The 114915-nt window shown below is 41.0% G+C and overlaps 1 protein-coding gene across 2 annotated transcripts; it reads right to left on the bottom strand.

Moving 5' to 3' along the window:
* Positions 1 to 8055: 8055 nt before the first annotated feature.
* On the bottom strand, positions 8056 to 70066 carry LOC108280571 (nuclear factor of activated T-cells, cytoplasmic 1). 2 transcript variants are annotated; one of them, XM_017495696.3, is made up of 10 exons: positions 69630 to 70066; positions 63907 to 64891; positions 62548 to 62707; positions 52457 to 52659; positions 49518 to 49690; positions 47535 to 47675; positions 36155 to 36210; positions 34057 to 34189; positions 25758 to 26366; positions 8056 to 9888 (listed from the first exon to the last, which is right to left on the bottom strand). In XM_017495696.3, the coding sequence occupies exons 1-10, from the start codon at positions 69751 to 69753 to the stop codon at positions 9833 to 9835; spliced, it is 2640 nt and encodes an 879-aa protein (XP_017351185.1). In that variant the 5' UTR covers positions 69754 to 70066; the 3' UTR covers positions 8056 to 9832. The 2 variants fall into 2 exon arrangements, with proteins under 2 accessions (XP_017351185.1, XP_017351186.1); XM_017495697.3 differs by lacking the exon at positions 69630 to 70066 and adding an exon at positions 66123 to 66316.
* Positions 70067 to 114915: the final 44849 nt, after the last annotated feature.

The raw sequence follows: 114915 nt of genomic DNA, 5'->3' as shown, positions 1-114915 counted from the left end.
CGCTCGACTCACCACTAATGAGCAAAACCACCGACCAATCACTGATCGCGATTGTTCCCAATGACCATTGGCGGATCACAACTGTTTCCCAATGATCAATCACTGGTCACCACAACCAATCATTGAGCACCATTGTTCTTACTGATCACCACTGCTCCCAACAACTACGTTTCACTATTATTCCCAATAACAAATCACTGAGCACTGTTGTTCCCAACAACCAATCACTGATCACCATTGTTTGTCCCACCCATTCTTTGTTCTTCATTTTAACCTCTCTTCCTATAAAGAGTTATAAAAGAGAGCTATTTAATCTGCTACTGTTTCCTTCATGTCTCGTTCCTGCTCGCTAACCGAAACACATTATAATGAATTCTTTTCTATTCTGTTCTAAACAATTCACTGAATATGCAAATTAGTCCATAGTCCATGGGATCATCTTCCAGCGACTTTTTTTTTTTTTTTTTACATTTTTTAAGTTCGCTAATATTCTTATATCGATTGGAGTTCCACAAGCACCACTTTCTGCTTCAACCGTGCTGAATGTGGATGAAAAAGTTGGACGGTTGTTCATACAAATTATGGAGTCAATCTCTGGTCAATCGCGGTCGAAAACAGTCAAATGAGAGCAGCGTCTTGAGGTGCCAGCGAGGTCTCTCGGTTTCTCTGGCTGTCCATTAGAGGAACTGTTGAGTGTATTTTGTCAGCGTGATTGACAGGCAGAAGAGAATAAAGGGTCATTACTCGAGCTCGGCCGCCTCCCTGCCCGGTAATCAATAAGCAGGCCTCATTAGAATGAATAGATGGACACTGGCTTCACTCCGGCTTCTCTCAGAGGAAATGAGGTAAGGAGTGAGGAGTGTGGACAGCTGAAAAGCTTCTCGAGTGGTCCAGCACTCATATCTAACGCTGAGCGGGCCCGCGGTACGTCTGCGCCTGATGGTGCGCGGTCAAACCATGGCTGCTCCATCGCTGCTTTTAAACCATTAAGAGAAAAGCTTGCTGTAATCAAATACTCAGGCTGGAAAACACACAAGCGCTTATCAATATTGCAGGTGAAAACACAACAGTCGTCTTTGCAGCTGGTGTTTTTTGAAAATAAGGGTGAGAAACAAGAAGCTTGTAAAGAAGAAATCACAATGCTATTATACTACTGTCACCTTCTGGCCAATCAGATTTGAGAATTCTAGTATAACTAGGAGTTTATGATAGCTAGCTAAACGTGATAGCTAGTAGAAGCAGATTAGCAAAAGGTAAATCACGCTAACCGAGCAATGCTGTAGAACAGTAGGACCTTCCTTCATTGTTAGCCACTCTAGCATTGTTTTCTTACAGCATTTCGTCATACACACGAATCCTTTTAACATGTACCGACAGAGCTCAGACGGAATAGATCGCTAACGGATGGAAAAATCGTCGCGTTTCGGATATTTCCATGACATCTGGACGATTTCTTATTTTAAATTGTCTTTTAATGTGTCGTTTAAATGTGATTTGTTTTTTTTGTTTTTTTTTCGAGACGTGAAAAGGCTTTAAAAAATGGTTAGCTATTGGCCAGCTAGCACATGTCTCAGACACTCCTTACAGTTCCGAGAGCAGAGCGAATGGGTTAAAGCTGCACGACGATGATTACGTCTAGACTGATGTCTAAAAACAAGCAAACAAGCAAAAAACAAAAAAAGAGAACGCAGTACAAATGAAATAAATGAATCGACCTAATTAACACAAGTAAACACAGCCATGCTGGATAGACATACACATACGGTTCATAATTTCCCCTTGGGTCACCTTTCAGAAAAGCTCAGGTCATAAATTAAAGTGGAAAGCTAATTAAGAACGTTTAAACATGTGTAGTAAAGGCACATTTACAGTTTACCTGGGCGTCATCTAGCAGAAAAATGTCTTCATTAGGAATTCTTTTTTCCCCCTCTGTGAATTAGCACTACTGCCAGATCCAGATGTCAGAGTTTTCGTTTTGTCAAAATATCTGCCTCCATCTTTACTTTACTAAAAATCTGTCAAAACAGGTTGCTCTTAGTGCTCTAAAGACTGAACCATAACACATAGAGGACCAAGAGATGAAAAATACGAATTCATTAGAAAGCGCCGATTCATTTTTCTATCACAGCGGCTCTGTAAACACATCCAGCTGCAAGACAAATCACACCAATAAATGAACGCACTCGTTCTAAAACATTACCGTTTCTTTAGTAACAACTTACACAGGGACACGTATGACGGGCATTCCACGTAATCTAAGGCTAATAATAAACTACAACTAAATGCTATTTGTTAATTAAGAAGCAAAAACTTATACTCGTCGATATATAGTTTTCTAGAAGGAAACATTCATGGAAGGAGTCTCCAGCGTCAGTGCTTTGTAACAGTCAGAGGTAAAGCTTTAACTTGAAGCTTTCCACCACGGGAAGGTCCTCAGGACAGAGAACCCTGCATTTTGTAGCTTCTCTGCAACATGAAAAGTTATTATAACAGGAACTAGCTTGTTTTGCTGATATTCCACAACATACAGTTCTTTAATGAAAAGACATTGTAATCGTTGGTAAGTTGCTGCGGTTTAATAGGACGAAAAGCACTCCAGGACATGCCGTTATTGAAAGATTATCATCAGAGTTGTTTTTTTTGTTTTTTTTACAGTAACTCCCTTGTTGTTATTATCTACAGCGAAAGAGACACAACACATTAATTGTACGGCTGTTGATAATTTCGAAACCAGCGTCTTGTAGACAATCGCATATTTTGTATTTGAAAAAAATCATACCTAAAACTATTAAGCGAGAAAAAAAAAAAAAAAAAAAAAACCTGCAAAAGTGATCAACAAACTGTCTGGTATAGGAGAAAAGCAAACTTGATAAATAATCAGGATCAAAACCAGAATATAACGTCAATCATGACTAGTAAGGGACGGTAACTTGCAGTGAACAGCGGTCTGAGGTGTGTTTATGAAGTGGTCAACCGATGATTTGAAACAGGTGTGTGTGATTAGAAGCCGAGGTCACGGGTCATATGACAGATCAGGTGATATATTTTGTAGTGGAGGATTCTGGGATGTAGAGTTTGTGATTACAGAGCTGCCTCAGGACTTCAGACATTCAATTCATGTTAAAGGGGGAAAAAACGATATATAGCAAAAAATATCACATCCCATTCAAATGATGGGCGGAAAAACGTTTCGCATATGAAATTTGCTGCAATTTAATTTAGCAGTTAAATGCATAACACGTCTGCACATTTTTGTCAAGGGTGCCAATAATTCTGAAGAGCACTGCATTTAATATTCAATCTTTACTCTTTTTTTTTGTCTTCAGTTTGCTCCAGTTTGACCTCCCAACTGAGCTCCAAATTAAAACCGTATTTCAACCATAATTCTATACAGACCGGCCCAAAATTCACAAAAGCGATATGGTAGAAATATGGTTTCATTTTGGAATCACACCATGCAGCCCACATAGACCACATGCTATGCAGTATATCTCAGGACCTGCGGGGTTGGGGGTTCAAATCCCGCCTCCACCCTGTGTGCGCTGAGCTTGCATGTTCTCCCCGTGCTTCGGGGGTTTCCTCCGGGTACTCCCGTTTCCTTCCCCAGTCCAAAGACATGCGTTGTAGGCTGATTGGCGTTTCCAAATTGTCCGTAGTTTGTGAATGCGTGTGTGATTGTGCCCTGTGATGAGTTGGGACCCCGTCCAGGGTGTCCCCCACCTTGTTGCCCGAGTCCCATGGAATAGGCTCCAGGCTTCTCACAACCCTATTTAGGATACGTGGTATGGCAAATGGATGGATGGATGGATGGATGGATAGATCTTCCATCTTCATCTTACGGGAAAATCATTCTGGCATTATAATGAAAAACCGCTGCTTAAAGGACGCCATTTTGACTAGCAGCAGTACTGTGTCCCAGCTCCGTAGTACATTCCGATATCACATCCAGTGAACTTTTCTGATCTTTCTGGAATGTAATAAACCACAAATGAAGTATTATTAGGTGGTTATTGTTGTTAAAGCTTAGATTTGAGCAAGACATCATTGAATTGAAAGACAGTTAACTGGCTTATTCAGTCACTTTAGACCCAAAACATGCCAAAGAGTTCCACAGGGTGTCTGCTTGAGACCAAATATGAACTTGAGTGATGTAGCTGAGGTTGAGGAACTGTTCGGTTGCAATCAAAATTATTCAACCCCCATTGCAAATCAGGTTTACTGTCAAAATTTACACACTTTCAGCTGTTTGCAAAGAATGTTACTGAACCGGAGGCCATTGCTCATGACGAATGGACTAAGATTCCTCAGGAACGCTGCCAGAAGCTACGCATCTTGTTTTCGGCAGGACATAACAGCAAAAGGGTGCTAAAAAAAGTACTAAAGATGTTTGCCATGAAGGGGTTGAATAATTTTGAAACTGGAGAAATCATTATAAGTTGCCTTTTCAGTTGAATTTGGTGAAACCACTTGAAGCATTCGTTGTGTTTCCATTTCAATTCGTTGTGTTCGTTGTATTTCAATTGTTTTTGTTTGATTTGTTCATTGTGAACAGCTTAGAAGTCTGTACATTTTTGACAGAGAACCTTTAGAAGACTCATATCCAACACACAACTTTTAGAAAGTTGTCATTTTATCATCACAAACTGCTTTAAGCTTAAGTTTAGGTGTACAGTATGCCAACAATTGAAAGAGATCTATATTAAAAAGCTAAACTAAGCACCCGGAAAATGAAGCGTGATTCAATATTGGACTAGACGTTATTTTTGGAATGCAGCGGGCGTACAGGAGAGCACCGCCCAGGCCTGCCTTCCGTCACCATGACAACGGTTGTTTTAGTGAGTGGAAAAAGTCTGCAGGACAGACAGGTGGTACACAGGAGAGTCCCGTGGCACTGTGCCCATGGTTTTTCCCATGATCACCCCGTTCGCTCCCTGCTGGCATTTCAAATGCCCGCTGTCTCCATTTTAGCAACACACCTTTCAGTTTACGCACATGGAACACAAAGTACAACAGGATAAAGGAAGTGCTTGATCCAGCTTTATCCAGCCATTTCAAATTCAAGCTTGTTTATGTCGAAACACTCTCCCAGAAGTTGTCCGGCTCAGCTTTGTAATCAGTGGAACGTTTGAAACAAAGCCTTAGGCGAAGCTACATTTAAAAAAAAATAAAAAAAAACCTAACAAAACAAAAAAGACAGACTTGCTATTCAATCATGGCCAATCCTCTAGAATGGAAACTATTGGTTTGCTTTTGGGACAGATCACTCCTACACTGCCGAGGTGATTTGGAGGGTTTCGAGATCTGGAGATCTGCAAGTGACTCACAGCTTGTCTTGAAGGCAAGTTGTGATTGATTGAAATCATAGCGAATAAAATTTACAGACACTTACAGACATTTACACACACTTATACGTATTATCGTATAGTATTTGTATTTTTACTTGTAGTTATTATTTGTATTATTAGCGATGTAACCGAATTTAAATGTATTGATTGGAACGAACAGACGGTGCTCTGAACAGAATTAAATAAAGATATAGTAGGTGCACTAGTCTTCTTTTCTTTCTTTCTTTATGTATTTAATTTGGTTTATATGTCGTCATGCATGCGTCGCAACAGAAAAGTTACGTTGGTCGGAGGTTTTTACTTTCATGTGTGCGTGAGCAAGTGGTCAGATATAAAGCTGGTGGGACAAAGACTATGTTCATTAACATGCATTTACAGCATTCTTTCCAGCACGTGTCTTTAGACTGGGAGAGGAAACTGGAGTACCCGGTGGAAACCCTCGAAGCATGGGGGAGAACACGCAAACTCACTGTACACACAGGGCGGAGGCGGGATTCGAACCCCTAACCCGGGAGGTGCGAGGCAACATGCATTTACAGCATTCCTTCAGCCTTAGTAACCGCCTGCTCAGGGTCACAGTAGTTTATATTAGGATACTAGCTTGTTTATATAAAATATCCCTGGCAGTTACAGACAAAAATAATAACTATGCAAATGGGATTAGAAAAATAGTCCAGTAAAAAAATGATACAGATAATGACATTGCGTTCAGACGATCAAGTTGTCAATGACTACGTTTATACGGACAACAGTAATCTCATTATCGACCTTATTCTGAATAAGACTCTGGTATAATATTCTGATTAAGGTGTTTACATGAGTCGCTTTTAGAATATTCAGGTTTTTGCATGTTATAGAACGTAAATCGATTAACGGCGCATGTCATTACGTCCCCACGTCACGCCGTCCGACGTTCCCTCCAGAATTTCACGTATCAACATACAGTTGGTCTTCGGTATGGGACCGTATACAGTTTTGGGTGTTTTTATTTTTAACTTTATGAAAGCTTCGAGCGCAGTTAATTATTTGTCGTGCTGCACGTGCAGATAGACGACCGCTTGAAGCCGTGGGCTGCGTCCCGAACCGCGTACTTGCCTACTATATAGTAGCCGAGATCCATGTATTTCTCCTACTATATAGCAGGTAAGAACGCGGTTTGGGACGCAGCCGTGCTCTCTCGTTTGCCGTCAGACGGTCGAGCGCTGCCGTGTGCGCACGTGTCCTGTCGCACAATGCGTTGAAAACTCCCACACGACGTTAATAGCGTGATTAAGGTGTGTACACGTCTGTAACGCACGTCGACAACGCGACTAAAACAGGAATACTCCACACGTCTTAATTCCATTTGTGTTTACTCCGAGTATGAATTTAATCGGATTAAGGTCATCGATGATCGCTGTTCACATGCTAGTTTCTTAATCAGAGTATCGTCTTAATCGGGTTCATATCGGATTATCGTCGTCCGTGTAAACGTACTGTATGTTGAGATACAAAAAGCACTGAGCAACAGAATATCTTTTAAATTATATATTTTTTTATTCCTTTAATTAGCAGAAAGCATACTGTATACATAAAATACCCTTGAGATTTCTATAAATATTCCATATTAGAGAAGGTACAAGATTGAATCCAACGTGTGCCTAAATTGGGGTGGGTGGGGGGGGGGGGGGGGGTGTAAAGAATACAATCAGCTCGTTTAACAGATTAGCAGAATAAGGCACACGATCATGCGTTCATATACAACAGGAAGAAAAGTATCCCAAAGTATCCGTATCACAATAATGAACGAAACATTGGAAATCGATATTAAGTGCATGCGTTAGAAAGACATCTTTCACTAGAAGAGAAGTGAGCCTTCCATGAGAGCGGACCTCTCGGTTTTGGTATAGGAGAAGTTTCTAGACAATCGTTCCCAGTTCCAGTCCTGGACACTGAACGCTCTGGACGTGTGTGAGGTTTATCACGTCTTATTGTTCCGTTGTTAAGCGGTGGGCTTGCCAGGACTGGGATCAGGATATCCGTCAATGAGGCAGGACGCTCGAATAAGGTCCACTCCTTCATCTTAAGGGACACACATCTGATTATAGAAAACATCGATTACGTAATAAATCCTTTGGTGTGGTATCATTTATTGCTGGTCTTTGTCTTCAGGAAACCCAACCTTGACCTCTTAATGAATTAATTACACATATTGCTGTACGCTTATTAAAGGATAACAGGCTTTGCTATATTATTCTAGTTCTGTTTGTGTGATGGTGCTGGGGGGAGAAGTCCCATTAGAGAAATGATAGCTCAGAGCACAAATGGTTTAATGAAAACAAAATGAGTTCGTTTGCGAAGCGGAGCGAGATGCATTTGCAGGGACGGCGTCCTTGGAGTGGTCACGAACCCTGTCGCTGGAGATCTGTCCCAATGTGCAAGCCAAATCGAACATGCCTTGTCCAGCTAATCCACACTTTACTCAAGCAGCTAGTGGTGTGTCTAATACCGAGCGTTATTTCTAACATTAACGTGGCGCTTAGACACTCTATCAGCTAGCTAATAGAAATCTGAGTGATTAGCAATTCTCACTAAGAAAAGCTCCTGGATAAATTTTATACCTACATTTCAACCTTAAATTTGTAACTTGCACTATTGCACTATTTATGATTGTCCTATGATAGCAACCATATTTACACCTAATCAACTGTGTTGTGTGTTTTTTTTGGGGGGGAACTACATGGCAACCCTGATTTCTTCGACCAAACCTGTACACGAGGCAACCAGCAACCAGTATGACAACGCCATTCGTCCAACGTAAGGAATAAAACATGAGGTCGCATGTTCATTATTTTCCCCTAACAGTAGCGCGTTGCAAAGTGGTTTATTCCACTTACTCCACAGCAATTTAACAACTGCAATTGTGTGTTGTACATGCTATTTATTTATTTATTTTTAATCTCTTTACAGTTACGTTTAATGTTATGGAACATCCAGTTACTATTATCGCTTCCATTTAGCAGCTATAAACAGTCCGTCCTTCACCAGGCTTTATTTGTCTTCCTCGTGATCTTAATAATAATTAAAAAATAAAATAATAATAATAAAAAAAAAAGCCCTACAAAAAAGCCCTCACAATCCTGACAAAAAACTTTTACAGCTTTACCTCTGACTGTTACGAAACACTCACACCAGAGACTCCTTCCGAAAATGCTAAATAATAACGTCCTCACAGGTAGAAACGTCACTATATCAACAACTACATGCGTCTGTTTATGAAAATCTGTTTACACGGAGCATCCACCGTACAAAATTTGTGTTGCCATAGAAACTAAACCGTATTAGAACGAGCGCATTGATAAAATGCAGGCGGAAACACTGTCCAAACTGTTTTGGTACAGAAAATGGATCCGCACCCTTTGACCAATCAGAATGCATTATTCAAGAGCGCTGTGGTATAAAATTGCAAAATCGGTTCTGTTAAAGATAAGAAAGAGATTTGTTTAACATGAACACACAGCTACTATGTTCTAATGTTTGCTAGTTTTAGATAAAAGCTATTTTAAAAACTGCCATTTTAGCCTAACTGGTTATGACTCCTAAAATTTGGGACAGAGCCATGATCTCCAGGAAACTGGTTAGTGACCACTACTACAGGAATAAGTGCTATTCTTGTCTCTGAACTGGAATCCTGCGATTCTTGGTCGAAGCTCGTTAACCACTTTGATTCTCGCTATAGTCCTGGGGTATGAGGGCATCAAGGAGGTAGTCCAATTGGTGCTCTGATTTCACCAAGAGACCATGCACTACACAGGGAATGACAAAGGTTCATTAAGGCATATATACAGCACATTAAACATACACGTTTATACAAAGACAACTAGCAACATCTTTATATGTATATGGTGTATAAAAAAAAAAAAAACATGGTCTAAACACAGGTCTACTTTATTCACACGTTTCCACACACATATCTACGTACACATTCCAGCCTTTCATATTTACTGTAAACAAATGAGCGACCAAAGTGTAAAGGTATAAAAAAAAAAAAAAAAGGAAGTGAAGTGAAGAAGATGAACGGAATTGCATCCCCGGTACTTGTACGTGCAGCAAGGCACTGCAGAATCTGTCCCGTGTGATGAACCAGTCGGGACTAATCGCTATGAAACGCCATCCGGACAGCGTCGGTCCTGAACGCCAGCACGCTCACACATCAAGAAGAGAAGAAGATGAAAGTCTTTGTGAGATCTTGGTCCACCGTATAGAGCAGTTCTAACGTTTTAAGGCAAGAGCAAGAACAAGAACTAGAACAACCAACAAATGAAACAGTCACTGCTTTTCATGGTGCTTTTTATACACCGTGGAATTTAAGGCCTTTCATGTGAAACATGACGTCACGTCGATTTCGGAGAAGTTCCTCTAAACACGAGGACTGATTGTCCAATTGCGGGTGGCTTCAGAGGGAAGACATCTTGGTCCCTTCTTTCGTCAGGCAAGTTCGTGGACATCTATGAGTGACCGTGAGCGGAAGTGCAGGATAGGTCGTTCCTGATAATCTCGTTGACTGTGGAGACAAAAAAAAAAAAGAGAGAGAGATACATTTTTAGTTTAAATCGTGAACAAGCAAAATGTCAAATTCAGGTATCACCTATGGCTCGGCTGTAACTATTCCAAATTTTGATCCCTTGCTATGGCACCTGTTCACTTTTCTGCTTTTCCAGCTCAATCCAAATGCAAATACAATGAAAAATATACAGGTATTTATTTCTTTTTGCTAGCGTGATTGGTTCCACGGTTTCTTCCTGGATGGCCCCGCCCTCATCAATTGAATGGTTAGATAAAGATGAAAATGATATAAAAGTTGAAAATATATCAAATGGTACTATAGTATCATCTACATCCACAACTTTAAGAGGTAGGTCCAAGGGGACTGATCATCGGCCAAGATGGCCGCCCTATAACGTTCAGCCACATGGTAACGTTTTGCTCATTTAAAGAGAATGCTGAAGTGGGATGTGGTTTGTGGCGGATATTTTGGGTAAGATTAACGACAGAAAATGAAAGAAGCCAAACTCGGCTGATCGACTTGCACAATACAACTTACAGAAAGCTCAAACTGCATGAAAATATTATTACCGTCAAACGATGACAGGAAATATGCATCCTTCGATTCTCTTTCACAAGGTTTGAGTAAGCATTGGGCTGGGTTTCGCACCCGCACATTTCCCACACTCTCAGCCAGACCTCAGAGTGTCCTTATCTCTGTGTTCTTTGGCTGGACTTGAGGAAGTGACTACACAGAGAGGCTGGATGACCCCGAGTGACCCCTGCTGACCCCCGAAATCACAGCCACTTCTAAAGGTTGTTTAATGATGCACCAACACCAACAGTGGATGAAGCACAGGAAGACCTAACTGCGTTCCATGCTACAGAATCAGGGTGGATTATAACTCACGCCTTTATGATCACAGACCACCAACATGCCTTATCAGCTCCTCCAGCAATGGTATACACACATACACACACACACACACACACACACACACTAACGCCCAGAACTCGTTTTCCTACATGAGGGAGTCCCAGTGGAAAAGTGCAGGCTGAGCCAACACCACTGGCTGTTTGTGCCCGCCACAGCTCGCAGCAAAACAGGCATTAACATGCCGAAACCATGTTCTCCGTTGCACACACTGGCAAAAAAAGGTAGACCACAAACCCAGGGTCACAATTATGTGATCAAACTTTAATGTCTATACTTATAAAAAGCCTCAGGTAACAAAAACAGAGTGGAGGGAGGGTTAAAAGAAATCAGCATACTAAAAGTCAAACAAAGGGTTTTCTTGCAAAGGAAGAGTGCTCGCTTCCTTTTCATTCTTGTCAGTCGTGGTAACGGTCGGGCTTTCTCCGAAATTTTCACACCTACACAACAACCACAACATTGTGCTGTTTTGCTTTATCAACTAATACTTTCCACTTCCAAGCCATCAGCTTTTCCACTGCAACAAAAAAAAAAAGCATGAGCTGGAAAAAAAAAAAAAAAAAAAAAAGACTGATTTATGCCAGCAAATATGTCCAGAGGCATTTAATCACCCTTCTGACATTCAAAAAGCCACCGAAACAGGATGCTGTTAAACTGATAAACCTCAATGCTACATGTGTGGCTAATTATAGAATTCTATTAATATGACCTGTTAGACTGTTTATTAACACATTCAACAAGTATAGTACACAAAACCCCCCATAAAGATCAGTGAATTGTTTGTGATATGAATAGAATATGAAGTGGATGGATGTTGTGGATATGTCGAAGTGGATAGTCTCCTGGGTTTGAGCCCACCTGATGCAATACATTGTAACGCTGACAAGCATTTAAAAAGTAACCAGACGGTAGGCTTAAAACAAATACAAGGGGCTTGGATAGGTATTCACCCCACTTGAATTATTTCGGAGGGCTAATACCTGGAACTGAAATTGACGTCACTGGGATTATACGTCATGAACTTAAACAAATCCACACCCATACTATTGAAGTGAGGGGGGTGGGGGACACACACGATGCTGCCACCACCATGCTTTGCAGTAGGGATAGTGTTCTCAGGGTGACAAAACAGTGTTAGAAAGAAAGACCGTTCGATATTAAACGAATGAATAAAGTCGAATAGTGATATTAATCAGTACTATTAGCTGAAATTAGTGATTTGAACAGGACATGGATATCGAGTGTGAAAATAATCAAGTAGTACCGGAAAAACTTAGTTCAACGATTAAAGTCTTGGCATTACAATATTGAGAACGTATTGTGATACAATATTATAAAAACCTTTGAGATTCGCTGTCACGTCGACTCAATCCTGACCGCTAGCCATTGGTGCACTGGCTCAGGGGTCTATCCTCGGGCCATTTATCTCATTTATTTATTTTTTAATATCAAGCAGATCTACACATTATTCTATTTTCAAGCTGTTAGACTATAACCCTAAATCCACTCGTACACCTACACCTACAAAAGCCAGCAAGCAAGCAAGCATGGCTGGATTTCTAAATGTGACAGAACACAGACGGTGCTTTATTAAAACATGCATCCTCCCTGCAGCGGCCCAGCCTGTAATATTGGCGCTGCCAACACGCACTCACACACACACACACACACACACACGTGTGTATAGCGAGGACAGCCAAACCCTCCCTCCTGATTTTCCTTTTGGGTGTGGCCCTGTTTAAGGCATCTTTTAATCTCATTCCCCATGCAGGGATCAGTGACTGGCAACTGACGTTTGCTGGTCTATAAATACCCAACGCAGGAATTCCAGCTTTGTTCTCTTTCACCAAGCTGACAACTTTTATTGATATGACACTGCTTTCCTTTCAATACTGACGTGAAACCATTTCTCTCACTTTCCGTTATGGATTATTCATCACTTGGCTACGTGAGCTTTCATAAACGCAGTGGAAACAAATCGAAAACAGATATTACCACAAGCTGTTAGTTAGTGAATATCGATTGGTGTTCCCATCGTAATGTCGTTCCCTAGATTGGCAGCTACTCATTTTGGTCGAAATTAGATGGAAACTCTGCATATATACTTCTCGTGTAGTTCCACCAAACGTGCCACTCTAGCGAATATTGATGAGTTACTTAATAACCAGGTATCGGTCTTATTTGTGTTTACAGTTAATGAGAAAACTTATACAACTAGTTGCTACCACATTAGCAAGACACTTTAATACATCGCTAACTAGATGTCATTTAGCAAACAGTGATTTAAAAAAAAAAAAGGATCCAGTATCTTCAAATAAGCTGAGTAGCGACTAGGAGAGAGCGACACTAACCAATCACGCGTGTCTGTAGGCTCATGTATGCGTAAGAGGGCAGATAGTGCTCTACTCAGCGTGTGTTGTGTTGCCCTGCGAGGTAGCATGGGCAACAGTTTGAAAAGAGTGGCTGTCGAGGACGACGTACGGGTTAGCTTTTAAAGGATGCGACTTCGGGACACATAGTCTGGTCTATGGAGCCAATTCACCACGTAATCAATGTTCTAGTCAAAAGAAAAAACATCCTCAGAAACAAAGAGTAGGAAACACTAGAGTAAATATAAGTGAGACTCCAAAAGAAGTGAGAGCAGAGAGCCTGTGGTTAGGTTCGAGATGGATGGCCATTACACCTGGACAATGCTTAGCATGAAACCAGATACTGTGATGATGAGGATGAGGGGAAGGTAATTCTGGACCTGATCTTGAATCAGTTATGATGAGTTCAGCAGCTAAGATGCGACTCACCAAGTGCTGGTCAGTATTTTTAATGAACGAGGGATTTCACGGTCTACGACTAACTCTTTGTCAAGCTCTAACTCAGACGAATCGTTCGTAGAAATGTGCAGACAAAAACTGACGTGATGAGCGACAAGAACTGCCACGCGTTCTCTCTACTGAATATATACTGAAATTCAATAACACGTTTCTGGTGTAAAAGCAAGATCACAATATCCCGCTCTGAAATTGTATATGTTCAATAGGGCGGCTTTCACAGAAATGCTCTAACCTTGTTTAAACCGCCCGTGAAATTGATTTGGCAAAGGAAGCTTAACTCTGAATTTGATGCTGTAGGAGAAGGGCAATTGAATTTCCTGCTACATATTACTTATTGTTTCCCCACAATATCAAATCTGCTCTCGCTTTCAGCCGAAACGCTAATGGGCCATTCGCAGCCTCCCACACGCGGAGCCGCGCCAACCAGGGAGCTAGCATGCCGAGCTCCAGCCTTCACCCCAAAGAGAGAGACATTAGAGGGGTTAAGAAAGAGTAAAAACACACACACATCATGAAAAATTCCACTGGATCAGTCATTAGTCTACTGCAGTTATAAATAAAGAAATAAATAAAAAACGTATATGGACGGCATGCCCTGTCAAAGAAAAACTCGTCTGATTCAGAAAGCCTGCACTGGCCATGTGGAAGCATTCAGCTCAGAGGCTGACAGCAGGGGGACAGACAGAAGGAGGGAGAGTTTGTTTTAAAATGGCTTTGAATAAACTCTGCCGTGTTATTCACCAGCCCCTGGCAACAGCTGCCGAAACCCTTCAAATCCCCATCATGTCCCACCGTGAAAGAGAGAGAGAGAGAGAGGGAGAGAGGAGTTTCTCCAGTCTGCATGTGTGTACATTTGTGTGTACTTTTGGACAGCTGAGAGACCTTGAGCCATTGGGGTGGCCACAAGGGTGACACAGGAAGGCAGCGCCAATCCTTGGAATAAGTCTTGCCACCCCAAGTCACACCGTTTAAGCTCTCCTTTACCCTTAGGCACGCTTTAGGTTCTCCAAAACATCTGAGAAGAATACTTCTGTTTAAACCAATGCTTCTGAAATGGGGTCCGTGGATCCCCGGGTAGACTTTGGGATTCGAGTCTGGTCTTGTTTTCTGTTTTGATTTGGACTTGTCTTGGATATATTGACATTTGTACTTGGATTTGTCTCAGGCTTGGGCATTGGTCTTGCTACATATTGCCTTGAGAGTTTATAGAACTAATGTTCACGTTGCTGGCTTTCATTTGGACTTGATCTTGATTTGGCCTTTAACTTAAATCTCAACTTGAAAACTCAATGGCTCTAATAAATAGACAAACTATTACTGTACAAATGTACTTGAAATAAATCTGATCTGAGGGGGGCCCATCAAATTAACATAGTTGTGCTACTCAATGAAACAATTTTACTCACGGAGTAACAATAAAACCCAAGGATAGCTGCAAAATCCATTTAAATAAATAACATTTCGCTTGTAATGGCATGTCCCTGGGCCTTTAATGTGCCCCCCCCCTTTGTGATTCCATGCCCTTCACAGCTGTATACACACACTTAAGACACTCTCACAGATCTTTATCTGCTTCAGGTGCAGTAGATAAAGCCACGAGCTTTGGCACTCCACCTGTTTGATAGAGGCTGATGCTGAAGTGTGAGCTCTGAGGCTCCCTCGAGCATGATCAATTACAACTGTTGCCAGGGTGAGCGAAGAACCCCGGGGGATACACGAGTCTACTCGACCCAGACAAGAGAGAAAGAAAAACAAACCCCCGCACAACACATGCTGCCAATGCGACTCTCTGCCTACGCAGAACCAGAAAGGCATGGTCGCCAAAATTAGACGGTTAATCTAACGACAGTGGCTGTTTAGATTGGCTCCGTTTGAGACAGGCCCTTTTCCCTTTGATCCACCAATCCTCCGTTTGTCTCCCTGCAGCGCTCATCTTCCTCCACCCAACCCCCCCCTGCCCGTCTCTTTGCTATCTTCCTCTTCTCCTGCAATCACTTCCTCTCTGTCTCGGGGGAAGCCAGGGTGTATGTGTCGGGCGGCGTCCCCTAGGGTTGTGTATGTGTGTGTGTGGAAGGGGTGTTTACATGGTTAGGCCTGCTCTCCTGTGCCCTAATCAGAGATGTGCAGAAATGATTTACTATCCGCCGCGCACACGGTCATTTCACGAAGCCCCTTTTGCACAACAAGGATTCGACAAATGCAAAAAACCATGACTACCTTTCATTCCTAGCTGGCCTATTACATCATCACGGGGCACGGCGCGATACCGAAACGAAGCCATAACGCGAGCGCAGATGTTTTAACCCCAATAAAAGTGTGCAACTTCCAAAGTACACTTTTGAGAAATGTGTTAAGGATTAAAAATGTCTGTATTTCCACATGTGCAGGTTCATGACGAGAGCTCGCCAGCAATCTGATAAGCAGCGCTTGACAAATGCAACCTGGAGAGCCGAGCTGCGAGAAGAGGTTCGTCATCTCACATTCATATATAGTGGAAAAGCAGGAGCATATTGAAGCAATCACGCCTGCGTGATTTTAATGGGGTTTATAACATCAGGATTTGTACGTTGCCTCTTTAAATCACCTGTTGCCTGTCAGATTTCAAAACGCTTTCTCTTTTATATATATATATATATATATATATATATATATATATATATATATATATATATATATATATATACGCTGTCGTTGTGGCGTCCAAAAGGATTACATCAGCATGGGCTTTATTGGTCTCTGTCCTTCACTTGGAGACTGCTTGGAGGAACCTTTTAGCCTGACCATTTCTTTCATTCCATCTCACTTTTATCATGTCTCAACAGGGAGAATCTGTGAGTTCCTCTCCTTAGCTGGCGTGGTGACCTTTCTCTCGGGTAATGGAGCCGAAAGTGAGATGTCAGTAGTGCTAACCCATAATTCTATTCAGTATTTAGCACTGGATGTCCCTTGGAGTATCTCCAGAACTTCATTTTATTATTTTATAGCGATACAACTCGCAATATACAACAACACGTATTGAACGAGACCCCAAAGCCATTCTCATGTTGAGTCCTTAGGTCATCTGTTTGTCATAAAAAAAAAAAATTAGGAAAAGAAATTTTGACACCCCTATTGACTTGAATATCTTGTAGAATCTGTCAAGTCAAGGTTTTTTTTTTTTTTTTTTTTTAAATGGTTGGCATAATTCAAATCCATCTGCTAGTGTTTCCCCATCCTTTTAATCCCATTACTCTTTTGCTGGCTTTTCCACTCCACTGTCCCATCCACCCCCTTTTAGGAATTCTTTAAATGCTTCTATGGCTCCTACATCTGGATGCTCTGAAATACCCATTAAGCAATATACAACGATCAGAATCCACTAGGGTCCACTGAGCATCTCCTCCAACTATTCCACACACACACACACCATGCGTGCTGAGATAAAACCCTAGCACAGGCATATTCATAACTCATAAAGAAGACAACAGACGCGGTTTTATCACGTCCAAACGCATACAGCATGGATGCGGCGTGCGTAAATCACAGCCGTGCATTCAGCAAATACGACCTCATCGCCTGTGGGTTTTTATATACCGCTTCACGTTCCGAGCTCTCGTCGTCTGAGCGTCTTCGTAGAGGCAGGGAGTGTGATTCCAGTAAAAGTCCTGCAGGTTTAACATAAACACCAATGACAAGCCTTGACACTGACAATGTCCCCCACTGGCCCTATTTTCCTGAAACGACATGCTTAAACTCTTCCACAAGGAGGAAGATGGACAACTGGGAAAGACCACTGGAAACTGACTATCTGGGCCTGAGATGATGGATTTGTATTGGATCATGGATTTATGCTGTGAACTTATGATACTGACTTCATACCGTATATATTCGCTTATTTATTTATTTATTTATTTATTTATTTGACTAGCCTATATTTGCATATTGGAAATTGATCAGCTATCCTAGTTTGAGGAATAAAACACTTAGGGGCATGCTGTTAGAGGAAGATAATCAATGACAGGGTGGTATAATGGATTATTATTATTATTATTATTATTATTATTATTATTATTATTATTATTATTATAAGGTTTAGGATGACGTTAAATCTATCATGCATGTATACATTGAAATGAGACATTTCTGCCAATCACAAAGTCTAACGCCACTAAATTATAGTTACTATAGACACTGTTGCAAAAAAAAAAAAAAAAAAAAAGACAACCATGAAAATTGCAAAGTTTAAATTCTTCCTCATGTACTTGCCTCGCTCGTAAAGATCTAGTATAGTCACACAAGGAATAATCCAGCCTCTAAGTAATCCATATTCACTGAGTTATTAGTTACGTAAGTGGAAACGAGATGAAGTACAACATATGTGCGGCGGACACTTTTACGAGTCTACGGCCTGAATGGGATTTGAAACACGCCATGATTCATGAGGGAGCCAGAATACATTAAACGAGTGCTGTTAGAAGCCACCGAACTGAAGCGCACTAACTCCATCCACTACAAGAGTGAAAAGGAGTCCGTCTGTATGTATGTATGTATGTATGTATGTATGTATGTATGTATGTTACTTCCTTTCATTAAAGGAGTTTCTGTCTGGATAACTTTGACGGAGCACGCTGAGCTCATATATTTGTGCTTAAGGATCACAATTTTTGAAAAAAATAATAAAAAAACGATGGGCGATTTTATGTGACGTGATGTGATTTGCACTCAGGAGCATTAGCTAACTAATTCATTTATTCCGAGCAACACGTAACGAACAGCAAGGCCAGTGTAAGAACGACGCCCTCTTATCTTCTACAGGTTCACGATATGCAGAGTTCACCTGCTATCGAAATTTGTCTCATCTGAATGAAATTGCTATAAAAGCAGGAGGAAAGCCCACTTCTCTCATACGCAGTTTGAAGCCAGAGCACAGATCCCCTCTTTTTCCTATCAGTCTGGCTGGCTTTTTGCATATACGTGTGATTAAATGTGTCTGCGTATCTACGTGTTGTCTAGATGGGCGTCTAGCGTGTACGCATCAGACTCTTCTTGCTCTATCTGCATCCCAAGATTACACTGCATGTCTGGCGAGCTCGTGGCCAAGTGCTCTAACTCTCTCATTCTGGCTGAGAGATGATGAGGGAAAGAAAGGCAATAAATTGAGCCGTGAAAATTCCTTCCGCTCTGTTTCGGGCCCCCACGTTTACAGATCTCGGTAGGGATGTACTGTGTGTGGTTCATTCTACTGAAATCAAGAAACAGCCAGCTTTGGGAGCTAGAGGGAAGAAAAGTCCTTTTCGTTTATAACGCTTTCTTTCTTTCTCCTAGTGAGTTTTGTGGAGAGAGAGAGAGAGAGAGAGGGTGAGAGAGTGAAGCGAGGGAGGAGGACGGAGGCAAGCCAAGATCAGCAAAGCACTCGGCTTCCCCCGGCCTTGCAGCCCGCAGGAGCTTCGCCTGTTGACAACCTTCACGACGGGATACTTTCTCGCGGTGATTATAAACAGGAAAAGCGATTAAATGGGCATTCTGAATGGGTTTAAATTGAAGTCTTAAGCAATATGGCTAGTACTAATGGCACAATTACTCAATTCCAAATAACAAACAGAGCTTTAAAGTGTATGGCGCGCTGAAGAAACCAACAGGATGAATTTAGGCTGTGGATTCGAGCGTGACCCGACTTGAGCCAAGCTTTTTCCAAGCCGCAACTCTCAAATCCTCTCCCAGGAGCGTAGAAGTACCGACCCACAAACCTCCACCACAGAAACAGCACACATGCCGACTCCTGCTTCCTCCCTCTGCGACAGTAGCTAACAATCCCTCTTCTACTTAATAATGTGGACTGCATGGATTAAGCATTCATGCATTCGGTTCCTTCAAGCCCTCTATATTTTGCCTGGAGAAGAAAAGAAACGACCCTTTCCTGCGCTAAAAAAAGAAAATCAGGTTTTAATCTTGAGGTTTCCTCATGAGACATGAAGAAAGCCAATTTGTTTAGACAGTGACGTCGTTACGCACCAGACGGATTCCATTGCCGTGACTCGAGCGCAGAGATAATGACGGAGTGGCTGAAACTGGACCGCTCTGAATGAGCCGAACGAGCTGCGCCACAGAAACGAGCCTCACGCGAGAAGACAAGGCTATGAAGTCAGACCGAACATTAGGACACTGTTAACATCATCATGAAGCACTTTAGTACTTTGATGACTTCAAAGAACCAGAATCCAAATACTGACAAAGACTTTCCCCATGTCATTACCGTACTCTTGGGTCCAAATCGCTGCATCCAATACAAAATGAAACCAGTCTACTACAATTGAGATACTGAGATCAGTCATTTCAGTAGCGTTTTCTACGAAGCCCATGTTCATAAAGCCTTAACACTGTGCGTACAATTCTATTTAAATTGCTTGTAATAAGCAGACTTACTGTCACCAACCTGGAGTTGATTATTTTCCTATAACGGGACGTTTTTTAAAGTGTTTTATACCTCTTATACCACAGCAGTTCAGACCGCTTTATTTATTCCAGAACAACTTTTATCCATTTATAGTTACATTTGATGTTGTCTTATGATGTCACTTATGTTACATCACTTATGTTAAATAGTCGTTTGCTCACTGGCCTCCCTTTTGTTCTTTCTTCTGAGGTTAATAAAACAAACAAACAAACAAACAAACAAACAAAAAAATGGTTTTGACTTAAGACTGTCCCGTAATGGAAAACCTAATGAGCGTTACAAAGTGCTGACACTGGAGACTCCTTCCATAAACGTTTAATAAATCAATCCATTTATTAGTCTTCGATTACATGAAGCATCTGCTATACAAGTCTTTGTAAATGAACGATAGAAATGATAAAGTTTTAGAACAATTTTTTTTTTTTTTTCGTAAATGCACATTTTTATGTTGATTTTATTTTTCCGACTGCAATAAAGCATCTGTATGGGATTTTATAAATATTTTTTGTAATAAATCCAGGATGGAGTGCTTTTTTCAGTACAGTACATGGCATTATTTAATTCGTGAAATAGTGAAATAGAAGTAACGACCCAGACATTTGGAGTCCAGTGTATCTGCTTAATATATTAATATATCATAATTCAGGCAATAAATGAAGATCGACTGAACTACTGCGAAGTCTGGAAGCTCCTTTAGACAGCGTAACCTTCAATCATCTAATGAACAGTTGCAAGACATTGGCATCTGTTCTTCAGGATGACTATTTCCATATTTACCCAAGCTTCGTACTATAAAAAGGCTGTGAAGGAGTGTATTTGTTTCATTTCCTGTCTCTGACATGGACGTTAGTAAAACAGAAATGAATCAGGTCATAAATTGTGGAGTGTTTGTCCATCGCTGATAATAACGAAAGCAGACGTCCGAGGAAATTTATCTTAAAGCACCATTGCTTCGTATGTTTATTGGATTGGATTTATATTTCCAATGACGGAAATTACCACGACAAATCCCAAAATGTGCTGTACTTGACAGTCTGGTTGCCTTCCTGGCCATCTAACCGACCCCAAAAGCCCTCTGCGGCCACTGTTTGGGTCTTCGGTAATTGTTGGAAAAAATAACGTAGGTTCCCAGTGGTTCGCTCATCTTCTAGATTCGTAATCCAAAAACATTGCAAATACAAAAGAAAAAAAAAAGAAAAACCAAAGCATGTCCTCTCTGGTAATGAATAATGAAGAAAACCATTACCCTCATGTTTTACTTATCGATAAAGGCTGAGCGCACTTCACCAGAAAGGTCCGATTTCTGTTCGATTAACTCCGCCCTCTTACACCAAGCCACAGAGGTCAAAGTTTGACCGCGGTAAAAGCTGAGATCCTAGCCTCAGGCCGTGTCTCAAGCTCCCTGTAGACGCTCCTAGGCCTTGCTATTCCCAAAATGTTTGTGACCTCCACCCCTTTAATGTAAGACTCAACCCCATCCCAAAGTGCTATGCTACAATGTTAGCGACTCAGCAATTTCAGCACGGGCCGGACGCACTCTCAATCATCATTAGAGGTTCGAGTGGAGTCCTGCTGCCCCGAGCTTGCTGCCAACACGCGTCAAAGTTTCCATGAGGGAAGCCACAAAATCGGGGAGGGAAAGGAAGGGGGTGGTGGTGGTGGGGGGTCACAGGGATCCTCTGTAATTTAAGACCCCGGCTCCATTAGGAGAGAGTACAAGAGGAGAAGATGAAGAGGGAGTCTACAGTGTACAACTTGGAGAGAGCGAGAGAAAGAGAGAGAGAGAGTTCAAGTATTGTCAAGTGTTCCAGACAAAGATATATGATGGTAATTGAGTGCTAAAAAACCCAAGATGTACACTTTGAGATTAAAGCAACGTTCACATTAACAGGTTGAAGTGACTCAAATCGGATTGTTTTGACCCGAGCCACTTTTGTATGCGTTCCTAGATCGGACCCATATCTGTGACTTTTTCTCAGTGCACTTTACCTACTTCACCCATCACTGACGTCATCGTCATCCAGACAATGACATCCAGCTGAGGACAGCGACAGCACTGACTATACTGGACATGTAGCCAAATGAATCAGTTGCTACTCCAGAGGAAACAGGATATGAATCACTTACAGATTCGAATGTGAACCATCAAGATAGACATACCAACAACAACAAAAAATCAGAATTGTACAATGAAGATTACAGTATAAACGTAGCTGATGGGTGGCGGGTATTCAGGAGCACAGCTGGAGTGAATCTGTCGGACGGATTGGTCCCGCTCACATGACTGAAATCGAATCAGTTCCTGATAACCCAAATGAGAGAAAACTTGCACATCCAAAATCATTAACCACCCACTTTGAAAGCTCGAAAATGGTCAAATTGCAGGTAGTGACTTAACTCATGCATGCGTGCACACACACATATAAGGAGTATGATGTCAGTCCTCACACTCCATCTCATCCAGCCTTTTATTGCTTAATTAGTGAAGAAAAATGAGCCTGATGCAAATCTCACGCCCCTGTTTTATTATTATGTTTTTTTTTTCAAATTCTCCCCCAAATGCCATGTGTTTTTTTTTTTTTTTTTTTCTTTCACTTCTTGTGCCATATACATTGTAAACCCACTGTGAATATGAAAGGGACTGACTAAAACTGTTATTGGATGCTGGCCAGTTTGGAGACCGCAGGCTGGATTACGCAAGCGCTAGACACAGCAAAAAAAAAAAAAAAAAAAAAAAAAAAAAAAAAAAAAAAAAGGGAGACAGAGACACTGAGAGGAAGAAAGAAAAAAAAAAAAAAGAAGAAGTATGTTTTTGATTTCAAGTAGCAGTGAAAAATGTTCCCCGTGTCCTCAGTGTTTTGGCTTTAGACCTACCAGCCTTCAACACTCGAGTGGAGAAGAACTTGTTTATTTGGACCCTTTCAGCAAAGAAGCTACCGCGTTTTGGCCTAGGAACGTGCTGAACCCAGCAAGAGTTCAGCTAATGAAAAAGGAGAGCGGCGATGATAACATGTACTTTCGCTCCTGAACATCATGTCCTCTTGTATAGTCGATGCGCTGAGTGGTTTGCTATGCGTTACTCGTATCCAGCTGTTGAGAAGTAGACTAATTTCTTGAGGGCTTACTCGCCAGGAGGTCTAATGAGCCTGGCTTCAGAGCGTTGGTCTGAACCGCCGCACCAGCGTTGTTTATTTCATTTCTCGGCTCGTTTGAAAGGGGAAGGAGAGCAAGCAGATTCCTTCAGAGGATGCAGTTACCACCACACACTTACCGGGACTCCAGCAGCTGACCACAGACGCTTATGCGAGCATTAGAGCGTGCGAGATGGCGGCCCCGATCGAGCTTTTTCTTTCTTTTTTTTTTTTTTTTTTAGAATTTTTTTTTTTTTTTTTTTTTTTATGAGACAAGATCTGGAGGCCCCCTGGCCAATCGATATACATTCCTGCAGCTCACTTAATGCGAGTGTAATCACAGGCCGAATGCATTTGGAGGCACGAGAGCTAAAGTGACCGAAGATGAGGTACAGGTTGAAACGTAGAAAACAAGGTTAGGGTTTTTTTTTTTTTTTAAAAAGTGGAAATCCGGAATACTTTGAGCCGAGTTGCGGGGCAGCTACTAGGTAAAACGATCCAATAACGAGCTTTCATAGTGCATTGAACTGAGCTAACGTTTCAGCTCTATTCGCTTAATACCACCATAGTTCACAACACACAAATAAATATGTCCTTTGGCATTACGGACTTTATACGTGATGAAGTTCTACTCGATATCCGTGAGGTTATTCGGTTTCTTTTGTTTCCTGCCACATAAAAGATAACAGCACGGATCTATCTGACACCGACAGACGATGAACTCTAGCTGGGCGTGAATTGACACGACTTTCAAAATGTCACATCTGACAATGTTTGAAGTCATTAACAGGGTTGATGACAAATAGATGACCTCGGCTCCCTCTGTGTTGTTTATTTATGAGCTGAGGATGTGGAGATGACAGATTTAGTGAAGGCTACGTTCTAACTCAATTTCTGAACAGCCCCTAAATACCCCCCACCCACACAGGCAGACATACACACACAAACGCACACAGACGCACACACACTAAGAGCACAACGGGCACCTCTAAACTTCCTTTCACTTCTTTCACTATTAGTAATAAAAGAATGTTGTTTATGACTAATGCTGGAACCACTTGAATAACCATACAAACTAATATTATGTCTATGGTACATCAATAAGGAATAAAAAGCTCGAAGGCTCTAACAAATTTTGTACACATTATGTTCCTAAAATAAAGAGGTCACTGTTTCAGAATCTATACACATAGCCTGAAGCAGAGATGCAAATAAACAACGCTGTCCTTATGTTCCCATTCTGGTTCAAATGAAATGGTCTGATATTTATTAAAACGCCAGTGACTGCAGGTGACCAGGGGCAGGGGGGCGGGGGGGCAAAGATCCCAGGTAATTATGAGAGAAATAGCGGGAGATCTCAGGGCCAAACATCCAGTGGCCCCCTGAGTGTTGGTGGGCAAGGTGCCAGGGGGCACCCGAAGGCCCCCCAAGCTCCCTTGATGACGCCAACTCAGAGCTGGAGGGCTCCACAGGGAGGCTGAGAGAAAACAAGGGGCCACGAGTCCAATTCTGGAAAAAAAAAAAGAGATGGCCTCAGGAAACCCCTACCCATTGTTTTGCTTCCTTCATTAGAGCTCGTGTCAACAGTCTGGGCTCGCGGCACGTGTGCCTCTGTTTTCACTCGGCCTCTCCCAGCCAGACCCCTGACCCTGGCGTGTTTGGACAGATTGTTTCAAATCCCGCTGTGCTAATTTACTGCTGTCGCGTTAACGGGTGTATTCTTAACTCCCCTATCTACGCACATACACGTGTCTATCCACCTGCACCTGGTGGGGCCCAAATAAACAATGTGTAACAGGTTTTAATATGACCCACTATGGGAATGGTTAAGATTACGGTAAACAACAAACTGGCACATGAACTGACAAGACAAATGAGCCAAAATAGGAGGCAAAGAACACTCTAAAGACTTCAGTACAATCAGAAATGGATTTGTCTAAGCTGGTTTTAAGTTATCGTAGCCTCAGACCCCATCTCAAGTCCCCTACTGAAGCTCTAAACCCTAAACCTAATAAACTTGGGTATTCCAAAAATGTCACTGAATGTAGTAATTCTGTATGACTGTAGCTGTCTGGAACTGTAATCTTGAAGAATAATGCTTTGCTGAACAGAACTGATGATTCTCCTCAAATTGGTGATACAAGAAAGGTTCAGTCAACTTACTGCTCCTAGTAACTCATTGCCGTATAATGGCTGACCCACACTCAGACCCCAACTTCCTATCAAAGCTGTGAAGTAAAGATTTTCACTGTGTTATATGAGTGTACGTGACAACAAAGGCTTTCTTCTACCGCTAGGTAAACCCAAACAGGTTTACCACACCAACGCACCCTTTAGGATTTGCGTAGCTCTGCTCTAGGCTTAAACATTCTGTTCTGTTTACCATGTAGCAAGGGATGTCCCATTATGCAGGCCTTCACGTTTGGTTTAATAACAATGATAAACTTTTAGTATTGTTCCACTTTGAGCAAAAGTATAAGAACAAAAGGGTTGAGAGTATGTAACATTTCAGCCAACTAGATGACAAGCTTGTGATAGAATGATTATGGTTTCGTAACCTACCATCATCCAGATACATTTGGTCGAGCTCCTGCGGTTCTTGTTTGATGGTAACAGGCAGAACAGGGGAGGCGTGATCGTCTGCTAACAGGGTGGGTGAGCTTCCTCCGGGCTGGGTGGAGCCAAAGGTGGCCAGATAAGGGCTTTCAGTTGCAGCCCCGGGCGTTGAGGGATGGGAGTTAGGAGAGGAGGAGGGACTACTGTTGGGGTAGAGGGGGTGGTATGAAGGGCTGCCAAGGTGTGGACTACCCTGAGGGTGATGCATGGCGAGGGAGGTGGGGTCAGGGGAGCTGGGCAGGGCCAGCCCATGGTGGGTGGGAGGATCCTGCATGGATGCCATACCTCCAGGCATGGTGGAGTGTGTAGGGCTGTTGCTCAGGCACTTAGGAAAGGGTACAGGCGAAAGGTCATGGAGCTTAGGGCTAGAGCTGGGGGAAGAGCATAGCATGGGGGTGGGGCGAGACGCACAGGGGGCATAGCTGGCCACCATGCAGGGCTCAGGGTCATCCAAAGGCATCATGGTAGGCAGTCTCTGCTGGCCGAAGTAGGGATTTGCATGTATGGACATCCGGGACTCATAGTCATCAGCCGGCTCTGTCTTTATCATCGGAACTGCAAGAGAAAGGGGGTATGGGCAAAGTGAGCAAGACCGTGGACAAGTAAGTAAGTAACTAAAGGAAAAAACCATAGAAGTGAGTAAGTAGGAAAGATGGCGAGTGTGAAAAGGATACCCTATGAAACAAATCAACTGTTCAGAATGAGAGCTGGAGAACTCTTCTATTTTAACACAGGACACAAAACAGAAAAGAAGAAACAATGAGTCATCAGGGAGAGCTTCACAGCTGGCTCTAATATTAAAATTCTCTTTAGACTGGTCTCCAGCTCTAATGTGCTATTAGAAAGTGTATTGAAAGAGAGCAAGCTGCTGCAGGAGCTTTAGATCCCATGGGCTCCACATTGAATAACCAAATGTTGTCCTGAAGGACAAAAAAAAAAAGCGAAGGAAAATGATTTACTTTTGACTCGGTACTTAGAGCTGGTTGAGTGAGTCCACTCAGCATGTGGTTGCAGAGGCTTAGGAGAAAGAAAACTGAAGTCTACTGAACAGCCACCTCAATACAGATAACCCCTCATTTGTTTCCACAGTACACTGATTCACTTGAATACAGGCAATTATTTCGAATTATCTTGGTTTCAAGGCAGACATATTCCCCATTTCTGTCCGCTCCGTAAACAAAAAATAAGACGAAAAATAATAGTTGAAATGACTGATGAAATGAAAAATGACCGACAACCTTCTGCACCATAAAGCTCCAACCCAGTACCTCAGAATCAAATTATCTTTTTGCGCCACATTGGACCATTTAATGCTACTTATTGGATTGTAAAGTTTTTTTTCTACGATATTGAACACCACGACTTGTGCAATACCGTATCAGATAATATCATAGATACATACATACTTGCGTAGTCGCGAATGTAGAAACAGAGAACCTACACGCACACTAATGTCGACTTGGCCAGACACATCTCTAATGAACCCGAGCAAGTTTCCCGTCTGATTTCAGACTATCTTGTTCCTAGGTTGTTAGTTTTTTAACGAAATGGATCTTTCACACCAACGATCCCCAGCGCACCGTGGATTTACGTCATTGCTGTCTGCTCTAAGTGGCGTGGGAGTGCTGTGGGCGTCCCCGGGCACCCTGCCTGGTGCGAGTCATCTGCTCCCATGATCTCCATCTGTCCCTAAGCACTTCCTCTGGAGACTACACCTACCAGCCCTGGCCTGGCTGTTGTTTGGTGCATCTGGAGTGAGGCTCTTTGCCTTAAGTCACCTTGGGATAAATATGTTCTATTTTATTTATTTATTTATTTATGTATTTTTTTTATGAAGGACTGGTGGACTCAACAGCGTGCAATACACTGCAGACAAAATGCAATGGCCAAATGTCCATGGTGGCCCAAAACAAACAAAAAATAGAGTATCAACTCAATGGGATTTTGGTAATTTTATTAAGAACGTCGGATGGACGGATGGATCGATGGTGGATTTTCGTCCTGCACGTGATATAATGAAAATGGTACATCTGTGATGCAGTCTAATCGAAGCTGATCAATATCCGGTCTTGATACATCCTAGTCTAGGAATAAATGTATTTCAGATCGAATCTGGTCCAAGACCAGCCCTTAATCTCCATTATGGACGACTAGCCCCAGACATATTCTTTCACTGTTCTATCATTTTTACTTGAGAAATCAGCCTCAGCCACAGCCTTACTAATTAAACCTGCACATGACCATCAATGAAGCAGAGGTAAAGATCTATTTTCCTCTCATTATGTTGTATTTCTTCTTCCAGCTAGCTAAGATTTGTTTGAGAATTTTTTTTTTATCCATAGTGTCAGTATCTGTCTCTCTCTTTCAGTGTTATCTCTGTTTTTTTTTTTTATATATATATATCTCCATCTCGCTTCTATTAAAGTCATCATGCCCGAAGTGGATGTTTACAAAGTGTGACTTTTCTCTTGAGTACCGTACAGAGGGACTCCCTTGTAGAGTTACACCCAATGACAGTAACACTGTTGGACAGGAATATTACAGCTTGTAATTCTTATCTTGGCTTGGCTTACTGGTTCTGTGCAATCGCAGTAATTCTTACACAAAAGACAAATGTGATCTTTGATCAGCGCTATATATATATATAATCATTAGTCATTGGGAAATATAATGGAGTGCCAAAATTGGAGTCCAACACCATATGTCTTATACCTCAGTACTGCTGAATGCGCAAATCTGATTGGTCAGTAGAGTTTCTATAACAGCAGCTTGGAGAGTAGTTCTAGTGCAAGGTGTATATCAACGCCCATGTTCAAATGTGTCATTGTTTCTGTAGTAACAACATACACAGTGACTGTATGCATGGCTAATACACATAAAAAAATTTAAAAAAAAGAAAAAGTGCAATTGTTGATATGGTGAATTAATATTTTTCGGAAGGAGTCTCCAGTGTCAATGCTTTGTAACACTTCAAGGTTTCTTTAAGTTTTCCGACAACTCTTCAGGACAGATTTTTTTGGTAATTTTTTTTGGTGTTATTAACTTCAAAAGAGAGCAAAAGAGACGATGGTGAGATTTTTTTTTTTTAGAGCTTTTTGAACTTGTTGTTTCTTGGACATTCCACAACGTTCATTCATTCTTTAATTGTAATCGTTGGAAAAATTGCTTTAGTTTTATGTTCCAATAACAGCATGCCCCTAAGTGTTTTATTCCACATTTATAAAGACAATATACGGTTATGTCACAAACAACCTCGTAGAAAGCTATTCTACGAACCGGATACAATCATTCTGTACCGATGTGAAAAAATCCAAACACTTATTTACTGAAAGTTTCAAGTTTCAGATATATTTCAAGAAACAGTATATTCCTGGGTTATATGTGTTAGACGTGTACAAATTCCTCTTGTGTTTAGATAAATAATATGAAATGAATAAACTGTACAGAATACTAGCTGATGTACCTTTCAGTATACAATGCCTAACCAGAATACTTCTGCAGTCTCACAGTTTTGCAGTTTGAGACAGACGGAAAGGACGAAGGAGTCTCCGTGTGACACAGGTGACTCTTAATTACGTCACGAGGGCCTAGTCGTAATTACAAGCCCCCTGGCAGGAGCAATCTGGTGGCCAATATGGACCAGTTGGTTGTGTCTGTCACCGGCCCAAAACCGTGCCAACTCCTGCCCTGCCAGCGCTAGCTCCAGTTCCACACAATCACGACAAACAGCATGTTCCCTCAAACCTGGCAAACTATCAGTCCCTAAACTTGGACTGCCACTTTTCACGGCTCGTACAGGACAGGATGTCTCGATTTCTGAAGATCGTCAAGGTGAAATCAAGGAGACGTGTCTAAAACTCGTACTTTTCGCGCACGGCGTCTGTAGGAGAAACGTCTGTCCTGCTGTCCTTTGTGAATAGACAAAGTAGACACTGTATGTATGAGACGATCAGTTGGTCTTGGAAAATGGACAGTGTGTGTGTTTGTGGGTGTTATGCCACACACAGAGAGTTGGTTTTATGGTGCTTAGTCATGTTTTGGTTGCTGGACAAAGCCACAACTGGCTGAAACATCTAAAGAGTTACACAACGAGGGGTCAACAAGCTTCCACTGACACGCCATGTGTTTCATTTTAACCCCCCCGTGTTCTGGTCACCGCTTATAGACGTCCCATTGAATTCAGTTCATTTTATAGCTTAAAAAACCTTATTTGAAAATAGCTAATGTATCTTATCTTCTTATTAGTTAGTGTACTTAAAATACTTAAAATATTCATGTGTATATATATATATATATACACACACACAAACCCTTTTCTATGTGTGTATATTTGCAAGTGAGAAGTAAACTTCTATTTATTATTTACTACAAAATTTTAAGATGTTCCCTTTCTATGTTAAATAAAATCCAGGCCATTTCAAGACTAAAAAAAAAAAACCTGCATAGGCTTTTATTTATTTAGTTAGTTTAAATTTAGAGATTAAAAAAAAAAAAAGATTATTCTCTTAAATCTCTACAATTATTCAGAGAATTTTTTATAGTTTTATAAAGTCTAAGATTAACTGTGTATATATATATATATATATATATATATATATATATATATATATATATATATATTTAAATCATGAAGTGTGCTATGCAATAAGAGAACCTTAATGTCTGGAATCTTCAATTTTTCCTAATTTTCTTCCTCTCAAAATGACCATCTCTGTGAATTATATTCTGCTAATAAAAGTTATATTTTCAGCCTTTTTGACTCCTAAAAGTACTTTTTTTCCCCCTTTTTAAAATGTAATTTCTTTTTTTTTTTTTTGTTTCACAAAATTGCTCCAATTACAGTCGCAACTTAAAAGTCATTTTGAAAGGAATAAAACAAAGGCAAAGACACACCACCCTTATAATAAACACCGCCCTTATAATAAACACAACTTGAGCTGAAGAGGCTGCCACTGTTCGGGTTATTAATAGAACTCGATATTGTGAAGGAATCTTTGTTGTGCTTGTAAAAATAAAGGGATTCCGAGAAGCGACAGCTAAAGTGGGCTTTCCTCTGTTCCAGCCCTTTCTGCCTCTGTTTTATGTGGTTAGTGAGAATGTCTCTTTTTTGGAAGAAGCTAACAAGACGCTGCGTCACGACTTTGCACACGAGAGAGTTGTTGGAAGTGCTATTGGAAAAGTGACGCTCACGTCGGGAGTGAGAAAAGGGAGCACGCACACACACACACACAGATACTGATTCAGCCAATTCAAACACACACACACACACACACACACACACACACACACACACATACATTCCTAATACTTCTTTCATGCACAAAAGTGAGAGTTTTACTGCGCGGGATTTATCTGGCCTATATTTCATTTTTATACCATTCTAGACATCTTGGAACATTTTGAAAATAAAATGTATGAAACCCATTTCAAAGAAACTGCCAGCCATTATACCACCTAATAAAAAACATATTTAACTGTAAATGAGGTGAGAAAATATAGTCCTACTTCTATATACAGCAACAAGCAAGAATAGAAGTAATTCATTACACATACACACAAGTGGATGGTAAACGTAGCAGGTAGCATTGAGATTTTTATTTATTTATGAATTTTTTTTAGAAATGGCTGAAAGTGTTAATCCTGATAAATGGCACAAACTGTGAAAAGAAACACAGAGTGTGCTGTTCTGTCCTGCTCATAAATTCACAAGGGGAAATCCCTTAGTAACTCAGGATTGTATCGCTAAGATACGATGCTAACGCTAACCCTCGTGTTATGTAAGTTTGATCTGATTCATGAAGCTGAAAGGATTCTTGAGCTAAACTTTTATTAACTATTACAAAATAAAAGAAAAGAAAAAAACAAATAGAACAGATTTCTGATTTTACCTACATTGAAATTTCACACACATAGCATACGGTACACGCTCAAGAGCGAAAGCTTGCATTCCCTGATAATAAAATGACGTGGGTTCAGTTTTAAAGATATGAATAGGGAAGATATGAGACTGATATTAATATTATTTGGTCCAAAATCTTACTGTGGTCACTTTGCGGTATGGAACGGGTCATGATCGTGCTCCGCATTCCCCTTGCAACACCTTGGAATTAATTTTTTTTTTTTGCAGATAAATTGTAAAATCAGTGTACGCTTTTTTTTTTTAAACGTTCAAAAACTGAGGGTGGAGGTTGCAAACTTTTGCACTCAACCATGCGCTTGAGAAGATGCTTGGGCAGGAAATCCTGTTTGATAGCACACACGCAAAAAAGTCCCGTGAATATTGTACGAATTAGATAAATGTATTTTTACCCACTACCTCGAGCAGGATCTACAGTATGACTGCTAGGCCGAAGTACTTCGACCGTGACTGTGCAACAGTGTCCCTCTTATGAAAAAGTGCCTTGTTTGTTTGGCTTTTTTTCCCACCGTCCTGTCTCTATCCTTTGCTTGTGATTGGTTCATTTTCCCTGAAGGTGTGCACCTGTTCCTTGTCTTCCCTTAATTAGTTTTAATGGACTGATATCCCTATCCATGCCTCGGGATAAAGAACGTCCCGAAGATGCACGAATGAAAAATATACACTCTGTATTTACCTTTCCTCGTCGTGATGTCATATTGTTTGTTCTCGCTGTTAATTCTGAGCCTTGTTTTCTTTTTTTCTGTATTCGTTCCTATATGCTAGTGTTTCCTTGCCTTCCTGTTTTTAATCTTGCCTTGGCTTACAGTTATTAACAGATTGCCTGTTCTGTTTGATACCTTGTCTGCCTGTGATTTAACCTCTGGTTTGACGTTATGATTTTGTCCAGTAAAGCTCGTGCTAAGGTTACCGCGAGGTTGCCGTAATCAGACACGCTTGCGCGGCTGATCGACACCGGAATAGTCCGATAAAAGGATTTCATTGCGTATCCCACTTTGTAGGAAAGTTGGAGTCAAACCACAGACTCTCCTGACTTTCTGCTCAATGCTGACTTACACACTGTATGTCTGTGGAAACTTAGTTATTAGTCATAGCATCGGATAAGACCGCGGTAAACGTTCTGCTCTTATATAGCACGTTTTATTTTTATTTTAAAAACCTTAGCGGTTCTAGAAAGCGCTTTACACTGGTCCTCATCCACATACACAGTCACGCACCAATGGTAGCCGAGTCGCCATGCAAGGCGCTAGCTTGCCATCGGGAGCAACTCGGGGTTCAGTGTCTCGCCCAAGGACACTTCGGTATGTGGAGTCACGTGGGCCGGGAATCAAACCACCGACCCTACGATTAACCCGCTCTACCACTTGAACCACAGCTGCCCCATACTAACTCAGGTAAAGCTGAGCTAGCAATCTTAATCATAAAATGCCCAGCTCCTACATCTGTGGATGTATTAAATAAATAAGCAGTAACTGCAGTGTATTCGTACGTGCCAGTAAACACAGATAAGACAACATGTATCTGAATGACATGAACATCTCTCTAGAGATAAAAATCGATCAAAATTGAGCTTGGGAGTAATAACGAGATACTGTCCTTGATCAGAATAGTGTCATAGTCATGACTGAATATGTTAGCACATTGCCACACATATTTGATTTGTGTTTACAGGACGTGTAGTACGTCAGATGAATGGAAAGTGATGGTTATTTTCAATACCTCCCACAGACCGCAGCCTGTTTGTGTCGTCCTTCCGCTTTTTAAAGAATGTGCAGCTAATTTTAGAGGCGGTTTTCACACTCGGTGGCTTTCGTGAGTGTGAGTGTGTGTGTGTGTGTGTGTGTGTGTTTGTGTTGTGCGTTTTTTACATTTTTTTTTTTATGCCCAACACTATAGCGTGCGTGAGACGTTCTTTATGAGAAACATCAACAACCGCAATTGTGCTTGAAGTGGTAGCAGGAGCAATTCATACGAGCGCAGCAGGAAGTGATGACAACCTTTGTTGGCCTTCTCTCTCATTTTCACCGTCTCACACACACACACACACACGGACGTGCTCACACAGAAGAAAAAAAAAACAACCTCATTACTTTCTAGTGTTAACCCCGTATTCATGAAATTTGTGCCGTTTGCACTGCGGACACTGAAAGTACTGTTGAAATGCATCAGGTGATGCTTCCAGAACGTTCTGTCTCGATCCAAAGAACATCCTACAAATGAAAGCGAGTCTCAGAAGCTTGGTGTAGATCTCATTACTGAGATGATAAGCAAAGTAAAGATGAGGAATCAGAAAAGAGACGAGCTGTTGCGTGAGGTATATTTATTTACCGTTGCACGGCAGGTAGGTAAAGCGCTGATACTGGCTCCTCTTCCTCTTGCCGTTGCAGACGTAGAAGCTAACAGGCACGGCGCTGGATATCCTCTGATTGCGGTAAGGAGGGATCTCCACCACCAAAGAAGTCTGTTTATGAAAAAGAACGTACGGTGTTTTAACTACAAAAACGGACGGTGAAGAGTTGTAAGTGTTAAAAGCATTAAAAGTCTGAAACGATATTAATACGGGCAGCTAAAAGGGATTTCCCCTGACTTATTTGTGAATGGGGAAGTTGGTTTTTGTTTGCTTGTGGTATGTGAATGCAGGTGAGAAATTATCTGTCCACAAGAAATACTTTTTTTTTTATTTTTTGTTAGTCCCCCCCCCCAATAGATACAATAAGTACCTTTTGCCACATGAGTGTATTTGTGTGTATTAGGGCTCATGTGTGGAATCTCCATCATGGTGTGAGAGATTTCATCCCTCTGTGTATGTAGTGTTGGGACAGCGATGATGTCAGCAGCCATCTGTGTCGTGATGGACAGACGGACGAATGGAGTTGAGGAAAGCCTCCGTGCTGATTCTGCACTCTTTTAAACAGCGAGGCTCATCTGTAGGTTGAGGCCATAACCATGGACACTGGTATGTGTGTGTGTGTTTGTGTGTGTCCTCTTGAGTGTCAGGGGAAACTAAACGAGATAGCCATGTTTCCGTAGGCTCTCAATAAACAACCATGATTATAATAGTCTTTAACTTTTTAACCCCTCTAACACACATACACACAAACCCACTCTCGTTTTCCACTGCGTGGGTCTGGTCCTATCACCGACTGGCCCTAAAGGCCAATTAGCATTAAGGCGAAGGGTCATGATTAGCCTAGCTGACGCAACGGATCGTAATGAGAAACGCAAAACCACGCAATAATGACAAAAGACAAAGCCAAAAGGTTTGGGTTTGTGTAGGAAGAAGTTCTAGGCTACAAGAGCAAACAGCGATTGTTGCTTTGTAGGAAGATGCAAAATGTGAGCGTTTTTAAAAAAAAAAAAAAAATGTATTTTATTTTTTTGTAAATAGTAATGATGGACTGGACTCGAGGTCACAAAAATGAAACCCAGGCATGGGCGATATTGTTTCGTCGGTTAGCAAAACCTCGGCAAAAATAAACACTACATAATTGTGGTTCCTGATTATGATATTATATCTTTGGCCTGTTTTAATTCCAGACAAAACCAACCTTTTGGGACACGAATTAGCATAAAAGCAATAAAAAGCTAATCAGAGCATGTCGCTCTCTCAATTTTCCGAGTATAAATAAATCCAAGACACGGAACTCTTTATCTTTATTTGTACGTTATTTCCTTCGCAAAAAAGAAAAACAACAACAGAACAAACATGTTTGAACGGTGCGTTTAGTGTGTAAGTACAGTATAAGCAACACCAAGCGTGTATTACGAACGCGACAAAGTAAGTGGTGTGTTTAAAGAGTTGTAATAGAGAAATAAAGAAAAATAATGCCCATGTTAAATATTGCTATTTGGACTGTAGTAAATACGGGTGATGAAAAGAAATAATAACCGAGGTGTCTAAATCAGGCCTACTTTTTGTTTGTGCTACAGCAAATGAAGCTGATGACAATGTGTGTGTGTGTGTGTGTGTGTGTGTGTGGGGTGGGTTGTGTCGGGGTGTGGTGTTGTTTGGTGTTAGTATGTATGTAGTGGAAAAATGGGACACAATGAGCAGTAATTTGAGTCACTGAGGTGAGACCAGAGACTTGCAAAGGATGAAAAGATCACTTAGTATTGCGCAAGCTAATCAGCGGCCTCTTTTACGTCGAGTAATGAATGAGCAAAGGTTACATCAGAGAGCGAGAGCGCGTATTATCCGGAAGCAGGGAGCGTGTGTACGCTAACTAAACCTTGCATCATCAAAATAACGCCTCTAAATGGAAAATAATGCCGTAAATACCGAAAGAGACGCTGATCTAAGTGGATATAAGGCGAGAGGACGACGCGTATTGCTGGATGTGATGTTTGAATGTAACGAAGACGTGATCATTAAGAAGTTAGCCCTTGGGGATGAGTGAAGTACATCTCCGTCTAGCGATCTACTTACAGATTTGCGAGAATCCTTGTCCACGTTGGCTTCTGTCTCCCATACATGATGTCCATCTAAAAATACAAAAAAAAAAAAAAAAATGCACAAATATTTGTGTATGTGTGTGTGTGTGTATATATATAATTCAAAATGAAGTCATTTTTATTGCCATTGGTTCAGGTCAAGGACCTGTCGAGAATTTCTTGAACTCCTTGAAGCTAGTCAGATGCTAAAGATGTACCTTCTAATTTTAGACATATATGACTGGATAGACGTGTAGTGATGTTAGTGAGTGTAGTGAGACGTGTAGTGAGAAAGTTAAGACATTTCTTTTGAAATACATGAAGTAAAAGGTAAAAAAGTATTAGTCATGCAGCACAGAAAGATCAGACACATTGATAAGCATTCTTGGTGCAGTGACAGATTTATTCTTCTTGTTATCAGCTCTACATGTGTGCATTTATTAAGGATTTAAAAAAAAAAAAAAAAAAGTTTATTCATACAAAAAAAAAAAAAATCATCTTCAAAAGATCAGACCTTTAGGTGCTAGGTTATTAGAAAAGAAGTGGAACATCGAGTTCGATTTCATAAAAAGTTCATTTGCTTCGATTCATCGCAAGCTTTTTTTTTTTTTTGCTTTTTTACTAAACAAGCTAGTGTCTCGATTACTCTAGATCATAAAATCGAGATCATCAGGTGCAAAACCATCGCCAATTTCTTCCACGCCAACGAATGACATGCGCGGTTATTTGGACGAGAGGAAACGGAAGAAAAAGCTAAGAAAACTTAGCTGAGTTTGCTATTATGTAAAAATTCGACTCATCGTGCACTGTAAAACCGGATAAGTTCATCTGACTCAAAAATTTGAAGTTGATAAATCAATTTCTTTCAGCCAAACACACTTAAGTAGAGTTAACTGAGTTCAATTTTTTGCTATATTTAAGTGTATTTGTCTGAAATAGATGAAATTGATTTATCAACTTCAAAATTAATTCGTTTCCTCAAATTCTTTGAGTTAAATGAACTTATCCGGTTTTACAGTGTGCGTAAGGTTTTAATATTTAATATATGTAACATTTTACGCAAGAATATTTTGCACATTTTCACCTAGGGTGATAATAACTCTGAGGATGACTGTCTAAATGACTTCAAGCGTTCGTATTCTCTTGAAGGATGATTATGCATTAGTGTTAATAAATAAGACGTAAAAAAAGAAAGAAAAAAAGATGAGACTTGCGAACGCATATTTCTATTTATATGAGTAATTAATTGTATTAACCACACAGATTTTTTTTTTGTTTTTTTTTGCTAAAGTGGATGTGGGTAGACGGTATGATCAGGATTATCCTCCACTATCGCAAACGTACATGTGGAATTTAGAGGATGTGGTTAAACTTTCATTATCAGAATACTGAGTCTGAGTCAGACTAAAACTGGGCCAGGGTATGGTTTTCCACTGATCTGTTCTTCTCATCAAGTTGTCTCAAGGGCAAATCTCAGGCAGGTTTTTGTCCTATCGAGTCCTAACGGAGTGTGTGTGTGTGGTGTGTGTGTGTGGGGTGGGTGGGGGCTGGAGAAAGATCTACAGCCCTGCATGTGCGAAAGTGATGCATATATGCGGAAAGACAGAGATATTAATCTATTAATGGAACACTTTTACCAAATACGGTTACGTAAACAAAGAATGAATGAAAGCGAATTCTAGCAGGGAGCGGGACGAACGATCCCAAGTGCGCAGTACTGTCAGGTCTCGCCAACTCTCCGTTCCTTAGTGTTGGATTTTTGGACACTTTGGAAGGGAAGTATTCCTTTAACAGCACTGCATCATGGGGGAATCTCACTCCTCTGTCTCCTCCAGTGAGGAAACCTTAGACATCCCCTTAAGTCCATTGCTGGTAAACATGTTTTTCAGGTGCTGCTCCCTCATCCCTCACTCCTCCCTTATCGCCTCTTTCCTTCATTCACAATCTCCTCCTTTCTCTCTCTCTCTCTCAATTCAACTCAATTGCATTTAAAGTAGTTCTACTGGAATATTAAGTTACAGTGTACAAAGCTTATGCATTTAGAGCAGTCTGTATTATATATCAGTGCATTAATCGGTCAATAAAGATGATTCTTTTAATGAAAACAATATCAATAAAAGATCTTATGACTTGCTTCTGTGTCTATATGTATTTATCAGTCTGCAGTGGAGAGTTAATGTTACCACCGCTATTAGTACGCTAAATTATAACGCACTGTAATAAACACTAAACACGGTTCATATACGCCGAGAGACTTTATCAACGGGTCGTATAGAAAAATCTTCTCAACGCGCATACCAACTTCAAGATGTAGCACGTTTGCGTAAATTGTCGAAGCTAAAGTAGCGGCGATGTTATAATTACCGTAACGCTACACTGTAATAAAGCCAGGGCTCCTTAATTAACAGTTAAACTACAGGCCAGACATCCATCATGTGAACGTTGTGTTTATGGACCATAAATCAGTTCCATTTGTTCCATGAGGTCTGGTTCATCTAGAAGAATAATATTAAAGATTAAAGAAAAGCTAAACCATATTAAATGTGTTTGTAGAATATTTGCGCACATTAATGTGCAGGAACAGTATAATTGTTTGATTGATTGATTGATTGATTTATAGCTAATCCACTGTTATAATTTAAGTCATGAATGTCTTTGAAATGGATGGATAATATGGAAAAAAAAAAAAAAAATATATATATATATATATATATATATATATATATATATATATATATATATATATATATATATATATATATATATTGTAATACTTAAAGTAATAGTTGATTTTCATAATATTTGTGTGGCGGTCTTGGAAAACCCATCGCTGTAGAAGAATTCTGGCAAACAACAACAACAACAACAACAACAACAAAAAGAAATACATTAAATACATTGTCACTTTAAGAACTTTTAGAACTCATAAATATATTTCCCCAAAACAACAAGCACATCTTTTAATTTACTTTTTAATCGTTTCCAGCAACGATCGTGAGCTATTTTAACACACGTGGAGGTCAGTCTGCCTTAAAGGTGTGTAAAATCTTACTAACTAGGTGTGTGAATTTAGAACATTTAGGAAGATCCTAATAAGAAAGGATTCAAAAGGATTACAAACGCGATTTTTCTTCCACTTGCGGAAGAAACCAGATTCGATCTAAATTGGTTGCGATTAGGCATGAGCGATATGGACTTCGAAACTATATCGCGATATTTTCCGGTATTTATTGCGATACCGATATCATCGAGGATATAAATATTGTACCGTTCACAGTAACTCCTCGTTTAGCTCGATCGTTATTATCACGGAAAGACTCGTTCTTGCTGTGGGGAGAATTTCTACCGCTATAGCGCAAACGATAAGATATCGCTAGTCATAACTCGTTGAGATGCAGATTTCAGTTCAGTAAACAGTGTCGTATTCAGAACGATATATAGTACTCGAAGTCAGATTTTTCGGACGTTTTCCCAGGCCGCCACACGTTTAGTTTCGCTGAGGTTTTTGCTTACGAAACGCCCCAAATTGCAGAATCACATCTATTCACATTAATATTAACACCCATACCCCTGCTCATTCATGCAGTTACCCGATCAGCCGATCACGTACTGTGGCAGGAGCATAATGCATAGAATGTATGCATGCATTTACAGTTCTTCAGTTAATGTTCACATCAAACATCAGAATAGGGGAAATGTGATCTCGGTAAGTTTACGGTACACAAAATGGTGTGAAAAACAAAAACAAAACAAAAATGAGGTGAGATGAGAGGGGTTAGAGTAGAATGGCCAGAAGTGACAGGAAATAACCGCTCGTTACAACCGTGGTGGGCAGAAAAGCACGTGAATGTGTGTGCAAATGTAATAAAGCACTATTTTTTTTTTTTAAATAAAGCAAAGCTTATCAAACAAGTTTGTCCCTTCGTTGTCATCCTGTGCATCTATCTTTTTTTTCCCCCCTCACTTCCCCATCCTGTCTCTTGTCTTTCACCCTCCTAATATCTGTCTCCCATCAGCGGGTACCAAAATTAAACACAGCCGTTTGTACGAGGGCCCCCGTAGTCAGGAAAATTGCTCCACAGGATAAAACGACAAACTAAAAGACGAGAGGACTTAATCGTCCTTTTCCTGCACTTTGTTTTTTTGGGTTGTTTTTTTTTTTTTTGTGCATCAGATGAGCTGAGTGAGAGCCACATATGTGGCATACCTTTTCATGTCGGAGAGAGCTGTAGGACTGATAACCGCAAAACTTTCCGTGCACTCCCTGCAACATCTGTAAAAACGCTTCTGTTCCTGCCCACGCTGCTCTGACATCCCCAAGCCACACGCCCACACACACACACACACACACACATACACCTCGATGCTCTTTCATCAGATAGAGAGGATAGACAAATCACCATGATTATCAAAATCCTTCGCGAGATGCAACACACAGTCGTTTACAGAAGTACACACACACACACACACACACACACACACACACACACACACACACACTACCCAGCAGTCATGGAAGATATATAGAGCAGCTATAGTCATGTCCTTACATGATTCACAGCTACGTGTGCATTAGAAAGCACTGATGTTACATACACACCAATCACTCACTCACTCACTCAATTACACACTCTTCGAAGACACAATATTGACACACTGTACCATAAAAATGCTAGCTAACATTTCCAACAATGCTACACCAGCGAATGTGAAGGAATTACAACGTTCTATACAGGTCCTTCCCAATCAGTTGTCTTGACCAAAACGAAAACGAGGTCTTATTGCAAATCAACAGCGTTTGGCACATTATTATAAAGCACTTAAAAATCCCCTCAGAAATCCTGTCAGGTTAGCTCATGCTAGCTAGCCAGCAAGTGTTAAGAGTGTTTAATTAGCTTGCGTTGGTCTGCTATTCAGTGTTAATTCAAAAACGAATAATCTGCCGCATTAGCTTATCTTATTCAGCTAACTGAATACTGTAAACATTTATAAATGATGGGATAAAGATTACTGTTGGTTTAGCTCATTTTAGCTAACTGACCAGTGTTAGCAGTGACTATTAGCATTAGACTTACAAGCTTACAAAGTCAAAATAGCATGGGCTAGTCTTCTAGCTAGTGTTAGCAACATTTATAATAACGTGTTAAAATTATTCTCTGAAATCCTGTCAGTCTAGCGCTAGCTCGTTTTAGCTAGCTGATATGGGTTAGCACTGAATAAGTCGTTTATTAATGAATACATTACAACGTCAAATTAGCTTATGTTAGTCTGCTAGCTAGTGTTAGCTGGCTAATTACGCAGCAAACACCTTGTCTAAAATCCTGTCCTGTTCGATCATGTTAGATGATTGTTTGAGGTGTTTCAGTAGCGGCGAATGAGTGTTTATGAATGCGTTCAAAAGCAAAGTTAGCTTATCGTCTAGCTAGTGTTAGCTGTGAATACTGTAGACATTTAGGACGATCATCTCCGGGAATCCTGTCACGTTTCTTAGCTTCCGCTCAGCCAGAGAAGTGAAGAGAAGAGAAGCTAAGCGGCTCGCGGATATCAAAGCTCAGAACCAGCAGCAGTAGAATTAGAGATGTGGAGTTACAGGTGTGAAGAGCGTCCACACCATCCGTTTAGGAAACGGGAACATGACGGATGGTTAAATTATACACACCGCGACGGGAGCGATTCAGCTCTGACTTTCCCTCTGCACTTCTGCCCTGTGATTGCTGCTGAGTGAAGTTATTCATTTTAGCAGAGTGTTAATCTAGAATCTTAAACTAGCCGCCTCGGGTTGAGTTCGGATGTGGCGGAGACGAGAAAAGAGACGATCTCGACGCTGAAGATCCCTACATCAAAGCTGGTAAATATGAGAACCTGTCCTGACAGGGAGACGATAAGAGAGAGTGTGCGTCTGTGAGAGAGTCTCTCTGTTTAATCAAGGTGTGTCTCTTCACGTCGTTATCCCGAGTCTTTCAGGGGAAAGAAAGAAACGTTTAAAGAGTGAAACAAAGAGTAAAGAAACAGGTGGAGAAAGAGAGAGATGGAAAATGGACAGCGAGTCAGACTGGAAGAGTGAGACTGAGGGAATGAAAGAGAGAGAGAGAGAGAGATAGAAAGGTAGACAGCGCAGCAGAAAGGAAAGGAGGGAGAACGAGATAAAGAGTAAAGGAGACAGAGAGGCCAAAGGAGAAAGAACAAAAACAAGGAGAAAGAGACGGATGGAGACAGAGGCAAACGGAAAGAGAGCAAGAGAGAGAGAGAGAGAGAGCAAAAGAGAAAGATTGATTGAGAGTGAGACAGACAGACAGACGGAGAAAGAAAACGGAGGATAAAGTGAGACAGACAGACGGAGCGAGAAAGAGAGACAGTCAGATTGAAAGGGGGAGAAATGGACTGACAAAGGGGGAAAGAAATAGAGAGCGACAGAATGAGAGATAGACAGATATATGGGGAGAGAAAGACAGACTGACAGAGGGAGAGACAGACACAGGAGATAGACGGACGGTGAGAAGGTGAGAGGGACAGGCAGAAGGAGAGAGAGAGAAAGAAGAGAGAGATACAGACAGACAGACAGGGAGAGCGGGAGAGAGACAAACTGGAAGAAAGACAGGTGGGGGGAGGGCTAGATAGACAGAGAGAGGGGAAGAGAGACAGACAGAGGGAGAGAGAGACAGAAAGGAGAGAAAGAAACAGACAGGCAGAGGGAGAGACAGACAGACAGGCAGAGAGAGAGAGAGAGAGACAGACAGGCAGAGAGAGAGAGACTGACAGACAGAGGAAGACAGAGAGAGAGAGAGACAGAGAAAGAAATTCCAGTGGTGTGTGCAAGATCCAGGCACAGCTCCAATCGGACCAGATGTAAAACGCATCACGGCCACGAGGGAATTCCCTCCCCTCTGAGTCAGAGAGAGGCTTTCCCCAACACACACACACACACTCTCTCTCACACACACACACACACACACACACACACACTCTCTCCACGAGGTGTGCCAGGTATGCCTACAAGTAGCCCTGCCAAAACAGCACACACACTCTCACACACACACTCTCACACACAATCACACACACATAATCACACACACAATCTCTCACACACACTCACAATCACACACAATCTTTCACACACACAATCACACGCACACAATCACACACATAATCACACACACAATCACACACAATTTCACACACACACACACACTCTCACACACAATCACACACACGTAATCACACACACTCTCAAATAACAAAGTGCATTTCCATGCAAATTTCAGCCTCACCCTGGAAACATAAAGTTACATCACAGGAAAAAATCACACACTTTTGGTTCTGGTCAACAGAATTAAGGGGGAAGGACGTGTGAAGGACGTGTGAAGGACGTGTGAAGGACGTGTGAAGGACGTGTGAAGGACGTGTGAAGGACGTGTGAAGGACGTGTGAAGGAATCATAAGCACAAATCTTAGCTAAACATGACTGGCACATATCTATTCTGGGTCATACCAAGTACTGAGTGTTATTACAACTGTGTGTGTGTGTGTGTGTGTGTGTGTGTGTGTGTGTGTGTGTGTGTGTGTGTGTGTGCGTGTGTATTCCTATTTGCCACTCTGAAGGGAATCCTTCACAGCTGAGACACTGAAAACACTTCCTGTTTAAGACACAAACACGCCTGCAGGCTATCCATGCCCACACAGACACACACACACACACACACACACACACACACACACACACACACACACACACACACACATGCACATGCAAGTAAACAAGCAAACACCCATAAAAAGCAGGCTATATTTAGATTAGGTTCTACACACACCGCCTGCATCGCTCCTCCAGCAAGGACGACAGGGGACGAGCTCAGCGTTCAACTGAAAGGAATCATTTTTTATTATTAAGCCTTAAATATCTATCTAACCGAAAGACTGACTCACAATTTCTCAAACGTTTTACAGGGCAGAATTTTTTATATTTTTTTTTACATTGAGTAATAAATCAAATCTAATTAGCATCACAAGGACATACACCACAAAAATAAAATAAAATAAAATCCACATTCTACAAATATACAAACTGGAAATGTCCACAATAGTACACGTGCCTTTTCCCGCCAAACCGGCCAATTCACAATGTTAGGATGATTGACAATTGCGTAGGTGTTTTGGCCCCGCCTCCTCTCGCTCAGCTCACATTTATTATTTCCGTGTTCCGAATCGATTTTCCTGCTTTAAACATGCAGCGCCTTCGTTTTCTGTCCCGGTAAATAGAGACTATTTGAAGGTTAGGGTTAACGTGTGTTCGATTTACGTTAATTACATTAGAGAAGGATATGGAACGGTACAACCGACGTTAGTTATCTCTATTTATTGCGAATGCATCGAAATATAGGTCAGCGAAACATTTTTGGTCCAGAATGATCAAGAAACTTTGCTGAAATATTCACGGCCCGCATTTGCATATTACAATCTGATTGGCTCTTGTGTTCCGTGATGCGATACCGCCCGTCTCGTGCATGCGTACTAATACTAACTCAAATCTTTAAGCACAAAAGCAGGACAGTGTGGAAAGACTTTAAGAAAGCAACTCCAAACTTGGTTACTTTTGTGTTGCGTCCAACGTGTGGAGGAGAGAACCTTGATTTAATTGGCCCGATGTGATGTGCAAGTGAAGAAGGCCATCTGTTGCTATTTAAAGGCTGGAAATTTGAAGGTGTTTATTGGCGTCCATTTCGGAACGCCGGCGCTGCTCCTCGGCTTTGATGGCTGTGGTTAGGAAGCGTGAGTTTTGATGGTATTAAAGGCATTCGCGTGAGTTTTCGTACTTGACAGTTCATTTGTGTTTGGGGTTTTTTTTCATTAGTACAATAAACTTTAACGTGTCTTCTTCTTCTTCTTCTGTTTTCTCGTTCTCTCTGTGCTCTCTCTCTCTGTCTGTCTTTCGATCTCGTTCATAGGTTGCCAGAATCCGTCGCTAAACGTCGAGAAGTTCTTCCATCAGACCCGCTAGTTTTAGAGACTGGGAGAGACAGTTCGGCAGATAGACTGCCGTGTTGACCTGCGAGGATCGTCAGGAATTCTTCAAATCATGCAAAGAAAGAAGAGGAGGCTACGAAGAGAGAAAACAAACTGCCTGAGATGGCAATAACAGACCAGGAAAGTGCTGTGGGCTGCACAAAAACAGCACATGCCGCGTCAGTGTGTTAAACGGTCAGCCTAGGAAAAGAGAGAGAGAGAGAAGTGAAAGGAGGACAGAGGGAGGGCTTCCCTCTCTTGGGGATTCCCTCTCTTTCCACTCCAGTCAGGGCCGTATTTGCATGCACAGCCTGCTGCTGCATAAACTCACTCTGAGGCCGATGCCTGACGTGTCACGGCGTATGAAGCGCTTGTGTTTAACGGCCGCTCCAGGCCTGAGCACATGTGTGTGTGTGTGTGTGTGTGTGTTGTGCAATCCGAAGCCCATACCAGGCTGGGGAATTACTCTTTCCAGAAGTGAAACCCACAAACCTGATGGAGGTAGGCTTCGATCCAAATGTTTCAACGAATTTTTAAAGTAAGCTGGCAAAAGAACAACTAGAAATCGTTGAACGTCTTAACGCACTGCTGTGAAGTCATTTCTGAACGACCAAACACAAGCAGTCATGGACTACATCCTAAACCACATGCTACCTAACGTATTAATGCTATTGCTACCATTCAATTTAATCCCTTAAGAGTTCTTCAGTCGATCCTTTCGGAAGAGTGCGTAAATGTGCGGAGGATTACACTTTTATACAAGGTTCCACATACAGGTAGAACCCCTTTAGAACCCCTTTATTATTCAATCCAATGCCAGAGGACCTCTGAAGAACCTCAGATTATGTACTTCCCAATCAGAGTCTATCGTGGTTCCTCGAGGTTTATGATATATACAGTGCAAGGTGTGCTGTTGTATGTACCAGGTTTGGGCGTCGAATCATCTGAATCTCATATGTTCTCATGTATAGCTCATAAATCTTCTGTTCATCCATACACCTTCATCCAAACCTCTTTTTTTTTTCCCCCATTCAAGTTTTACTATACACACACGTTCAAAATTAGCATTAAATTAAAAAAAAAAAAAAAAAAAAAAAAAACCAGATGGAAACACTACACGTTAAAAAATGTGCATTTTAGCTAAATCTCTGACAGTCAGTTTTCCCAAATGTCTCTGGATGTAGCTGTCCTAAACCAACGTTCTGGGACAGATTGGACCTAGGGTAGGTATCCATCTTCTTTCAGGAAAGGATCATTGTTTCGAGATTTCCATCCATCTTAATTCATTAGCGTTTAATGTGACGGTTCAGCACAACTCCTCTCTTAGGGGCCGGCAGCAGGCCAAGCGAAGTAAAGAGTTTACCCCAAGACAGTGGAGACCCCGCCGAGAGAGGAACGGCAGACGCATTCATATTCTTTGGGAAAAGCCTGAGGCGAGCAATGCCAAGGAAAACAAGGTGAAACACCACACAATGGGTTTTTTTTTTTTTTTTCCCTGCACTGACATTCCGGCAAGCTGAAGCGAGATTCTGAAACTCCGGCCAGCGGGAATTGCGCATTCTGAGCCTGGAAAAGCTATGTTTAATTGCTAATGCTGGGTTTCACCCTCTTCTACACTGACAGACCTTAAAAAATGCCCTGGATTAAACGAGCTGAGATTGATAAATTACCGAAACGATAGGTGTGTGATCAAGACAACTATCGAAAAAAATCAGTCCTACAGATTTACTTCAACGATCGGTATTCTCATCATCATCGTCGCATGTGTATACTCTATAGAAAGTGGCGGTTTAGGCCTCCAAACTCCAGGGTTTCCAAATGCAATCAAGGAAACGACTTGTAGCCCTCGAATATCAACATCTTGTTGCGCTTTTCCACCCAGACAGCATATGTTTGACAAATAAATTCCAGTAGACAGATGAGGTGACTGAAATAATAGAGAGATATATTATTTTTATGGAGACAGAAAGATGAAGGAAAATGGGGAAAGGGCTAGTGAGGGAGAATATGAGTCTGCAAGCAAGACTGAAAGGGACTGGAGAGGAGAATGAGAGAGAGAGAGAGAGAGAGAGCATGAGCGAGAAATTGCACATGCCCCGTTTGTGATTCATTCCTCAACTTGCGGCTGAACGTCAGAGAACAGGCAATGGAAACTTGTGCAAATGTAAATACATTTCGGTTTAAAAATATAGCGTCCTAATGCACACCACATGGGCCACCTGGCAGGCCGTGCACTATTTTGACGGAAGGACAGACAGAGGGAGCAGAAGGAGAGAGGGAATGGTAATAAAAAAATTAAAAAACGAGGGCAAGTCAGGAAGCAATTGGGAGGGAAATTAAAAAGAAGGATCGAGAGAAGACCAGCTCGGGCTTACCTTGGGCCTTCTCCACAAACATGACTTTGGATTCGGGTAGGAAGTTATGTCCGCTTAGGAGCATCCTTTTCCCTCCTGATGCTGGGTAGCTGTCCAGGCTCTGCTTGTCCACCATAGGCAGCTCCTGTGCTGAGCGCTGGGCTGCAGGAGAACAGATACGAGTCACCAAGAAACATCAAGCCTCTCTAAACCAGATCTCCATCTGTACCTGTGTGTCCAGCTTCTCTTCCAAGACCTCTATTTCGAAATGTTCAATTGCTAATAAACTCGGTGTCCATTTGTTATACTATATGTCTTCCTCGATTATTAGAAATATATATAACTTTGATGGAAACAGACATCCAAAACCTCTCCCAGTGCTTGGGAATGTTCCAGAAGACAGGTGTAGGAGCTGGGAGTGTAATTACCAGATGGAGGAAATCTGTCAGTGACTGAACCCCCCCCCCCCCCCCCCTTTTTTTTTTTCCTTTTGTTTCAGATTTACAGAAAATCAGAAACAGATTTTTGTTGTGTCCGTTGTAATAAATAATCCGGGCACACACTTTTTTTTTTCTTTTTTTTTCTTCTGTGGATCATTATGGATAATTGCAAGCTATACAGCTGTATAGGAACGACTTCCATGATTGCATGGAAGTCGTTTCTATACAGCTGTATAGCTTGGAATGTAGCTCAAGTGGTAGGTTTGAGCGAACTTGCAGTTTAGCTAACTACTTTTTTTTACTTGCTCAACACTGATAACATATGTATGTGTTTATTTAAAAAAAAAAAAATCCGTGTTCATCAGGCCAAGCAAATTCAATCTGGACGAAAGCAGTGTTAGCATTTTTCCACTGTTGGGAATAATTGGACCATTTCGAGCCATACGTAACTCAATGCTTGAGCTTGCTACGACTAGAAAGGATCCATCATGAACACATTTCTTGTATCAATATGTTTATAGTCACTATTTGCCCATTAAACAGCATGTTTTTGTTTCTTCATCCTCATCAACAAACTCATTTCAGTGATTACTTAAGCACCAGCTTGTTGTTAATTTTTTTGTATGCTAAAGCTTAAGGCCATTTTGCTCATACTGAGCATTTTCGCAACCAGAAACCTTAGCATCAAATTCAGTTTACTGGTTTGTTATTAGAATCTTGGCATATTAATCTTAGCCTTGTAAGAAATTTTAACAAGTGACAAAAGAGAGAAGAGTGTATCCCATCTGTTTGCCCTGAATGTAGAGGAAGCTTATTGGACTGGGGCAGATTTATGGGAATGGCAACGAGAAGTGATTAGCATCATGGTTTTTAAACACGTAACAAGGCAACCTCTCTAAACTGGACAATTAAAAAAAAAAAAAGTTTCTCCAATCACGATGTGTTAGTACGTGAGCTTTGCATCTGGAGAATGACCTTTGACGGCCCAATGTAAATAGCTCAATACTGACCTAATAGCTGTTATAGTGTAAATCTTTTAATGGGTTAGATGTTATTGTTGACTCATCATCTGCTCATGTGAACGGTTGCACATGATTACCATAAAGATTTGCACTTCCCAAAAATAATTTCTCACCTGTACACTGTAGATTCGTACCTAAGAAAAATGCTGCTGTAATCATAAAGACTGTCCTGTCCACATGACAGAACTCATTACGCTCAAACTGAACAGCACATTTAGAACTGTAATGATTTATCATCCCACTTTTGAGTCTGGTTCTTCTCAAGATTTCTTCATGTCATGTGATCTCAGGGAGTGTCACCTCTGTTTTGCCCATTAGGGATCTAAATCTACGTCCAAATTTCTGTAACGCCGCTTTGCGTCAACGTCTATCGTCTAAGTGCTATACCAATAAAATCTCACTGAATTGATCAACGTTGTAATGATCTTGTCGTTGAGCTGGTTTCGGATGTGAGAGTATCTCCTTTAAAAAAGAATCCGAATCGGACACGAATCGATACCCGTGCTGTTTTCTTGTACGGTTATCTGTGTATTGGTACTTACAGCACTCTATGGGGTTGGACGCGGCTTGTAAAGACACGGTCCTGCCGTTGGGCTGGTTGATGTGGACGCGGAACACCATTCGGACGCGAGTGTTTTTGCGTCCGATGTCCGTCTCGCCCTTCCTCAGCTCGATGTCTGAGTTTCGGAGCTTCAGGATTCCAGCACAGTCGATTCTGGAGAGTGGAAGAAGTGTAGGAAATCATTAAGTGTTTCCTTCATAAAAGCCTTTACTCATGCAGAAAGAATAAAAATGAGGACCAATCGTTCGAACCGCTGAACCTACAAATGTAAAAAAATGAGCACTGAAATTTTTATTGATCCCAAACTAAGTGGATTTTGTGTTTTATGGCTCATTTTGGACAAAAGTGATGGAACCAATGCATGTATTTGGCTTTGTCATGACTAGCAATGACATCAACGCTGACTTCGACAATGCTAGGCTTTGTAAGGGTGATGCATAACAGGTCAAAGTCTTCATCCCACTTGGTGCCCTCACACCCTGGAAGAGGGACTTCCCAATCCTAGCTTAATTGCCTCCCTAGTGTCCATGGAGTGGAGGATCTCTGGTGGCTATGTGCTTCCAGAGGCGAAGCACATTGGGCACCGAACACTTTCTCACAGCTGGCTGAGCATCTTAATCCAGCATGCCTCAACAGAACTTCTATTAGTACAAACTTTTACAGCTTCAATTTTGCTAACTAATGCCATATTAGGAAGCAGGAACTTTTTCAGTCTTTCATTTCATTCTCTTGCACGCCCACTTTCTTTCTCTCTCTCTCTCTCTCTCTCTTTCTCTCTCTCTCTCTCTCTCTCTCTCTGGGTATTTTTTTTTTCATTAATGGTACGTTTGGGTGGAAAAAGGTTTCATGTTTCATGCTGGCATTTAAAAAAAAAACAACTAAATAAAACTAAAGCCGAACTGATAAAAAAAAAACAAAGCAGAGAATACATATGGGGTATGGCTCAGGATTCCAATTATTTTATATATCTGAGTTTCAGGCGAAGTTTCTGGAACATGTTAAATGTCAAATTTTATACAAATCTATTTTCCCCCACTTCAGCCAGCTACGATTTGAATACACAGAAAATACTACAATAAGCACATAAGTAGTAGTGTTTGATGTCATGCGCAGGGAAAACAAATTTTGAGTGAAATGTATTATGAGAGTTCTGCGACATGGGCAATTGAATCATAAATGGGTAGTGATCATATATTTTCATTCGTCAATTGTGGTTCTTTGCTATAATGGTCTATAAAGGGCAACAAGATGCAGAGACCATCAGTGTGGGCTGACAGACATTTCCCTGAAACCAGGGTTAAAAGTGCCTGGTGTCCTAACCACCGCTAGGTTCTTTCCGCTGTTAATACTTCTCTTAGTGATATAATTAAGAAACAAGGGAAATGATGGGAAATGAACGACCTCGTTTGCTTTGAAAGTGGACATGGACCAATTAGGGACACACGTTCCACCTTGCTCGGTGGATGGATTGAGGCGGCCTCGAACCTCCCACAGGATACAAACACAGCTTGTTTAAACATTTCTATTCCATAATCAGAAAAAAAATCAATACTGGAGACTACAGGAGTCTCCCATCGCATTACTGAAATCCAGACTGAACGGGAGGGTGTACTGCTGCTCTGTTCTGTTTCCCTTACACCTACATGCCTTCATGAATTGAATCTGTATTGTGTTATGGCCCTTACGAACCTGACTTGGGTTACGTGGATCTCCTGAACCACTGAGACATAGAGAAACAGAGAGATAGAGAAACAGAACTGGATCTATGAGAAAAGCACCGGCTTGTGTCTTATCAACAGCCTGCTTATGAATGGAAAGACCACATCAGCCAGCCTCCACAAAACCTGGCCTTTAAAAGAAAAAGGTCCTCAGCCCACACTTTCCTGTCTGAGATTGGACCGGAGAAAACCCCCTCACTGCTCCGACATTTCATCAGACGATTTAGCCAAGGCTTATCGGGTCATCGGGACTTGGAGGAACGTCTGCTATCTTCAATCAGTTCAGTTAACCATTCGATTTGTTCATGACACTTCCACATCGGATAATCCGTCTTTCTGAGCACCGGTAAAAATGAGAGTTTGGATTACTGCTTAAGGCTTTATCCAGCTTGTCCAGTTTTTTTTTTTTAACAAATGAAGCTGGTAATGGGTGGGGGTTTGTATTCTCTTAAAACCAATGTGTTTTTGCCAATAAACTTCGACAAGTGGTGTATTACCATAGACATAAACAACAAAAAGAGAGACATTTGAAGGTGAGGGAGGTTATGTCATGTCTGGGTTCTATGGCTTATTTCTTTTACTCCGAAACTGCTGGGACAAAAGCCAGTGAAGCTGTGGAGAAGGAAAGTCAAGCCAGAAGTGCTGCTGGCTGGACGGCATGCCGAGTAAAAGCCCCAGGGATATTTGAGCTCTGGGTGGTGGTGGTGAGGTGGGGGAGGTTCGGGACAAAAAGCCTATAACTACTACAGCAAGAAGCAACAAATATACTGAAGCAGGTCTAGGGGCCAGGCTTGGACTTGGGCTTGACAGAAGCACAGGGGTCTTAATGTATTGAGTATATTCTGGTGCAGGGTAGAGAAAAGATTTCCTCAAGGAAACTTTCTGTCAGCTTTTTATAATGAGTTGTGCTACCTGGATCTCTCTCTCACTCTAAAAGGGAAACCCTTTCTTATAGGGTTCTAGAGCTGAGGGTTCACCCAGAGGAACCGTTAAGAAAAAGAGATGGAACCTACAGCAGATTCTCAGTTGAGTGTCCCAGAGACCTTGATCCACTTAGATGTAGTATATTATTTCAATATAAATTGACATCCATGAAAGGTGTCCTAAACAAGTACATCTATATCTACAGAGCCGTCATCTGTATGAGGTACTAGAGCCAGAAATGACAGGTAGAGAATGCATACAAATGGGACAGACTCACATGGCTCTCATGTTGTTCTCAGGCAGCAGAGGGATCTCCAGCACCTTGGTATTGGATTGCATGGCCTCGTGGCTGGCAGTGGAGACAGTCTTGCCGGTGATGCGGTGAACCTGGTAGAAAGCGTGCGGTCGCAGAAGTCGGTCATCTGCCGTGCCAATGAAGAGCTGGAGTGTTAGTGGCTCGCTCTCCATGTAGCCGTAAAGCTGGCAAAACAACAAAGAGAACTAGGTGAGCTCTCCAAAAGCCTGCTACCTCTTAAAAAGCCCAGTCTTAAAACCCCATCTCTTTTGTGCTGTAATTATTTCAGCACACTGTGGCTAAGGCTTCCTAATGATAGCTTTTAGCCTCAGAGAGGCACACTCATGCTAGCAGCAGTGTATTTGTTTCCCTGGTTGGGCTGGAGACGTGCCACATTACCCTCAGCCTAGTTCTGGTTACCCAATTAAGAGAGTTCCCCTTGGGGTTTTGGGGGGTTCTTAAAGACAGGTTTGATCTTTTTTCTTTCTTGAGCTTATGCAGCAGGAACTCTTTCATAGCCTGTGTTCTATAGCACACAGGGTGGAGATTTGGTCCTGTCACACTGCTGTTTGTGAAAATTTCTCACTGACCATATAAAGGATACCCATGGAGAAGCAGGCCTTCAGCAGACACTGACTCAATGGAAAATGACCAACGTCTTTTAAGTGGTTAAAACATATTAATTCAACGTAATCCATCCATTAATTTCACGACGCCTAATATCATTTGCAGCAATAAATGAAACAAGCGATTTATTCTCATGCTACAAAATGTTGTGATCAGAGGTTACCTCAGCTAACTATTTTTGGTTAACAGAACATTTTTCTGAATGTTGTGGTTCTGGGAACTCTTTCTTCTTAGAACATTCGATCTGCAAAGTTTTCTGCTTGTTCAAAAAAAAAAAAAAAAAAAAAAAATCCCAATTTTTTATTCAACATTAACTGCCCTACAACATTGCTAGAACTGTTGTTAGCTTTAGGTGCATTAGCAAATTTCTTCCAGAATCTACTGATAATATTCTCCATTAGATCAAATCAATAGGATGCCACATAGCAATATTTAGGACAAAAATGAGACAAAAACACTTCCAAATGACACTTACTGGAATGAAACAAGCCTAAGAAGAAAAGGAACATCTATGCACTCTTCTCCCACATTGCCAGCCTGATTCAATTGAGCTAGATTTTGGTGATGGCAGCATTTCTGAGCATAACTTTGCTATTAACACGCTGCTAGCCTCCATAATGCTGTCCTGAGGGCTTTCTGACATGGAACACAATGCGTGTTATGATTTTCATTATGGCTGGCAAAGCTTTGGTCTGGAGCCAGAGACGGTGCCACACTGAGATAAAAGCACCAAGAGAATCAGAACCCCTTACAGGTACAACTTCTTCTTGCTCTCTGGTTACCACTTAGCCCTTCTGCTCTTTAATAAAAATCACTTCAGTGCAGGCAGCGGTAACAAATGGTTGTTTGTTACCCCTTGTTAGCACAGAGAGTAGCAGCCAAGGTATGTCAGTGTGTTCGGATTGCTGTGGGATCTGTAAATCTAGACTTATTCTGAAATACAGGGTTGTGCCTATCCTTGGCCATTTGCTGAGGAACGTATGTAGAAGTGGATTAAGAACTGTATGCCGGATGAGCGGCTTTGGTGCAACCATAATGGTACAACAGAACGGACTTTGGTGTAACCAGATCTTTCAGTCTGCATGGCTGCAGTCTCTACACTGTGGGTGGGCAACTGGACTGCACCTTGAAAACAGTAAAAAAGAAAATACTAAGAGCAAAGAAAAACCCTCTGAGGGGCTAAGATTAACCTCCAGAACTCAATCCAATTGGAGTTTACTGGCCACATGTTCAATTGCCATGAAAGCAAATAAGAACGACCTGTCAAAATAAAGTCCATGTGGTAAATCCCAAACTGTGCAATTTCAGGTCTAGGCTTATGAAATTTCATTCAGTGACCGAGTCAAAATGGTAAGGATGTCAAGCTAAATAATAGGGCTATGCTTATTTAAGTGATTGACTCATCTAACAGAATCTAGACCACATGTAACCTATGACTTAATCTGATTAATGCTTATATAATGGCCCTTGTTTGGGGCGGGGGGTCAGGGAGGATTGGTGTATTTGCGAAATATTGACCGGCAGAGGAGTGAGAGTGAGGCATTTCTGGAAATGTGTGCAGACTACAAGCTAATTATTTGATAACCCCCCCCAAAAAAAAAAAAAAAAACATGAAATGGACGTTCTTTCCCCCTCAACACTGCCCTAATTGTGAATGACTCTCTCATTATATGGCAGCAGGTAGCGTTTCCACCATAGCTCGGGTCAATCCTGAGCTTGGCTTACTGTCTGTGCAGATTTTCTCACATTCTCTCATATCCAGTCAGGGGTTCCACCAGGTTCTCTGGGTTCCTCCTACCTCCCACTTCAACAAAACATACTGGTAGGTGTATTTCCTACACTGAAGCCCCTAATTGATTGAACGTGTGTGCTGTCCTATCCAGGGTGTATTCCTGCTTCACGTTGTGACCCTAGCCAGACCGGGATAAAAAGGTTACTGAAGATGAATGTATGAACTCTCGTTATACTACATCCCATTATATAACATTGTATGGCCGCACCAACTTGCCATAATTAGTTTCCGCTGATGACCCCCCCAACCCCACTGCCACCTTAAGAGCCATTCTATTTGACTTTTCATGTTGTTGGATGTTCATCAAGTGACCCCTTGGAGGGTTGAAGGATCATGTCAGAAGCAGAACTTGCATTATCCACACTTTGAGTGGCTCAAAAGAAGTCATAGTGACTACACTTCATAAAATGACATGAGGCATTGAGCATATATATATATATTTTAAATTTTTTTTTATGGATTTCCAAGCACAATATATAACCCAAGACGAATAATGATACACAAGATAAATGCTAATATAAAATCCATTATTTAAAAGAAGGTCTTTCTAACCGTCATACACTGAGCTGAATGGTTAAGAATGACACGTTTTTAAGCCAGCGATTGTTAGATAATGATCTATCCACACTCCTGGCTCTTTTTCTCCCTTCAGAGTCTCAACAGCTGTCCTGACCCTGAACGCTAGTCACATATGCTAGTCATCAGCAAGGCATGCTGGGGTCAGGGGCTTCTTGAAGTCCTTGCTTCTCTAGAGAGCACTTTATCTCCAAGGTGATCTCACCAGAGGCACTCGCTCTGCTTATTATATTTTACTCGCTGTGTCACCACAGCTAATTAGCTACAGGCCCGTGTGCTACCAAGCACTTCTCGACAAATGGGCGGAAAAGGGGAAAATATTGCGACGGTGTTTTTTTGTGCACTTGATCAAGAAAATGGTTATTTAAGTACTGTTGATAATCTGACGTTCTTGCTTCCACACCACGTACACTACGGTATTATATTCATCGTGGACTGCCATGGTTTTGTGTGCTCTTTCAACCTCAGCTTTTAAGTGTCTGACGGAAATGATTTTTGAGCTCACAGGTCTAGCGGTGTAGGGCGACAATCATGGCTGGCTTCATTCAAAGCAAAAGTGACCTCATGCACAAAGGGAAGTGATGAATGAGGTCAGGTAACTCGGATTGACGCCGGTCTTCCTGAAAGTAACGTAACATGTTTTTGTCCCCCTTGGGCAAACTCCCTAGATTCGTTGACCATATGTGCTCTCCTGAACTCTCTCACTTTTTCTGTCTTTATCTGTACACAGTGAGACGCTGTCTAAAATAGACCATGAAATCCAAATGACTCTTTCAGAGCATTGCGTTGAGGTCTGTTGGCTTGGCTTGATGGGTGCCTAAGACTTTATGTTCTTTCGATGCTCCAGTATATGTCAAAAAAATGTCTCACTTCAATTTTACTTTGAAGCTATCACTAGAAATACCGGTGACTCATCTGGACTCTGGGGTGCGTGTTAATTATTCGCACTGACCACAATGTTTGGCACACTTGTACATGTTTTTCCAATCTTCAACTGTCCAGATTCGTGTTCTTGGCTGAAAGGAGTGGAACCCAATGTGGTCGTCTGCTGTTGTAGCTCACCATGGTGGGTACAAGTGGTTATTTGAGTTACCTGGTCAATTCATTTCCACCCATAGAAATGCCACTCACTGGATGTTTTTATTTTTATTATTTTAATTTTTTTTTAAAGCCAGCAGCTGTCAGTATCGAACCAATAATTGCAGTTTAAAAATAAATAAATAAATAAGTCAGCTTTGTTGTTGCTAAAATCTTGTAATTTGTTATGGAGGAAGAAAATGGTTGCTTATTTCCTTAAGGGATTAGTCATAAGTCTTATTAAACCGGATCCTCCTCGCCAACCTCCATGTTTCACATAAGGAATATAAAATCAAATCATGGATCGTAGTTCTTCTAACCGAGTTTTACTATTTTACATGAGAGAGTTCTGTCCGCCTGTGAGAAAGCCAAAATCTCTTGTATTCAAGGTCTGTTCGTACTTTACATTGATTTGCCAGTTTATTAGGTTTACTTATCTAATCAATTATAAACAGGCAACTCACTGTATATAGTTTTTTTTTCTCCATATCGCCTGAGTTGCCAGTTTATTAGGTCTATCTGGCAACTCCGCATATAAATCAACAGAATTCCTTAATAAGGAAATGTGCTCTCATTACCCACAATTAATATGGCACATGACATGCTCTGCAGAAGCACTTCCTATATCGGTATGGCTCCTAGGTATTAGTGAAATGTCCTCCCTGGAAATGCATCAGTCCTGCAGGGTCACACAGCTCCAGGATTTGCAATTGGCGCATTTGTTTAAGGAAATGAGAGGCTGATGAGTGGTGACATCAGAGAGTTACATTAAGTGAGCAACATTTGGACTTTTTCTTTCTCTGTATTACTTAACATTATGTCACTCGTTCTAACTCATTCCTGCTCTTATTTCTGTCTCTTGTACTCTCTACGGTGGTAAGTAGGAATGTCATGACTGGTCTAGTCCACGTGGCGTAGAAAGGGGGAGAGGGAGAGAAACAGTAAGAGTGCAAGGTTGGAGAAAAGGAGGGAGGGGAACCTTGGTCCATTATCACATTCGCTCATAGGCGCTGACGGTAACCAAGCGAGGCCTCTCTGTACCAAATTAAATCCTCGCTCATCTAAGTCTTCCCTCTTCCACCCTAGAGTCCCTTTTATTAGCTCTCTGTTGATTCGCATAGTATTTGCTGTATGTATGTGTGTGTGTGTGTGTGTGTGTGTGTGTGAGAAAGAGAGAGAGAGTTGTTTGTGAGAGAGTTGCTTTATTGTAATTGGCTGCCTCAGTAATCAGTGTCGCTGTAATGGTTTTCAGCAGAGTGACAATAGTCTGTGGTGGGTATTAAAACGCAAATGCGAAACGAATGTCACTGAGGGCCAACGTTTAGAGCTCCCCATGTCTAGACCAAAGATCATAGAGATCATAAGCACTGTATAAATCGATGGCTTAAAACATCTTAGTACCAGAGTGTCTTGCCAAATGCTACACACTGACGTGTGCAGGATTCCAGTGCCCCGTGATCTAAGTGGCGGCCAACGATGCCTTACCTCATAAATCTGTGGTCAGCACCTCAGACCAATGAAAATGTTGCCGTCGCACAGCATTCTTCGAGTTACTCCATGGTTGCAATTAGTGGTTTCCCAATACCGAGGTCTTGAGTAAGGGGAGCCCCTCAAAGAAAAGGAAATCTGGGCATGGAGTGTTTAATGGATCTTTACATAATAAACATGAGACAGTAATTATTTGCAAGATGATACGATTCTTGATTTTTTTTTTAAATAGAGCTGTCAACTGGGCTTCAATATGAAACAATGATGGGGATTCCAGGCTTGTTCAAAGGGTTGTAGTAGACTTTCTGGAGAAACATGTTTTCAGAGAGCAAATCTCTGATCTCCAGTGCATTTCGTAGTATTCGTCCAAAACTCAGGCTTTGAAATCAGAGCACCCAAGCAGTACCCGACATGGGGAATCACTCCATGCAAAAGGGAATCAGATTACTCGGCATCCTGACTATCAGATATGGTTTTTTTTTTTAAGTTTAACCAATGCCAGTTAAAGTTTTTATAACATAGAAATGAGTTATGTGAATACTTAACGAGTCACAGCTTGGTCTTCACCCTCCTCAAAACATAATTCCATGTAATTCAGCACTGGCAAACATTCACGATATTCATTTCAAATTGATGGAAAACCCATCATTCTTGAGGTGCTCTTTCCCTCATAGGTAGACCTTGAGATTCCCCCCAGAATGCTTCTGAAAACCATCATGTAGATGTTGGCAATGGCTGTAGTGCAACAATCTGCCTTTTCCACAGACGGACACCCCCCAGTAGTATTGCGGTTGGCAGTAGCTAAAGAAGAGGAAAAGTGGCTGCCGGGGTCAGCTTCCTCCATAATAACCCAGATGGGCAAATACAAGAGTTGAGGAGATCAGGAATAAGGGTACTGGCAAACATGGAATGGTCAGTTCACAGATCGTTTTCTAAGTAGGGGAAGGAAATTTTGGTCAGTATGGGGCATCTCTCTCAAGCTTTGGTCTCCAGTCTGCCAGCGGTGTAGTGGAGAGGGAGAGTGATGTCACCTCTATGAAAGGAACTTTCCTAAACAAAGGGAAGTCTGTGTGTTTGGCAGCAGCGGTAAAAGGGGTTAGAAAAACACCTCTGCTCATTATGGTGGAACCCTCGATGATAACTAATGAGTATACCAGGGGGCAGACAAACAGTCCAGCCTGGGAGAAGTGTGTGTGGGGGGGGCACCATTTTTTGTTGGTGTTCCAGCTGTTTACATCACATGACAGAAAATTCAAAGTCAAACCCCATGTGTTCACTATACAAATGAAGTGTGATGTGGCTCTGTTTGACAAGGGATGGGCGCCACTGGTGGCTACCACTTTGTTTGTATTCTTGTTTTGTCAATGCTACTCTCCAGGAAAACTGTGTCACCACCACAATAGAAGCAACGTGTGTGTGTGTGTGTGTGTGTGTGTGTGTGTGTGTGTGTGTGTATTGATGCATGAAAGGAAACATTTTGGAGTGAGTGTCATCCCATGGATTGACTTGGGAGCACTTTTGAGAGATGAACGCCTCACCAGAAATGACACCTGCAGTGAGACAATGCCCCTGGAGTCCCAGAACGGTAGCATCAGCTGGGTTGTGGGACTCCTGTCCTTCTCTGCCCCCCCATACCATGCCCTACTCCTCTGTAGGGGCACCACTGGTGCCTAGGGTCCTTAATCAGCAGGAAGCAGGGGGTCCCAGAGGGAAAGGAGCTCTGCCGAGCCTCAGCTGCCTGCCTGTTGACTCCCTGTGCCCCACACCCTCTTCCCCCTTGCTGCCATTCTCCATGGCTGCCATCCATCCGCCCAAAGCCTGCACTTCATTACTGCCTTACCCTGGGAGCCATCATGTGAATGATGCTCAAGCAAGGAGAGTAAGTAAAAAGGCAAGAGGGGTCAAAATTAAACCCACTCTACTCTCAGCTTTGGATCATCTATGGCAAATGCTGGCAAGAGTTGAAGCGTGACTAAGCTGAAGCTCCTTTCTCGCAGCACCTCTCTCACTAGGCAGGATTGCCTAACCCACTCGAGAAAGCGAGTAAGCTTCTGCTGTCTGCTCGAGAGGCTGCAGGCTGACGAAAGCCCTCGTATATTTCCCCTGAACTAGAGCAGTTAAGGCTTTAAATCACAGTGAAGAAAAGTAAAAGTCGAAGCACGCTAACAATGCGAGCATGGCAGATGAAGTGCGTCACTGAAGTGGTATTTTTCAACTTCAGAGAAAATCAAATCGCACTGTACAACTGAAACGCTGCAAAAGGGAAATTCTACTGTTTTGAAATATAAAAAAGCTGTAAAATAATCGGTGGCTGTCATACAAATATATGAATCCCAGTGGAGATTGGAATACACTTTATGGTCAAAAGTTTGTGGACACCTGAGCATAACATTCAGATGTGCTTGTTGAACATCCCACTCCAGATTGATTCCCCATGTTGCTGTTATAATAACCTCTACTCTTCTGGGAAGGCTTTCCACTAGATTTTGGAGCGTGACTTTTATTGTGCCACACATTCAGCCCCAAGAGCATTAGTGAGGTCAGACGCTTATGCTAGGTGAGGAGACCTGGAGCACAGTTGGCCTTCCAGTTCATCCCCAAGGAGTTCAGTGGGGTTGAGGTCAGGGCTCTGTGCAGGACACTCAAGTTCTTCTACACAAATCTTAGTGCTACAGCATCCAAAGATATTCTATAAAATGATGTTCTTCCAACTTCGTGCTTGGGGAACTACCACATATGGTTCCGAAGGTCAGGTTTCCACAAAGTTTTGGCCATATCGTGTCAATCTTAGAATAGACTTAGAATAAAGGTTACAGCTTCAGTCAAATCAGCTTAAAGGTACCAGTGTTTATATTTTTGTTCCCATTATTTGCTCTTAACACTGTACCCATGAGAGATGGAGTGGCATAAGCTTAGTCAGGTCCAGCTCTCAGTACCAAGCCTATGACAGGCTACATTGGTTAAGGTCTACCTCCCTGCAGGCCTGTGTTAACAAATTCACCTTCAACATTGAGACATGACTTCTACTGGGGGAGGAAATGGATTATAAATAACACCTGAGAGTTGATGAATTGGGTTTGAAACTGGCTGGGCAGCAGCTGCTGTGCTGGGAAGTGAAAGTGCCCGTGTTCGACTGGGGAGAAAATAAGGGTTTGGAAAACAGCTGCAATGCCTCGACTACTGCCTTTACCAAGAGACGGCAGCACCGCGCCAGTGTGTCTGCGTCTGAATGTATTACATTATTGATTTCATGGCCACACGCACGTCACTCCCGACCACATACACACACAGACACACACACATGTAGCATTGCACTTTCAAGTGCACTTTCCACCTTGGATAAACCAAGAAGGGAATTAAGGGGCAAGTTCAAGACAGAGAAAAATAGAGAACGCTTTTTCTCTAACACGTGTTAGGTAATGCAGGTGAGAGTGACGTGGATCCTATAACGCCTGCCAAGCACAATAGTCAGACGCGGTGCTCTCGCTCCACAGTAATTGCGATAATATGCGCCACTGCAGTTCGCTCCTACAAACGGTGTAGACGATCGACTCCGGACTTCGTGGTCCATTAATAACACATACACACACCAGCATGTCACTCACAAAGCACATACACACTCTCTTTTTCTTTCTCTCTTTTTCTTTCTGTCACTCTCAAATGCACGCCTGCCCTTATTGAAAAGCTCTCATGGTCAGCCAGCAAAACTGGCCCTGTCAAGACGTTTTATACAGAAAAGAACAAGGAGAAAGTCGTGTGCAATAAAACTGTGTTTCTTCATCGCAGAGTAAATGCAGTGCTCATTCCAGTTCCAGGATCCTTAAGTACACGTTTAATTACATTTTTAAATCTCTCGAAAGATAAGTAATGTCTTTGTTATAAGTAAAAGATAAGTAACGCGTTTGTCATTGTTAATAGTTAAGGCACTTTTGCGTCGTTTTCCCAGTCATACTCTATAAATGAGGTGTATTTTCTTTTAAAGTTCTCGGCATGTGAATCTGGAACGATTGACAGCTGTGTAAGTGTTTTTAACTCTCCGATATGAACCCCTCAGACACCCTGGAAGCCCCGCCCTCTTCCCAGTTTCACATTCGTAATATCTCCTCTCGCTTTTCCTGCCTGGCCTCGTTAATTCATTAATGTGACATAATGTGACATTCTTTAAATGTCTATTTAAATTAACCACATAACTATATAGTTATCATCACTTAATAACAAATAATTGTAACGGTAATAAATAATTAGAACTCGATTTGAGATGCTGATTGCTCAGCTGAAGCCTATAAACAGCGTTACATATAACACCATATATATACATATATATATATATGGGGTTATATGTAAATTTTTCGCCTTTCAGAAAAGCTTTTTTCCATCAAGTGACTGGTGGTAACCCCCCCCCCCCCCCCCCGACCCCCCCAGGTTTGTGATTAGCTGAATGAGGTGGATTAGACAAGTTAGAGTAAGGTTATATTGTAAGGTTTTCTAGATAGTGAAAGAAAGGTTAGCATACCTGCACCACAGGGTGCCCTCCTGACGGGGCCTTCACTGCCCCTCGGCTGCCCTCCGTCTCATAGTGGGCACGGTGGTGAGATTTGGGCTGCACCTCGATCTGCAGATTGTAAGGACCTGAGCAGGACGGCAGCTGCCAATCAAGAGCCGGCAGAGACGGGCTACCAAATTAGAGGACAGAACACTTCGTCAAGATTTATGGATTACACACACACTCACAGACCCCGTCTTGCAGGCATTAATCGGATGAGTGAAACCAGATTTTCGGCCTGCTCTGGCAAGCGTTTGGGATCCGGACCCCTCCGTTTCATCATTGTCTCTAATCTAATCTGTTGTCGTCACAGCCTGACATACTAAATTTCCAAAGTCTGGCAGCTAATTGTGGACGTTTTTTTTTCTTTTTTCTTCTTCTCCTTTTAGAAGAATTAATGAAATAAGCATGTGTTCCATTTAAAGTCTTCCATGCATTCTATCACGGTCTGACAGCTCATCAGTCCGGGTCTCCACGAAAGCGCTTGTGCTTTTAAGTGGATGAAATTGGTTCCACCGAAATGATGGTATAATATCAGTTCAGAAAACGCCTTTCTTTTTTTTTTAAAACTGTGTTTTGTTTTGCGCTTGTGAATGTTGATTCTCCGTTGTCCAGATAGGACACATTCCCACGTGAAAACACACGTCGACGGAACAACATTTCAGCACACCCGGATGCCTGGACGATGCAACCTAAAACAACACAATCTCAGGCATCCTCTTGGAACTTTTGGTGTGTTTGCTGACCCAAAACGAACCGGCTTCCCTCTGTACTTTTATCTGCGTTTTTATCTGCCTTTTATCAGCCTAATGCGTCTGAGAGGGAAGGAGAATCTGCAGCCAGCGCCACCAGCACTGACACCATCACTTCCTGTTCCACACTATCACCCTCAAACACTTGATTTCCGGCAGGAAAGTGTGCCGGCGGAGGAAAGTGCGTACACGCATACACACTTGTGCACTATGACCACAGGCGGACCGAGAGGCCTGTTAAAAACAGTAAAAACAACAAAATAATAAAATCGTGTGCTAGCAAGTGTTTGTGTCGAGGTTGCTATGGGAACTAGTCCACAATCCATTGTGCCACCCTTCGAAAAGTGATTTATGAAATACGTATGAACTTTCTGCCTTCGGTCTCCTACTGCTATTACTACTCTTAGAATATATAAACTAGTTTTATATAAGATACCAAGGAGGAGACTTTGTAGTAAGTTATAATCTACATGTAAACACAAATAAATCACTCAAGATCTATAGCCATGTGCTTGAAGCCTGTGTGTCAATAAACCTAACATCAAATATTTAAATAGATCAGGAATTTTTCTTGTACCTGAGGTAAGGTTTGGGCTTGGGCCACGAGTATGGGTGAGGAGGAACATCCAGGAATCCTGAGCAATAGCTCTCCTTCTTGAATGGCATACGGTTTGAGTTGGTATAGTCCTCCTGGCCGAGATCCGTGCCTAGATCGTCGTTTGCCGGCTCCACCTTCAGGCTCATGCTGGAATTGTGCTCTACGCTGGTCTTCCGGCTCTTGTTGGGAACACCATCCCCGAGATCGGGTAAGCCGTCTGTACTGAGGGCGTTGATGGCTGCCACGATGGCTGAATTGGTGTACTGGTTAGTGGTTCCCAGCCAGTTTTCTTCAAGCCTTGGTGAACCCTGAGGCGAAGCCCCGGGCGAGTGGTTGGGCGAGATGCCTGATGCGTGCCCATAAGGGGTGCCGTTGAAGCTATACTTCCGCTTGCCATGACTTCCGATGTCATCGTTGGGAGAGGTGGAAGGGGAGTGACGAGGGGATGGACCAGGGGCATGCCCATGAGGGGGGCAAGACAGCATAGAAATGGATGTGCCTTTGGGCGAGACACAGGGCGATTGCCACGGTGAGTTCTGGGGTGAATTTTCATAGTTGTAGAAACCAGACTCATATGAAGCCTCAGAGTTGCAGCTACTTGCTGGACTCAGACTGCTTGGGTCGCGGTACCCATCAGCACTGGGCAAGGTCAAGGTCACGATATTGACTCGCTTAGCCACAGGGCCCATGGTCCCACTTTCCTCCACCTCTTCCTCAGGCATCTGGCCATAAGTAGTGATCTCAATGCGTGGCCTTTCCAAAGGGGGTGCGCCATTGGGACGGAGCCCGGGGAAGTAGTAGTTCGGAGCCATGGCGCTCTCGTGGAGTCCGTAGCTCGCTTGGTGGCATGATGAGACTGAAATGACGGGGCTTGATTGAAGACTGTGGTACTGAGATGCCAGGCAGGGATTGGCCATGCCAAGTGGGAGAGACAGACTCACATTTGGCGTGTAGCTAAAAGCCTCTGCAAGGACAAAAGAAGAAGATGCTGATGAGTAAACTACAAAAGCTCAACATCTGGCACATCTATTACTGCAAGTGAAAGAAAGCAGCACCACGGAGGCTTACTTCAAAATGTACTCTGAGGCATGAAAAACTTTGCATGAGGTAACATATGGAAAGTAACAAATGTTTAAGGTTAGCTCAAGGGGATGAGTAAGGTTAGCTTATAGTCTTAAATCATAGAAATACAACAAATTACTCTCGCTTCTTTGAGTTCTTTTAATTAAAAAAAAAACAGAAAAGGGGTTTGTGCAAAAAGTACCAAGGATAGAACCAGAAACTCCAACAACCGTCCAGTGATTATTGCTCATCTGTACCAGTTATTTTAATGCCTTCCTTTACTTAATGTAACGATTTCACTGGTTTAAAGGACAACAAAATGCGTAAAAAAAATAATCAAACTGTCCTCATCGTGACCCTATATTTGTTCCCATTCAGGTTTCTAAAGAAAACACTGCGTTCTGTTTGAGCAATGATGCTTTTTTTTGTGGCCGTCCCCTTCACCTCAATCTATATTTGCTAACTGCAGCGGTATGCATCCAGGACACCACGTGAAATGATGAACCTGTCATGCACCACAGAATGCGTGGGCAGACTGACTAAATTTAGTGTGTGACAGACTATTTCCAGAAGCAGATGCACCGAAAAAAAATAGCTGTCACTCTTGAATAGACTTTGTGGTTTATAAAAAAAAAAAAAAAAAAAAAAAAAAAAAAAAAAAAAAAAAAAAAAAAAAAAAAAAAAATTTAAAGCAATCTGATTTATTTAAGAATTTTCTCTCTCTCTCTCGCTTTCTCTCTCTCTCTCTCTCTCTCTCTCTCTCTCTCTCTCTCTCTTTCTCTCTCTCTCTCTCTCACACACACACACACACACACACACCAGCATAACTCAAAGAACACTTTTGTATCGAATTAATCTGAATGAAATGGTTACCAAATTTGCCATATTTGAATGAAACATACCAAATTGTTTAGCAAATTTGAATAAAACATGCAAATTTTTGCATTTACTTCCAGTGTAAACGCACTCAATATCACCTTTTACAGAGATAAATAAACTAATGAGACACTATATATTTTTATGTCTATCAAACGAGAAAAAATATATTCACTCATAGACACTTTACACATACACATACATGTTCACACACACACACACACACACACACACACACTGCCACCTGCCCAACACACCTCTCTCCATTTCCATCTCTCTGCCTCGGCTGCCGTACTCAAACAGAAAGCTGAAATCGAATTCGGGCTCTTTCTGGCCGGATCCCATCTTCGGTGTCTCCAGGAAGGAGCGTTTAAGCGCCGCTGTGTATCAGCAGCTCCTCTAGCAGAGCAGAGCAGTGGCTTTTGACATCCTGTTCAGTCACACCAGAGCTCTTATCTCTTCCTTACTCTCATAAAAAAAAAAAAAAACCACCTGCCGCCTCATTCTGAGGGTTCTCTCACTGACAGATCCGCCCCTTACTAGTTCCTTTTTCGACTACTTTGAGGCACACTGTGATTCACACACACACACACACACACACTCCCTGCAGAAAAGAGCAGCAGGTACGTCTGCAGAAGTTGCGTACATGCACACGGGGGTTTTCTCTTCTCGTGGTATGGCTTGTTTGCATTTCAGGCTCAGCGGAGTCGCTTGACAGGAAAGTGAGCGACTATAGATTGTGTAGCCGTCCACCACGCGCATGAATGCATGGTCAGATAAAGCAGAAGTCGCCCCTATTGATGGAATTTTACCTTATGCAAAGTGTCCACATGTGCAGCCTACAGGAGAGTCTGGAGTTGTTGTTTTTTTTTTTTTTAAACACTCACCCACTGGCCTGAGTTGGGGAGAGTCAGCCTCTTAATTGTGTGTCTGGCGGAATTATGGGTATAAGAGACAGAGGTTTGGGCAAAAACATGGGAAGAGGGGTGCAGAAAACTGCCGTCGTCAGCAGGCTGAAGAGCTGAGAGGACACACACACACACACACACACACACACACACACACACACACACACATGTGGGCTCAAGTGCTGAGGCGACACACATGCATACCCAAACCAAGCAGTCTGCTATCAATTATGAGGCTTAAAAGCAGAGGGCTGCAACGAATAATCATGCTCCCCTCACCACAGTAATGCAATCCCCCAAACCGCACAGACAGACAGAAGGAACCCCAAATCGACGCACAGCCCATGACATCAGTGCGCTTTAGTTACTGGAGTAAGCGTACGAGACGGAGATCCATCATCCATCATGAACTCCCTGATACACATTCCCGTATCACGGACGGCGAGCGTTCGTCTCCTAACAAATGATGCACTCCTGATCCCGACTGGACTCACACACTTGAGTAAAACATTTTTTTTTTTAAAAAAGAAACAGAAAAACTGAGGCAGCAATATTGCAACATATTGATGCAACTATCACAGGGACGGGCGATTCTATTCGTGGCCATAACAGCTGCGCTCTGGTGCAACAACAACAACAACAACAACAACAAAACTCTTAGGTGTTACAACGGTCTGCTTGTGGTTTCATGACTGACATGATGTGAGAAAGACGCAACACATTAACAAGTACGCAGCAAGGCTTGATCAAAAGCCACACCTTCTAGAATGCTAGAATACTATTCTATTCATTTCTATTCTGTTTCAAAGTAACTAGCTTGTCATGGTCCTACCGATAAGGCATTATTTAACTCACTGGGTTTCAGATATCAGCCCAGAAATCAGTCAATAAACATATAAACGTTTAAAATTCTACTAAAGGCATGAACATGAAATTCATACAAATATTCTATTCTATTCTATTCTTCTTCAAAGTCAATATATTGGCACTGGGTGCATTAGGTTTCAGTAGTGATACTGCATTAATAAAGTAATTGACAGGAAATTAATACAGACTGCATCTCTATTCTATTCTATTCAGTTCAATTCTATTCTGTTTTAGAGTAGATGTACTGACCTACTCTTTTTAGGTTACAATGCCCATTAGGCATTTGATTATTACTAAAGGCATCAACAGAAAATTAATACAAATTGCATCTCTATTCTATTCAATTCTATTCTGTTTTAGAGTAAATATATTGACCTACTCTTTTTAGGTTACAATGCCCATTAGGCATTTGACTATTACTAAAGGCATCAATAGAAAATTAACACATATTGCATCTCTATTCTATTCTATAGTAAATATATTAACCTGCTCTTTTTAGGTTACAATCTTGATCATGCATTTGACTTTTACTAAAAGCGTCAACTGGAAATCAACACAAATTCTATTCTATTCTATTCTCTTTTAGAGTAAATGTATTGACCTACTCTTTTTAGGTTACGATGTCCATTAGGCATTTGCCTTTTACTAAAGACGTCAATAGAAAATGAACACAAACTGCATCTCTATTCTATTCTGTTCGAGTCTATTCAGTTTTAAAGTAAGTATATTGACCTACTCTTTTTAGGTTACAATGCCCATTAGGCATTTGACTTTTACTAAAAGCATCAATAGAAAATTAACACAAATTGCATCTCTATTCTATCGTAAATATATTAACCCGCTCTTTTTAATTGACAATATTGATCATGCATTTGACTTTTAGTAAAGGCATCAACAAATTCTATACTATTCTATTCTATTCTATTCTATTCTATCGTCCCATTACAGGACATGTCAATCGAGTTACTTCGAAAGGACGGATTACATTATTGATAACACATTTGACTAACTTGCATTTCAGATGTCTGTCCAATAATAATAATAATAATAATAATAATAATAATAATAATAATAATAATAATAATAATAAATATCATTCAACTAAAGGCATCAACATGAAATTCATACAAACTCACATCTCTGTTCAATTCTATCCTTTTCCAGGCTGCTTTAATGGAATGACAATATTGCCATATTTGCCAAAGCATTTCATTCTACAAGACATGAGAGAATCCTTCAGTCAGTAACACCTCGTTTACAGTTCTACCGAAAACTTCAGTATAAAACTTCATGCAAACTTTATGCCTGTTTTAATTTCATCATCTCAAAACATCTTTATTAGTATTAGCAGTGTTCATGTACAGTGTTGCCAAGACACGAGTCGATTAATCAGTGAATAAGAAAGCATCTGCGATTCTCCTAAAGCAATGTTCAGGAATCTATGGATTTAGATTTGATGTGGATTCTACTGTATTTATTTTTTTTCCCATTCAAATCGACTTTTTAGGCAGGAGCGTATTTTGTTACTGGGTTAGGGTTAGGGTTAGTGTGTTTAAATAACTCCACTTCAGACATGAGTCCATTCACCAGTCAGTAAAATGCTACAGTAGATAGAGATGATTCTACTCTAAGCATCACTATGAGTGGGCATATAAAGGGTGGGTGTGTGCTATATAGTTTTATTCTGAAAAGCACTACCAAAGTGTGGAGTCTATTATAGAAAATGTATGTCTATTCCTTTCTCCTGTATTGTCCAATTGAATCCAAGTTGCATCATTAGACTATTGAAGTGTGCAAATCACTATTAAGTCTGTTTATTGTAATTCTTATAATAATAATAATAATAATAATAATAATAATAATAATAATAATGATGATGATGATGATGATGATAATAATAATTCAAACACAGTGCATCAGGTTGAGCTAAAGCAGGTTATATACAACGAGCAGAGCGCTGCGCGCGCGCGCGCGCACACACACACACACCTTCTTCCGCAGACTTCATGCTGAACTGAGCGGAGCAGCAGAGCTCGGGTCCTCTCCGTTTGCCCAAAGCTGGCCGTGTGAAGTTGGCGCTCGAATCGGGACGCGTGCACGCAGGCGCGGGCATTCACCCTCTCGACACGGGAGCGCGCAAACTTTCCAACACAATTAATAATAATAATAATAATAAAAAGAATAAAAATCACGCGGGCGCAACTGTGAACGCTGAGCGAGATCAGTGTAAACTGTGCATCCCGATCCGGTCCGCTGCGTGCGTGTTACGCGTTTCGTTAGAGCGCAGCGCGTCAGGCATCAGTCACTCCGCACGCGCTCTGTCGCATCTCATAGTGAAGCCCTCCGTGGGTTTTTTTTTTTTTTTTTAATTATTATTATTATTATTATTATTATTACCGGCGTTGTGTGACGCGACTATTTACGGAGCTCCCGCACCGCGCTGTATTTAAACCTGGAAAATACCCTCCTACTCCACCTCCCCTACCCCGTCCGCCTCCCGAATCCCATGCGCCGCCCTCCGGTCGCGCCCCCCGGCAGCCTCTCAGCGGCGGGAATCTCTCCGAGAAGGGATTCCGCCTGCGCACATCATGATTTCTGGACGGATTGTTGCCACGTCCGTGACACGGCAAGCTATTAATAATGAATTATTATAACATTTTTAAATGTATATATATATATATTACTCTTACCTTTATTTTGCACAAGCGTATTATCATTACACACACTGATGCATGCTGAAATCATTCCCTATAGTTCCCTCAAGCCATGTGAAATAATCTTGCTTTTTTTGTTTGTTTGTTTCTGAATAGTGCCATTTTTCCTTTTTGTAAACTATTTTGCACACAGAGGCACTTGATTTAATCGAGATATTCCTCTTATTTACTCATCTACTGTACAGTATCTGCTTTACATGCTCAAGATCACAGTGGATCTGGGAATACTGGGTACGAGGCACGTACACACCATGTCAGGGTTCAGATCCAGAGCCTATACCGGGAATACTGGGCATGAGGCAGGTATACACCATGTCAGGGTTTAGATCTGGAGCCTATTACAGGAATACTGGGCATGAGGTAGGTACACACCCTGTCAGGGTTTAGATCCGGTGCCTATACTGGGAATACTGGTAGGCCAGTATTCGTCAGGCCACTCATATGCAAATGATATTACAATAGTCATGCTTTCAATTTGCATACAATTTTCATGCCACATTTACAAAACATGGGTTATGCCCTCAAAGTACACAAATACACCTTTATTTTTTCTGCACCACTGCACCGATGGCAGTACAGAGGTGCAGCAGGTAGTATTGCTCTTTCAGGGTCCCCGGTTCAATCCGATCCTCAGGTTACAAACATGTCATGTTCTTCCCTTGTTCTTGTCCACACTTCAGGTATTGACGACTCTAAGTTGTTGCCAGGTGTGAACGTGTGTGTGCACGGAGCCCTGCGATTGACGAGTGTCCCGTTTGGCATGTACTCTCACCTTGAGCCCAGGATCGGCTCCGGATCCACCCTGACCCTGACCAGGATAAAGCACTTAACGATGAATGAAGGGTTCTGACTGAAATATCTCAATCGCAGAAACCTATTCGGGAACTGTCGATCTAGTCTTGGGTGGAATTCCAGGACGTGTTTTAGTTTCAGCTCTGGAATACGTTCTCTTCTGTGGACTAGAAAGCACTGGTGGTTAAGATTAAAATCACTTGAGACTTGGCAAAGATTTGCGAGGGTTACTGCGAGATTGTTCTGTTCTGTTCTAATCCTGCTCGGATTGCTTCGATGTCTGCGGTGACACTGACGACTCATCTAGGGCATGTTTCCCTTGTAGCAAGGGAAACTTTGGTTTCGTTAGACATTCCGAAAAGCACAGAGCTGTGAAGAGAGCAATTGATATTTTCCATTCTAATATCATGAAACGGTTTCCTTGTGTTTAGGGATGAGCTGAGCAACCAGACTGCAAGAAATCTTCTAGTCACAACGTCTTCTAGTTCTGAATCAGTCTAAGATTGTAATCTGATCGCGGTCCTCCGTTTCTGATGCTCGTGCGATAAGAGCCCTCGGTGCAGAAGAGCGTCGAAGGGTGTTGTGCGTTCGGCGCCATGGGGGCGTAATTAGCGCTCGTCTGACTAATAGAGTAGTTCATTCAGAATTTGCATCAAAGGTCTGAAAAGAGCGCTGGCATGTAAGGCAGAGAGGGATCATCATCTTGTAACGATACATCCGCAGCCATTAGGAGCGAGAGTGCACTCTCAGAACATACACACCACCACTCTCGGAGCTCGTATTTGCTTTTTGGATGCAGCTGCATTCCACAAGCTCATTTGCTTACAGGGAATGAGGCTTTCAATGCAAAAAAAAAATGTGTGTCAGATTTGCTGTAGTGTACAAGCGTCTAAGAAAAGGAGCTAAAGTTTATATAATGCTGATGAGTGTTTTTTTATCACATATTCACACTGAAAATCTTTTCTTCGCATGTTAGGGTCAGAGATGATACAGCGCCCCCTGGAGGGGAGAGAGTTAAGGGCCTTGCTCAAGGGCCCAACAGTGGCAGCTTGGCAGTGAACCCCTGACCTCCCTATCAGTAACCCAGAGCCTTAACCACAAAGCCACCGTTGCCCCTTTATATAAACCCTGATATCACTCCAGTGCCGTTATTCACATCAACGAGACTACAGTCTAGGTTCCATCTAGCATCTACTATAGAGCCATAAAGGGTCAACTCTTCTGTAAAATGGTTTCCAAGTGGAGCCCCTTTAGAAAACTCCAGAAACCATACAGAACCTTCATCCAGAAATTTCATCACGTCTAAATATACAGTATTTAAACCACGCTGTTCAGTTCTGTATTCTGATTGGTCGGAAGGTGTTCTATAGAAGCAACTCTCATGGTAATGCCACTGCAAATGACAGGGTGACGTTAAGGCACTCGTTCTAATACATTATTGTTTCTATAGTAACAGCCTATACACATGGACTCGTATCGTTGATACTCCAAATAATCCATGACGGATAATACACTGCTTAAAGAAGTGTTGTAATTGATATTTATATTAATAAATGACAAATATATTTGATATTTGATATATAGAGCTGCTATAACAGAAGTTATAACCATTACTATACCTTTCTTCCCCCAAACAAGCACAAACTATAATGTAACAATGTATAATAACATATAGTGTATATATTTAATTATGTAATAACATATAGTGTCAATTTGCTGTGGTATAAGAGGAATAACACACTTCAGAACATGCTTTTATTATAAAATAATCAACTTCAGTGACTCCGCTTCACATCGGGCCGCGTCATAGCACTCAATCGGTGATTATTTTCCTATAACGACATGTCCCCAAGGGTTTTATTAATGAAATGTCGAAATGGATAGCTCACATACATAAATGTAGAGGTTTTTTTGGTATCTCACAATACACAGCATGAGCACCCAAACCTTTCAAAGTTCTTTCTTCTTTCAGAGTTTAGCTCTTAATCTAACACACATGATCCAGCTAACCAAAGCCTTCAGTGGCATCTAAATATTAGAGCCAGGTGTACTAGAGCTAATTTCTGGCCGCGTGGTAGATCTCCAGGAATGGGGTTGGGTACTGCTTAGATGCTCACTGCTAAAAAAAACAAAAAAACAATACATTTTCACTCACAGACAGATTTGGTTGTTGTTGTAAAAATGCCTTTCTAGTCATGACAATAATTGTTTTTTTGTTGTTGTTGTTTTTTAAAAAAATTGTATGTACTGGATTGTAAAGATTGAGAAGTAACACCTCAAATCAAACACTTTTACAAACCGACAAAAGTCTTTAATCCTGGATTACATCACAATACTCGGTCATGGCGTTCATTAAAACTTAATCCAGTGAGCGAAAAATGCTATTTTCATTAGCCATGGTTCTAAAAATGCATATCGAAGTGCAAGGATGGAAGTAGGCAGTATTTCAGACCAGTGACAAATTTCCTCCTGAGGCCATAATTCATAGACGAGCCACATATGCCTTGGTGTCCTCACACACACACACACACACACACACACACACCGTACTCTCATACACATGCACATATTTACAGTAACCGCAATTTGTCTGTGGAGGGCATGAATGACATGACTCATTCTTGCTGTGATTTGCAAGCATGAAATGATCAGTCTTACTTTTGTGTTGTCTTAATGTCAGACCTTTTGGCAGTTCTAATGTGGTTTCTTAAACACACACACACACACACAGTTTGTGGATATATTGGTTTGTCTTCTGTCAAATATGTGTACTCTTAGAAAAAGGCTTCTTTGTATAAAGGGTTATTAGGCTCCTAAATGACTTCTAGTTTGGAACCCTTTCTGATAGGGTTCTAAGGAACTAAAGGTTCCTTCAGAACCACAACTGAAGAACTCTTCCAGATTTGACCTTTATTTTTTTTCATACGAGTATCATTCTTGAACTATTCTCACTACTTGAAGTGTCCAATATGAGAAATTTCCCTTCTGCCTGAAAGGTTCCTCGAGCATAGTTCCACAAAGCATGAAGAAATCAAATTCGATGTCACTGTCAGGGCTTGTAGTAATAGCAAAATAAAGTTTTTTTGGTAGCAGAAGGCTGATACAAGGAAGAAATTCTGTAACAGTGAGTCACGTCTCGATCAAAAATCCTTTCAGTCTTACTAATTAGATAAATAGCCCATAATAATACCGGGGTAATGTTAACATTATTTCCTACAAATATAACGCAAGGGATTTAACGTACCTAATTTATGACCGAGACTAAACGTTGATATTGAGCATGTGGTGTCGGCTGGCAACGGTCTGCACATGGAAGAAAACAAAATCTCACTCGTAATTTGTGTGTTTAATAAAATGACATGCTGGCTTGCTTTCAGCCCCAGCATGAAAAGAGTGGCCTCTGTATATTTAATTTCCAGAGAGATTTCCAGAAAAGAGTGTGGCTCCTCTGCATGTCAGTCCCAGTGGAGGAGGTGTGGTCTATGTACCTGTCAGTTCTAGTGAAGGAGCTGTGGTCCATATATCTGTCGGCCCTAGTGAAGGAGGTGTGGTCTATACATCTGTCAGTCCTAGTGAAGGAGGTGTGGCCTCTAGTAAAATGTGGTAAAGCGTGGTGCACCTGTCAGTCTCAGTGAAGTCGTGATCTCTTTGCCCATCATTCACAGTGGAAGAGGCGTGGCCTATATATCTGTCAGTCCTATTGATGGAGGTGTGGTCCATATACCTGTCAGTCCTAGTGAAGGAGGTGTGGTCTATACATCTGTCAGTCCTAGTGAAGGAGGTGTGGTCTATACATCTGTCAGCCCTAGTGAAGGAGGTGTGGTCCATGTACCTGTCAGTCCTACTGAAGGGGGTGGGGTCTATACATCTGTCAGTCCTAGTGAAGGAGGTGTGGTCTATACATCTGTCAGCCCTAGTGAAGGAGGTGTGGTCCATGTACCTGTCAGTCCTACTGAAGGGGGTGGGGTCTATACATCTGTCAGTCCTAGTAAAGGAGATGTGCTCCATGTACCTGTCAGTCCTAGTGACGGAGGTGGGGTCTGTACATCTGTCAGTCCTAGTAAAGGAGGTGTGGTCCATGTACCTGTTAGTTTTAGTAAATTAGGTGTGGTCCATACACCTGTCAGTCCTAGTAAAGGAGGTGTGCTCCATTTACCGGTCATTCCCAGTGAAGGAGGTGTGCTCCATATACCTGTCAGTCCTAGTGAAGGAGGTGTGCTCCATATACCTGTCAGTCCTAGTAAAGGAGGTGTGCTCCATATACCTGTCAGTCCTAGTGAAGGAGGTGTGCTCCATATACCTGTCAGTCCTAGTAAAGGAGGTGTGCTCCATACACCTGTCAGTCCTAGTGAAGGAGTTGTGGCCTGTAAACCAGTCACTATCAGAGCAGGACACGTGGCCTTTGTGTTTCTGTTAATCCAGATAGGAGGCATGGCCTCTCTGCTTGTAAATTCCGTTGAAAGCGTGAGGTGTGGCCTCCCTCTTGTTGTCTGTTGTTATGATTAATAATGTATAATCATTATTGAAAGGAGTCTCCAGTGTCAGCATGTTGCAACACTCAGTATGTATTCTGGCACAGGAAAGTTTTCAGAAGAGAGGATGTAGGTTACGCTTTCTGGTTTCTCAGTAACATGACATGCTGCACCTGTGTTTTTTTTCTTTTTTGTCTCATTAACTTCAAGAAGAAAAAAAAAAAGAAAAAAGAAGCTGGCAAAAGTAACAGGAACTAACTTGTTTTGCTGACACGTTTTTTTAATCGATCAAAATCTGTCATTGGTAATTTGCTCCGGTATAAGCGATATAAAACAGACAACACGTTGGGATGCCCTTTTATGGGAAAATAATAAACTTTAACTACTATTTAAAATGAATAATAATAATTCAAGCAATTGGTTCGGTCCGCTGAGATATTCCACTCATTAGTTCAGTGGTTTGGTGCCAGTGACCCAAGACACCTGACCTTAGGAAAGGCTTTAAACCCTGAACTGCTCAGTTATAGGCTTTAATTAGATTCTTCATCTATATTTTCTAGGTCTAATACCTCAAAATCCCCTTCAGTATCACTTCTCAGTCCTACACGCAGCTGCACGATGCCCCTGCTCTGCTGCTTCACATGTCGCAACAACGAAGTCCACTGAAGTGACTGTGTCATCCACTGAAGTGACTGTGTCATCCACTCATTCTATAGGGCACTTCTCCTTTTCCTGCTTTGTCGCTCTCTTAGCCATCCTGATGGAGAACTGCCATGTCTGAACTATCTCCGGCATGTCTGGTTTTCGCAGTATGTTTAGAAACGTCATACACTTCCCTTTTGAATATTCCTCATCTGATGATTATGCTAGTGTATTATTTAAAGTCTGAGGATATTCAGTTAATATGAAAAAGGCCTCTATGTCCTCTAAACCATGCGCACACACACACACACACACACACACACACACACACACACACAGGTATTTGGGATGTGACCGAATACGAATATATTACTCGGAATGAACAGATAACGTTTGCTAAACAGATACAAAGACAGAGCGCCATAAAGGGTGGTTGAAACTAGAGCTATGCATAAAAAGACTAAGCTCATTGCTAGCTCGTGGAACAAAGAAAAAGCGTGAACAATGTGGAAGTCATTCCACAATACATCCACGACAGCATTCATTCATTCATTCATCCTTAGTAACCGCCTGGTCAGGGTCTTTGCAACTTTGTTTATACTGTACTTTGGGGAACGGAACCAAATAAATTCGTTATACAGGTGCATCTGAAAAAATTTGAATGTCGTGGAAAAGTTCGTTTTTTTTCTTATGGAAAGTGGAACTTTCATATATTCCAGATTCATTAAGCATGAAGTGAAATATTTCAAGTTACAATTTATTATTATTTTTTTTCATCTCGATGATTACGGCTTAAAGCTCACGGAGATCAAAAATCCAGTATCTCCTTTTTTTTTTTTTTTTTTTTTTAGGCCACGTCCATACAGTATAAACTTCAGTGTTTATATACAATTTAAAAAAAAATTAAAATCTTTTGGTTTAGGCCACACCCACGACCTACATCATGTTTAAATCCATATAGGAATATTTCAAGCACTTATCAGATACAGATACAGATAGCGTCACTGCATCACACCCCTAATAGGTGCATTTAAAGTGACCGCAATGACTGCTTGATTGATAGGACACACGACAGGCCATTAATGACAAGCTGTAATTTTACATATTCCTCCACACACACACACACACACACACACACACACACACTGACTGGAGCAGGTGGATGTGGTGTATAATATAAATAACAGTGGACATATACATAATTTATGACAGTATGGCTTCCATATGAAACCTAGCCTAAAAGCTAAGCAACGTTTGATGTGATAAATTATTAATCTTACTTTTAAGAGCTACTCCTCATCGACCAATGACTACTAAAGGGTTCTGATCATATTCTCAAGTTAAAGAAAAAAACAAAACCACACACACAGTTTAGGGTCAGTGCTACCAGTAACAGAGGCGTAAATGTCAAGAAATCACTAACACCTGTAAAAGCAGAATTATCCCAACATAAGGCCTAAATATTAGCTATAAGTAGTTCTGCGTCCACCGGCAGATCATTATTTTATGATATTTTCCATATTTTCCCCTATACCACAACGACCATATGCAGGCCATAGATAACTATTACATATCGTTACGTAATGATATGATGATGTGCTGGATGGATATTAATGATGCTGGGAAAAGTTCAAAGTATTCTGTTTAATATTTTAAAAGTAAAATAGTTTTAAAAGTACAATACGATATTTCATGTTTCATCATTGTTCTTGGGCAATTTAGGAAGTAAAACTTTTCAACAGAAGTTAGGTAAAGAAGTAGAGCAATGACCAAGGCTAGGACTGAGAACCAAAATCTAACTATTGAGCATTTAAAAAAAAAAAAAAAAGAAAAGAAAAGTTCTCCCAGTTTTATAATTGAAGACTTTTTTTTTTTTTTTTTTTTTGGTGTATGTCACATTATAATGGAGCTCTTTCGAACTCTTGATTCCGAATGATCAGAAGTTGTTGATCAGATTTCTAGAACAAATTTACAGTTTCTCAGTAACATGAAAAGCTGCAGTTTATTGGGCAATTTTTATTTCATTTATACATTCGAGCAGTTGAGGGTTAAGAGCCTTGCCCAATTGCCCAACAGTGGCAGCTTGATAGTGCAAGGGTTTGATCTCACGTCCTTCCGAGCACGTCTTAACCACTGAGCTACTACTACCCAAAGAGCTTCAGTGTTCGATGTCCAGTTACTCTGCTCTGACGGTAGAATAATCCTCAGAAGATCCTCAGAAGACTTTGGTCCTGATGGAGGTCGTTCCAGCTTCCCTATGAGACCCTCAGGATTCTACATAGCTTCAAAAACCCCTTAAGAATGACGTCGAGTCTTTTCCCCATCCAGATAAAGCCAGTGGCTGTTACATTATTATACTTTTTAACCCCAGGAATCTTTATTTGTTCAGTATTGTAGTTCTGTTAACAATAAAAGATTTTTGTGAGCAAATTGCCGGGATATGACTGTCAGACTAAAGTCTATAGCTATGATTTAAACCACGGCACATAAATGCCCGGGTCTGTTTTTATAGCTGAGCTCTGCAGGATGACCTGAAGTGCATTAAAGCTCCGTTAGCACAGTTCAGCACAGTTCAGCACAGTGAGGCAGCGCCAGACTTTATCACACATACATTATACATGCGACATCCGACGGTTTCGCTCGGGATCTGGTTTAGAACAATAGCGATTAGCGAATAACTTTTAGCTTAGCTTTAAACTTCCGGCGTCGTCCAGGGGATCATGTTTTCCAAACACTTATTAAGCAGACAATATTTCTAGGACCCTATTGATAGAAATTCTCCACTGATTGTATTCCTCTATCATGTGATGTTTAATCCACAAACGCAAAAGCAGCCTTTAGTCATTTTTCCGATTTGGTTTGTTGACGTGGATGATTCAGAACGGTGCTACAGGCATCAAGTTTTGACAAGAACCGAGTCCTCTGTGTGGTCTAACATTTCATATAGAACGTCCCGTACGCTAAGAGCATTAACATTTACATTCGCAGCATTTTCAGACACGCTTATACAGAACAACTTACAAATATTATTTCACTTGTATGGCGGGTGAACGGAAAATGTGCTGTTATTAACTAAATATATAACATATAATCATCGATATTACGAAGCGTTCCATAAGGAGATGTTTCTTTAACAGTTATGGAAGGAGTCTCCAGTGTCAGTCACGAAGAGGATGGGGGACTTTCCGCTTTCTTTTTGAGAACTCATGTAGGCTCCTCGAGAGCTCCTCGGTGGTTCTTCGGATGGTTCGGCGTTCTAGCTTTGTAAAGGGTTTCAACTCAGAATCTTTACATCGACTTGGAAAAAGGGAAACTTTACACTAGAGAGAGTGTAACAACAAGCGTTTCCTGTTATTCATACATTCAGTCCTGGCTAATGAAACGCCAAACAGCATGGCAGTGCTCATATGGTGCACACCATAACCTAAATGTGGAAAGAAAAACACTCAGTTTGGTGTTTTATTTACAAAGAGGTGTTAATAATATATTAATAATAACACATTGCGTTTGTATTGAGTTGTTTTCTTTTTTTTTTTTTTTTTAAACCCACAGCCTGCCAGGTGTAAGCGCTTCAGGCATGAATAAAATGATCATTGGTACAACACACAATGTGAATTATTCAAATGCTAACAAGATTCAGGACTCACTACAAAATACGTGCCAAGTGACTGCGTGCAGCTTCCTTCGTAGTTCTCTTGGTCTTTGGTTCTGATACAGAAAGCCACAATGTACTCAATTGAGCCCACACAATTCTAATGAACAATCATTAGGTCAAATGTGAGGACTCTTTCTCCCCCTTTTCCTGTCTTCTCTCAATGCTTTCCCTTTTTCCCCTCCATATCACTGGTGGAATCCCCATTCTGTTTCCTGATGTTTGGGTCCAGTTGCTGGGTTACCGTGGCCCCTCGCCAGCTTTGGGTGTTTACTGAAATGGGAATAATGGATATGGCTATTAACAGTTCTATTTACTATACCCTCATGTGTCATTTAAAAAAAAAAAAATCTGCATTTCATAAGATCAGAAATGCCAATCAGTAAAACCCACAAATGTACCACTGTGCCAGGCATGGGTTGGTCATAAAGATTTCAATTCTGGTTTGTTCCTTAAACACGCCAAAAAAAAAAAAAAAAAAAAAAAGGCACCGATGCCCAAGACCCCTATTAAAAACTGCAGAGCTGTGATTCACGCCACATTTATAGACAGCCAGAAGTTTGAGTCACACATATCCGTTGATTAAGACCAGAGGAAGTGTCATATGAGGAAGACACAAAACGTCTATAATAATTTTCCTAGTTTGATACAAAGACACATATTCCCACGCACATCCACAACAGTATCACATCTGTGTATATATACGCTACTTTATTCAGGTTTATACCGCAGTGCCGTTGAATTCTTGCATCTGATTGGTCAGAAGGTATCGATTCATTTTCGATAAAGAAACGGTAGTGTTTCTTTCAGAGCATCTCATTCACACGGGCTTGTATAGCAGATACAGATGAATAACAAGCAGATTCAATAATGTGTTGTTTAATGAAAGAATGGAAGGACACCCGGTGAACCCGTGACATGGTCATGGACGGCCATGGCTCATTGATGTGTGTGTGTGTGTGTGTGTGTGGGGCGAAGGCTAGCCTGTCTGGTCTGGTTCAACAGAAGAGCTACTGTAGTACAAATTGTTGAAAAAGTTAAAGCTGGCTATGATAGGAAGGTGTCAGGACACACAGTGCATCACAGCTTGCGCAGACCAGTCAGAGTGTCCATGCTGATCCGTGTCCACCTCTGAAAGTGCCTACAATGGACATGTGAGTGTCAGAACTAGACCATGAAGCTGAGGAAGAAGGTGGCCTGGTCTGATGAATCGTGTTTTCTTTTAGGTCTTGTGTATCCGTCGCTTGCCTGGGGAAGAGATGGCACCAGGATGCACTATGGGAAGCAGGTTAAGGTGTTGGACTACTGCTCAGAAGGTCATGAGTTCAAACCTAAGCACTGCCAAACTGCCACTGTTGGGCCCTTGAGCAAGGCCCTTAACCCTCAACTGCTCAGATGTAAAAATGAAATAAATGTAAGTCGCTCTGTCAAAAAGGTGTTGATGTTACTTTAACACATACCACCTACCTAAACATCAGCAGTTCTAGGTGTTGACTTGGCCTCCAAATTCCCAAGATCTCAATCCATGTCCACTCCATGTAGGCCCCACCTCACAACTTACAGCCCTTAAAGGATCTGCTGCAAACATCTTGGTGCCACATACCACAGCGCACCTTCAGAAACCTAGTGGAGCCCATGCCTCGACACATCAGAGCTGTTTCGGTGGCACAAGTGCGACTTACACAATATTACGCAGGTGGTTTTAATGTTAAGGCTCATCGGTGTAAACTGCAGTGGAATAAATGGTTACTAAAAGCTAAATGACTGAATATTGTGGAATGTTTGATAATTATTTTTGGCCATTACTCAAGAACATTTGAGAAAGAAATCACATGTATATGGATTTCCAGTTCTGATTGTGAGCTGGCTATCATACTGAACATGACTGGAAGTATGAGTCGAAATCCCACAACTCTTTCCTCTGGATGATTTGGAAATTCTGTGCAGGCAGAGTCCACAGATTTGTGCATGCAGAAAAACACACACACATACACACACACACACACACACACACACAAACACACGTGTACTGTATGACAGCATCTCTGCCATAGTTAGTGAACTAACTCACATGTCATTCCATTCTTTAACTGGACAAGCAACTTTTCACATACACATAGTCTTGCGTAAGAGCTTTTTTATTTATTTATTTATATATTTACTTTTAAATGGTCTTATAAATCACAGAATCTCCACAAGTTGGCGCTCTTACTCATGTAGCTTTTGTGTATGTTTTTGTTGAACGGGGCAATTATACACTACATTTCCAATAACAATACCGACAAGCCTTCTTCAACTTCTTAGAGTAAAGTCTGTCCACCATTTTGGCATCGCTCCAACAAGCTAAAGCTCTTTTCTCCATGACTAGAAAGAGAGCATTGGGCCAGATCAACAAGATGAATTTTCAAACATTGATGATGTAAATAATTGGTCATCTTTGGCTCCGATAAATAAACCAAAGCCTCGTTGTATCACCATTGATGCTAATGGTGATCATAAAGATCAGAAATGATCAGAAGACCTCTATACGTACACTACTATACATAGGGGAAAACACATTGTCTTCTACACCCTATGTAGTGCACTGTATGGCCAATAGGAAGGTTTTTAGAAATCGTCCTATGGCGTGGCTCCATGGAATTTTAGCTAATCTAGATTTTATCGTATATTTCAGTTACTATTCACAGATATTCTTTACTCTGCGATGGACTGGAACTCTGTCCAGGGTGTACCCCGCCTTGTGCCCGATGCTCCCTGAGATAGGCTCCAGGTTCCCCGTGACCCTGAAAAGGAGTAAGCGGTAGAAGATGGATGGATGGATATTCTTTACTTTCCGTGTTTAAGCCAAAGGGAGATATTATCCAGAGTGACTATTCTGGTTTCTTGGTCCAACATATTTGTTCCTACTCACAGATCCTGAATCAGTCAGTGCTGTGATTCTACAGGCTTAAAGTGTCAATAATAATAGTAATAATAATAATAATAAAAACAGTTCCATTCAGTCTCAGAAAGAAGGTACTAAACTGTGTCCTCAAATGAACAGCTTTTGTAAGTTTAGTATGTATTTAGTATATTTTTTTTACCTAGAAGTGCGCATTTAAATCTTTACTTTAAAAAGTAATTAAAGGCGGTCCGATTATATTTAAAAACTATACGCGTAAATCCTAGAAAGGACATAAGGTACATGAGGATACCACTTATTGTATAGTCTCCGTATTTAGCATGAAAAGGATCCAAAACGTTCAGACACATGACAGGAATCATTGACTCACTCGCTGAAAACGGTTGATAAACTATTGAAGGAATACGAGTGTTCCCCCTTAAAAAAACAAACATTTTAAAATCTCCTTATTCCCCAGCCAAAACCCACAGCAAGATGTTCTAGTAATCTGATCCTCTTCGTGATGTGTATTTTTTGTGTTAATTTCAGCAAGGCGCCCTGCAGCTCCTTCAGCCACCGTGAGCACCACGACGCTGCGTTTTTATCCCGTTCTGGGAACACGAGTCCGTCTGGCTCGACTGCGAGCTTACACATCAGCACGAGCGGTGGAAGTCTCCGGTTACTGACAGCTAAGCAGAGACACACGGCAGTTAGCCAGCTGTCAGTCTTAATTAACCGGCTTGTATTCAGCGCCACATCGTTTAAAAACGTGTGTGTCTGGGTTTGGGTGTAGGAGAGATCAACAGGAAGGTCTCAGAGGGCTCATGGGTAATCCTGAATGTGTGTTTAGGTGTGTGTGTGTGTCAGGAGTGGGTCAGAAATCACCTTGGAGTGCAGTGTCTGAACAGGATCTGTGGTAGCATGGGCTGGTAAATCCTTCTCTAAGCCACAAAGCTCCACTTTGATTGAACAGGGTGGAACTATTGACATGGCTTCGGTACACCAGAGCATGAGCCGTAAGCAAACAATGAATATTCAGCACTCAGTACTGTAACCTACAGAGAAAATGTCATGAGTGTATGCCTTTCAGGATGGGTTTTTGATGAGACGTTTCATTTCGATTTCATGACCAGGAATTGTTTATTGGATCAAATATGACTAAGACGTTGTAGTCAGGTGTGGCGTGTTGTTCAAGACTGAGACAGATCTGCTCTGAGGAATTGATACACATTTGAACAAATGAAGGCAATGTGCTTAGATTTCATACAAAATGGAGTCATAAAAAAAAGTGAGTTGGGAAAAAATAATAAATTCCTGGCTTTGGTGTGTTGGGAAGATTACTGAAAACCTGGTTCAGGTGTGTTGGGAAAATACTGAATTCCTGGTTCAGGTGTGTTGGGAAAATACTGAAAACCTGGTTCAGGTGTGTTGGGAAAATACTGAATTCCTGTTTCAGGTGTGTTGGGAAAAATAATGAACACCTGGTTCAGATGTGTTGGGAAAAATACTGAAAACCTGGTTCAGGTGTGTTGGGAAAATACTGAATTCCTGGTTCAGGTGTTTTGTGAGGCCTACTGAAAACCTGATTCAGGTGTATTATGAAAATACTGAATTCCTGTTTCAGGTGTGTTGGGAAAAATAATGAACATCTGGTTCAGGTGTGTTGGGAAGAATACCTAATACCTGGTTCAGGTGTTTTAGATAGTATACCGAATAACTGATTCTGGTATGTTGGAAAGACTACTGAATATCTAATTCAGGCATGTTGGGCAGTATAGTAAATACCTGATTCAGGTGTGTTGGGGTCAATACTGAATACCTGAGACAGGAGTGTTTGGTGCAGTAGTAAATACCTCATTCAGGTATGCTGGATAGAATACTGAATACCTTGTTCAGGTGTGTTTGGTTCAGTACTGAATACCTGTGTTAGGTGTGTTGGGCACAGTACTGGATTACTGATTCCGGTGTGTTGGGAAGACCTGGTTCCGACATACCTGAAAGAATACTGAAAACCTGGAATCACTCACCTAACCATAACGAATCCTTTTGGTAATATTTTCTTTGGTGAGTTCCATAAGTCCACAATGTTAATGGAGCAAAATGTGGACTTTTTACTGCATTCCACAAGAATGTGTTAGATGTCTTACCAACTGACACTAAGGAGAGACATCGAGACCTGCAGTTTGCCCCACACATATGGGAACAACGTTCCCCTGGGGCTGTTAAAGTCCTAAAATAAGGTCTGACGCAGGAATATTCAGGAATGCTCGGTACACATGTCGGAGTGGTTGTGTAAATCTGCATAACTTCACGGATATGTTTTCCGAGCTGCACTGGCAGAAGGAGCCATGGTTACTCAGCATCTTCCCGTCGTAACTACCAAGATTTCTGGGAAATCCGACTGGTTAATCACCCTGGAAAAAGGGGGGTACCCTGTTAAAGGTACACATACACAAACTTTCTCTGTGTGAACATTCTTTTCAAAGTAAATAACCATCTTCTATGACACGAGGCTATCAGAAACAATTTGAGCAAACTGGTTCATTTGAGTGTCTGCCATTTATATCGCTCTCTGATCGACAGCACTAACATCTCTCCTGCTTTTCCGAAATATTCATGCATTTCCACTGCATAATACTGGATGTCCTATTGAACCAGGTCATCTTTTTGGCAAAATTTACTTTCAAATACGCAATAGACATCGACGAAGGAGCTGCTAAATGAGTACCAGGTACCAAAGTATGTACGTCAAGCCTTTAGATCCACCCTACCTCATCATCATTTCTAGAAGATAGAGAAGCCTGTCTTATCTGGTCAACTGTTCGGCCATAATGTTCAGTGCTGTGTGAGGAGGAAAAGAGGAAAGGTTTTTCATCTAAAGAACACCATCCATGCTGTGAAGCATGGGGGTGGCAGCATCATGTTGTGAGGGGTGTTTGGCTGGAAAAGGGGCTGGTGCACTTGAGAATCTAGATGTAGATCATCTCGATATACACTACTGAAGCAACACCTCAAGACATCAGCCAGAAAGTTAATCGGGTGTTCCAGAAGAACGATGATCTTAAGCGTCCTTCCAAAGTCGTAACAGTGAGTAACAAAGTATTAAAGTGGCCAGCACAAAGGCCTGACTTGAATCCCACAGAAGATTTCTGGACTGAACTGAAACAGCTTGGCTGAGCAAAGAGGTCCACAAACCTGACTGAGTTGCACCAGTTCTGTCAGAAGAAGTCTTGTAGAAGATTGCGTAACGCTAGCCAAGAGTTTGATTCAAGCCCGTCAATTAAAAGGCAAATGCCACCAAGTACACTGTAAAACCGGATAAGTTCATTTAACTCAAAAAATCTGAGGAAACTTAATTACCTCAAAAGTTTTAAGTTGATAAATCAATTTCTTTAAGCCAAATACACTTAAATATAACAAAAAACTTAGCTCAAACTTTGTCATTTAAAATAATTTTTTGTTATATTTAAGTGTATTTGGCTTAAAGAAATTGATTTATCAACTTAAAATTTTTGAGGTAATTAGTTTCCTCAAATTTCCTCAAATTTCCTCAAATGCTAGTTTCCTCAAATTTCCTCAAATTTCCTCAAATGCTAGTTTCCTCAAATTTCCTCAAATTTCCTCAAATTTCCTCAAATGCTGGTTTCCTCAAATTTCCTCAAATTTCCTCAAATTTCCTCAAATTTCCTCAAATGCTGGTTTCCTCAAATTTCCTCAAATTTCCTCAAATGCTAGTTTCCTCAAATTTCCTCAAATTTCCTCAAATGCTGGTTTCCTCAAATTTCCGGTTTTACAGTGCACCAGAAGTTGTGGAAACTTGAGTTTGAATGTCTATAGCTTAGGTGTATATAAACTGTTCTATGCCTCTACTGTAAATACTATTTGTGGAAATACACCCCTAAAATAGACCCCTTCTTTGTTCAGGGATCGTCCACATGGCAGGTGTGTTTGGCCAAGTTCAAGCTGGGGGATGGAGGGAATGAAACATGGGCTAAAATCCCCTTTTTGTTCGACCAATTCCCAGAAAGCACCAGTGTTTTAGAGGCCTGTTAGGCATCAGCTCTATGCCGCTGACTTCAGAGGCTGCTGTCAGGCTAGATTAGTGCTCGTCCAGTGCCATGACACTTAAAGGAGACTGAGCGGTGGAAAACGGCTTCTGAAAGCAGTTACAGCTTATCATGGCCTCTGGCATGGTGTCAGGCATGTCTTGTATTTGGGGCACACTGGCATGACTGCTGTGGAAAACTGTCAAAATGCTTATGAAACAAGTTATTGGAGTATACGTCAGGTTCTGGCTTCTGATTTGGAATCAAGAAAAGGGAACTCCTCAGGTTGAAAACGATCTCTAAGGGATATTCCTGCTTCATGGGCAGACTATTGAATGTATTATGTTGTTCTTTATGGGGCTAGTATTCTCAGTGGTCCTATCAAGTAAAAGACATGCTTGGAGATGTGCTGTTATAGGAAAATAATCAAGAAAGGCACGGTTCAACGCAGCCAGAACATGCTGAAATGTTTTTTTCTTCCTCGTATACAGCAACAAATTACTAACAACGTCAATTTTTGTTATTAATTCATGGATAACACGTCAGACTTTTTTTTTTTTTTTATCCATTTAGAGTTACTTGAAATCAAGTTCTTTCCTGTTATCACTTACAATACAGCAGCTCTAAACGGTAGCTCTGTCATCGACCTCTGTCTTTTCTTTCTTGAAGTTAACAAGATGAAACTTTCCCGTGGTGTAAAAACGTACTGACACTGGAGACTCCTTCCATACACGTTAAATAAAAGCCTCAACCGTATCTACGATTGCATGCGTATATAACTTTGTTGAATAACCATGCGCTTTCGATCGGTTTTCTGACGCACATGAGGTAAAATCACCTGGCAAACTGCGCAAAACTCTTCACATACAGCCACTGATCTCTCTGACGTTCAACCCTAAAACAATGGGACCATGTTAAGAAAGGGGGGGGGGGGGGGGGGGGGCACAGATGAGCGCAGGGTGTTGCGATATAGTCTCAAGATGTGCTTTATGTGGAAGACACAAGCGTATCACGTTACCTCTGACATAAAACCAAGAAGGCCTACAAATTCTTAATCGCAGGATCAAGGCGTCCTGGAAGCGTCTGCGGAGTGTGAAGACCGGAATGATTTGCAAGAGGATGGAAAACCTTATTGAGGCCTTTAAATGGGACTTATTCAGAATTCCAGCAGTCAGGTCTGATTGGGGTTACAGCCCGGTTAGGAACAAACGAGGAGGCTGAAATCCGCACCCGGTACGTCTGCCTTTCATCACAATAAGGGTACATCAGAACCAGGCAACTCATACTGACACATGGTTGTGCTAGCTTAGCGTTAAGTTGTTGGATCTGGCATGATTTATACATGTAAAATGAGCCAGCTTTATAAAATGCGCATGCAGACAAAAGAAACAGACCCTCAAAGGATACTATTTAATAATATACATAGTAAAATAATCCAGGAATGCTTTGCTGTTGTTGTTGTTGTTGTTGTTGTTGTTGTTGCAATAATGAATTTAGAATTGAGCAGTATTTAGCAGGGGGAGTAAAGAATGACTTTAAAAAAAATTGCTTACTTTCTAAATTCTGCTATTCTAAATGGGAAATTTAAGAAAAGGCTCCTGAGTGAAGCTTCTCACGAAGCCGCTTGAGAAGATACCAAAGATGCTTTATCAGGATCGCTGTATATATTCATGTGTGTTATTTCTTTTCATTCTCTTACTGCCAGCATTATTGTTCATAAATAGGCTAGTAGAAAATATATATATATATATATATATATATATATATATATATATATATATATATATTTAAAAAATGAACAGAACCTAAACCAAGCAGGTGTGTCTAAACGTGTAAACAACAACAACAACAACAACAAAACAGCTGCAGAGATCACAGTAATATGTAATATATAATTCATCAGTAGTAGGACAGAGAGATTTGTTGTTTTTAAGTAATAGTTGTAAAAAAAATACAGTTCCGAGTAACATGTGCATGTACTGCCATCTAGTGGTCAAAACCACTCACTGTCTTCTTTAAAGGAGCTTATCAAAGGCAACTTGAAGTAGAATCCGATGTTATAATGACTAATAATGATTAATAATACTACTACTACTACTACTAATAATAATAATAATAATAATAATAATAATAATAATAATAAAATGAGAGAAAAATACAAATAATACAAAATATAAGAAACTGCAGGTGTTCAAATATTTTTACCGCGACTGTGTATGTTTAAAGAATTCTCAGCTTAAGTGCTTTAAAAAATAGGTATTTTTCATTTATTTTATGGTCTACTTTCTGTGATTAAAGCCGTACTTTAAGACAGATTTATAATGTATTATATATTCAGAATTGAATACATCTGAATTTTCCTGCTTTATTTTGAAATTATATATCAAGTTTTTTGTTGTTGTTGTTTTGTTTTTTTTTAAATACAAAATTCAGTTTTTGGTGGCACCCTGCAATTCAAATTCAAGTGAATCAATTTCAGAATCAAATCTGAACACGTGAACACATCTGAACACACAAACAAGGGCAGATTTGATCGGTGTTCACTCTGTATTTATTTTCATTATTTCAAAACTCTAAATCAAATGCAAGAGTGAGTCTTAATAGCATGAGAATAATGACATTTAACTTTTAATTATTTGGCACGCGTGTGCGTGTGTGTGTGTGTGTTGAATAACCAAACTCACATGAATAACTTTGCTGTTATTTCTGATCCTTGGAGACCTCTAGTGGACGCTTTCTACACTACACTAAGTCTCATCTCTCTCTCTCTCTCTCTCTCTCTCTCTCTCTCTCTCTCTCTCTAATTCCTTTCCTTTGAAAGATTTATGAGTGTGTGTTTATGGTTTTTATGATCTAATGTATGTGTGTGTGTGTGTGTGTGTGTGTGTGTGTGTGTATGTGTGTGTGTGTGTGTGTGTGTGTGCGCGTGAGCTTCTCTTTGTATATCTATTGTGTATATGTGCAAAAATAGTTTTTATAAACAGTCTGGCGTACACAGGGCACATGAGGACACACAGATCCAGAAAGCAGAGACACACTCCTGCTTAAGAATATAAGCAGGTCGTTGAGGTCCTGGAGACTCGGAGCTCGGTGAAGCTGCGTAGCTTCAAGTGTGTGATTTAAACACAAACAAACATTACAGCAGTAAAAAAAACACTGTGATAAATGTGCTGTGACAATAAAAATATGCTGCGTGGGTGGAGCTTAAGAAAGAATAATAATAATAATAATAATAATAATAATAATAATAATAATAATAATAATAAAAGGCTGTATGGCTCCAATAACTTGGAAAAGTAATATTTGAGTAGCTGTATTATATTATAGACAATTGGAAGAGTCCCTGGAGAACGTGTGTGTATGTGTGTGTGTGTGTGTGTGTGTGTGTGTGTTATATTATATTAGATTAGATTAGAGGTACATATGACCTTTTTTTTTTTTTTTTTTTTTTTTTTTTTTTACATTTGAAAGGGTCCCTGGAGAAAGTGTGTGTGTGTGTGTGTGTGTGTGTGTGTGTGTGTCTCACACAGCCACTAAAGGAAACCTGACCACCTTTTTCTTCTTTTTTTGTGTGTGCAAATGCCACCTCTAATGCACGTCAGGTGAAGAGTCGCTTGCAGTCCCGACACAGGACACCGTCTCTCATTCATAATCACGGGGCACAGAACTGCATTTTCATAAAGCGGGCTGAATTCCAGCGAGTCAGACACTGTGCAATAACAGAAACGTGATAGTGGGAGAATTCTCCTCGGTTTTCCCCCCCCCTCCTTTTCCCACTTTAATTAAAAGCAAAATCAGAGGAGACGCCACGCTTCGGCAGAGAGCCGCGAACAGCACAGTGTGGAGGATCTGCAGGAACTTCGGCTCTCTGAGAAGGTTCCAGAATGATGCAAGGAGGATCAAAAGCAAAGGAGCAATCCAAAATATAACACCTTTCAGAAATGTAAAATCATTTTAAAATGAAAAAAAAAAAAAAAAAAAAAAACGTGCAAAAATAAAACCCCCCACAAAAGATAAGAAGTGTTTAAAATTATTATTATTATTATTATTATTATTATTATTATTATTATTATTATTATTATTATTATTATTATTTTTAATTGACAGCTGAAAAATCGGATCTGCTTTGACCTTTCTGGGAAGGTGGGGGGTGGGGGTGGGGTGGGGGGGGGGGTGTCAAAACTTTGTCACTGAATATGTTTCGAATCACAGAATGTTCAGAGTAAAAAAAACAAAACGATTAAATCAGATTGATTAAAGGACGATGAAATATTGTATAATGAATGATTATACGATATGCATTTCCAATAATAAATACAATCGCGTCTGATAAAAAGGTTCAGAATCATCTTGTTGCTCATGAACCTGTTCATTTAATTGCTCAATTCTATTCTTTTTTTTTTTTTTTAAATTATTACTACATTTTTATAGCCTAATAAAACATTATTTCTTTATTATTGTTTATTCATTTGTTTGTTTATTATTTCTCACGACCCTATCATGGATTTGAGACCGCCGACAGTCTGTAAGCTCGCTCCGATGCCTCACTCGTTGACCTTTCTGGACCGGGCGTTCACGTCACGCTCGTCGGATATGTTGTGAAGTTGTGCGACTGTACATCTGCGTATCTGTGAGGAGGACACTCTTGCTGACTGATGACTCCAGCGGTGCCTGGATTGGCTTCTTCTGAAGCAACACTAACTGGTAATGAGCGGACGCGTCCATCACGGCCTCGTCTGCTACATGACTAATAAACATGCAGCCTGCAGGGGGCTATTAATAGGGCAGAAATGAGGGCGTTCGGCCCGGGCTGTCTTCATCCTGCCCTCCCTCTAAGCCTGGCTGTCACTCTGGTGCAGCCTTGTGTCACGCAAACACACACACACACACACACACACACACATATACACACGTGTACACGTACACACTAATAGGCATGCATGTGCACGTGTATGGCTGTGACATATCTGGTCTCGTTATCGCACCCTAGTGGACACCGAAGCACACTGACACTACTGAGCGTGTACGAGTAAAAATCTCACATGGTGGACGTCCTTATGAGCGCCGCATTACGTCTCGCTCTCGTTGGCGAACTGGGATGCAGCAATAGACTTAAGTTTCCTACTGTACATTACCCACAATGCCTTGCTGATAGTGGTGCAGTGGGAATTAACCCTCGCTTCATCTCTGCCTACAGAGAAAGATGCAGCGGCGCTTTATTCAGAGTCTGTCCAGCTCTCTCTTCCAAAACCTTTTTATGCGTTTATGTATATATATATTTTTTCCAATATTTTGAATTTTTCACTTGATTTATTTTTGCGTGACTTTTTATTTTTAAATTTATTTTCGCCTTTTTGCTCGAATACACACGTGCAACTTCATAGCATAACGTTCAAAAGCACCTTCACATATGAAATATAAATATATATATATATATATATATATATATATATATATATATATATATATATATATATATATATATATATGTATGACTTCCCATCACAGAGTCTACATATTCATCCCCTGCTGTACACGTAACAACGCACACGATGTTAGTTTCAATTACAAACGCACGCCCGTCATATTAAGGAACACACGCGATCCAGCCGGTTTGCCGTCTGAGTGACAGGGACGTTCCCGACGCCTCCCCGTCTCGAGGTCCGAAAGAAATTCGACATGAATATAATCAGGCGTATTAAAGTTCTAATTGTAAATTGTAGTCTCGAGGGTGCCATTTAACTTATTTATTTTCAGCACAAAAAAACGCATTTATATGTAAATTATATCTTAATAATTATGCCTGCAAATTAATTAGCTCGCTTTCGCTTAGCAATACTAGCTGGATTTAGGGCCTGTTCAAAAGAAAAAAAATAAATAAATATACCACGCCGCACAACAGAAACACATTTTCACAACCGAGCGGAGACGAAATGTCAAGTTTGCCTAAATTTTTGATGGGATTGGTTTTGGGTTCATTAAGCTGAGGAGTGACAGGGCTAAGTTAATCTCATTTTCATACACACAAGAGCAGAGCCGGTGTGCAGCTCGGGTGATAGAAGTATAATTCTGCTGTAGGCCACACAAACACACCTACACACTTTATTTATTTATTTTTTTATCAACGTATAACCTTTCATTTCATTTCACACGGTGTAGTTCAACCGGCTAATTACGCAAATGAAAGAATTGGCTGTTTGAGGCAGGAAACACATTTTGATTGGGCTGTGTTTGCAATTTATCCATGCTCAAAAACGTTGAATATAACACAAATCTGTCCCTGTAGCAATGAATGATGAATCGGTTACACCAGTATGAAATATGAATGTTAATCTGAATCAAATTATAAGACTCGGTATTATTTCATCCCTGTAAAAACATATTAGACCTTTGAATCTTTCGGCAGAAAGAAAGGTACATAAGGTACATATGAATACGAATGTTATATTTACATAAATCCATGATGTGTCGTTTGCGGATGAGTCGACTCTTCGATTCGGCTCGTTTAGACATTTGAATTTTGGAAGGGAAAAGAAATAAACTAAATGTTACCTGTACATGAAGGTTGTATATGTGAATATATTATTTAAATATATGTTATATACATAGAATCCATGTGTCATGCCAATGAAGACACTAGTCATGAGTCGTTTGCAAACGACTCAACTCGATGAGTCGGCTTCTTTTAGACAACTGAATTCTCAGATTAGAATTTTGTTGGGTGAAACAAAATAAACTGAACGGTATCTGTATATGAAAGTTATACTATATGTATAAAATATATAAGTTATGTACGTATACTGTATAATTCGTCTATCAGGCCCAAAAAGACAGTAAGGATGCACCATTCATGAATGACTCGCTTCTTTGATTCGGCTCTTTTAGGTAGCCTATTTGAATTTTGGTGGGAAAACAAAATAAACTGAAAGGTATATGTACATAAAATAAGTTATATAAGTTATATATATATACATATGATCCATCTGTCAGGCACATATAACTACATAAGTGGGCACCATATACATCCTTGTGAAAGACATCCTTTTGCTTTCTGACCAATCGGATTGGAGAATTCACCATAACAGCACGTGTTCTGTCACACGTCCATTCCGACAGAAGTTTTTGGAGAGTCGGAGATGAATGTCGCTACCTCGGTTAAATCCTTGTATGAGATTACGGGGGATGCAATTTTCGTCTGTAATACGCACCAGTCGATCGGCCTGGCTCCATCCCCCCAATCACACACTCCCACACCCAGACATTACAGTGGCCTGTGCATCATTAACACCATCTCCCTATGATTATGAGGCAAAGCCCCCTCCACATGGGAGCACGGCCTAATCAGGCGTCTAATGAAATAAAACTGCCCTCAGCTCATATCGACCTGCTAATATCACCAATACAATTATGAACATGGCGCTGCCAATCTTCTATCTGCGCCTAACGATCGTCTGGCTTTCGTTAGGCCTGGAGTAGTGAAACGGCTCTGAAGCTTTAGATCTAAAGGTCGTGATGTTCCTAATGTGTATGCAGGAGGATGGTATATATACAGTATATCCTCCACCTCTGTTTCTCTTCACGTAAGTGTTGTGAGTGTCTCTCTCGTCTTCTGTTTGCATACAGTAATTACGGAGGTAGGCTGGAAAATGACTCGCTTTTCTTGAGAACTGAGGGCCTCATTAGTATGTACAATGCATCATTTCATCCAAGGAGCTCTCTCTGTACAATTATGCTGAAAGCTCTTAATCTCCTAAACTCTGCGATAGCGCCGGATACGTGTAATTATGTTATAAAACGAGCTCGTGCCGAGCGAGCCGGCTGTCACACGTCGCCGGGACCTTTAACCTGTCGCGACTTCGTACACGTGCACGTACGCGCACACAAAAGCGCATACGCAGACGAGCGTAATGAGTATTTAACGCGTTCTCGACTGTTTCGTCGTGTTGTACGCTTTATAAAAAAGGATTTATAACCGCGTTAGGCCTAACAGCGACTAGTCATGTGTAGAAAGCCGAGGCTAGATAGCAAGCCCTGATTCGTCATCCATTTTTCTTCCATCTTTACACTACCATGTGCACTTTTTAGAAGGAAAAAAGAAACATCATAGCTTGTCCTTCTACCGAATGCATTTCTGTCCAATTCTGTAAATAGACCAGTTCAAATTCAGTCACATATACAGTATAGATGATGAGATAATTCATATGGTTTACTTTTTTTTTCCCCTTTCTTTTTCTAATATCTTGCACCACAACCAATAAGAGTTCGTGGCCAAATAGAATAAATCCTAATATAGTGTTCAATATACAGGGTGTACCAAAAGCTATATATACTGTATATATATTAAGGAACCCTCTTCAATAATCTTTCATACTTAGTTTATATTCTATATAATTATATTAATTATATTATATATATTTAAAGATAGCCTTTAAGAACACCTCTGACAAAAGACTTTCTCATGGCTGGCTCGGCACGCTGTCGCAAGGAGCAGGAAACGTGGCGAGCACATCACACACGACACTGTCACCAAACTGTCGCAAAAAGACCGCGAAACGGACGTCCGCGAACATCCACTGACGAAGACACAACCGGCGTGGTGCTGGGACACTCCGTCCTCTACGTATGGAGACTTTTGGGACACGTTGTATAGTCTGAATTTGTTTCCTAATGACTATACAGGATTTAGCATTTTTTAGAAGGAGTCTCCGGTGGTTTCCGTTTATACAGTAGCTTCTATAAACTAGTGATGCTGTGGGCGCTCCATAACGTTAAACACAACTATAAATGGATAAAAAAAAAAAAAATGGATATAAAGTGTGTGTCATTCTTTAAATGAATAAAAATGATCGACGTTGGGGTGGTAAGAGTTTCTGCACTGGTTCTCGTCGTGTTATTCCTTATATCACTTCCACCACAGCACTGTTGAATTCTCAAATCTGGTGAACATGCGGTTATAGGGAACGAATCGAACTACAAAGTATAAATAGGGATAAAACTCCGATTACAGCACGTCATGAAGTGGCTTATTCCTTAGTGAAGATGAGTATATTTCCAGGAATGCACCTTAAAATAACTGAAATCATTAAAATGATGTTTCAATTTGAACGATGTATATTTTTTCAGCACGTATCCGGTGGCTTCTCTCCTCGACTTTAGTAGAGAGATTAAAGCGGGCACATACCCAGTCCTCAGTCATGTAAAGTATTTAATACTAAGCATGTAATCTGATTACATATTGTACGATTTAGAAATGCTCTAACAGCATTAAGAAATCACAGCTGAGCCATAATAATAATAATAATAATAATAATAATAATAATAATAATAATAATAATAATAATAAAGAGAAGTAAGTACTCTTACATGGCACTAATAGCATGCTTTCGAGTGTCCTCTCCTGAACTCTCTCTGACACGACATCGACGTCGAGTGCGTGACGGGGTCTGATGAAGGTCAGAGGTCAAATGTCAAAGTGCAATTTACGTCGCAGAGATATTTCCGAGACGAGTCGAATATGTACATTAAGATAATGTGTTCGTGTCCTGATCTATAGAGGAACGCCATGCTCTTCACCCCAGGGCTCCTAATGCACTCAAATGTATTTATGGACAATAATTAAAAGGGAAAAGCTTGCATTAAAACTGATCAGTACTTAGCAGATCTAAGCTAATGAGATTAGCGTAATGAATAGTCCACTCTACTGTGCCACAAAAACAGTACGGATTATTATTATTATTATTATTTGCTGAGTATGACAAGGTTTGGATTAAAATAAACGTGTTTATCCAGACTAGCGCAAAGCTGGGAGGTTTTGTTTGTTTGTTTGTTTGTATGTGGTGGTTTTTTTTGCACCAGGGATTTCGAGTCTGAGAAGGAGACTGCGTTTGTTGTTTGAGATCTCAGAAGGTTAAGAAGGTGCGGCCCTTTTCGAGAAGCCGGACAAAAGCTCAGCGAGAGGAGAACAGGGTTATTTTCAGCACATGAATGGCAGAAGGGCAAGTAGGAGAAGTGTGAAGTAGTGCACTCTCTCTCTCACTCTCTCTCTGTTTCTCCCTCGTGCTTTCATTCCCAGCCCTGTCTCTCGCTCTGTTCCACTCACCTCCACTCCATCTCTCGTTCCTTGAGTCTGTGACACTCTCCCACCTTCTCTCTCTCTCTCTCTCGGCTCGGGTTTCTCGTCAGACGTGCAGATAACTCCGACAGAAAACAAAGGCCTGCGGTAATAAATATGATTACGTTTCATCGCTCTCCTCACCCCATCCCACTTCTCCTAACCCTTTTCTTACTCTCTCTTCCCTTATGCCTTTTCCGCTTAGAAGAACGAGAGCAAGTGTAAAAAAAAAAAAGAACAAAAAAAAAAGTTTCCTTTTGTGAACAGCATCAGCTGCAAATGATTCAATACCCCAAAGGTTAATTTTCAATTTGCACAGTGAAAGGTTACCATTACGATTTGACCTGCAAATTGTATCTTTCCCGCTAATACCCTATCATTTGATTTTCGGGTCCCTTTGTAGTCTGGACCGGGGCTTTGCTATATCGGGTGACTACCATCTGTTTATTATTTAGGCCATGCTTGGATACACAGCCTGTCTGAATTACATGCTGGTAATCGCTGATCACACTAAATCCCCCCCCCCCCCACCCCCCCCACCCTCCCTTGCTCCAGCATTAGCTTGTACCTGTGTAGCTAATTTTTTGATCCACTAAAACTGTATTTGCTTTGAAAACACCACCGCAGAGATCATTACACGCCGAGGTGTCAAAGCACGACTCGGAGGTTGGAGTGGTCGGAGTGTGTATGCTTGGATAAACCGTGCATACGTAAGTAAGGAATAAACCACTTTGGAGGGTGTGAAGTGGAGTTACGGTTCATTGGTCTTACACAGTACCACAGCAATTTGTCAATGAACACAACACACGACAACACGTCATACTTTTTATCTCTTTATAGCTACGTTTAATATCGATATACTGAATATTCCTTCACCAGCCTCTTTTTTTTTTCCCCATCTCATGACGTTAACGAGAAAAAAAATGCTGCTCGTCGTGTTACCGAGAAACTCGTCTGTCCTGAAGTCTTTCCCACTACGGAAAAAAAAACGTGAACTTACCTCTTGGAGCTTTACCTCTGACTGTTACAAAGCTACGAAGCACTGGCACTGGAGACTAAAGGTTACGCAAACCGATCCTCTTTACGCGGACACGCCGTGAAAAACGCGAACGGGCCGTTACTATAGAAATGCTAACGTGTTAGAATTAGCACGAGCGCGTTGACGTAATCCTGCGGTTTGTCGGAAATCCAAACTACAGTCGGAGCTGCTGTTATAGAAAATAAATCAACGCCTTCCGACAAATCAGAATCGAGAATTTCTAACACGGCTTTGCTCCTGGGACGATTTAGGGAAATCGATCTTATAGAAAGTTTCTGAATTGAGTGATTAACATTACTCACTACCCCCGCCCCCCCTCACCACCTCCACCACCCCTCTCTAAACCCAAATGTAATAAAACTAAGCCCAGTCTAGCATAAATGGAAAAGTGTTATTTCTTTATTCGAGGTCTCGTTCAATTTCATGGCGCTCGTATATTCATGTTAATGTGAAATGTATGCGATTAAAATAGTAGTAAATATCAATAGAATGAATATTATTATTCGGGAGCTTATTTTATTTAGGCGTCCACTCCTAAACTCCTAAACTCCTGAACCAAACACTACTAAATGATTTATTAATGGTCTGCTAACGATCAAGAGCTGATATTGATGACATCAATACACTACAGTTATATTCTAGCCATTAAATCTGTCTTGTGAGATAAATGGATGTATAGTGTTCTTCTTATTATTATTATTACTAATGAAATCAAAACAGAAATAAAGGGCAGCAAGTGCGCATGTGGATTATCGAAGCGTTTTCCTTCCTTTGTTTTTTACTTTCAAAGGCGAGCCACGCACTCACCAATGTGGTAATTTCACCGTGTGTGTGTGTGTGTGTGTGTGTGTGTGTGTGTGAGGGTTAAAATGGCTCCCAGTGGAAAAAAAGCAGTGGTGGAAATGAGTGAAAAACCACCAGCATGTGGAGTGGCGTTCCGGCGTGCCTTCTGTGTGTGATTAGCTCCAGGAATTAATGGAGGACTCAGGAACGGCCCTTGTATGGTCTGCAGTGTGTGTGTGTGTGTGTGTGTGTGTGTGTGTGTGTGTGTGTGAGGCTCGCTGTATCACTGGGAGCACTGATAAGAAGAGAAGGAGAGAGACAGTGCAAGGGAGAAAGGAAAAAAGGATCGTCAGAGACAGAAAGTGATGAAAGAGAGAGAGAGAAAAGAGGTGAGAAAAGAAGAAGAGAGTGAAGAGGAGGAGAGAGACCGTGTTTGGTAACGAGACAGAGAGTCAGAGAGGGAAGAGAAAGCAAGAGAAAGAAATTGGGGGAAAAAATTGAAGAGAGGAAACAAGTGAGCGGGTGCAAGACAAAAAGGAGAGAGAGAAGATAAAAGAAAGGAAAGCTGGAAGAGAGAGAGAGAGAGAGAGAGAGAGAGAGATGAATGAGGACAAGAAATAAATAAGGTAGACAGATGGAAAGAAAAGAGGAGACAAAACCCGAGGGAAGGCATGCAGGAAAAAAGAATGGGTTTGGGAAAGAGAGATGAAAGAAAAGAAAGAATAGGTAAATACTGTATTAGAAAGAAACAGGCTCTTCTTCTTCTTCAAATAAGGAAAAGTGAAGACAAGGAAAGAAGGAAAAGATTGTGAATGAAAGAAAAGGAAAAAGATGGATGCAGGTAAAGACTGGGGAAGACGAGGAAATATGGAAATGACCGAGAAGACTATGAAATAAAGGAATGGGAAAAGATTGGGAAAGAAAGATTTGGAAAACATTGGAGAGAGGATGATATAGAAAATGATCGGGAAAGAAAGAAAGAATGAATGAATGAATGAATGAATGAATGAAACAGGAAAAGACTAGGAAAATGATAAAATGGGAAAATACCGGTAAAGAAAGTAATGGGGGGAAAAATGGGAAACAAAAGAATGGGAAAAGATCGGAAAAGAGAGAATTCGAAAATGATTGGGAAAGAAGAAATTGGGAAAAGATAGCAAAAGAAAGAAACAGTAATAAATAATGAAAGAAAGCAATGGGAAAACATTCCTTTTACAATTCCTCTAGTTTTCATATCTTAAGGACAGCAGAGACACGCCTGAACAAAAAGGGAGATATTGATATGTGGCCGTATAGATGCTTGGGAACGGTGAATGGAATCTCGGGTTATTTATCCGGTGGAGGTCAGGACAGTAATGGCTTCTGTCACTGAGAACGATCTGCAGAACTCATGCATTGACAGACATGATTAGTTGGAAGTGAGGAAGCAGCTGCCGCTCCATCTATCGGCAGGTTGCGGTCTTTTCGCTTTCCTTTACTGATGCGGCCATTGTTCAAAGGGACTGCATCCGTCCATCCATCCATCCGTCTGTCCGTTGTCCATCCATCCATCCGTCCGTCCATCCGTGAGTCCGTCTGTCTGTTCATCTATACACAGGTGAAGGGACACAAGCTCTTAGATTTCTTTGGATAGTTCTTTGGTTTGTAATATGTGTATGGTGTGTATGGAATTGCTTTTTTAATCCCATGATATTTTCTAATAAATCACTTGGTTCTAGTTCCCAGAATAGAACCCACTTACCGCACAGCTTCCTAATAAAGTGCTACTTGGAACCCTTGCAGACAGAGAAAAAACTCGGTGTTAGGGTTCTACATAGAGACGGTTCTATCATTTAGTGTTCGCTCCAAGAATGAATGAATCCAGATTGAACTTTTCATTTTCTAGTGTACAAACGCTCTCGAGTGTCATCTGCCATCGGAAGTACGTGTATTTACGTGATGGAGATATTTGACCGAAATCGTGCACTAAACAAGAGAAAAGAAATGAACAAATAGTTTTAAAAGTAACAGGTTATGCCGATGCTGGTGGGCGTGGCCTGTTGTTACGTGTGGGTGTGGTCTGCCAGGACGTATACGGCTTATTGTATAATTTATGCATGACACTGTTCTGACACTTTTGTAGAAAAATATTTGACAATTTTAATAAAACCCAGAAATCATGAGGCAAGGATTATAAAATTATCATTTTGGTCCAGATTTTTACACCAAACACGGCAGGAAATTTAAGAAAAAAATAAATAAATAAAATAAATAAATAAATATGTATATATATATATATATATAAAAAACCTTCTCATAACTAATTTGTGTCAGTTTGAAACAATTTAAATGTCTTGGTTGCCATGTCACTTGCCGCTGAATTGCCAGAATTTCCCCATGTTGTGCATTTATATAGTATTAATAGTTTTTCGAGTGTACTATATACTGTTCCTAGTGTTTAAATAAAATATAAAACACAGTGTCATATAAAATCTGGAAAAATGGAACAATTGCTTTTATTCAATCAGACATTTAACAACAATTTCACTTCTGGCATTTGTAATGCCATCTGAAAATGGTTTTTACTTCCATAGAAAATGTAATGTGCACGCTATAAAGTTTTTTTTTTTTACCGTTTTATAAATAATAACTTAAAACAACAGTGACTTTAGCAGTGGACTCCGCCTTTACACGCGCTGTGAGGATCGGGTGCAGCCGTGACCCCTGAGTCCTGATAATCCATTACACAGCGTGTCGACAAACTCACTCTGATCACCCTGGGGTAAAGGTCATCAAAAGGTCACGTTCACAGCTCAGGCTGGAGTCAACCTGACCCTTTCCGTTTACTCTATCTCTCTTTCTCTTTCTTTTCTTTTCTGGGTTTCTTCCTTCATGAGTCTTCAGCACATTCGGGTTGCCAGGTCTGCACCACCCTTTTCTCCTCCTGACAACATGAATAATGGCCAAAACCTCCACACACACTCCTGGCACAGGAGAGCTTATGAAGATGGGAGAGAGAGATAGTGACTGGGAGAGAGGTAGAGCGCGAAAGAGAGGAAAAAAAGAAGGCAGCTGAGTGTCACTGGAGCTTGATTCCTCTCTCCTAGAAAATTAAATATTGATCAATCTCAGAGGCCCACAAACAAAGAGTGAGAGATAAAGAGTAATATAGGAGATAAATAAATGAATAGATGGATAAATGCACATGAGTCCCACCTGCTCAGGACCGCGAGGAAGAGCAAGGACGATGCTCGTGTCCTATAAAAGTGTACACACACACACACACACACACACATAGACCAAAATCCCAGAGACTGAAAAGAAACAATGGAGTGTGTTTTCCCTCAAAAAAAGTCCTTATTGATTAAACCTGTTGTCATCATTCTATTAAATAATAACCTGCCATTCAAGCTAAGTATCTCCTCATCAGTCTTCTGCTGTTAGCTACTTAGCAAAATGGTTCCATTGACTCGGGCCATCTCTTTACATTTCACAGCAATCTGTTTGAAAGGAATAATTTCTCAAAACAGTTTCATTTACCTCAGTTTCCTCTCACCTCAAATGTAATCAGTTAGGCCAGACGTCTCTTCTGTCCGCAGTTCGCATCTTTAATTTCGCCCTGGAGCTACGAGCTAGTGAGTAATACACGTCTATTTGTTTGTTTGTTTGTTTGTTTGTTTGTTTGTTTGTGCTACTAAAAATGAGCATGAACATATAACGGATGCCGTCATCTTGAACAACGAAAGTCACTTTTTCTTTTATTTTTGTGTATGATTCTGCCCCTACATCCTGCCTCCCAAAGGTCAAAGGTGGAATTGTAGCTGAAAGGTGGAAATGATAATAAAACATGGACTGTCTCCGTTAGTTTACAAGTCCATTCATAAAAGAGGCGTCCATTCCACTGCCACATAGCTCCGGTACAAAAATACAGAAGGAGCGGGCGTCGGAAATGAAACATGAGTATATATTTGGTATATAATTGATTTTTATAAAAACAAAAAAGCTATTGGAATTATTTATTTATTTATTCATTTTTATTTTTTATTTTTTATAACATTAGTGTTTACATTGTAAACCTAAATTTAGACTGGAATATATTTCCAAATTTTATATTCTAAAAAACAACAACAACAAAATGTTAAAAATTAATTTTTAAATTACTTTTAGGTTAAAATGATATCAACATATTATGCCCCCCATCCCCAGGTACATTTCCTTGCTTTGTCTAAGTTTATGTAATACTTAAGTTAGTTACTTTAATATTATTGTATTTTTATTATTATTTTTTTTATTATTTATTCTTAGAATTTCTATTAAATTTTTAAAAACTTTTTCATATTATTTTTCTTTGTAAGGCACTTTGAGGTACCATTCCATTGTACGAAAGGTGCTATAGAAATAAAGCTTCTTCTTCTTCTTCTTCTTCTTCTTCTTATTATTATTATTATTATTATTATTATTAATGTCATTTAAAATGGTTTATACCCACCACTAAACAGAAGGTGAGGCTTACCCAGCATGTGGAAATGCCTAGAAGCCAGCACTATCTCTCTCCATACAGCACTTACTCACGTGAGTAATGAACTGTTTGCATTATGGCTCTCCCCCCCACCCCTCCACCCAAGCGTGATAGGCATCGACGAGCTGCAAAACATTTATTGAATATGGCTTCTTAAACAAATTATGACAGGGACCTTCGTGGGCAATTGACCCCGGGCAACCCTCCATAGCCGGGATATTTATGGCGCCGATCCGATAGCGCTGTGCTTACATTATGCCAAAGGAGGGCCATATATCGCAGAGCAGAGGAGCATAAATGCCACGGACATAAAGAAAGTCCTGCGTCTCACATACATGAGCACGGCGTAGCTCCATCGTTCGGTTTCCATCTTATCTGTTCACTTACGAGCGGGAGATACGTGAGATTGTAGAGGAAGTTATATGTTAAGTGCCGTTTGGACCACAAATCTAAAAAAAAATAAAATAAATCAACAAGAACAACAACAACAGCAACAACTAAGGATCACGGAGTAACGTTGTCGCTAGAGGGTTGTTTCTGATGTGAGGATCTAAACATAGAACATGTGAGGCTCAAACTTAAAAACACACGAAAAGATCGATACGATTTGGCAACGAAACAACAAATCGGCAGGGTTTACCTGCGCAAACTAATCACGAACTAACACATTACAGTCGGACACACTCAGGTAACAAACCAATGACAGGACAGGGGCGGAGCAAGACCGGAACAGATGCAAAAACGTAAGCACATGGCACTTTGTCGTCATGGAAACCGTGACGCGAATGGGGTGTTTCTGGTATTTGAACTCACTTCCTTCTGGTCACTAGTAGAACAATCAGTGACTTCGCTAACAAGAACAACGCTAACAGGTTTAGCACTGCACATAACTGTTTGTTGAAGAGGGTGTCGGATTAATCTGGAACCCTTAAGGTGTTGAATTGTCATAGGGAACCTTTAAAGGTTCTATATAGAACTCAACACTTTCTAATAGTGTTTTTTTTTTTTTATGTATGAAAATGTATTTCATCTAAGACAGTGGACGGAAAACAGACATATGACATTAAGACGTGACACTCTTTATGTGTGTGTGTGTGTGTGTGTGTGTGTGTGTGTGTGTGTGTGTGTGTGTCAGCCACTACTCACATATCTGCCGGATAACCACCTGGCCTCCCCCTTGCTACTCTGACAGATGCTCTGTACTTGTCTTGTATTTACACAAGAACTCAGATGAAGTATAAAATGATGGCAATGCATAACGCTGGGTCTTTCACACACACACACACACACACACACACACACACACACACACACACACACACATAGTATAGTCACACAGCCTCTATCTTCAACTCACACTCCACTGCCCTGGAAACACACATACAGCCCCTTTTACATCTGTGCTGTCACGCGTCACACTGCGATTGCTCACACATACGTACCCCCACACACACACACACACACACACACACACGCTCACAACAAACGACACTGGCGGGGTGAAAAAAGCGACACCTAGAAGTCTATTCATGTCATACGACGGAGAGAAGGGGCTTTTTTGCCCGTCTTCCATCACACAACAACCATCAATTTAGCTCGGTGGTGGCCGGTTGCAGCTCCGCCGGCCCAGCTGTGTTTGACACAATTTATCTGCTCTAGTGAAGCACATCATTTTTGATTATTAACCTCGCGGCCCGGAAAAAAAGCCGAAGCCCCTCCAGAGGTTACGATGGGAAATGACAACCTCGGCCTCGGCACTTCATGTGCTTGGCTCTGACTGTGGACTCGTATTATTGGGGTCCTTCGCCTCTCCATAAATGTAGAAAGAGAATCAGAGAGGGGGGGTGGGGGGAGAGGGGGGGGGGGAGAGAGAGAGAGAGAGAGGGCGTGGGAGAGAGAGAGAGAGAGAGAGAGAGAGAGATAGAGGGGGGAGGGTGCTATGGATGTCTGTCCCATTAAATTATAGTGTTTTCGAATAAAAGGTTGAAGTTTCTTCTGCCCAGTCATGTGCATGAAGAACGTGCCAGTCACCTGCTGGTCTGAACCCCTCATCACACACACGCTAACGCCTCCAAACACCGCAAACACCCCAGAATCCGTTTCTTGGAATCGTAAATATCAGTGACGCTTGCGCTCCGACGTGTTTAGGAAAATATCTCATTAACGGCTCAGCTCCGTAGCGCTCACGACTCGTGACCTAACGTTTCGGTAGCGTTCAATGAATTCGCGATCTGTGATCGTACGCCGCAACGTTTCGATGCCGAAGATGAGGCGTTTACTACGGTGGAAAGATAATACGGTAGAAAGTTAGCATTGATGCTAAGTGAAACCATAGCCAGAGAGAATCCTTCCTTAGCAATTTATCAGCACATCTAAACATCTAAAGTTTTGTCATCACTACACCTTTACCTTGTTTTGTATCAAAGTTGCTGATCGAACTGTTGTTTTTTAAGGAAACAATGGTTTTCCATACGTTTAGCGTCGATGCGAAACCGCAGACGAACAGAGCCGCTTCTCAACAATTTTTAGTGTTGATGTTTCTGACAATTTCATTTCGTTCACACCTCAACGATGTGTGTATGGAGGATATACTAGTTGCTTTGATGCAATATTGACGTTTTCAATATATTGCGGAAAGGTCCGATTAGCATTGATGCTACGTTACAATTACGAAGTCACTGTAGCCAAGCAATTTTTCAGCACCTCTGACTGAATGGTTGCTATGGTTGATCGGTGTATCCTGAGACTACTTTTTCAGAGGGAAGAATTCGTGCTTATGCGTGACTCAGATGGCGCATGGACACCACTAAACCTTTCCGGAAATCGTAAGCAGCCGGAACTTTTTTTTTTTTTGCGCTGCATTGCTGTAGTTTTGGAAATTTGGATGGAATTCCAAAAGTTCTAGTGACGCTTTCTCTCAAGTTTGTTTCACTCTAACCCCTTTATCAATACAGGGTAAGATCTGAAAGTAATTCTAAGGCTTTTTAAACAGCTTGTGGTCATTTTTCAGTGCAGGTAAGCATTAACTAAGGTAACTAAACATGCCATACAAGCGCGGTAGATATTCCTTTAACATCTATGTGCTATCTAGCTAAATTATTCGCCTCAGTCATTACCAGGCACTTGCTTGATGTCCATATCATTCATTCCACTCTCTCTCTCTCTCTCTCGCTCTGCTCACTCCTCCTCTCCAGTGTCTTCACTCCGCAGACACCGGTGCCATTACATCTGCCCGTCCAATAAATTAAGCCCACTTATCCTTCTGAATTATGTTATGTTTATTGATGCTCGTATAATTTGATTTTGTGCAAACTCCATTAAAGATTACGCCCCAACCCCCCCCCCCCCCCTCCCCCCTCCCCCGTCACAGCGCGCGGCTGCCAGCGGAGGGAAATATATAATCGGGTTATAATGGATCTGCGTAGTGCATTACAGTGGGGACCCCGAATGACTATTGTCATCTTAATAACACGCGGATCGATCCCCGCCTCGAGCCGCACGTCACGCCGCACTAAATGACACACAGCTTTCATAACCTACGATCCCACGCCTGGAGCGCGTCACACATATCAGCACAGTCTATACGAGATGGCAGGTTTAGCCAATATATTAGAAAACCGGCCAAATGTTTGTACGTATCATCGATTTACACGATGTACTGTCAGTTCATATTTTGTTCTATCTCAGTTCTTTCAACTGAAACCAGCCTCGATCCTTCACGTACATCGTGACCCGAGAAGTCCCACTATCCTTATAGGAGGAAAACACTTTATACTCACGTTCCTAATATCACTAACCAAACTGTTTGAAGAACATTGATTACTTTCCATTTATCAGGTCCTGCTAAACACAGATAGATTAGATTAGATTTGATTCGATGAGATTGGATCAGTGATACACAAACCTGAAGGCTTTGGGGAGCTGAGGGGAAATGAGCAGAATTGATTTTTACTTTGTTTATAATATATGTACTTTTGAGAACACACTTTTTTTTACTTACAGGTTAATATAAAAATATGTTGCATTGGTTTTACAGATAAAGAAACGCTCTGTCTGCTCAAAATATTCTGACTTGCTTTTTCATAACAGCAGATATTATGACTTCTTTCTCTCTCTCTCTCTCTCTCTCTCTCTCTCTCTCTCTCTCTCTCTCTCTCTCTCTATATATATATATATATATATATATATATATATATATATATATATATATATATATATATATATTCTACCTTTCAGCAATATAAGAATAAAAAACCAGACTACTGATAATGTTAAGGCAGAAATGTTTGTGTAATTAAAATTTCCACTGTATTTCTCATGAAATTTGTTCTTGCATTTGTTCTTGGCTAAATTGGTATCAATTTCTCATGAGATCTGGTTTTTCATTTTCAGGATGTCGTGCATGATCATTCGAGCTACGAGAGAACGTAGTGGACCTACTGGAGTACGTTGCTTTGTCGTTGCTTTGCCTAATCCAGCTATATTCCTAAAATAACCACATCTCACCCATTATAGTACGTGCATTTTGATTTCCTCTTGAAGTTTGACCGTTTATTGAGCTATTCGTGGAATTCTGTCCAATCCGAAAGCCGGAATCAGTCTCCGTGTGAAAAGCATCTCCTGGAGCTTCTTCTGATCCGCAGTGTGTTAACTCTTTAACGTCAGCCATTTCTCTGAAATACGGTCTATAAAGCGAGTGTGATTCTATCACTCAAACTGCATGCGGTTTTGCTTAATAAGCAATCTGAATGCACTTTTAATTTCTACCCACGTCTGATAATTCGTCCACACGCAGATGAAATGTCAGAGCTATGATGCTAAAGCTAATGACGCGTGTGGGGAATCGCTGTTTTCCCGCGCCTTCCCATTAAAACCAATACCCACAAACATCTGGATCTGACTGAGGCACGCGCCATGTGGTGCTAACCCGGGTGCCAAAAAAAATTGAAATTAAGCTGTCGGGATGTCAAAAAAAAAAAAAAGACCATGTTGTGGAAGATTATGGTCTGGGGCCGTGAGTCAGGCTTGGCTGACATTTCACAGTGGCGCGTCACAGGATCATCAGCGAGCGCCTAATTCCAGTTATTATTCTGCTTCAACTGTTGCATGACGGGAAACGGGACGGCCGCTGTCATGTGAGGATACAGAAACCGCACATTATGTCACGGCACAGCGCGAGCCGACTGTGAGCCAACGACTTCCAGCGTCAAAAACGTGACACGTCACATAGCTCACGGGCTTCCTTACACAATTTGTGTTTATAGTTACACGTGTCATATATTGCCGGTCTTAGACTTTAGATAAACTTCAGAGGAACTCAAAACTGGATATTTTATTTACACCGGATTATTTTCTGTGTTTAATCACCATCCTCTTCTTCTTTTCTTTTCTTTTTTTTTCATTTCAATTTGTTAACTTATATTCATTTGAGACCTGGACTGCGATAGTCTGTACCTCACTTTTTCAGATGCCTGTTAATTTTACATTTGCAGAAAAAAACATACAATTGTTGTTCTTCTTTATTATTATTATTATTATTATTATTATTATTATTATTATTAGTAGTAGTAGTAGTAGTAGTAGTAGTATATATATATTCCCCTTTTCTTTTCTATTCCCTCAAAATTTTTGTGTTTTATATTCTGTGGGGAAACAAAGAAACAAAGAAACATACAAATAAATAAACAAGTAAGAAAACAAACAAACAAACAAGCACACAGACTAATGAATAAATGAACAATAAATAAATACATAAATAGTCAAGATAACTAATGAAATAACTAGCTAGTTAACTGAAGAAAATTATTTAAAGTGAGCAAATAAATAAATAAATAAATAAATAAATAAATAAATAATGTCCAAAGGGAGTGAGAAAGTATGTCAACAAAGAGACAAAGAAATAAATGGAAAAAAATAACCAAGTTACCAATAAGTTCATTAACAATAAACAAGTACATTTGTGAGGGAATGAGTGAGTACAAAGAAAGAAAGAAAGAAAGAAAGAAACGAAAGATAAATAAACAAACAAACAAACAGACGTGTAAATGAATAAACAATCAAACAAATACATAAATATGTGCATTCATAAATACAGGAAGAAGTCTTGTGGGGAAGAAAAAAAAAGATTCGGATTTGGATCATTACATTAAAACGTCAGAAAGTACTAAAGGCAGTGAAAATATAAGGACGTTCACTTCCTGTACATACGCGTCCCACTGATTGTGTTGTGTTGCAGATTAAAAAAAAAAAAAAAGTCAAATCTGTGGTAATGAACAAAAAAAACCCTTTAGCTTTACTCTGTCTATCTTATCTGATACTCATTAAACTACGCTTAGATTTCACAGTAACTGTTATAGTAAAATTGTAAATAATAATAATAGCAATAATAGACTATTAAAGAAAGAAAATAATCCCTGCTCACTCACTTTTTTTTGTAATGTGTAGGCTAGAGAATATTCCTGCTAACTCCTTACAGGATTACTGAACTTAAGTCCTCGATCATGTTCACTGTGATCTATACGTCCAGCTGAAGATGTATAGACCGTCTTCCTGTGGCACTTTTATTGAGAATAACCTTCCTCCTATTCCTCCAATAAACCATTTATATAACCTGAGCCGGTGTTTATCAAGCGGCTTTAATAAAAGCTACGCGTCGCACGTCTGCGGCCGCTTTATCTTTATTTACCTGCTGTACGTGCTTTTCTATCCGCCGCTCATTAGACGCTTTAATACTGTAAAAGGCCCGGGTTCGGCCCTGCCGTGTTTTTAAAGGAAGCTTTTTCTTCATTCCAGCACTTAGGTTTATTAGTGCACCTCGCTGAGTTAAGAGTGCGGCTCTCTCAAGGAAAAGGCTAATCGGGTTAGCGGGACACCTGCTCGCTGGCACCAGGGCCATTTTGGAGAAAGGATAGAACCCACACACACACACACACACACACACACACACACACACACAAGGTAGTGTTACCCACAATGATGACTTGACTAGAACAAATGAGCAAAGAAATATCAGAGGGATAACTGTTGAAAACAGAGCTGACATGGCGCACTTCCTGAGTGGCGCTCTGGGTGGGTTTTTTTTTTGCTTCATGAAGTGCTCGTATTACCCCCAGCTGGATTAGCTCAGCTCTCTTAAACCATGTGTGTGTGTGTGGGTAGGAGAGAGAGAGAGAGAGACCGTCGCCTTCCAACCTGCGCCTCCGCTTCCCCTCGCCTCCTTCCGACTCCCCCTGTTGAGCCAGCGATGGAGTAATTCTGCTGATGATATTCATTATTATTGTTGGTCATTATGGCAATAATAACAGTCTGGAGAAGGCCTAAACAAGCAGCGGACAGTCGCCGCTTTTGTGTACATCTCTGACAAAAGTTTACAGGAGGCCAGAAAACAACAACAAAAAAAAAGACAGGACAAAAGCCAGCCATAAACTAATGACCACGGCACGTCAAAGCCATGCCACAAATAATACCTTCCGCTCTGAGTCACTTCCTGTTACTCACATGGGTTATTTGTGGGCTTTTTGAGGTTTTTAGTCAGAAGCCTGAGATTTTCGCTCTTCAACTAACCCCTCAATACCCATCCGTCGAGGCAGACTAAACCCCCAAACTAACCCCCCCAATAGCCATCCGTCAAGGCAGGCTAAACACCCAAACCAACCCTCAATACCCATCCGTCAAGGCAGACTAAACCCCCAAACTAACCCCCCAATACCCATCCGTCAAGGCAGACTAAACCCCCAAACTAACCCCCCAATACCCATCCGTCAAGGCAGACTAAACCCCCAAACCAACCCTCAATACCCATCCGTCGAGGCAGACTAAACCCCCAAACTAACCCCCCAATACCCATCCGTCGAGGCAGACTAAACCCCCAAACTAACCCCCCAATACCCATCCGTCGAGGCAGACTAAACCCCCAAACTAACTCCGAGGGTTCATTCAAATTCTTGCGTGACTAATTGCTGTCATTCCTATAATACGATACTGTGTTTGAATGTTGTTGTTTTTCTACATCTCAGTACTGTCCCATACTGAAAAGTCCCACGATACACACGTGAAATTTACACGTCTGGTGTTTAGATACGTGACACCTTTGCATTTGTTTTGTTCTGTTTTTTTCTTTCATGTGTTATTTTAAAAAAAAAATAAATACATTTTTTTTTACACACGACTCATTTTTCACATACGAGTTTTCTTTTGATTCGTTTATTTCCACGTTATTTTTTTTTTAATGATTCAAATTTTTTGCCCGTGTGATTTGTACACATGATTGTTGTATGTTCCAGTCATTTTTTTTTTTTACCTTAATTTCACAGCTTTTTTTTCTTTCTTTCATTGATTTATCTATTTCCACATGAGATTCGTACATGTGATTCTTTTTTTTTTCACGGCGTGTCATTTTCCCACACGATTCATTTATCTTCACAGGATTTTGGACACGATTCATTTTTCACCCGAGTTGTTTTATGGTCATATCATTTCATTATATATTTTATATATAAAAGGGTCAGGATCATTTCAAGAATAAAGTCATGATTCTATGACAGAATGGTACAGTGTATAACAGAATAATGTTTTTGGAATAAAAAATTTAAAATGTTGACGTTGATGAAGTTATACATAAGAGTTGGTTTTACGAATTAAGAACTACTGAATCTCATCCAAATTTTACAACCTTATTCGTGAAAGATTGTGACTTTTTAAAATCGTAATATCATATTTTACAACTTAATTCTCAAAATCTTAGTGTTTATTTATTTTTTTTGTAAACAGTGTAAACAGTGGTCCTAAGATGCTGTTGTAACTCAATTTATTTATTTATTTATTTATCTCTGCATGTTAAGATTTTCTTTCTAAAAAAAATAATGGCACCTCTACGGCACGCGAGAGAATCCCGAGACTATGGCACAATCGTAACTTAGATCCCTTAGTAGTCAGAATACATGAATCCATACATTATAAATGTAATGCAATCTCATCCGGCTGTTTTGACTCCGAAGATGCTCCGGAGCAAATGGTCCGAGAAGTTTAGAGCTAAATCGGTAACGGATACACAGAGTCCCTTGCATTTATGCACCGCTTCTTCCTTCATTTCCCCCAGCATGCCTGGTCCCTTGGGTCAGCGTGGCACCGAGCGCTGGCACACACTTGGTTAACAGATGTCTCTGGGCGTCGGACGTGTGCCCGCTGTACATTTCACGCATGGCCGGCCGCAGATGCGAGTCACTATGGAAACATCCCTGATCTCGGCACCGCACCGGAAACACGCTCCCCCCAATCGAACCTAATTGTACCATATTGCTTTTCTTGTCTGACAATAAAGGGGGTGGAGCAGGAGGCCCGTAACGTAATTACTGACTCCCTTGGCTTTACAGAGAGAGAGAGAGAGGGAGAGGGAGAGAGAGAGAGAGAGAGGGGGGGGGGGGGGGGGGCAGGGGGAGACGCACCGTGATGGACGTCGCTCATCAAAACGAGTGTGAATGAAGTGGACAAACTCAATTTGCAATCGTAAGTTGAGGAACTGACAAGGATGTGAGTGCTGGACGGATTTCCTTCAGCACGACTGCTGTGAGTTATGAGGTTTTATTGGCAGGAGTGCACGTTTGGGAAGGGAAAGAAAAGGATGAGAGGGGGGAAAAAAGAATGAAAAAGAGAAAAAGACAGGATCGTGGATTACATTAAGATAAAGGTGTCCTTGAGATTTTAAGAGAATCGATCCAATTCTATTTCAGTCTGAAACTATAAGCTAAAGGGATGATTTGTTTCTTGAATGCTTTTTTTTTTTTTTTTTTTTGGACACAAATATAAGAAAGACAGAAAGACAGAAAGAAAGAAAGAAAGAAAGAAAGAAAGAAAGAAAGAAAGAAAGAAAAGCACAGTGAGAAAATGGTTGTGATGAGTTGAAAAAAGAGGAGAGAGTTATCTGGTGCTCAGTTTGTGGATAAGCACGTCATTTTATTCAGTCATCAATCCATCCATCCATCCATCCATCCCTCCGTCCATCCGTCCGTCCGTCCATTTATTCACACATTAAACAAACAGTGTTGTGCTTTGAAGCAAGCAAATGCCAACTGAAGCAAAGGAAGAAAGAAAGAAAGTGTACAATGGCGGAAAATATTTGTGAACAGTTCAAATATGGCACCTCATAGTGTTCATTCATTCTTTTATTCCATCCATCCCTCCATCCATCCATCTGTGCACTCGTTTATTCACACGTTAAATAAAGATTTTAGTGTTTCGAAATACTCTAGTGAAGTGATTTATTCCATTATATTTTCATTTTAAGGCCATGGCTTTGAAGTTGAGTCCACGGAAAGCAGGAAGGAAGGAAGGATGGAAAGAAAGAAAGGAAGAAAGGAAGAAAGAAAGAAAGAAAGAAAGAAAGAAAGAAAGAAAGAAAGGTGTACAATGAAAAACATATTTGTGACAACAATTCAAATGTGGCACCTGACAGTGTTCGTGCATTCTTGCATTCCATCCATCCATCCATCCATCCATCCATCCACCCATCCATCCATCCATCCATCCATCCATCTGTCATTTATTCACACGTTAAATAAAGATTTTAGTGTTTTACAATACTCTAGTGAAGTGATTTATTCCATTATATTTTCATTTTAAGACCATGGCTTTAAAGGTGAGTCCACAGAAGGCAGGAAGGAAGGAAGGAAGGAAGGATGGAAAGAAAGAAAAGAAAGGAGCAAAAGAAAAGATATCGTGTTTTCAACTCCTAGCTTATTGGTGGAAATTTCTTTCTGCGATGAGAAGTAAGAACAGCAGGGGGGAAAAAAGCGCACCTCGTGTGCATCACCAGCTGAAGAAACGCAGGAGAATAAATAAATAAACAAAGAAAGGAATAAAGAAAGAAAGAGAGCAGGCTGGTGCATACTTTCATAGCTTGGCCCTAATCAATTTTTCCATGTCAAATTTGCGAGGGAAAGCATTTTGAGCGTGACATACGATCCGCTATTTCTGACATACAAATTGCAATTTTTTTTTTAATCAGAACAAGAAAACTTTCCACATTCCTTCTCAGCAAAATCACATGGCTTCGAGTGAACATGCTGAAACACAGCAGCAGATGAGCAAAGAGCTCCAGTGCTGGAGGAGCTGTCTGAGACGCCATGAAGAGGATGAAGATAAAGAGTACGCGTGTACATAAATGACCTGATGTATACGACGGGTCATCGTTTGTCCTGTCCGTCTCACTGCGTTCACCTGTGCGGAAGTGAAAAAGTATGCGTTCCCCTCCACAATCTCATTACAAGTGCAGCTCCAATTAAACCCGTACTTAAACGTTTAGCATTTGCAGAACCTATGTGTGTGTGTGTGTGTGTGTGTGTGTGCGTGTGTGCGTGTTTGCAAAATTAAACAAAGACCATATTTCAAAAGCCCTCAGCCTATGCGGAGTGATGAAAGCGAAGCGGTGAGAGCTCGGACAGAATGCACAACAGGGACGCGCATGCTTCTTTCCCAGACAATGTCAATAGCTCAAGGGGAAAATCGTTTGTCACGCCAACTGAAATTGGTCTAAATGTATACATTTATTATTGTCTGTCTTTAATTGATCGCAGAGACGCCCCGAGAAATACCAAGGGCCTGTTACAGGGCGCGAGCTCATTTACCACACCTTCTCAGGGAGGAATCAA

Source organism: Ictalurus punctatus, chromosome 20 (genome assembly GCF_001660625.3).
Source record: "Ictalurus punctatus breed USDA103 chromosome 20, Coco_2.0, whole genome shotgun sequence".
Taxonomy (NCBI): Eukaryota; Metazoa; Chordata; class Actinopteri; order Siluriformes; family Ictaluridae; genus Ictalurus; species Ictalurus punctatus.
The sequence above is the reverse complement of the archived record's forward strand: the minus strand, read 5'-3'. Positions and strand labels throughout refer to the sequence as shown.

Excerpts from the sequence above, each read along its gene's own strand:
- LOC108280571 (XM_017495696.3), bottom strand. The coding sequence starts at position 69,753 with ATGCCCGCGCCTGCGTGCACGCGTCCCGATTCGAGCGCCAACTTCACA. Across the intron at positions 62,708-63,906 it reads AAGCCCAAACCTTACCTCAG|CCCGTCTCTGCCGGCTCTTG; the intron begins GTACAAGAAAAA and ends CTAATTTGGTAG. Across the intron at positions 34,190-36,154 it reads ACAAGGATTCTCGCAAATCT|ACTTCTTTGGTGGTGGAGAT; the intron begins GTAAGTAGATCG and ends TTTCATAAACAG.